Source organism: Neopelma chrysocephalum, unplaced genomic scaffold (assembly GCF_003984885.1).
Source record: "Neopelma chrysocephalum unplaced genomic scaffold, ASM398488v2 Primary Assembly neopelma1_96537, whole genome shotgun sequence".
Taxonomy (NCBI): Eukaryota; Metazoa; Chordata; class Aves; order Passeriformes; family Pipridae; genus Neopelma; species Neopelma chrysocephalum.
This window is the reverse complement of record NW_020925183.1, coordinates 1-120,222: the sequence shown is the minus strand read 5'-3', so window position 1 is coordinate 120,222 and position 120,222 is coordinate 1. Positions and strand designations below refer to the sequence as shown.

General features: G+C 43.3%; 1 protein-coding gene and 1 long non-coding RNA gene across 2 annotated transcripts; one reads left to right on the top strand and one right to left on the bottom strand.

Annotated features, from left to right (window-relative positions):
* Positions 1–33,273: 33,273 nt before the first annotated feature.
* On the top strand, positions 33,274–119,228 carry LOC113981420 (protein patched homolog 1). Its single transcript, XM_027708796.1, has 20 exons — positions 33,274–33,479; positions 35,075–35,267; positions 56,010–56,199; positions 57,437–57,506; positions 57,621–57,712; positions 59,125–59,323; positions 59,913–60,034; positions 65,358–65,505; positions 67,430–67,561; positions 68,208–68,363; positions 69,006–69,104; positions 69,999–70,124; positions 83,909–84,027; positions 85,854–86,253; positions 86,667–86,982; positions 100,432–100,574; positions 102,678–102,861; positions 103,823–104,103; positions 106,587–106,724; positions 119,082–119,228. Exons 1-20 carry the CDS (start codon positions 33,279–33,281, stop codon positions 119,226–119,228), a joined length of 3,456 nt encoding a protein of 1,151 aa, XP_027564597.1. The 5' UTR covers positions 33,274–33,278.
* Positions 91,181–110,994, bottom strand: LOC113981421. Its single transcript, XR_003538408.1, has 3 exons — positions 110,982–110,994; positions 108,353–108,355; positions 91,181–91,291 (listed from the first exon to the last, which is right to left on the bottom strand). It is a non-coding gene; the product is annotated as an uncharacterized LOC113981421 (long non-coding RNA).
* Positions 119,229–120,222: the final 994 nt, after the last annotated feature.

The window sequence follows — 120,222 nt, the reverse complement described above, 5'->3', positions numbered from 1 at the left end:
AAAGCACCCCAGACCCAATTCCGAGAGGCGGGCCAGGGGGTGGACCACGCCAAAAGTTAGAAGATGGACACACTTGGGATTGGCCAGATATTGCTATAAATATAACATCTTGGGCACAGCCCGGGCGCGCGTCGTGTAACATCTATTGCCTTGGCATAATTAAACCCTTTCTTATCTCACCCCAGCTTACGGCTCCTGAATTTTTTTCGTAGCACCAGCTGAACAGGCATCACTAATTCAAAAATCTGTCTATGGAGTCGTACACACATTTGGGAAAATTTGGAAAGAAAGGGTGTTAATAAGCACGAGAGGTAAATCATTAATACATGAAGAATTAATAAATCAAGTATTAGAAGCTTTAAGGAAACCCCTGGAGATAGCAGTAGTCCATGTAAAAGGACACCAAAAGGGTATATCATTCATAATCCAAGGAAATAACTTAGCAGATGAGGTGGCCAAAGACGCAGTCGAAAAAGGAGAAACAACCAAGTTACATATATTAAACTTACAACAGCCAGAAAACATAGAAATACCAGTATTTTCAGAGAGAGAAGAGAAAGAACTAACACAAATAGGTGCAAAGAAGCAGGAAGGGGGGGAATGGATCCTAGCAGATGGGAGAAAAATAGTTTCTAAACCAATAGCATGAACAATATTAATGATATTGCATCAAACTACTCACTGGGGAACACAAACTCTATGTGATCAGTTTTTGCAATGTTATGGGTGCATAGGGATTTTTGAAATAGCTAAGGAAATCACCAGTCACTGTTTGACATGTCAAAAAGTAAATAAAAAGGTTATGAGAAATACTCCTGTAGGGGGACAGAATACTGCATACCGACCCTTCGAGCGAATCCAGGTGGATTTCACAGAACTCCCACCTGTGAATAGATGGAGATACCTATTAGTAATAACTGACCATTTAACCCACTGGGTAGAAGCAATACCTACTGGAAGGGCTACAGCAAATTTTGTGATCAAAGTATTACTTGAAAATATAATTCCCAGATATGGAATAGTATATAGTATAGATTCAGACAGGGGAACTCATTTCACCTCAAAAATACTCAAAGAAATAACAATTGTGTTAGGAATCACATGGAAACACCACACTCCCTGGCACCCCCAAAGTTCAGGAAGAGTCGAGCGAATGAACCAGACTCTGAAGCAAGCCCTAACTAAATTGATGATTGAAACCCAGATGTCATGGGTTAAATGCTTGCCACTGGCCTTATTACGTATCCGAACCCAGCCCAGGGCAGACCTTGGTCTGTCACCATATGAAATGTTTTATGGAATGCCTTATATCTGGCTAAAAGATGCAGTAGGTGACTATAACAATATTGACACCAAATTGAGGCCATATATACAATTGCTTACAAAAAGATTAACAGAAATAAGAGAACGAGGAGCCTTAGCTCAAACAGCACCATTAGATTTCAAAATACACAAGATAAACCCTGGAGATTGGGTCTTAATAAAAAAATGGAAAGAACTGTCTTTAACCCCATATTGGGAAGGCCCCTTCCAGGTACTGCTCACAACAGAAACCGCAATCCATACGGCAGAATGAGGGTGGACCCACGTGACCAGAGTAAAAGGACCTGTGGTTCCACCACACCTGAAAGAGTGGACTGTGTCATTGACGCCTGGGGACTTACAACTCAAACTCCAGAAAAGACCTTTATGAATTCATCGCCTGAATGGAGAAGACACATTGAGGACTGGAATGAGTTAACCCCTGAACAGAGAGACTTAAGAGCCCAACAGGTATTTCCTGAAAGTTTCAGCTTAAAACCTAGCCTGAGATCCTGGTTTCAATTATCCCCAGGACAAATTCTTAAGAGAAGGCGGTTTGTTTCATGGAAAGAGAGGACCATCCCCTGGCAAAGTGGAGGGGCAGGTGTATATATTACTGATTGTCTAATTAACCCAACTCTTGTGTTAGCTTGTGACCTTGAGAAAGAAGATTCCCTAATTCCTGAACCTCCACCACCAAGTCGAATACGCTGTATAAAACACCCGGGGTCTCAACACGATGGTTGGGCAGAGTGTCAGTGTAGGCACTGTCACTGTATGTGGTCCTGTGTAGCCTTTAATTGACATACACATTGCCCCAAGTGTCATGACATGCACGAGGATCAACACCAATTAGAATCAGTACAAATAACTAAGCTGTTCTGTGGGTGAGAATTGTTATTACTGGTAAATTGGGAGATATTTGAAACGGACTGGTATACAGCATTAGGATGCTGTGCAAAGAAATTTGCTTGGGAAGTGACCCAAATTCACTGTCCACTAGATGACTTTAATTTTATAGACCCCATGTAAAGAATGTCACAATGGCCAACAATTTCTAGATATTGATTAATTAGTGGGAATAGTAGGATTGCTGAAAGAACGCGGTTTTTGCAAGATAAAGTGAACATTTACCTGGAAACAGAAAAACTGGGCCTTAATTAAATTAGAAGACCTAATAGGGACAAGACCAGGTTAACCTTTGAGCCTGCCACTGACAGCCAGCCACGGGCTGCAACCCCGTTTGGGCATGGACCGTGGAGGTTTAAGTTATACTGGACCATTTTGGATACTTTGTTGCTTTTGGGTTCACGTCCTTTCCGATGAATGTGCCAAATGCTACCAAATTACACAATATAAAGGCCATATGATTCAAAGCTTAAGCTACCACTCATTTGTCAACAAAGTCTGCTATGACTCTGGACGACTGAACACTTGCAACACAGGTTCTTGGCAACTATGGGTAGCAAAAAATTTAGGAAAAGGGGGAACAAGGTTGGGACTTAGTTGTCCTAAGGGAGAGGAATGGATTTGTTTCACTCAAGAAGGCCATTGGGACATTTCTGACGGGGGTGGAATGCAGGACTTAAAAAGGGAGGAAATAATAAAACAAAAAGTGCAAACTACATTAAAAGGAACCACACAAGAAAAGCCTTCCAACACAGGTGATTTATACCAGAAATTAAAAGACAAACTAGGGGAAGATTGGCAACTCCCAGGTTATGGAACTAACCTATACATTGATCTAATGGAACATATTATTCAAACATTAAATTTATCTAAGTGTTGGATTTGTAGTGGACCCTTAATGACAGAAGAGTGGTCCTGGAAAGGGACTGGCCTCACTCCATGGGAAATTTTAAAATGGAATCACTCCCAGAAAGTGTCAGAATCTAGGCCCCAAGGTTGGATTTTAACTTCTGACATAGTCAGACAAGAATGCATTGAAAGAAGAGGTAGGGAAACATATAGAACTAAAGTAGGAGAGTCTCCCTGCCTATCAGTAAAAATTATAAATACCACAGGAGAATTTTGGTGGCCAAAAGAACCATTAGGATATTGGACTAACAATGTGACTGCAGGTTGTACGTGGCACGATGAGGCTCAAAGCTGGTGGTGTAATAAAACAAATTCGAGAAATCCTTTTGAAAGCATAAAAGAATTGAAAATATATTGGGACTAAGCAAATAGTACCAATTTAGAATGGGTAGCTCCAGAAGGATTATTTTGGATATGTGGAAAGCGAGCATATACACAGCTCCCTAAAGACTGGAGAGGAGTCTGTACACTGGGTATAATCCAACCGGGGTTTTTCTTACTGCGCCCCGAAAAGGGTATGAATTTAGGTGTACCCTTGTACGATGATTATGGAACCACACACCGAGAAAAAAGAAATGACATTGGAGGAACCCAAAAATGGTATGATGATGAATGGCCTCCTGAGCGGATCATTGCTACTTACAGACCAGCTACTTGGGCCCAAGATGGGACCTGGGGTTATCGAACCCCCATATACATGCTAAATAGAATTATCCACCTTCAGGCAGTCATGGAAATAGTAGCCAATAAGACAATTCAAACTCTGGATCTAATCACAAACCAACAATCAAAGACTCGAGCAGCTGTGTACCAAAATTGGCTTGCCTTAGATTATCTGTTAGCTGAAGAAGGAGGTGTGTGTGGAAAATTCAATACCTCAGACTGTTGCTTACAAATTGATGATAATAGACAGGCAGTTATTGGGAATTATATTTGTTTTGTTACTGTTTTACTCCCAACCACGGCAAAAGGACTACCTTCATGTGTTTATGGGAGATAGTGGTTTCATGGTTTACAGAACTAATTGGGCAGGAAACTGACTCTAACATATTTGCAGGAATTAGACCCGGAAGTTTGCTGGCTGCTTGTAAATGCCACAAACTCCAGACCTGTCAACCTGTCTGATAACAGCAAATGAAAGTGCTAACTCTTATCTGTACTCAATTTGTAATAGTTGTTCACCTCGTATATTCATCATCTGTGTTAATTGTTGGCAATTTCAGCATGTTAACGTGTGGATAGGATTGGCATGGGGGGATTTGGAACTAAAAGACGAAAGCACATGTGTTTGTGGAACGGTCTTATAAGGTTGGAGAACGCGTTGGCAAAGATTTATAAATTGCACAAACAGAACTTTAGCAATAGAGTGGTTGAATTTAGATACCGTTCTTATACAGTGCCATAGGGCATAACAAGATCTGTATATGAAATAAGACGAAAGGAATAGAGGTGGTTTTCCTTTGTTAGTGTCCAAATTGTGGAGATTGTTAACCTGTGTTAGTGGGTATAATTTGTAGAGAGTGTGGATATTTTAGGACAGTGGAACACCCTAGAAAGGAACTTTTGTTCCCAATGTTAAACTGAAAATTCCTGCAAGACAACGAATTAATAGAACAAGAAGTACTAAAACAACTGACAGAACTGGTTCAAAAACTCCCTGTTTTAGGGACTAATTGAGCCTGTAAATAATTAAAAACTGGTGCTGTGTGGTCTGCGTGGTGTGTACTAGAAGTGTGTGACTGAAACCACAGAGCAAGTAGGAGCCTGAATTTGGGTCTCTGTTATCTTGCAAAGGGCACAGCAAGAGGCAGGCAAAACGAAAGTTGAAAATGAGATGAAGTAATTTATGCCGATATATTCTTTGCTTTGAGGGAACACCCAGAGTGGCAGAGAGAGTGTGGCATTAATCTGTTTGTCCTGATGCCTAAAGAAAATTCAGGGAGAAAAAAACTCCGAGGCAAATTAGTTTTGGAGGTGAGAGAAGGAAAGGATTTTAATTTGTGCCTAGGCATAACGATTACAAGATGTGCATGCATCTCTGTACAGATGTTATAATTTATAATACTGTCTGTCCAATCCCAGATGTTTCCACCCTGTGGTTTTTGCCTCTACCCACCCTCATCCCGCCCCCTGGGAATTGGGGCTAGGGGTTTTTTGAGACAACCTCTTCATCATCTTCATCTTCTTCGGGGTACAGGGGGCACACGTTCACCCAGTTCTTGACTGTACTCTTGCAGTTCAGGTCAGGATACAAGTGTTCTCTAAACAAAATGGGCCTATTTTGACAAGAGACTAAACATTTTTACTGGAATTCAGGGGATAATGATATGGGGAGCATGGAATGGGGTAATAGAGGTTGAGGAATGTGTAAACTACTGTGCTAAAGGGTGAGGGATATAATACAGCTACTTCTAAAATTTACTTCTGCTATACAACTATTTATAAAGCTTATAAAAATTAGAAAAATCAAAAAACCAAAAGGATCTTAAGGCATCAGTCCTAACTTTAGAACAAAAGAATCAAAGAGAGGAAATAGGAAAACTTAAACGATGCCGTTTTGTAGGACAGAGGTGTTTAAAATATAAAAACAGTAAACCAGAAAGAGGAATTGATGATTATCTAAGTCCCTTTGGAAAAAGGGCAAATGATCCCATGGAAGATGAGGCTTCCGTTCCCCTTCAGGGCTGGTAAAGGAGGTAAAAGAGAACACTTTATTGTCCTCATCCTCAAGACAGCAAGAAAGGGACAGAGAAAGGAGAAGAAGAAAAAAACTTCCCTTTCCTCATCCTTATCTCCCCTGAGCAGGCAAACGTGCAGCAAAATGAGAACAAGACTCGCTGACCTTTAAGGTTTAAAGTTAATTTCTCTATGTGAGGTCTAGAAAATTTGAAAAATATTGCTTGTAAATATAGAGATAATCCGGTTGGGGGGAGCGAAGAAGTTTAAAACATATATTAAAACTTTAGGTCTGGACTGAGAAAATATTGATGTAGTGGTTTGAGCCAGGTTTTCCCCCTGAAACTAAGAAAGTGGTAACCCCCAGGGGGTGGTGACCCTTGGGGCTTGACCCAATCAGTGCTCCTGCAAAATATAAACATATCTCTGGAGACCGGAAAAGAAGCAGTAGTACTTGTTGAGAAGAAGGGTGGCCATGTTGTAGAGGCCACGAGGAGAAGGGGCTCCGGCCCCTTGGGGGCCTCTGCTCCCCCCCCAGCCCCCGGTTGGGGGCTGCAGGGACTCGGAACAGTGTCAGACTGGACTGAGTGCCTGTGGCTAGGAGCTGGGGGAGTTTCTCCCCTGTAAGTAGAAGTGGGAGACGCTGGGAGCAGCGACGGAGCAGCAGCGGAGACAGCAGCGTCCGAAGAGCAGTGGCAAAGAGCCAACTGATAAGGACAAAAGGAGCAACACAAGCCGGTATGCAGCTAAGGCAGACACAGAGGTGTCTGAGGAGAAGGAAAAGCAGCAACAGGACAAGAGAACCGAGCCAGCAGCAGGAACAGAGTTTCGCGGGGTAAGAACTGGACAAACCAAAACCCCCAAACTCGCTAGAGACCCCTCCGAGAAAGAGGAGGGGGTGGTGGACTGAGAGGAGTCCTAAAGTGCAGTATGCACTACAGAGAGGAGCTAAGAAGCTCCGGCCTCCTGAGTGATAAGGCGGGACGTCCAAGGAATGTGTGGGGAGGGGGTGACTTTGGGCTCCCCCCCCCCCCCTCCTTGCTGCAGCTTCAGAGAAGATGGCAGCCATCTTTGAGTCAGAGCATGGAAGCTCTGCACAGGGGCTTGATTTCCCTTGAGGATACCAGACTGTCACGAAGACCCCCGTGCTTCGTGATATGACCGTGGTGATGCGACCTTGTCTGGGGTTACGTAGTCCACGGAAAGACCCCCGTTTGAGGACGGAGGGCCGAGGGGCTTGGAGACCCCCTCGTGTGTATTGGCAAGGATCCAGCTACAACTGCTGCCTGAAAGAGAAGAAGAAAGCCTGCTGCCTAGAGAGAGACCTGTTGCTGAGAGACTGGAAGGGGTCTTTTCTTCTTCTTCTCTCCTGGACTTTTATTTGGAGGGAGAAGAGATTGGGCCCATTGTAAATATTATTGTCATGGTAGAGATAGATATAGAGTTAAGATTGTATGCAGTGTATTATAGTATTTATTTATGTGTATAGTCTTTGTAATATATTCCTTCCCCCATATTGAGTCCCGTGTTTTTGTCTGGAAAACCCATCTCATATGGGGTTGAGATGTGGGTGGGGGGCTAGGAATCAGAATTGGATTTTGGGCCTGCTCAAACCATGACAATTGATTTGATGCTAGATGCTTTTAACTGAAACTGAAAAGGAATTACTATTAAAGGCAGCCAGAGCATACGCCCAAACCATGTTATCATGGCTAGGCTTCGCGAACCAAGATTTGGGAAGGGCTCTACCCACGTTTGTTACAAGCGCGTTGGTGGCTAAAAAGGCCAATACGAGAAAGGCATGTCCGGCTGCAAAAGGCACAGCAGAAAGACTCCTTAGACGGTATATTCTGCAAGGCTCGATTCTTTCTGCTATGTCTTTTCTCCTCAAGGGTGATCCTGCGAGCTTTCTCAAAAGCATCAGCAGCGTTATAGATGGTCTGTCTCCAGGCCTCCCGATTGGAGGCCAGAGTAGACCAGTTATGGGGGTCAATGTGGACAAGGCTGAGATGTTGTTTCAGGGAGTCCTTGTATCTTTTCTTCGGGGCTCCTCTCTTGCGGCAGCCGGTGGCAAGTTCACCATAAACCAGGATCTTAGGGAGGCGGTGGTCCTTCATCCTGGAGACGTGCCCTGCCCATTGCAGCTGTGTTCTCAGCAACATGGCCTCAATACTTGTGACTGCTGCTTGTTCAAGAACAGATGTGCTGGTCACAATCTGACCAGTGGATGTTTAGGATTGTACGGAGACAGCGTTGATGGAAGCGTTCTAGGAGACGCAGGTGGTGGCGGTAGACGACCCATGATTCAGATCCGTATAAGAGAGTAGACAGCACAATGGCTTTGTAAGCACTGATCTTGGTACTTTTCTTCAGGTGTTTATTTCGTCAGACTCTTTTATGAAGCTTTCCGAAAGCACTATATGCCTTTGCTAATCTGTTGTCTATCTCCCCATCAATCTTACCATCCAAGGAGATGAGGCTGCCTAGGTAATTAAACTGTTGGACTGATTTGAATTCTGATTGGCCAATGGTGATGTGGGGATGATGGGGGACTTCCTGAGGTGCAGGTTGATGGAGAACTTCTGTCTTCTTTAAGCTGACTTCCAGTCCAAAGAACTCAGCAGCGTCTGCAAAGCAGGATGTTAAACGTTGCAGGGTTGCTTCTATGTGGGCAGAAGAGCGGCGTCATCAGCATAAAGCAGCTCCCGGACAAGATGATTTAAGGTCTTGGTGTGGGCCTTCAGTCGCCTTAGGTTGAATAGGCTTCCATCAGTACGATATCAAATGTAGATACCATCCTCTTCATCGAGGTCTGCCGTGGCCCTTTGGAGTATCATGCTGAAAAAGACTGTGAATAGGGTAGGAGCGAGAACGCAGCCTTGTTTCACGCCATTCTTTATTAGAAAGGGTTCAGAAAGTGCATCGCCATATCTGTCTTGGCCGTGCTGATCCTCGTGGAGTGAGATGATCATTTTAAGGAATTTGGAAGGACATCCTAAACATTCCAAAATCTGCCAAAGACCTTTTCTGCTCACAGTATCGAAAGCCTTCGTGAGATCTACAAAGGTTACGTAAAGACCTTTGTTCTGTTCCCTACACTTCTCTTGCAGTTGTCTGAGAACAAATACCATGTCTGTGGTACTCCTGTTGGCTCTGAAACCACACTGACTTTCAGGTAGAATTTCTTCTGATATAGCAGGTATTAGTCTGTTCAAGAGTATTCTTGCCAGGATTTTGCCAGCAATGGAGAGCAGAGTAATACCACGGTAATTTGAGCAATATGATTTAATTCCTTTCTTCTTATACAAGGTGGTGATGACTGCATCACGAAGGTCTGATGGTAGTTCGCCTAGTTCCCAACAGCGCACCACAAACTCATGAAATTTGGTATGGAGTGCAAGGCCCCTGTGTTTCCAGACTTCGGGTGGAATTCCATCAACCCCAGCTGCCTTGTCGATTTTCACCTGCTGTATGGCCTTGAGGGTTTCTCCTAAATTGGGGGCAGTATCCAATTCGTTGTAGTGGTTTGAAACAGGTTTTCCCCCCTGGAGCTAAGAAAGTGGTAACCCCCAGGGGGTGGTGACACTTGAGATTTGAACCAATCTGCGCTCCTGCAAAATATAAACATACCACAAGTAGACCGGAAAAGAAAAGTAGTTCTAGTAGTGGGAGAAGAGGTGGGCATGTTCTGAGGCCACGCCCCGTGGCTGGGGCTGCAGGGACTTGGAACAGTGTTAAACTGGGCTAAGTACCTGTAGTTGGAAAGCTGAAGGAGTTTTCTCCACCGTGAGTGGGCAGCGGCAGGAGAAGCGGTGGAACATCACTGACCGGAGAAAAAGCGGCAGCACAGAGTCAAGACATAAGAGAAGCAGCAAAACAAACATGCAGCAAAGCAGACAGAAAAACTTCTGCGAGCCGAGAGAGAGAGAGAGAGAAAGCAGCAGAGAGAACTAAGTTTTACAGAGAGAAAGTTTGGGTAAGAACTGTAAATATCCCCCAAACTTTCTTTGAGATCCCTCCAAAAATGGAGGGGGTGGACTCCTATTAATTGGAAGTCCTAAATGCAGTGGTCCTGAGAGCTCAGCCAGGACGAAATGTGTGAGAGAGGACCTTGGGCCCTCCCTTGCTGCAGCTTCAGAGAAGCTTAGCAGCCATCTTGAGGCAGAGCACAGAAGCTCTGCAATGGGGCTTGAATCCCCTGAAGATAGCAGACCATCACGAAAGCTTCTGCACTTCATCGACATGACCGTGGTGGAGCAACCTTTGTCTGGGGTAACGCAGCCCACGGAAAGACCCTTCGTTTGCGTCGGGGGGCCAAGAGAGGCTTGGAGGCCTCCCTCGTGTGTATTGGCAAAGATCCAACAACTGCTGCTTCATGAAAGACACAGAGAGCCTGCTGCCCTAGTGGACTGCTGCTCAGAGACTGGAAGGGGTCTTTTTTTCTTCTTCCCTCCTGGACTTTTATTTGGAAGGGAGAAGAGATTTGATCCACTGTCAATATTGTATGTCATGGTAGAGTTAGTTGAAATTGTATATGATGTATTATACTATTTATTTATTTGTACAGTGTATTGTAATATATCCCTTTCCCCCCATTTTGAGCCTCGTGTAGCGTCTGCAAAACCCATCTCACACTGGGTTGAGATGTGGGAGGGGGGGTTAAGAATCGGGTATTGGATTTTGGGACTTCAAACCATGGCTTTACCTGTTGTTGTGTGATGGACTGAATTGTTGAGTCTTGGACTACACGGTTGGTACTGAAAAGAGTCTGAAAGTGTTCAGACCATCGATTCGTAATGGAGGTTTTATCTGTTAGAAGCGTTTGCCCATCAGCGTTGAGTAGTGGGCTTTGGACCTGGTATGTAGGCCTGTATGCTGTTTTCCGGGCCTCATAGAATCCTTTGTGATCACCCGTATCTGCGCATAGTTGAGTTTTTTCAGCTAGATCGATCCACCACTTGTTCTGGATGTCACGGAGTTTCTGTTGGAGCTTGCTGCATGCAAGATGAAAGGCTATTTTTCTTGCGTGGCAGGATGACAGTGCAAGGTGTGCTTGGTGGGCAGTTCTCTTCTTCCTCAACAAGTCCTGGATTTCTTGATTCTTGTCATCAAATCAGTCCTTGTCCTTCTTGAGGGAGAACCCTAAGGATTCTTCGGAGGATTGCAGGATGCTGTTTTTAATATGGTGCCAAATTGTTTCAGGAGAGGAATATGCAGAATCTGTGGAGTGGTTTTCGAACCGAGTTTGAAGATTTGCCTGGAATCTGTCTCTTACTGTGGCTGATTGGAGATTGTTAACTTGGAGTCTTCTCCTTCGGATACTGCCCCTTTTAGGTTTGAGTTTGAGATTGAAGTTGAGTTGACAGCGCACAAGCCGATGGTCTGTTTGGCATTCTGCGCTGGGCATCCCACGGGTATGGAGGACATCGCGGACATCTCTCCGTCGTACCAAGACATAATCAATGAGGTGCCAATGCTTAGATCTGGGGTGCATCCAGGTTGTCTTCAGACTATTTTTCTGTTGAAAGATAGTATTAGTGATGGTAAGCTGTTGCTCTGCATAGAATTCTAGCAGAAGTCAACCATTATCGTTGCAGTTTCCAACACCATGCTTGCCTAATATGCCTTTCCATGCTTCCAAATTCTTACCTACTCTGGCATTGAAATCACCAAGGATAATGATCTTATCATCTGCAGGCACCTTTTGGGTAAGGCAGCGCAGGTCAGTGTAAAATTTATCTTTTTTGGCAGGGTCAGCTTGGAGAGTTGGGGCATATATACTAAAGAGGACAACGTGTTGGTTGTTGTGGAGTGGAAGGCGTAGGGAGATAATGCGGTCAGAGTCACCTGTCAGCAGATTTTCGAGTTTGGGAAGAATAGAGTTCTTGATCATGAAGCCGACACCTCAGAGATGTTTTTCGGTTCTGGACTTACCTGACCAAAAGAGTGTGTAACCGGCACCATGTTCTCTGAGGCTGCCTTCCTCGTGAAGGCGAACTTCACTGAGAGCAGCAATGTCGATGTTGAGACGAACCAGTTCATGGGCAATTAGGGAAGAACGTCGCTCAGGACGTCCGCTGTTCGCAGAATCGAGCATGGTTCTGATGTTCCAACATGCTAGAGTCAATTTAGGTACACCTTTGGAGGCAGGTGCATGCCTTTGCCTTTTGCTGTTTGTGCGACCGCATTGGAAGAAGATACCCGTTGGCCTGTGGTTACCCAACCGGGTGAAGGTGGAGATGAGCTTTTTTTAGGCCACCTTTTCTAGGTCCCTCTCCCAGTGGAGCAAGCAGTGCTGTCCTTGAAAAGGTTGCTTGGTTGTTCAGGGTGCTGCCCCAAGAGACTGTCATCTCTGGTCAGTCTCAAATGACCAATATCCTGAACCGCCTGCATGCAGGGTTGGGTCTGTGGCTCCCAGTGCACCTTTCATCTGCCGTTTCCACCCTCACCCATAGCTACAGGGCTTTTTGCATGTGGGTAAAGCCTTCAAGTCTGCGCAATGGATTTTTAGGTGAGATGCAGTAAGCGCAGAACTGAACCCACCCTTTAATCCTGAGGTTCATCTGCCAGGGCTGAGCGAGCTTGGACGGTGGCAGCGAGGTCCTCAGGACGTAGGTTTGATTAGAGTGACCTTCTCTTAGATGGATGGCCTTACAGGACTAAGTGAGCTCCATCTGCCCGGGTTTGAGATTAGAGTTGTCCTTCTCCTAGGATGACTGCCAGAAGGCTAACGAGCTCATCCTGTCCAAGAATGTAGTGTATCTGGTCCTATGGTTTTGACCTGTCTGGCATGGGTGACCCTACTGAAGGCATCGCCAGCATAGCTCTCAACCACATAGGGGCACACAGGCTATGTACCTGTTAGAACGATTTGGGCAAGTCTTTCATTTCCTACTTTACTATCACCTGTTTATATACAACCATAAGGAGATACCCAGGAACAACCCTTTGTCCTGCCCACCCTTTCAGGGTGTAACAGAGCAAAGCAAATATATCCAGAACATGCCAAACCTGGGCAGTAGCCGCAGGTGAACCAAAAACAAAAAGACAAACAGACCGACCGACCATTCTGGCCCCTGTACCCATCCAAGGCTGGGGTGCCTTTCAAGGTCCCAGCCTGGCTGGGACCCCCATCAATCTAAAGGAACCCCACTACCCACCCTGACCATATCCTTCCTCCACTGTGTTACCTCGTATCTTCAGGCGCACTGCTCACTTGTGACACTTCATACAGGATTGCCCCGCTCTCCCTCCCGCCAGTCAGAGGACCCCCGTGGTCCACTTGATACCCCACCCCTCTCTTCCCCCCCCCTTCCCCTGTACCCCCCCCCCCCCTTCCCCCCCCAAACCTGGAACGGCAAACCTCTGTGTGCTCCGAAGTTGCCCTTTCCTCCTCCACGGGCATGCAGCAACTGCTGGCAGGGTTGCCCATCTCTCTCCCTTCTCAGGCTGAGGCCACACCTGGGGACCAAACCATGCGCGCAGAGAGCGCGTGGAGCGGGGAGGACTAGGCCGGGTGGCACCACGTGCTCGGGGAGCGGCAGGGGGGACACCCCCAGCAGTGCCCGGGTCCCACCACACGCTCGGGGAGCAGCGGGGGGGACATCCCCGGCAGTGCCAGGGTCCCACCACATGCTCAGAGAGTGGCGGGGGGAACACCCCCGGCTAGCCCGGGCGACACCACGTGCTCGGGGAGCAGCGGGGGGGACATCCCCAGCAGTGCCCAGGTGCCACCACGCACTCGGGGAGCGGCGGGGGGGACACCCCCGGCTAGCCCGGGCGACACCACACGCTCGGGGAGCGGCGGGGGGGACACCCCCGGCAGTGCCCGGGTCCCACCACGAGCTCGGGGAGCGGCGGAGGGGACACCCCCGGTTAGCCCGGGTCCCACCACGCGCTCGGGGAGCGGCGGGGGGGACACCCCCAGCAGTGCCCGGGTCCCACCACACGCTCGGGGAGCGGTGGGGAGGACACCCCCGGCAGTGCCCGGGTGCCACCACGCGTTTGGGCAACGGCAGGGGGGACACCCCCGGCAGTGCCCGGGTGCCACCACGTGCTCGGGGAGTGGCCCAAACTATGTTAAAGCCTGATAAAAATAACCATTTCCAACTTCTTCTGATGTACCGGGGGGTTTGCACTCCAGAGACCCCCTGGTTTTAATGAAACTGGGGAAAGACAAGCATAAAATAGAGTTTTTGGTGGACACTAGTGCATCATGTTCTGTGTTAAGTTAGGAACTAATTGTTATATATCTTTGAATGTTATAAAAGAAACTAGTCAACATCAGAAGGTATCGTTTATGAAGCGTTTTAAGTATGCACAAATTCTTTTATATGCTTCATACACCTATATCACTTCCAAGACAAAATTTATTAGAAAAATTGAATGCAAAAATTGAGTTAAAAATAGGGAGATACAAATCAAAGTAAGAGAAAATAAACATCGAAATCTTAATTCTTGCTTTAATTCAGCTACAAATATCAGAATAAATGCTGTCATCAAGCCTTAATCAAGTTTTACCCTGGAGTTTGGGCCAACAGGACCCCGGAAAGAGCTAAAACTGCACAAAAACAGTAAGGCTAAAAACCCAGAACTCAGCTGGTAAGAAACAAACAATATCCTCTATCTCCACCTAGTGGTAGTAAACCCATATACACTTTTGACCAAACTAAAAATAAATATATTTCTGTTCTAGACTTAAAAGATGCCTTTTTCTGCCTGCCTTTGGACCCTAAAAGTCAAAAATTGTTCACCTTTGAATGGGAAAATCTGGACAAAAGTCACCGATCCCAGTTCACCTGGGCCGTATTATCTCAAAGATTTAAAAATAGTCCACAATCTTCAAAAATCAACTTGCAAAAGATCTTAAAGAATGAACTGCACCGTCAGACAGCTGAGTCCTCTTGCAGTACGTGGATAATTTGTTAATTACCACCAGGACCCAAGACAAATGTGAAAGCTGGACTGTAAGCTTATTAAACTTTCTGGGACTAAAAGGGTACGAGGTATCAAAAAATAAAGTACAGATTGTCAAGATAGAAGTTATCTATCTAGGATATGAAATCTCAGAAGGACAACATCAACTAGGACCAGAGAGAAAAGAAACCATCTGTAAAATACATTTGCCCCAGACTCCAAAGGAGCTTTGCACATTTTTAGGAATGGCTGGCTGGTGTAGGCTTTGGGTCTACAAATATGGACTGATAGTCAAACCACTATACCAGATTCTACAAGACAGGATTAAACAATTAGTATGGACTGGGAAACTAAGCAAGCTTTCCATCAATGAAAAAAGGAACTGATGCAAGCACCTGCACTAAAAATCCCAGATGTGACTAAATCTTTCTGGTTTTTCTCACACGAAAAGCAAAGGATTGCATTGAGAGTTCTAATCCAGCAAGTAAGACCATATCGACAAACAGTGACATACTTCTCTAAACAATTAGATGAAGTAAGCAAAGGATGGCCAGGATGCTTGAAGACAGCAACAACAGCAGTGCTAAACATACAAAAAGCACAAAAAGTTTACAATGAGTGTTCTAATATCATGTGGTTTCAGCAGTGCTAGAACACAGAGTCACTGGTTCTCACCCTCTAGATTTTACATCAACAATCCTGTCACCTTTTTGCACAGTTCAATGACTACGGAGGAACCAGTGCATCATGGTTGCATAGAAACAATTGAGGCAACATATTCCAGTTGACCGGACATAAAAGATACACTGAGGTGCTGAATAAGGCACAAACCCCACAACCGACACAGTTAAGTGCCAGAGCAGAATTAACTTTAATAAACAAGGCAGCAGTTTAAGTACAGTGTTCAAACGAGTCACATGATCTTCCAACCAATGACAATCAAGTATTGATTGAGCATGCATGAGAATCTGGAAAACTACAACTCCCATAATTCCTTACTATGTTCTTCCTGCCACATCTCCCCTCTCTATATATAATTAACAAGTTGTAAAACAATACATTTTTTAAACATTTTTATCACAACCAATCTTATCTTAACCATTTATAAAAACCAGGGCCTATCGTCATAAGGCCTTTATTGAACTGTTTATAACTTTATTGGTTCATGCAATATTCAAGCAACCTTAAATTACCCAGGGTTTGTAGATGTGTAGAACTTCTTATCTGAGGGTGATTTTGTGTGATTGGGTAATGGCATCATCTTTATTTGAAAGTGAAATTTGTTGGGTTTTAGATGTTGTGTTTGAAGTAGTGTTGTTTGAGGTAGTGTTGTTGAATGAGTGTTTAAGATGTCTTGCCATAAAGTGTATTTGTGTTCACACACACATACATATCTCCACTCAGCTTTCTCATTCATACTCCGGTGGCCACCATTTCATTTTCTCCTCACACATGCATACTTAGACTTTTTTTTGTGTTTCTATTTAAATCATGGAGTTTTGGTTTTGTATTGGTTACTGTTTGTGTGTTTCTTTTGGTTCTGTTGTACCATTTATTGCTTCTTTGTGATTGTTCCTGTTTTGAAGAAGTGTTAATGTAGATTTACGCATATAGGGACCAGACTTATACCTCTTTCCCCCTTTTTTTGTGTATTTTTATAGCATGTTTTTCACTGTGTGGCGTGTTCCTTTTACTAGTGTTGGTCATGTTTCTTCAAATCCAATTTCTTCACTCATTTCTTCTGTTGATTGTTTCTGTTGTGGGGGAGAGCTAATATAGGGCTTGACACATCTAGAAGGGATCCATTGTAATATGGTACCCTTGGATACACAGGCATATTCCCTCCCCCATGTTATGAGATCTACTGGTCCTGACCATTGCCCAGATATTAGATCTTTAATCATAACTGGTGGTTTGGAAGATGAAAGTATTTGAGTTTTATGTTGGCGCTCATACCTGCTATGGTCTGTATCATCACAGTTTAAGAAATTTAGAACATATGATGCTTTCTATAAGTGTTCCTGGGGGCTATATACCGACTCCCCTCTATTTTGCCTTTGAAGTATGTCTTTTAGTGTGTGGTGTGCTCTTTTTACAATTGTTTGTCTTGTGGGTCAGTGCGGTATGCCTGTGGAATGGAATATCTTCTGATTTGTGAGATATGTTTTAGCTTTTGTTGAATAACATACAGGATCACTGTTTGCATTTATGGTTTTTGGAATTTCTGAAATTGCAAAATAATTAAGTTAGTGTTTGGTAGCATCTTTTGCTTTTTTCTAGTGTGTGTTGTTGTATTACTCTATTTGGAATGTGTGTGAATGGATGTGCATTATGTAAGAGTTAGATTTTGTGTGACTAACAAGGAATTATGTGGGGTGTATTTTTTCAGGTAAATGAGGGTTAGTGAAATCTCGAAGGAAGGAGGCTTCGAGATGTGAAAGTAACTGTAGTATAGCATGAATCAATTATAACATTCATAGGTTAATTACAAAACAATTTAAATGTCTTGCGTATATGAGTAAGTTGTAAAACTTCTATAGAGTCCTGGTCCACGATTTGTACCTTATTGTTTCATTGTCCTCTTTTGTTTGTCTAGATGCAGATGGTCTTAGTGTGACGACGGCCAAGAATGCACCCAGACAGCAATTCAGTAGGGAAAGGCACTCGGCTTAAGGTACAAAACAAGGCACAAGGCAACTTTATTGCAACAGGTTACAGATATTTATACTTTTCATACAATACACGTCAACCTGTTATTGGTACTTTCATGTAAATATACATCGCACCATACGCATGTCAACCTACTATTGGAACACATACATCAGGCCATATACATGTCAACTTACTATTGGTACTTCTGTTCACGCATCTAAACTCATCTTTTGATAGGTGGTTGACACTTCTTCGTATGCTGGCAAATCTCAAAAACAGCACCTGTTATTTACAGCAGTTTTTCTCCTTATCTACTTTCTCATTCTGGATTGTTTACATTCTTTGCAGCTTCACAGCTGCAACTGCTCAAATTCAAGGCCTACCATCCAGTCATTTCCCACATTAGTGTCCCATTTAATTATTTCTTGTAGTCATTCTTTACCTTTAAAAACAATCTTGGCAAACATGTTAATAACAGTTCAGTCCATTTCAGATGAAAAGTGGGCAGGAACAGATGTGAGGATTAGGTGAATCTGTAGTTTTTGAAGCAATACCGGTGAGTCACTCTATGCTATAGTGTCTTTTAAGTTTAAGGCTTTAAGGATGATCTTTCGCTGTGTAGTTCTCTTTGTATTGGAGATTCCATTGTTGGTCCTGTTAAATTTTTTCTGGAACTTTTTACAGTCCTCATTTCTTAATAATATCAGTTAGAGCAACTGTAATCAGGTTTAATTCAGTCTCTCAGGTAGTTGTGACTTACAAGCAGCTATTTTGCACTTTTGTTGACATTATGTATGCTGTTCTGTCATAGCAAAATGTTTTGAGAATGTTTGAATGTAACAAATATGGGGATGTTTAAGATTCTATACTTATTATTTGAATAATATTGTTATGATAATTGCATGTATGTGGATGTATTTGAGAATCTAATAACTTCTAATAACTTTTATTTTTAATAATTCAAATAAAGCCACTGGGAAATTAATGAAAAAATAGGGAAAAATTTTTAAAGCTGTAGTGTCCTGGTTTTGTGGAGATAAATGTTCTTGGTTAAAATGACACTGATTTATATAGTGAAAGGCAATTGCAAAGGCTTTTAGGCAACAAAGAGAATTTTTCTCTCCCTTTACACTATAAAACAGAAGGTTTCAAATTCTCTTCTTCATCTTGAGTCCAGCAATTGATTGGTAATCAGCATGCAATCTATGCTGAAACAATCTGCGGGTAAATTTATTTAATTCAAATTTAGCTCCCTAGTAAACTGCTTATATTGCTCCAGTTTTTATAATATGTGTAGCAATTTTGTTTGCTGACTGATAAAAGGTTTATCTTGCATTCTTTAGCATAGCTAGAAGAATATGAAACTGCTAAACTTAATAAAGGTTCTGTATCAGCCAGTTTTATATTTAAAAAATATGAATTAATGAATATATTGGACTCTAAAATGGTGAGATGCTAAATTTTATTACATGTGTAAATGTTATTAAACTATTTCCTACCCTTTATTTCTATTGTTAAGAAAACAATTTACAGTACTTTTAAGAAAACTGATTTGAAAACAAAACAAAAAAACCCCCACAAATGTTACAAGTAAAATTTATATCTTCTTGACAATGTAAAATGCAGTGGTATGAGTGAACAGTTAATAAAGTTTTAGTTTGCTATGTTTTGCTTTCTTTTTCCCATATTATGTAAGAAGGGAGATTCTGAGTGAGAGATGAGAGGGGCTTGTTTGTCGTTTTCTTCACCAAGAGGCAAGTCACTTGTTTGTTTAGCCAAAGAGTTAGTAGGAAAGTTTTTATAGGAACAGGAATAGTGGTAAAAGATGACAAAATCTAATTCCACCCAGTTGTTAAGCAGTAAACCATTGTTATTATGTTTGAGGGGCAACACATTATTTCTTTTTTTGCAAAGGCAATTATGCAAGAAGTGTTTTTTACCCTTTTCTTTAACTAAAAAGTAAGTTGTAAAATCTCGGTTTTCAAAAACTTCATTCTTTTCTAATTCTGAGATGGGGCAAAAAGAATGAAAATCCATCTTTCTCTAGGTTTGAGAGATTGATAGATTAGTGAAAGGGTTTTTGTACATAGCAAGGCTGTGTTTATATGGTTTTCTAGTAGTGTATGTAAATGCATCACCTCTGTTTTAAGGAAAGGCCATTGTTTTATTGATTTAGGGCTACCTGTTTCTTGGGCCACTTGTGGGTTTAGCTGCAATAAAGCTGCCTTTGGGAAAAATCTGCTGTTAATTGACTTCCTCTTTGACTGAGGCAGTGTCTGTTCTACAGAATGAGTGATTTCAGTGGGCCCAATGGAAACAGAGTTAATGGGTGGGTTATTGCTGGTTATAATGTCTCTGTTTTGCTTTGGGGATGCTAGTTTAAGAAAACTTGTTAAACAGGTTTGGATGTTTTTTAAGGGTCATTGTGAGGTTATATCTGTTCTGCTGCTAAAAATGTTTGATATTCCTGTCTTTGTCTCCCATTCTAATTGTGTAATTTGGGTATAGGCCAATTTATGCATGTTTGTGTTTTGAATGGATTTGGAGGTGTGTATTGTTGTATGTTGTAGCCTTGTGGGGCGTCTTTGGGCTTGTGTTGTATGAGGGATTTGTTTGTTTTGCTTTATCAAGGCTCTTGCAGTGACTGTAAAGGGTTATGTGTTTCTGCAGTTGAAATTCTAACTGGTTGTTTCTTTGCTACTTGTTTAGGTTTGGCTTTCCATGTTGTGTATGGCATATTGTCTAACAGCATTTTAAAATAGTGAGAAGTAAATACTCAATTTAGGGCCTCTCCTAGTATTTCTATTCTTCCCCCCTGTAACACAAAAGAACCTTTTATAATAGCAGATAATTTGTCGATTAGTAAAGTTGTCCTTTTGTGACTTAGAAAGTTAAATATGGTAGCTGATAGCTGTATGTCTGCTGTGTTTTGCAACGTTACCTTTAGATTGTTGGTTGTGTCAGTAGGTGGACTGTGATGTTCCAGTTGAAATTCTCGCAGCATAAAACCAACAGCTGCTGTCGTTAGTAACGTAGCCGATATATATATTGTCCATTTTAACATCGGTAGCTTTGACTTCACTGATGGTCTCGGCTTGGGCAGGCATATGTTCCGTGCACTCTCCCAGTCTATATTCTCCTCTTCAAGCTGAAGTAGTAGCTGTAGCCATGTTTGCTGTTCTTCTTCTTCTGTAGGATCTAAAACTGTTTGTCTTTTTGTCAGCTCTCTCGTCTCGCTGAGCTGTAGAAGCTGCTCCGAGGCTGGCGGTGATTGTGGTTTGGTTTCTTGGTGGGAGTGCCACGGCAGTGCCTTAGTGGCTGTGCATTTGTTGTGTGTTAATTGTTGGCTATTAGCTTGTTTTGCAGGGTTTGGGGTGCACTGGGTCTGTGTTTCTGGGAAGTCTAGCTGATGTGAGGCAGAATTGTGGCGAGGCTGTATGCCCGCCCTGTTGAGGAAGTTTCTCTTTAGTTCTGTTGTTGGAAATACTGTATAAGTTGTTTGCTTTGAGTGGAGGCTCAGGCACTGGGCTGCTGTTGCAGGTCCAGTCCCGGGCTCCGCTCCTGTGTGTCCGTGCTGATCTGTTTCAGGCGCTGAGCCGTTCTCGCGGTGGAGGGGGTGGCTGGTCCCTGTCCCCGCTGAGACTGTTGTTGCCGCCACTGCTGCTGGTGCCCCAGCCCCGGGTCCCGCCCGCCCGGCTGCGTCCTTACACTCGCTTTGCAGTGGTCTTATGGCTGCTGCATAGCTAAAGGGAGCTAGTAGACCCTCTTGACCCCCGCAATAGCAGTCTGTCTGTTGCCCCCTCGCTACAGCCCCCACAGTGCCGGCGCTGGCGGTCTGCACTCCCGCCAGCGCTCTGCTCTGTCGCGGCGCAGCCGCCGCCACGCCGCCCGGTCCGGGACCTCCTGTGAGCGGCGCGGTCACCGCTCCGGCGTCCCCCGCCGCCGCTCTGCTAGGGGCCCGGTGCGGGGGGTGCCACGAACGGAGCTCTCGCGGACCCCGCGGCACCCCCCGTCGCTGCCGCGCCCGAGGAGGAGGGCGCTGCCGCAAGCGGCATGGCTGCGGCTACAGCCGTGGCCACCAGGATGAAGGTGGCAGCCCCCCATGCCGCCATTGCCCCGGTTCCGGGCTGTCCTGGTCCCGCGGATGGCGCCGCTGGTGCCGCCGCAAAGCCAGCGGCTCTGGGTGCCAGCGGCGCAGGGGTAGCCACGGACGGGGCGGTTGGACAGCCGGAATACGCCACGGTTGAAACCCTGGCCGCCGCCCGCACGCCGCCCGTTGCCGCATCTCCCGTTGCCACGGCTCCAGGGGGGGACAGCATGGCCGCGGGTGGCTATGCCATGGATTTGGCTGTTGGCAGCAGGGCCGCCATTCCAGCAGCCCTGCGCCCAGAGGCGCAGGGTCCCACGGCAGCCCCGGTCGGCAACGGAACCTCCGCTGTAGGGACCAGGTTCGGCACGGTGGGAGGCCATGTGGCCGTGCGTGTGGGGGGGGCACTGCCCGCAGTGAGCGCTGCGCCCGATTCTAGCCATGTTTAAATGGCGGCAGCTGTGGGGGGGGGCGTAGAAAGAAGCACATGGCTCTAGAGGTAACTCCACACCATGTGACCCTACAACACCCGCCGCCTCTACGCTGACCCCCCTTAGGGCTCCCCCTCTCTCCCTTTTCTCCCCCCACCACGCAATTCCCCCCATACCATCACTGTTCTGCCACACGGTCGGGTGGGGGCTCGGGGCTGCGGCAGGGCTGGGGGCAAAAAGGTCCACTGTCCTGGCTGTTCTTGCTTCTTTGTAATGTAAGTTCAAGGCAGCCATAACTTCTTTCCATGCTGCTAAGTTCTTCATAGCTTCTATATCACATTCACTTGTTTTTTCAATTAATCTGCTTCCTATTTTTCTCCAAGATAACACTTGGTGAATTCCAGTTAAAGGTAGAGCCGGTTTATTTATGGAAATCCAATACAATAAGTCCTAAAGTCTATTTTTATTCTATATTTCTGTTCTGTTCTTTTAAAAAATGGGTGATAGCTTCAGCTGTGTCTCAGTCTGAAGAGACTGGAATGTTTGCTAAAGAGGATGAGTTATGAGACAGGCCAAACTCCTCTCTCTCAGCAATTGTAAATTCAGAAAATTAAGGGGCTTTAATCGAGGAAGTGTGGAAAAAAAGAAGAAATAACAACCCTTTATTAAAAGATATATGTATATTGGCAAGAACAGTAACAGAACATGAAAACAACTGAACAATTGTCCTGTACCCAGAAGTTCCCTTCAAACAAAAGAAAAAGTCTGAATACTTCTCTGTCTTCTAGCACAGTTCTAATCACGGTTGGCAGGGGGCGCTGTTGGATCACTGAAGGTGCAGGGCCTGCAGTACTCTGTCATGGCCTGCAGGGGGCGCTGTTGGATCACTGTAGGTCACCAAGCGGGGAGAGGGGTCCGGGGGGAGGTCTCGGGTCACGGGTGAAGCCGAAAAAAAGATGGGGGGCCCTTCCCCCAATGGAAGGAAGGTGTGAGAAATAAAGAATCGGTTTTATTACAAGCAAATGAATTAAACAAATCACTAACGTAGGAGTTTTTCTTTACTAACCTATAAGGCGTATCGCGGAGTTGTAAGACGCCGGATTCAGCCTGGAACCGGTGTCAGGGAAACATGTGAACAGGAATGTTATAAGTAAATGAAACTAGGCTGAAATGTAGCAGTAAAAATTTATTAAAGATTTATATAAAATGCAAATAAGCAAAACAGCGCGCTGGGCGGTCGGGAAGACCCCTGCTCCACTCACGGCACGCAAATGCAGGGGGCAAAACCAGTAACTTTTATACCTTTATCAATTCCCTTCCTACAGTCACTTGTTATCTCTCTATTGGATCCGAGTTTTGCAGGTCTGAGTCTGGTTGGTTCTTTTGCAGGCCTATTTCAGTCACCAGGTGCTTTTCCTCTCTATAGTTTTAATTAGTCCTTCATCCTTGAGGCCTAGTGTGTAGGCATTTCCAGATGTTCACCCTGGATTTTCTTTATCGTTCTCGTACTTGACCCTTTGATCCTTGTCTTTCCATTCGTTACTTTATGCGTACATTTTTAGATAATATACTTTTAGAAAAACAAGATACAAAATACTTATTCAGCAAGGCACAGTAATTCATCTTGTCAGCTTGAGAACTGCAAGCTGCAGGACTATCAGCTTATAATGTTGACAGATTAATCAACTATTCTGCAACTTACAGTCTCCCAGCCTTAACAGAACATTGATTACAACAACAAATATATATATAGGAATATAACATGCAATACAATTTGATGAGTAAATTACTTTACTACTACTAATTTATTACAGGAATAGGGAACTGTAAAATGAATATTGGTAAGGAAACCCCTTATACCACATGGCTGGTCCTGGAAGCTGCCATGCTGCTGGACACTCCACCTCCCAGCACGACACAGCCAACCAGGGAGAGGGGAACGCCTCTTCTATGACGTAAACGGGGTTGAACCTCAAGAATGTTTAAAAAGCGGGACTTTGGAATTGGAGGGCGTGTTCCTGGGAATCCTGCATGCCTAGGACACCCAACACGTGTTGTAATTAATTTTTCCTTTTCGTTTTATTCCTTTTGTTTTGCAAACATTTGCCGTTTTTCTAAATTTAATAAATGAGATTTTTCTCACAAAGGGGAAAGGAAAGCAGTTCACCCCCAACAGGACTCACTGTTGTTTTCAGGTGATGGTGCCCCAAAAGCTCCTCCTTTTCTCCCAGTGAGCACAAAGACCTCTCCGATGAAAACACACCAAAACTCGGGCCGGAGGCAAAGGCAGCCTACGAGGAACCCGAGGCCAGCGAAAGAAAACCGACCTCAAGGCTCCCCTCTCCCAAACTGCCCGCACACAGACTCTGTCCCCATTCTAGAGAGCGAACTCCGCAGTCTGCCCCTCTCCCCTCTGAGCAGAGCCAGCCATCCCCTCCCAAAACTCCTCCCCTCTCCCCCTAGCCTCTAATGGGCCATCAGCTAGGAATGTGGCCTGGCTAGCTAGTTCTTTTGTAAGGTTAATTGACTCCCTTCCCCCCACTCCCTCTGTTTTTCTTACAGTGGAGCAGGGGAAGAAAAATTCCCCTATGGGATTTTATAACCTATAACAAGCTGTCTTTTTAATTTCTGGGGAAAACCTCCCCTGACGGGAATACTTCCCTCCCATATCGCCGGGGTTTTTTGGTTACCTCTGTGTGCTGAAGCTCTGTTGTCCTTTCTTCCGGTCCTTTTTTCTTCCTTTTTTGTCCCTTTTTGCAGAGGTAAACCAGCGCACTAAATTCTTCCTTTTCTTCTGGCAAAATGGACACCTCCGGCAGGCATTCCACAGCTTAATGCTCCTGGTATCCAATGCCTGTTGAAGCCCCTGTAAATTGTGCAGCCATAAGAGGTGGTGAATAAGGCACAAACCCCACAGCCGACACGGTTAAGTGCCAGAGCAGAATTAACTTTAATAAACAAGGCAGCAGTTTAAGTACAGTGTTCAAACGAGTCACATGATCTTCCAACCAATGACAATCAAGTATTGATTGAGCATGCGTGAGAACCCGGAAAACTACAACTCCCATAATTTCTTACTACGTTCTTCCTGCCACAATACACCGCTGCCTGAGGCAGAAACATGGTTTACCGACGGGAGCAGCTATGTGAAAAACGGAACCCGTAAAGCAAGATATGCAATAACAAGCACAGATCATATCATCGAAGCACAGGCACTCTCTGCTGACACCTCTGCACAAAAGGCAGAGATAATTGCATTCACCAGAGCATTGCAATTAGGAAAAGGAAAAGACATTAATATATGGACAGACTCAAAATATGCTTTTGGTGTAGTAAATGCCCACGGAGCAATATGGAAAGAAAGAGGGCAGCTCTCATCACAAGGAAAACAGATAAAGCACGCTGAAGAAATCTTTAAGCTCTGTTCCATTACCAAAAAGCTTGCCATTATGCATTGCCGAGGACATCAAAAAGGTAATACGGACCAGGAAAAAGGCAATTGATTAGCAGATCAAGTGGGAAAAAGGCAGCAGAAAACAGCCAGGTAGGATTTGCATCCTTAATCCCAGAAGGCAAAATCATAGAGGTAAGCTCTAATGTATCATATTCAAAAGAAAATTTAAAATTAATAAAAAAACTCAGCAAGGTCAACTCAAAGGTAATATGTACTGCTTAAAAACAGGATAAGTAGTAATACCTGAAAGGGTACTATAGAAAGTTGTACGGACAGAACATAACAAAACTCATTTGGGGACAAATGCACTGCATAAACACCTAAAGAAACAAATTATAGGATGAAATTTATACACTACACAATAATCCTCACACAACCAATACGATGGAAATAGGGACAACTGGCAAGGGTAATCTCCCAGGGCAACAATGGCAGATAGATTTTTCAGAACTACCTAAGAAAAGGAGGTACCAATACCTATTGGTCCTAAAAGATACCTTCTCAAGTTGGCTAGAAGTTTTCCTGACCCAAAGCAATAAGGCTCGAGAAGTTGTCAAAGTACTACTTAATGAAATTATCCCCAGGTTCAGAGTACCTGACATCATCTCCTTGGACTGAGGACCACATTTTATAACTAAAAGATAAGCAGCATTCTGCAAATTGATTGGCAATTACATACTCCATATCAACCTCAGGCAAGTGGTCAGGTGGAGAAAATGAATCATTTGATAAAACAACAATTGGCAAAAATTGGTCAAGAAGTAAATCTGCATTGGTACCAAGCCTTATTGCGAATAAGGGTTAAACCTAAAACTAAAGAAGGGCTAAGCCCTTTTGAAATGTTATATGGGAGACCCTATGGGAATTATTATCAAAGAGAAGACCTCATACAAGTTGGGGAAGGATATATACAGGAATATCTGATCTCATTGAGTAAGCAATTGTCAGAAATTAACAAACAAGTAAGAGTACTTGCTCAAGGGGAATAGACCAGCCCTTACATAACATTTCCCCTGGAGAGTGGGTGTATGTTAAAACTTTTTCAGGCCAACCACTAGATAAGAAGTGGAAAGGACCATACCAAGTGCTTCTGATGACCTTCACAGCAATCAAAATCAAAGAACAGCCCACCTGGATTCATTATTCATGAGTGAAGAAGTCACCTAAAGAAACATGGACGTCAGAACCTGTAGGACCAACAACCCTCAAGTTTACTTGACACTAGCTGTTGGAACTCTGATAAGTATAATAACTCTGACTCAAGCCATTACCTTAGACTGGCTGTGGTCTCAGGCTTATATCGGATATTCTGGTATGTCTGGAAGAGACATTGCTAATTTAAACCTGGCCACTGTGGTCATGCACAAAAATGAACCATATTTAGAACGCGATTGGGAGAAAAGGAATGGGCTTAGTATCTTAGCTGGAATAATTGGGGAAATACAAATAGGATGTAGAGGAATTAATATACCTGACCATGAGAAACAAATGTCCCAGACCCAAATCACTGTAAGAGAACCCATAGAATATAAAAAGGGAAAACTGATTGGTAAGTCCGTCTGTGCATCTGATCAATGCTGGCACAACTTTACGTTGGACAAACCAGTTTCTGTAGTATGTCTTTGGGCTACTTTGAAAGGAGACAAGGTACTATCAAAGAAATTTGTAATAGACACCATGCCATCATCACGGCTGGGCTTTGCGAACGAAGATTTGGGAAGGACACTACCCACATTTGCTACAAGCATGCTGGTGGCTAAAAAGGCATAACCTTCGAGCATGCGCAATGGATTTTTTAGGTGAGACCACCATGCGCAGAACTGGACCCACCCTTTAATCCTAAGCTTCATCTGCCAGGGCCGAGCGAGCTTGGATGGTGGCAGTGAGGTCCTCAGGACATAGGTTTAATTAGAGTGACCTTCTCTTAGATGGATGGCCTTACAGGGCGAAGCTAGCTCCATCTGCCCGGGTTTGGAATTAGAGTTGTCCTTCTCCTAGGATGACTGCCAGAAGGCTAGTGAGCCCATCCTGCCCATGGACACATTTTATCTGACCCTTCAGTTTTGACCTGTCTGGCATGGGAGACCCTGCCGAAGGCATGTACCACCGCCAGCATAGCTCGCAACCGCATAGGAGCACACAAGCTTCTTCCCCACTGAAACCCCACCCCTCCCCCTCCCCCTCCCCCAAATTGGACTGGCAAACCTCTGTGCGCTCCAAAGTTCCTCCTCTTCTCTCCCCCCCCCGGGGCGGCCTCCGGGAGCCTGCCTGGCATGGCGTGGCTGCCTCCTGGGGCCTAATAGATACCACAACAACAGTATTTACTTCAACAACACAGACTTCTGCTAAATTGACTCCTTCCTCATATACACCCTCAGAATGTACAGAAAAAAGTCATAATCTTTCTCTTGTAGGACCTTATGTAATTAGACAATCTAACGAGCAGAAGTTACTCCTGGACCCTACATATTCACTAAAAAAGGTCCAGGTAAAAATCCAAACAAACATATCCTCTATAAAAGGGGATTGTCAGCCCTTCATTCTCCAAAGCCTTAAAGGATGGAGTGCTTGGTGAAGAACTAGATCCCACCATGAAAGAACACGAAAAGATCTAACAGGATGGTTTGGATCAGGACTAGGTGTATTAAATTCAATAGATCAGGAAATATTAGTTAATAAACTCAGCACTGTAACCTCTGATTTGGGAAAGCTGGAGGTACCACTAAGATCATCATTAATGACTATAGCTGAAACACAGTCTCTTACTACAGACTTGATCTTCTTAACTAAACACACATCTGAAGATTTTCAGATTGTGACTAATGTTTTTGGAAGTTTACAAGAAAATGTCTCAATAGCAATACAGTGTATCCAAACCCAGCAATGAATACAATCCATAGCTGCAGGAGTTAGAAGGAACATCAGGAATTTTACCTCAAGAAATAAGAGAGATCATATCCAGAAATGACACCACAACCAAATTTGAGAAAGAACATCAGGCATGGTGGCAATTAGTAAACTTCACATATAACTCAAAGCAGGAGCAGAGAGAGGCATATGCTCTTACCATCCGGGAGGCAAAAAAATGGGCCATATTTCCTGTCTTAGCATTAGGGGCAATACACCGGGACATAGTAGTTAGACCCATGGGACATAATGTCTGGGCAACCTATGACAGGGACATAGGGAGATAGCAAACTATCAGCACAGAAGCCTGTATACCCACAGAACAACTAGGATATGTATGTGAAAATGCTGTAGCAAAGGAGGATTTATGTTTAGATACAGAAGATAGTGTATGTACCTTTGAAATGTTCCCAAATACACAGGCACAGTCCCAAGTATAATACGTAAGCAAAGGATGTGCATGCATCAGGACACCTTGCACAAATGTAACTATTGATGATTGTGAAGCATCAACCAATGGTACTAACTTCTGTGTTTGCAATTTTACTAAAATAATAGGATGTGACTTTAGTTACACTGCTCCTGAGACCACCATGCAATTGATCTCGGATAAATATATTTAATATCATGAAGTGCCTAAACTACAAATAGGCATGAACATTAATATCCTCCAGAAAATGCTCTATCATCCGGATGTGGAACAAATGATGGAAAAGGGAAATGCTACTTCACGTCTCATGCTGTGGCAAGTGAAACATGACACGGCAGAGATTAAAAACATCATTACCTAAGTGGCAAAGACTGGAGAACATCATTGGTGGAACATATTTCTGGGAACAACCAATATACAATCACCCACTTCAGCCCAGCTGTTTAACTTCCTGGTTCACCCGCTCTTGGTTTTGATACTGGCAGCTTTCCTTCTTACAATCATCAATCTATGGATGTGGTGGAGAATTAAGACTACAGCGCAACAAGTACATGTGCTCTGGACTGTACAAAGGGTGATGCAAAAGAATTCGCATTAGTTAAAAGAAAAGGGGGGAATTGAAATAAAGACAAGACAAAATAAAATAAAAATTCAGCTATGTTAGTGTGACTTTGCAAAATTGTAACTGCTTGCAAGAAGGTTGCTGCCCAAATTGTGGGCAATTAAGATAAAGCTAGATTACGTAAACGAAGGGACTGTCAGGGAAAGCAGGAAAGACTTTAGCATGTAGCATTGCAAGGGAGACAGAAGAGGGAGGGGGAACCTAATCTGTTTGAAATGACAAAACTTTATGTAACTACTCTATAATAATAATAGGAGTTAGGCAACCAAATGTCTATTCAGATAAGGCAGACTTCATCATCATCATCATCATGGCTAGGCTTCGCGAACGAAGATTTGGGAAGGGCTCTACCCACGTTTCTTGCAAGCGCGTTGGTGGCTAAAAAGGCCAATACGAGAAAGGCAAGTCCGGTTGCAAAAGACACAGCAGAAAGACTCCTTAGACGGTATATTCTGCAAGGCTCGATTCTTTCTGCGTTGTCTTTTCTCCTCAAGGGTGATCCTGCGTGCTTTCTCAAAAGCATCAGCAGCGTTATAAATGGACTGTCTCCAGGCCTCCCGATTAGAGGTCAGAGTAGACCAGTTATGGTGATCAATATGCCCGAGGCTGAGTTGTTGCTTCAGGGAGTCCTTGTATCTTTTCTTCGGAGCTCCTCTCTTGCGGCAGCCGGAGGCAAGTTCACCATAAAGCAGGATCTTAGGGAGGCGGTGGTCCTTCATCCTGGAGACGTGCCCTGCCCATCGCAGTTGCGTTCTCAGTAGCATGGCCTCAATACTTGTGATTGCTGCCTGTTCAAGAACAGATGTATTGGTCACATAATCTGACCAGTGGATGTTCAGGATTGTACGGAGGCAGCGTTGATGGAAGCGTTCTAGGAGACGCAGGTGGTGGCGGTAGATGACCCATGATTCGGAACCATATAAAAGAGTAGACAGCACTATGGCTCTGTAAACACTGATCTTGGTACTTTTCTTCAAATGTTTATTACGCCAGACTCTTTTATGGAGTTTTCCAAAAGCACTATATGCCTTCGCTAACCTGTTATCTATCTCCCCGTCAATCTTACCATCTGAGGAGATGAGGCTGCCTAAGTAATTAAACTGTTGGACTGATTTGAGTTCTGACTGGCCGATGGTGATGTGGGGATGATGGAGGACTTCCTGAGGTGCAGGTTGATGGAGAACTTCAGTCTTCTTTAAGCTGACTTCCAGCCCAAAGAGCTCAGCAGCATCTGCAAAGCAGGATGTTAAACGCTGCAGGGCTGCTTCTGTGTGGGCAACAAGGGCAGCGTCATCAGCATAAAGTAGCTCCCGGACAAGATGGTTTAGGGTCTTAGTGTGGGCCTTCAGTCGCCTTAGGTTGAATAGGCTTCCATCAGTACGATATCAAATGTAGATACCGTCCTGATCATCGAGGTCTGCCGTGGCCCTTTGGAGTATCATGCTGAAAAAGACTGTGAATAAGGTAGGAGCGAGAACGCAGCCTTGTTTCACACCATTCTTTATTAAAAAGGGCTCAGAAAGTGTGTTGCCATATCTGACTTGGCCGTGCTGATCCTCATGGAGTGAGATGATCATTTTAAGGAACTTGGGGGGACAACCTAAACGTTCCAAAATCTGCCAAAGACCTTTTCTGCTCACAGTATCGAAAGCCTTGGTGAGGTCGACAAAGGTTACATAGAGACCTTTGTTCTGTTCCCTACACTTCTCTTGCAGTTGTCTGAGAACAAATATCATGTCTGTGGTGCTCCTGTTGGCTCTGAAGCCACACTGAGATTCAGGTAGAATTTCTTCTGCTATAGCGGGTATTAGTCTGTTCAGGAGTATTCTTGCCAAGATTTTGCCAGCAATGGAGAGCAGAGTAATACCACGGTAATTTGAGCAGTCTGATTTAGTACCTTTCTTCTTATACAAGGTGATGATGACTGCATCACGAAGGTCTGAAGGTAGTTCGCCTAGTTCCCAACAGCGCACCACAAACTCATGAAATTTAGCATGGAGTGCTAGGCCCCCATGTTTCCAGATTTCAGGTGGAATTCCATCAACCCCAGCTGCCTTGCCAATTTTCACCTGCTGTATGGCCTTGAGGGTTTCTCCTAAAGAGGGGGCAGTATCCAATTCGTATTTCACCGGTCGTTGTGTGATGGACTGAATTGCTGAGTCTTGGACTACACGGTTGGTACTGAAAAGAGTCTGAAAGTGTTCAGACCATCGATTCAGAATGGAGGTTTTATCTGTCAGAAGCGTTTGACCATCTGCACTGAGTAGTGGGCTATGGACTTGGTATGTAGGCCCGTATGCTGTTTTCAGGGCCTCATAGAATCCTTTGTGATCCCCTGTATCTGCACAAAGTTGAGTTTTTGCAGCTAGATCGGTCCACCACTTGTTCTGGATGTCACGGAGTTTCTGTTGGAGTTTGCTGCATGCAAGACGAAAGGCTGCTTTTCTTGCGGGACAGGATGGCAGTGCAAGGTGTGCTTGGTGGGCAGTTCTCTTCTTCCTCAACAATTCCTGGATTTCTTGATTGTTTTCATCAAACCAGTCTTTGTTCTTCTTGAGGGAGAACCCTAAGGATTCTTCAGAGGATTGCAGGATGCAGCTTTTAATATGATGCCAAATTGAGGCAGACTTCATAAAGAGTGTATATGATAGATAATTTTTGAAACTCACCGTATAAAAAGTTGTTGTGTTTCTTTTCTCAGCGGACATGCACGGGGGGGCGAAACCCCCCTGCATCTCTCTGGTTGTAATAAAAGTGTGCTTTATATAGTTTGTTTGAGGATTTCTTTGAATCAAGAAAAATTTGATACTTCCTACCGCAGTATTCACCACCGTCATTATTTTTGCAACCCTAGGAAATCAGCTTGGAACTCCCAGTATTTGTTGCAGCTTGAGGCCAAGTTGTCCCTAAAAGGATTTTCTTTTAAGGGCTTTAGAAATGCCACTTTCCTCCCGTTTCCCCCCTCTTTTTTAAAAGAAGAAAAATATTTATGGATCGCGAGAAAGTTCTGCGCATGTGTTTGTCTAAAAGCATCTCGAAAGAAAAAAAAAATCTTGAAAAGAAAATGAAGAAGAAAGGAAGGGAGACATTCCTTAATGGAAGCATTGCATGCAAAGAAGGCTGTATCTCTTTAAGGCTCCCCCTGAAACTGGCGATGCACACACAAGGGCTGCCTGTCTGGGTGGTCTTTCTACTTTGGTGAGCTGTTGCTAAGCAGCTAATAATAGACATGTTTGCTGAATAATTTCTACCCTCCTCCAGCCAATCCATCCCGTAGAAACCCAAGCCATCTGACAGCCCCGGGGGCGGGCTTTCAGCTCTTTTTTCCCTCCCTCTCTCTTTCTCTCTCCTCCCCTTCCACCCCTCGTCCTTTTTATCCAAATGGAGAGAGTCCTTTTTTTCTTCTTCACCTCATCTTTTAAGCTGTGGGGCTCCAGCTTCATCCTGCCGCACATACGCCGAGGAAGACCGCCAGGCAGCAGCCTGCCCCTCGCTGCCGGCCAGACAGCGGAGTCTCGCCGGCCCCGCGGCTGGCGGGTAGCGCCCTGGCGCTGAGGCAGTATGGTGCACCGCGGCGAGACAGGTCAACAGCACCCGCAACCCGCCATGTTGCTGCTACGCCGCCGCCGCCGCTGAGTGCCGCCGCGGACAGCAGCTTCCTGGAGGCAGCAACGGCCGGAAGAAGCGGTTTTAACGGGAGCGGAGGCAAGCGCGGCGGCAGCTGGGGCGGGGGAGGGGAGTCGTGCTTGCCCGCCCACTCTCCCTGGGTGCGGGGAGTAGCCGCCAGCACCTTGGGGACCGCACGCGATGTGGCAATGGGAGGTGCAGGGTGAGACTGGTCAGGAGCGGCCGCGGTGGCAGCCATGGCCCAAAGCCCCGCGTGAAGCAGCCGCGCAGCGACGGCGGCGGCAGCAACAGCAGCAGCATCCCGCGGTCTGCAGCGCCGCCAGCTCCCCACGGGCCCCTCTGGCAGCGGCAGCAACATGGCCTCAGCCGTTAACGTATTGGAGCCAGAGACGAGCAGCAGTGCCGTGGGCGGCGGCCACCCCGGCCGGGCGGCGAGTAGCGATAGCGGGAGGCGGCGAAGGACCGGAGCGAACCAGCGCTCCGCGGCACTCGATCGGGAGTATCTGCAGCGACCAAGCTACTGTGATGCGGCTTTCGCCTTGGAGCAGATCTCAAAGGTGCATTCAGTCTCTCAGGCATTGTTTAGAAATGTAGATACGCGCTAGTACTATTATTACGGGGGAGGTGTTTTCTCGTGGGGGGTGCAAGGAAGAGATGGAAATGAAACAGCGACCAATAAAATGCTGGGAAAAAGAGAGAGATGTCTGTGACTCTAGTGCGAGAGTGCTCTCCTTCCCTTCCTTCTTGCATATGCTTTGCCTGGTGTGTGTTTGTGCGGAGGAGCACTCCTCTAGTTAAATTTCCCAGAGGCAGTTTCACCTCCCTCCCGGCCTTCCGGAAAGTTTGTGGCCCGTTCTCGCTTTTCCTCTCCCCTTTCCGCTTCCTTTGCTTCTCTCTATCACTTCGTAGCACTCTGCAACTTCATTAACACCGATCTCTAACCGGAAAAGGGGAGAAAATGAGCGGCTGCTTTCTTGGCAAAAAGTTGTGCTTTTACAAAGTTCTCCACCGAGTGCTGGAAACACGACAACCCTCAGAGAGGGGTTCTCATAGCAGAAAAAGTTTGTAACGTTTCCCTCAGCGTTCGGAGGAAAAGTGAAAGTTGTAAATAAATTGCTACCTTAAATCTTCTGTGCAGGTTGTAGTGAGTCCTCCCGGCTCACTGGCTTTATTGTTAGCGTGGAAACGCCGGAGGTGCAGGAGTGCGCTGGAAGCCCTACTCGGGGAGGGGAAGGGGAACGGTCCCAACCGCTAACCTATGCGAACCAAAAAAATGTTCAAAATAAACAACCTCGAGAAACGATGCCTTTCTGCAAAGAGCATTTCATTTTGTGTAGCAAATTTCTGGGCTTTGTAAAAAGGGGAAAGGCAAAATAAATCTATGTGGCTGCCCTCTTCCGTTCACAAATATTGTTGTAATTTACAGATGGCTGCTCTGCTTCCTAATTAAGATCACACAGTGTCTCCAGACTATGGAAATTAATTTCTTATGATCTTATAGCACTGCTCACCACGTGGATAATGCATTTACTACAAAGTTGTGCTAAGGGCTGGGAATAGGAGAAATGCCAGCAAATTCCTACAAAGTAGTTTTCCTTCACTGTTGACATCCCTCCCCACCATCAGCCCTTTAGAGGTCTAATGAGAATGGGAAAGGGGACTTTTTTTTTATTGACATGCCTGTTGAGATTCATTGACATAGGTTATTTCTCCCCTAGAGCCATGAATCTTGCCAGCACGAATGTGTTGCAACCTAAACTGGTAGTGGTGACTTGAGTGCAAGATAGTGATGGACACACACGCTGTCTCATTTATACAGGTTTTCAACAGTGATGGAATCCCAAACTTGTGTGGTGGTTTAGTAATAGGATGGTTACCAGCAGGTACAAATCTTGGCCTACAGGAATACTTAATGGTGATTGCAAGCTGCTCAGCTCATCCATGGGGTGAAGGCCCTTCATGAAGGACAGCATTATTGTCCTTACTCCAAGGGACACTGTGAGGATATGAGCATTTATGTATAAATAACTGTTCTGCATCTGTTAGTGGTTGGAGGGGGGCTTTCCCCATATGTTCTCTTGGAATAAATGTGCCTTGCCTGTGTTAGTGTCTGCCCCAACCTCTTAACTACTAACCTTTCCTTGCCTTGTAGGGGAAAGCTACTGGAAGAAAAGCACCACTGTGGCTGAGAGCAAAGTTTCAGAGACTGTTATTTAAACTGGGCTGTTACATTCAAAAAAACTGTGGAAAGTTTTTGGTTGTTGGCCTTCTCATATTTGGGGCTTTCGCTGTAGGATTAAGGGCAGCAAATCTTGAAACCAATGTGGAGGAGCTGTGGGTGGAAGGTAAGTTCAAGATCCCCTTTTTTCTGATGCCATCCCTCCCCACATTGCCCCTTTCACCTCAGGAACTGGATGAAAAGAGCTTGAGTGTCAGAGACTTTAAGAATGTGTGCATGTATGTGTGTGTGTGTGTGTATACATATGTATATAATAGGCCTTCTTCATGCTGAGGAGTGTCTGCTGACTGGGCACTGGGCTGGTGGAGGGGAAGCCTACAGAGCACTGTCTATGCCCAATGCTGTGGTGTTTTGTGGGGCTCTGTGAGGCTGGTGAACATGAGAGAGTGCATATAGGTTGGGAAGGGGTGGACAGCAGGGCACATGGCTCTGGTTGACAGATACCACTTCACCACTCAGAAGGCTGCAGGACAGTGGCAGGCCATGAGGAGCACAGCCTAGAGACATGGGTGCCTGTGTGTGTGGTTCTGTTTTTTTAGACAGCTTTCAGTTGTAGGGGAGAAATGTTTGTCTCAAGGTTAAAAAGGAAAAAAAAAGAAAAAGACGACTGCTGAAGTGAAGCCTGGCCTGGCTGGCCCAGAGGCTGTGGCTGGGCAGCCAGGTGTGGGGTAGCTGTGGACACTGCCCTAGGCCAGAGTGGAAGATGTTTTCCAAAACCAGCCAAGAGGTTCACCCATGTTGCCTTTGTGTTGGTAAGCCCCAGTGTAGGAAGATTGCTTTGGTTAAGGAGAAGAAATTGTATTTGGAGGCTGGAGGTTTGTGTGGTTCCTTTAGAAATAGCCCTACCCCAGCATGCAGGCCAGGGAATGTGGAGGGGTGGCTTCCCTTGAGGGCCTGGAGGCAGTCAGCATCACTGTCCTCCTGTCCGGGGGTCTGCTCAGGGTTGCTCTAGTCCGAGAGGCATGACTCCAGGTTGTCACTTTTTGTTTTCAGGGAGAAAATATTATTTATTTAGCATCAGATTCCCTCTTTAATTGTGTTGATGTAAAACCAGACTGATTTTGTCAACAGTGGTAGTGACTCTGGATTTATGTCAAAGTACCTTGCAGCAGAATTTTGCTTATAAGAGTTAATACATAAAACTGCATAAGTAATCGTTAGTAAATACCTCTGTATGTGTGTGTTGAGGATCCCACCCATAGGCAGAGATGTACATTCAGAATCTGTTCTGGTCATTAGGTGCTGCGCACCTTAATTACTAACGTAAACAGTTGTGAACATTCTTTTTTCCTCAACATTTTTTTCTTAATTCCTTGTGAGATTGTTGTGGTAGTTTCTTTTGTCAATTTTTGCTCTTACTTTTTTGTGTCTGCTTTTTTATAAGTGTTTGATAAATAATGCTCTTGTCCCTGAGGTTTATTATCCTGATATTATTGGGGTTCACTTACTAGGAAGGGTAGTCCTATCTTATGCCACCTGCTTTTCCTGACAGTTTAATAAAAGAAACTGCTTGCTGACAATACCTATGTGACTGGCCCAGCAGTAAAAATACAATTCTCAAAGAAAAATCAAAGAATTGTTGAGGTTGGAAGGGATCTCTGCAGGTCATATGTTCCAACCCCCCCTGCTCAAACAGGACCACCTGGAGCTAGTTGCCCATGATGATGTCCAGATGACTTTTGAATATCTCCAAGAAGGGAGATTCCACAAACTAGGCAACCTGTTCCAGTGCTTTCACCCTCACAGTGAAAAAGGGTTTTCTTATGTTCAGATGGAATCTCATATGTTTCAGTTTGTGCCCATTGCCTCTGGTCCTGTCACTGGGCACCACTGAAAAGAGTCTGGCTCTGTGTTCTTTGCACCCTCTCTTCAGGTATTTGTATACATTAGACTGAACAGTCCCATCTCTTTCAGCCTTTCCCCATATGTGAGATGCTTCAGTCAATCCCATCTTCATGGCCCTTTGCTAAACTCTCTCCAGTATGTCCATGTCTCTTGTACTGGGGAGCCCAGAACTGGACACAGTACTCTAGGTGTGGCCTCACCAGTGCTGAATAAAGGGGAAGGGTTACCTCCATTGACCTGCAGTTGGAACTTGCTGCATACAACACAGGACAGTCCATGATCTCCTACAGAGGTCACTATAGAATCATAGAATATCCTGAGTTGGAAGGGACCTACAAGGATCGAGTCCACCTCCTGGCCCTGCACAGGACAGCTCCAAAAATCACACCATGTGCCTGAGAGTGTTGTCCAAACACTTCTTGAACTCTGGCAGGCATGGTGCTGTAACCACTTCTCTGGGGAGCCTGTTCCAGTGCCCAACCACCCTCTCAGTGAAGAACCTTTTCCTAATATCCAATCTAAACCTCCTGACACAGCTTGATGCTGTTCCCTCAGTGTAGAACAGTTGAAAGCCACTTTACTTTCTTGTTCCTTGTGCCACTGCTGTTGAGCAGGAACAGAGGGAATGTAGGTAAGCAGTAGGGCAGGCTGCTGCTGGAGTTGTGGTGCCATGTGGAGGTATTGATGAGTGGTTGGAGGTCTGCTAGTTCCTATGGTTAAGTGGACTCTTCTGTAGAGAATGGGCCTTCCTTTCTCATTATTCCTCAGTAGACACTGAGTTCAGACAACAGTGAACTCCATAGACACTCAAACTTACTTTCAACAGAGAATGCAATGAAGAAAACTCCTCATCCTGATTCCATGTATTTTAATGATTTATTTTTTCTGTGGAAAGAGATAGTCCAAAGGTAGTAATATGCACAGTGCATGCATGTAGCAGTTCTTGACTGATCAATGAATTTAAAGGATATTACTGATGCCAAAACAGTACGACTGCTCAAAGACAGTTTTGAGTCTTTAGGTAGCAAAGGTATTTATTTTGAGCAACGTTGGGGAACTAGGTAGCTGTCGCTGCACAAGCTAGCTCCGAAGTTCTCGGTGAAAAGTCAGGTAATTTATACAGTTTTCATGAGAGATTACAACATCTATACATGCATATTCATTTCATTTCACAATCTAATTATCATATTCATAATAGGCAGAGTTTAGGCAGAGCTTGAGGCGGAGTCATCCTTTTGGGGAGTCCTCTGGTGGTCGTTCTGGCCCTTCAGCCTCAAGAGGGTCGTCCCTTTTATTCCTCTTTGTCATGAACTTTTCAACTTTTCCTGACTAGGTACTGGGAGCTTGCGAAAAAACCCCCCTGATTCAGCTCGTTTATCTCCCCGGATGTCCATTCTATCTAATTCATGACTACTAAGTTGTCCTTTCTGTTATCTTTTCATTAGTACAGATCATACGTAGGCAGAGCTCTCAGAACAGGGTACCACTTGTCCCTTAATATTAATGTTGCATTCCTCAGAGCGAGGGTCTGTAACATCCCCTCAGAACAGAATTCCAGCATCTCAGAACCCTTGCTTGGTTTCATTACATGCAAGTGAATATTTCAGTTATGGATAACTTTTAGGAGGCTCCAAAATATGACAGCTTCCAGGTGTATGAACTGACTGATTCCTTTGTTTAGATTATGCTCCACATCAGATGCCTAGATTAGTGGTGGCTGAACAAAGCTATGGTAAATTTTTGGGGTTTCCACAATGCCATGTTTATATTTCATTAGGATTTCCCCTTCAAAGATGACCTCTCTATGACTTGTTGAAGTTGTGTCCAATGGGATGCTAATTTTACTGAGTGTGCAACTGTTTTCTTTTTGGTGTTTAATGGAATATGTTCTCATCTTGATACTCATGGATTTTTTTGCATGAGTCTTGTTAACATAACAGCGAATTATGCACTTCAACCTGAGCAGTCAGGTAAAACTGTGCTTGCAAAGTTTTCTGCCCCACAGCTAGCTATTTAAGAATATTCTGATTAGTTAAAATACTGTTTTGGTTATAGACCTAGCAGTACTATTACTTGTTAGGCTTTTTCTTCTGTGTACAGAATTAAGTTCAGTCTTCCAGCCTTTGCACAGTGGTTTTTCTCTTCAAAGATGATGATGTGGCTATACATGGTCCTAGCTGATTTTTTTGGAGTTCAATAGGAGCTCAAGTGCAGAATTTTACTGAGCAGTTTATTATTCTTTGTCTACCCCATGTGTCTACCCTACAGTAGTATATATTTTCTTAATGTTCCGTATTTATCTTCAATATGCCTTTGCTTCTCTTTATTTCACTAATTACTCCAGTTTTGTACTATGTAGGAAGTCTTTCCCTATTTGTGATTTTTAGTAACTCTATCTGGGAAAACCCGAAGAAGCCAGTAAAACTCCTTAATGGCTAAGTGACAGTTCTACAGTAGTGTAGTCTCCTGTCAGAGTTTAGAAAGATTTAAAAAAACCACAACTTCTGCTATTACTAGTGGAAACTATGAGTTTATACTGTTGATGCTCTACTGAGGGAGCAGATTTCTGAGATGATGCCTAACAATAGAAAGCTCAGTGATATGGAGTATGATTTAGAATCTCCATCCTTGTAAATATTAAAAACCTGACTGGACACATTCCTGGACAACCTGCTCTAGCTGACCCTGTTTGAGCAGGAGGATTGGACTAGATGATCTCATGAGGTCCCTTTCAACCTAAATGTTTCTGTGATTTCTGTGTACTAAAAATGCATAGTATCTGATAATAGCCACTTTATTTATCTGCCCATTAATCAAGAGGGAGAACAGGAAAATGTTATCTTCTGTTTTGCATGATCTATGCTATTTATTTTTCTATTTATAGTATGCTAAATATGATCCTTGTTCATCCAGTGATGTTGACTTGTAATAATTTTGACCCATTGTGTATTGCAGGGTCTTACTAGAAATAGGTGAAATGGAATTCAGAATTAAAAAAAAAATCTTAATCTTCTTAGCTGTATAAACTTATTTTTTTAAAACAGGAAGGCTTAATAACCATAAATACAATTTACTTGCTTTCCCCTCCCCCCTCATTTTTATTCATCATCACCTCAATTGCTGTAAACATCCTGAAGGGATGTGTGCAGAGGGGAAAGGGGTTATAGGAAGTTATTTGCATGTGATAAATTATATTGAAATAGCTATAGGAATGTAATCTCAATGTAGATCTGAGTGTGGTCTCCTTAGTGAGACAGTCAGAAGAAAAATAAGCTTTAGGAACTCGTTTAACCTCTCCCATCCTGCTGACACTATGATAATGTAAAAAACCATTGCGACTTTAATTTTTTCTTTCTAAGTTACTTTTTTTATAATGGCAAAAAGAGTGCAGTTAATTAAAAGAGATGTTTTCCTGGAGGGTGTTTAATTTGCATTTCCCTTGTTTGATTGTCCACTTGGGCCTGATTTTGTTTTCTTTTGCACTGGACTTATTCTACTGACTTCTTGAGGGGAAGTTACTCCTCATATTCAGAAAAGAAGACCTTGCTGTTTAGAAACTGATGCTGTTTAAGTGGTAAATAATAGAAAATATGATACCCTAGTGCAATTATTAAGACCATGAAGCAAAATAAAACTAAAATGTGTTTCCCATAATGCCTAAAGGTGCTGAGGAAAAAAACTCCGGAGCAGTTAATTGAGGATGAGATAAGGAAAGGGTTTTAATTTATGCCTAGGCATAAGATTACAGGATGCGCGCGCAGGCCGTGTTCAGGTGTTACAATTTATAATACTGTCTGACCAATCCAAGTTTTGTCCATCCCGTTGGTTTTGCCCTGGTCCACCCCCTGGCCCACCCCCTGGGAATTGCGTCTGGGGGCTTTTCTTCATCATCTTCATCATCTTCGGAGCACAAAGGGTACACGGTCACCTAGTTCTTGACTGTGTTCTGTGGTTCAGGCTAAGATATGAGTGTTCTCTAAACAGCATAGGCCTTGCCTTGACAAAAGACTAAACATTTTCTACTGAAATTCAGGGGATATTGATATGGGGAGCATAGAATGGGGTAAGAGGGTTGAGGAATGTGTAAACTAAAGGGTGCTAAAGGATGAAGAATAAGGGCTGCTGCTTCTAAAATCTACTTTTACTACTTAACTACTTATAAAGCTTATAAAATTAGGAAAACAAGAAAAAACCAGATGGACCTTACGGCATCACCCAGAATCACAGAATGGTTCAGGTTGGAAGGGACCACAGTGGGTCATCTGGTCCAACCTCCCTGCTCAAGCAGGGTTATCCTAGAGCACATTGCACAGGATTGTGTCCAGATTGTTCTTGAATATCTCCAGTGAGGGCAATCTGTCACCTGCACAGGAAAAAAGTTCTTCCTCATATTCAAGTGGAACTTCCTGTGCATCAGTTTCTGACCGTTGCCTCTTGTCCTATTGCCTGGCACCACTGAGCAGAGCCTGCCTTCATCTTCTTGGCACCCTCCCTTCAGATACTGATAGACATTGATGAGGTCCCCTCTCAGACGTCTCTTCTCGAGGCTGAACAGGTCCAGTTCTCTCAGCCTTTCCTCATTAGAAAAGCTCCAGTCCTCTAATCATCTTTGTTGCCCTCTGCTGGACCCACTCCAGGAGCTCCATGTCTCTCTTGTACTGAGGAGCCCAGAACTGGACACAGTGCTCCAGATGCAGCCACTCCAGGGCTGAGTAGAGGGGCAGGATCACCTGCTGGCAATGCTCTTCCTTATGTGCACCCCAGGATACCATTGGCCTTCTTGGCCACAAGGGCCCACTGTTGGCTCATGGACAACTTGTCCACCAGGACCCCCAGGTCCTTCTCCACAGACCTGCTTTCCAGCCAGTCGGCCCCCAGCCTGTACTGGTGCGTGGGAATATTCTTCCCCAGGTACAAGACCCTGCATTTTCCCTTGTTGAATTTTCAGATGGTTCTTCTCTGCCCATCTCTCCAACCTGTCAAGGTCCTTCTGAAGGGCTGCACAGCTCTCTGGGGTATTGGCCACTCCTCCCAGCTTTGTGTCATCAGTGAACTTGCTGAAGTCAAGGTAAACAATGTCCAATGCTCTCCCCTCAACCATCCTGGTAGTTGTTTCATCGTAGAAGGCAATCAGGTTGGTCAAGCATGATTTATCTTTAGTGAACCCATGCTGACTACTCCTGATCACCTTCTTGTCTTCCATGTGGGTAGAGATGGCCTCCAGAGTGAGGCGCTCCATCACCTTTCCAGAGATTAAAGTGAGGCTGACTGGCCGGTAGTTCCCTGGGTCCTCCTTCTTGCCCTTTTTGAAGACTGGGGTGACATTTGCTGGCACTGATTGCCAGAGAGATCAGTGCCTACCCCACTGCTTCCCCTCGTGAGAAAGCTGTATATTGCTATAAGGTCTCCCCTCAGTCTCCTCTTCTCTAGGCTGAACAAGCCAAGTGACCTCAGTCACTCCTCGTATGGTGTACCCTCTAGACCCTTCACTATCTTCGTTGCCCTCCTTTGGATGCTCTCTAATAGCTTTATATCTTTCTTATATTGAGGTGCCCAAAACTGCACACAGTACTCAAGATGAGGCCGCACCAGCGCAGAACAGAGTGGAATAATCACCTCCCTCAACTGGCTGGTGATGCTTTGCCTGATGCACCCCAGGAGACAGTTGGCCCTCCTGGCTGCCAGGGCACACTGCTGACTAATATTCAACTTGTCATTGACCAGGATCCCCAGGTCCCTTGCTGCAGCATCTTGTTCCCCAGTCTGTACAAACATCCAGGGTTTCCCCATCCCAGGTGCAGAATCCGGCACTTGCCCTCGTTAAACTTCATACGGCTGATGATTGCCCAGCCCTCTAATTTGTCGAGGTCTCTCTGCAGGGTCTCTCTGACCTCAAGGGAGTCAACAGCTCCTCCTAATTTTCTATCATTGGCAAATCTGCTTAGTATCACAGAATATGCTCATTTAGAAGGGACCCACAAGGATCATTGAGTCCAACCCTTAGCTCTGCACAGGACCAACCCCAAGAGTTACACCATGTGCCTGAGAGTATCATCCAAATGCTTCTTGAACTCTGGCAGGCTTGGTGCTGTGACCACTTCCCTGGGGAGTCTTCCAGTACCCAACCACCCTCTGGGTGAAGAACCTTTTTCTAATATCCAGCCTTAACCTCCCCTGACACAACTTCAGGCCATTCCCCCAGGTCCTGTCACTGGCCACCACAGAGAAGAGATCACTGCCTGCCCCTCCTCTTCCCCTCACGAGCAAGTGATTGACTGTGATGAGGTCTCCCCTCAGTCTCATCTTCTCCAGGCTGAACAGACCAAGTGACCTCAGCCACTCCTCACACGGCTTCCCCTCAAGGCCCTTCACCATCCTCATTGCCCTCCTTTGGATGCTCTGTAATAGCTTAAATATGTTTCTTATATTGTGGTGCCCAAAACTGCACACAATATTCAAGGTGAGGCTGCACCAGTGCAGAGCAGAGCAGGACAATGACCTCCCTTGACTGACTGGCAAAGCTTTGCCTGATGCCCCCCCCCAGGACATGGTTGGCCCTCCTGGCTGCCAGGGCACTGCTGACTCATATTCAACTTGCCATCTACCCCGACCCCCAGGTCCCTTTCCATGGCACTGCTTTCCAGCATCTCATTCCCCAGTCTGTCTGTACATCTAGGGTTCCCCCATCTCAGGTGCAGAATCCAGTACTTCCCCTTGTTGAACTTCATGTGGTTGGCGATTTCCCAGTCCTCTAATTTGTTGAGGTCTCTCTGCAGGGCCTCCCTGTCTTTGAGGTATTCAACAACTCCTCCCAGTTTTGTATCATCTGCAGCCTTGCTTAGTATCCCTTCTAGTCCTGCTTCCAAGTCATTTATGAAGGTGTTGAAGAGCACAGGGCCTAAGACGGAGCCCTGCGGAACCCCAGTAGTGACAGGTTGCCAGTCTGATGTTACCCCATTCACTATTATCCTCTGTGCTCGACCCGTGAGCCAGTTGCTCACCCATTGCATGACATGTTTATCCATCTGTGTGCTGGACATTTTGTCCTGTGAGAGACAGTATCGAAAGCTTTGCGAAAATCCAAAGAGATTACATTAACTGGCTTCCCTTGATCAACTAGATGGGTTACCCTTTCGTAAAAGGAAATTAAGTTTGACAATCAGGACTTTCCCCTCATGAAGCCATGCTAGCTGTGACCAGTGACTGTGTTGTCCTCCAGGTGTTTTTCAATAACTCCCAGAAGAATCTTCTCCATTACTTTACCAGGCACAAAAGTGAGACTGACAGTCTTCTCGGATGAATCCCATTAGGCCCCATAGACTTATAGGGATCCAGCTGGAGCAGCAGATCCCTCACAACAGCAGGGTCAACTAGAAGTTGATCATTCTCGCAATCATGGGCCTCCAGCTCAGCCACTGGGACCCCCTTAGCCTGTCAACAGGGTTGAAGACAGATGGAAAGAAAGCATTAAACATCCCTGCCTTGACTCTGTCCCTGTTTGTGAGGTGACTATCCTCATCCTGTAACAGGCCTATGTTGTTTCTGCACTGCCTTTTGCTATTAACATGTTAAAAACCCCCTCTTTTTATTGTCCCTTACAGTACTGCCCAGCTTTGACTCCAATTGAGCTTTGGCTGCACAAATTTTCTCCCTCAGTAGCAATCAGCATCACTGTATTCCTCCCATGTCAGCTGACCTTGCTTCCACTGAACATACACCTTTCTTTGCCTTATTTCCAAAAGAAGATCCCTGCTCAACCAAGCTGGCCTTCTGCCTCACCTGCTGGACCTGTTCCTGTGCCCTTAGGAGGTGGTGCTTAAAAAACACCAGTTGTCCCAAGGCCCTGAAATCCCTCTTGATTGCCCTCAGACTTCTCTTTGTTATCTCATCGCTTGAAGAACCCATAGCACATAATAATCAGAGGGTCATACTAGACTGGAGAGTTTCCTATGGCCCCTTACCCATGCTCCAGGGAGGCAGCAGACTTCCCTGTGAGTTGGGTCTGTTCTGCATATTGGGCCTTCAGTTCCCCTCAAAAGGGAGTTGCCTATGATGATTACCCGTCTTTTTTTCTTTGTGAAGCTAGTTGTAATACATGGAGTTGGCTGACTCACCCTAGGCAAGCCTCTAGATGGTCCTTCTTCTACATCATTGTTTTCCTGGCCGTCAGTTTCCGGGGCCTCATACCTGTTCCATAGGGGCACCTGGAAAGGAGAGGGAGCCTGGGAGGGAATTCACCTGCCATCCCGAGCAGGGATCTACCTCCATTCCCCCCATCTCTTAGGTCCCCTCCTGTTTATTGGGGAGACAGTAGGGGATCCTCCACTCCCTGAAGTGCAGTTGGCTGCTACACTTGCCTCAGGGTTGGTAGACAGTGGCTCCATCAGTCAATCTCCTTCTCAGACACCCTGATACTCAACCTTTCCACCTCTTCTTTAAGTTGTACCACCAGGCTGAGCAGATCATTGACCTGCTCACACCTCACACAGATATTGTCTCTGCTGCCTTCTCATACCACTGCCAGGCTCTGTGTGTGTTTCCCTGCACAGATGTGGAGAGAAGAAAGTGTTAGAAATAAATCAGTCCAGAGTGATGTTCTTCACAAGCTGGGGGAGCCTGTGTGTGAAGCTGGGGGCTTCCATTGTGTTCTGCCCCATTTGGCCTCAAGTGAAAAGACAATGAAAGGAGGGCTTGCTGTCAGCTCCACAGAAACTGAGAGAAGGGAGCTGGGGTTAATGTCATGCAAAAAACTGAATGCACTGATAGAGAGCATACATTGCAAGTACTGGCACTGTCTTTATGCGTAATAAACACTTGAAGAAAAGTACCAAGATTAGTGTTTACAGAACCATAGTGCTGTCTACTCTCTTATATGGTTCCGAATCATGGGTCATCTACCGCCACCACCTGCGTCTCCTAGAACACTTCCATCAACGCTGTCTGCGTACAATCCTAAACATCCACTGGTCAGATTATGTGACCAATACATCTGTTCTTGAACAGGCAGCAATCACAAGTATTGAGGCCATGTTGCTGAGAACACAGCTGTGATCGGCAGGGCACGTCTCAAGGATGAAGGACCACCGCCTCCCTAAGATCCTGCTTTATGGTGAACTTGCCACCGGCTGCCGTAAGAGAGGAGCCCTGAAGTAAAGATACAAGGACTCCCTGAAACAACATCTCAGCCTTGGCCATATTGATCATCATAACTGGTCTACTCTGGCCTCCAATTGGGAGGTCTGGAGACACACCATCTATAACGCAACTGTCTCCTTTGAGAACACACACAGGATCACTCTTGAGGAGAAAAGACAACGCAGAAAGAACCGTGTCTTGCAGAATATACCATCTAAGGAGTCTTTCTGCTGTGCCTTTTGCAATCGGATACGTCTATCTCGTATTGGCCTCGTTAGCCACCAGCGTGCCTGTAATAAATGTGGATAGAGCCTTCCTTAATCTTTGTTTGCGAAGCCTAGCCATGATGATGATATGAGATCTTAACTAATTGTACAGAAATTGGTTTAATAAAAATCTCTTGTATTTTGTGTATGCTTGCTACAGCAGGGGCATTTTCCTTCTATTTCTAGAGATTCTAATAATTTTGGGTTTTGTGGCGGTTTGGACCTGGCTCCCTGCCAAGTGCCCAACACCACAACAAAAACTCCCCCCCCAAACCAAGGGGGAAGGAAAAAAAACCAAGAGAACCGAAATAACAGAACTAATGCAATATATATATATCTATTTACATATATTACATTTATATACAGTTACAATACTATATATATATAAAAAGAGAACCCCAAACACCCCCAAAAAGGGAAAAAAAAAGAAAAAAAACAGATATACACAGTCAATAAAGAACTAGCAAACGAAATCTCAATACTTTCCTTGAGAAAAGCAGAAACGTCCCAGCCCACAATCACTGCGTCTCTCCTCTCCAACTCGGGAAGAAGGCAGGGGCCTCTCGACAAACCACAGGCCCACACCTCCACAGCTGGAGGAGCCGCAGGGAGGCTGCTTTCTCCAAGTCCACCGGACGAGAAGAAGGGTTCAACCCCCTCTCCCATTCTATTTATATGTCTGCTTACGTAAAAAATAGGATGGAATACTGGGATATAGGTATTTCCTTGGTTTCGACCTGGTTGCCAGGGAAGGCCTAAAACCAAACCACTACAGGTTTAAAGGGAGAAAAGACAATTTTTGCAATGCGGTAGGATTGGTAGTAAAGTAAAATTATCTGAATGATTAGGCTAGCCAAAAGTAGAAAGTAAAGATTGTTTTGTGGGGTTTGTTTTTTTATTCATTTGTTTAACTTTTTTCCCCAGTTCTTTGTGTTTTAGAATAAACTTAAATATACAGTCACACTGTATCTGACAGGAATCTCTGATTACATTCATACAAAAGGTCAAGAGAAATGGGCCTCTTGACAGATGCAACACTATCTTGGGAGCTGGCGGTCAGTAAGAAATATTGAGATGGTGGAAGCCATGACGGGCGGCAGGTTCAGTGCTGGGGGGAGCGGTGACCTGACCTGTTTGTGTCCAACAGTGAGAGCAGTTCTGCTTCATTGCAAAACCATTTAGAAGGAAGATGCTTAGGCAAGAACAGATGGTTCAGCAAGCAGCTGGTAGGGAATACTTGGAAAAAACTATACCCTGTTTCATAAGACGTTCCTTTCATTTTCCTATATGTTAGTTTTGCTGTCTCCTAAAACATAATTTAGGAACGGGTATCCCCTAAAAGGTTCTAGATAAAGAATTTGTCTTGACTGTTTTCTGCTCCATTAAAAATATGTATTCAGATGTTGTGCTACTCCATATATACAGATTAGATTTGTGCCATTACAGGAGTACAGATGAAAAGGCTTAAAAATGCTGCTTTTAATCACATAGGAAAACAGTTACATATTTGCGGAAAGAGCACTGAGAAGTTAAATGAAAAGTTGGATCTCAAGGGAAACTGATATCTATGGAATAACACAACATACTCTTTAATTTATTACATAGCAGAAGCTCTTAGTCAAGTTAAAGTAAGTTAAAAAATATATGTAAAGTAAATTAAAAGTAAGTTAAAATAATTCAGGACAAGAGGAAATGGCCTCAAGTTGCACCAGGGAAGGTTTATATAGGAAAAAAAATTCATGGAAAGGGTTGTAAAGCATTGGAACAGACTGCCCAGGGAAGTGGTAGAGTCACCATCCCTGGAAGTGTTCAAAAAATGTATGGATATGGCACTTGAGGACATGGTTTAGTGGTGAACATGGTGGAGGTCCTAGGTTGACAGTTGGACTTGATGATCCTAGAGGCCTTTTCCAACCTTAACAATTCTATGATTTTATGATATTCAGATGTTTTAAAATCATTAGGTTTAGACCTTGAAGCCCATTACAGAATTCCTGGAAACTGGTCTAGAGAACAAGTCTTATGAGGACCAGCTGAGGGAACTGGGGTTGTTTAGTCTGGAGAAAAGGAGACTTGGGAGACCTTATCACTCTCTACAATTACCTAAAAGAATGTTGTAACAAGGTGGATGTCAGTTTCTTTTCACAAGTAACAAGTTGTAGAACGAAAGGAAACTGCCTCAAGTTGCACCAGAGGAGGTTTAGATTGGGTATTAGGAAAAATTTCTTTAATGAAAGAGTTGTTAAGCATTGGAACAGGCTGCCCAGGGAAGTGATTGAGTCACCATCCCCGGAGGTATTTAAAAGATGTGTAGATGTGGCACTTAGGGACATGGTTTAGTGGTGAACTTGATAGTGTTAGGTTAACGGTTGGGCTTGATGGTCTTTTCCAGTCAAGATGATTCTATGATTCAATCACTTTCAGTATGATTGGGGATTTTGACCTGCACTTAAGAATGCACAAATATTTTCTTAAATTACAGAAAAGTAAAAAATTGGGCTTTGCTCCTCAGCTAGTGTGTGTAAGTTGTCATAGGACCATGAACTATTAGAGAGTTAGAAGTCTATAGTAGCTGTAGACTTTCTCTGATTTCCAGGAAATATCAGGGTCTGGAGTCCTTTATTTCTTTGCTGCTTCACCCAGAAAAATCCATAGTTAGACTTCACCAAAACCAGCTCACCTCTGACCTGAATGGACCATGTTTTTGAAAGACAGGATACTTCACTCTCCATATCCATTCATTTCTCAGTCTCTTTGTAAATGGTGTCCTGGTTTCATCCAGGACAGGGTTAATTTTTGCAGTAGCGAAGAGGGGGCTTGGCTAGGACCTGGAGGTTATTCTATACCCCCTCACATCATTGCTGGGGGTGGGGGGAAGGGAGTGTCTTCCAAGGAGAAGGGGTTCCTTCTGATTGAGTGTGGCAGGAGTGGTCGGGTAACCCCAGTTCTAGTAAATTGTTCCTATCTCAACCCTTGATTTTTGCCTTTTGTGCCTCCAATTCTCCTCTCCAGCCACCCACAGGGGAGGGGGGAGCAAGCGAGTGGCAGCGTGGTTTGGAGAGTCTCAGTGGGAGCACTAAATTGGAGAGTACCATTCCTAAACCATGACAAATGGTCAACAAGGATACCAATTGTGATGGTGGTTTACTATAATGTGGATACCTGCCCACTAGGAAATGCATTGAGACCAGCAATTCATTTCACATAAGCTACTAAGTAGCGGTCAGATTGTAAACAATTTCACACAATGAAAAAAGTGAGTGGAAAAATCATTGCAGGTAGCAAAAACTTTGTTAGAATATAACCCTCATGCACCTGTGAGATCTGTCCCTAGCACTGTTAGAATGACAGAACATGCATGATAATGGTTTACAATAAGTTGTTAATAAATTCAGAGACTGATCACCTAAACCAAAATCAGTTCTGACTCTACAAGCAAGCGACATTTAAAAAGTTTTAAGATGCATACATACCCATTAGTCCTGTTTCTTGTGCTATTTCTAAGGATGCTTCTCTATTATCTGTTTTTCTGTTAGGAAAAATCAGGTTGCTAACTAATACTGTCTGTGTGCAGAAAAACTATATTCTGTTTCTGACAAAGAACATGATGAGCAGCACACAGAAGCTCAAACATTAAAAGACAGAACTCCTTTGGATGCCTAAAATGAAAAGAACTTTCTGGACAATATTAGTATAGATAAGGTAGAAAACAGTTCTTTTAATAAAGCATTTTCTAGTGCAGCAAATACATAAAAGTGCACGTGAGTGTCCAGGGGTTCTACAATTTTATAGCACTAATCCATCCAATCCGAGAATTACCCACCCCCAGGACCTCCCCAGATCTGCCCCCTGGCATGCCTCCTCAGAGGTCTCAAGACCCCTTTCTTCCTCATCTTCCTCATCTTCCTCCTCCTCACAGCATGCACTGTCTTTGGAGCTCCTCCAAGGTTCCTGGGCCTTCAAGGTTGCTTTGGCTATAATGATATCTTATTATTCTGGTCCAGGTGCATGTCCCAAACAAGATGTGCTTGCTAGAGTCTTTTCCCTTGAAAAGAACATTAAACAAAACCTGAAGAGTTTAGAAAATTCGATATGAAGCATGAGAACAGGGTTTGGTAACTGTCAACTACTATTCTAAAGTGTTAGAACCTATACAGCCATACTAAAAATCCATATTTGCTACAAATCCTAAGAATCTTAAGGCATCACCTTGAGAGCAGGAAGCTTTAAATCAAAAGGCCATTATTTTCACATGCCCAATAAGAGGCAGGATAATCTTCATAATCTGCTAGAGAACTTCAGCTCTTGTATCTTGATTTCTTTTTAGGAGTTTTCAGTCCTGTGTGATGAATACTTGACTGTTATGTTTTGTTGTCATGAAGTATGTGCTCCTTTATAAATACAAATAGAAATTGTCATTGTTGTCATTAAATATTGCCTTTTGTTATGTGACAGGTATAAACTTCTTTAATCCTGGTGCACACTTAGGACAGGGACCTGAAGCTGTGGCTGTCTGGTTTATCTGCTGGAGGTGGCATAGCATAGGAGAGGTTGTGTAGTCTCCTTGCAAGTCCAGATTGTTTTTGCTTTCCTCTGCACATTGCTGCTTTGGGGGTATGATAGTTGTGGTGCATTGACTCTAGCTGAATGCCAGGTGCCCACCAAATTTGCTCTATCATTCCCCTCAGCAAGTGGACAGGGGTCAGTTCATCACATGTTGCTGCTGCTCAGGGAGAGGAGTCCTTCCCCTGCTCCAGCGTGGGGTCCCTCCATGAACCTCTCCAGCGGGAGTCCTTCCCACGGGCTACAGTTCTCCACAAACTGCTCCAGCATGGGTCCCTTTCCATGAGGTACAGTCCTTCAGGCACAGGCTGCTCCAACGTGGGTCCTCCACAGGGTCAGAAGTCCTACCAGCAGACCTGCTCCAGTGTGGGCTCCTCTCTCCATGGGTCAGCAGGTCCCTGCCAGGAATCTGCTCCAGGGTGGGCTTCCCATGGGGTCACAGCCTTCTTTCAGGCATCCACCTGCTCTGGTGCAGGTCTCCTCCATGGGCTGCAGGTGGATCTCTGCACTTACTTTGATCTCCATGGGCTGCAGGGGCACAGCTGCTTCACCATGGGCTGCACTACGGGCTGCAGGGGAATCTCAGCTCCGGCATCTGGAGCACCTCCTCCCCCTCCTTCTCCACTGATCTTGGTTTCTGCAGAGTTGTTCCTATCACATATTCTCATTCCTCTGAGCACAATTACATCTGCACAGTAACTTTTTTTTCCTTCTTAAATATGTTATCCCAGAGGCATTACTATCATTCCTGATTGGCTCAACCTTGGCCAGCGGCAGGTCCATCCTGGAGCCAGATGGCATTGGCTCTGTCACACATGGGGGAAGCTTCTGGCAGCTTCTCTCAGAAACCACCCCTGTGCAGCGAAGGTCCCTCACTCAGCATCCTTTTTGGCGAATGAATCCATGGGAGACAGACTTTCTCCAGGCAGCACTCTCTTGTAACTTTATTACTCCATTTATATACAGAATAAGGGTCCGAGCTATCAAGCCAGGCCAGGTGTTACTTATCTGCACACATTCCACACAGACACTCCCGTGGCTGCCTTCAGCCACAAAGAACAATCATGCTTCAAGCGGCTTTCCAGCTTGACCTTGTGATTCTTTTCACACACACACTAATCTTAGCTCTGGCTCACTCAGGACCACAGTATTTTTGCTTAAATATTTTCTTCTTCTTCTTCTATCATCCAGGTGGCTGGTGTTGTGTTGTTTAGCTGCTCCTACACCCCTGTAGTACCCTCCCCCAAAAAAACCCCTTGCCATGCAAACCCAATACAATAGTAAAGGTTAAGTCTCAATTGACTGCATTGGGGTATATTTCTCAGTCTTTGCTTTTATACAGTTACCAAGTCATGAAGGTGATGGTGGGTGTTATTTTATTCCTCTCTAATCCCAATCTAGTGATAACAGGTATTGCAAATTGCAGATGTTGCCTGCATTGGACATTGCTCAAGCAGTAATGGAAACATTATAAGGGGCACTGATCTACACTTATGATTTATCAAAAAGGGTCAGTATCCTTTGGAGGGATGAAATTTATGTGAGTGGTCCATTACTTTATCTGGGCATTCTGATCTAATGTTTTACAACGCTTTCCATGAAGATATTTTTCCTAATATCTATTTCTCCAGAATAAACAGCCCCAGTTCTCTCAGCTGGTCCTCTAGAATCATAGAATCATTAAGGTTGGAAAAGACCTTTAAGATCATCAAGTCCAACCATCGACCTGGGACCACCACCACATGCACCACTAAACCATGTCCTCAAGTGCCATAGCCACATGTTTTTTGAACACTTCCAGGGATGGTGACTCTACCACTTCCCTGGGCAATCTGTTCCAATGCTTTACAACTCTTTTTGTGAAGAAATTTTTCCTAATATCTAATCTAAATCCTCCCCATGAGCAACTTGAGGCCATTTCCTCTTGTCCTGTCACTTGTTACCTGGGAGAAGAGATAAACCCCCACCTCACTACAACCTCCTTTCATGTAGTTGTAGAGTGCAATAAGGTCTCCCCTGAGCCTCCTTTTCTCCAGGCTAAACAACCCCAGCTACCTCAGCCGCTCCTCAAAGACTCGTTCTCTAGACCTTTCCAGCCACTGCTCCCAGCCTGTAGCGCTGCATGGAGTTGTTGTGGCCCAAGTGCAGGACCTAGCAGCAGCTCTATTGTTGAATTCTGGAACATGTGCCTGCTTTCTTGGATGTTTTTGTTATTACTGTTTTAATGTAAAAGGTAAAAAAAAAGCTTTGCTTCTGATGACAGATTTATGTGATTGATGCAAGTCAGATTAGCTAAATCTTCATTGTTCAATGAAATTAATGTAGTTTGGCAGGATCTTGATTAGGAAGCAATAATTTCTTTTGAAAATAAACAATTGATCACTTTCAGCAGATAGGAATTATGTCCTTTGTCTTGCATGGTTTGATCTGTTGGTTCAAGTCCTAGTTAAATTCAAAAGTGAAGTGTGAGTGGAATGGGAGAGAGTATAGTAGCAGGAACAGATGTTTATGATTGACTCCAAAGTCCTAATCCAGTTGGATCTTTATTATCTTGGGTGGCATTTAAACAAACAGACAAAAAAAGAGACATTTTGTGTTCTGAAGTAGGAACTGCAAAAGCAAGCTTTTATTCCAAGATGTATAGATTATAATCCATGTGCTCCCTTTTCCCCACTGCTTTGTCCCTGTAAGACAAAGCAAAATTTATTAGCATATTATTTACCAACTGCTGGAGTAAGACAGCAGCGGACACGAACATCAGTCTCATGAGTGAAATTGGAGTTTAATGAATCATAAAATCATAGAATATCCTGAGCTGGAAGGGACCCATGAGGATCATCAAGTCCAACTCCTGACTCCATCCAGGGCAACCTAAACCTAAACCTGAACTTCCCCCGATGCAGCTTTAAGCCATTCCCTCACGTCCTATCACTGGACACCAGAGAGAAGAGATCAGCACCTCCCTCTCTGCTCCCCCTCATGAAGAAGTTGTAGACAGCAATGAGGTCACCCCTCACTCTCTTCTTAAAGCTGAACAAGCCTACTATCCTCAGCTGCTCCTCATAAGTCACACCATCTAGTCCTTTCACCATCTTTGTTGCCCTCCAGTGGACACATTTTAATATCCTTCTTATATTGTGGAGCCCAAAGCTGCACACAGTACTTGAGACGAGGCCATACCAATGCTGAGCATAGTGGGACAATCGCTTCTTTCAACACAGCAGCAGTACAACAAATTTGATATATGGGTTTGCAAAGTAACTTGCAATCTAGAATGAGCTTTTGGTATGGAGTATGCTATTTAATTTGAATTTGCATTTAGTTGTGATTAATGTGCATATACTCAAACACTTGAGGCAAAGTCTAAGTGGTTTTAGAGTTTAATTATTGATAGAAATTCGCAGTAGCTTTTTTTTACCATGCATATGCAGCCTTATTTAGGGTATATCCTGTCACTGTAATAAGAGGGATGTTAATACATTATAAAGGGAATCTAGGTATGGAATTTATACTTTGCTTTTTATTTTTTGTTACTGTGGGATGATCATTGTTACTTTATGTGAAGGAGGTAGTGCCACATGACAGACTGACTGAGAAGATGGTTGGAGTGTGTTGTAGAAATACTTATTTCTTTAAAGAATTCTTGAACTAAAAATTAAGTGTTGCCTCATGCCAGAATGATTATAATTCTTGAGAGCCTGAATCTGACAGCTTTATCCATGCTGGGGCCTAGCTTCTTGCCTGATGGTCCCATTAGCTCCAGGGGGGTTGCGAGTAGAATGAGGGCCCAACTGATTGAAAAAGTACGTCCTAGGCTAGTTAAGACTTGAGAATGTAATCTCTCACACTGCTGACTGGCTACAGATCAGTCTTCCATTATGTGACCTAAAAAGAGAGAGATTTACATGTATAGTTTCTATTCCCATAGCTGCAGAATTAAACTTTGACAGTAATTTAGATCACCAGTGCCAAGGTGACTAGAACTGAAGAAAATGTAACAAATTAGACCAGGTCTGTAGCTTGGCCTTAGCATAGCAATAAAGTTAATACATTGTAAGGGATGGAAACAATATATTGGTGTTCTTGTCCTCCTCATCTGGATATGGTCTTGATCCAGCTAATGGGCTGCATTTTTTGAATCCCCTCCCACATTCCTTTTCTAGGGAGACTATAGGGGAGGTTATATAAAGTATATATGTACTCTAGCTGAATGCTTTTTTGTAAGTGGAAGATAATTTTTCATTCTTATGTAATTTTGTCTGTCAAGGCAAGTTGACTCCCTCTAGAGCCTGTCTTCTTTGCAGTCTCTCTGCCTTTTCCTTTTTTTTTTAAATCCATGTTTTAATATGGAGCATACCTGCTCAGCTAATGAAGGTTTAGAAAAAGATGTTGTGTATTAATTATTCCCTGCAGCACACCATGTTATGCAGGTACTGAACCACTAGGGTAAATTGTTTCTAGATGGTCCTTTCTACTACACTTTGTTGCACTCAGGACTGCACCTCTTTGTGTGAATTTATTATTTTTTTCCCTTTATATAAGGCTGAAAGAAGTACTCACGCTCACTTACCCTTTCCCTCTTCCCTTTTTTTAACTGAAGAAAAGCATCTCCCTTCTACCTTTGCCAAATTATTTAGAAGAGTGTAAATTGAAGACATTTGTCTTGAAATGTGCTATTGGAGCAGACTGTTTATACAAGTGAAAGAAATGGTAACATAAGAGTATTTGGTCTGGTAGACAAGGAAAGGATTTTTTGTTGGTTTTTTTACATATGGAATATTGGTTCTAATATAAAAAAACATGTCGTTTAAAAGGCTCCAATTTGCACATCAGTATTTTAGTGCAGTAGGGACAATGGCATATATTTGATAGGTAATATGGTTTTTGTTGCATTTTTACTAAAATAAATTTGGTATTAGATTTAGAGCTACACTGTAATTGGTTTGAGGTAGAATATTCCATGCACATGATAAAGATTTTTTGACCAGAGAGTGCTCATCATGTGAATCCAGAATAAGCTGTTAATATTTATCCATCAGTTGGTGGACGAGTGAGTCGAGAATTAAATTATACACGGCAGAAGATTGGCGAAGAGGCCATGTTTAACCCTCAGCTCATGATTCAGACTCCACATGAAGATGGTGCCAATATACTAACAATAGAAGCACTCAGACAGCACCTTGACTCTGCACTTCAGGCCAGCAGAGTAGATGTTTATATGTACAACAGGTAAGAAGAAAATCAAAACTTTTCTTGATCATCTGTAACAGAAAGTGAACAAATATTTCCCTGCATATACTTTTAATGGATAGCACTTCCATTAGAACTGTTTTGATTTGAATGTCACTAGTTACTGATGCTTCAAATTGTGTCATGATAGCAGTGACCAGTTGACGTTTTAACAAATAAAATGGTGTAAGAGGTATTGCATGAGATTCTGAAAATGTACCCTTATGTGGTTACCACAGTGGTAACTGTTCTCTTAAAAATGGGACTTTATTGATGGGATTTCTAACAATTAAAAGCCTTCCAGTAATTCGGGCTTAAAGGGAAAATGAAAATGGAAGAGAAATGCCAGTGGGTGGAATTGCTGGGCTATTTAATAACATAGTAATAATAACATTATAATAATCTAATGATTTCTTTTCTCCTACATGCATGAGTCAGAGCTAGTCTGAGCCTGAAGCTGACTTCTCTCTCGTGTTGCCAAGTGCTATCTTAATTCACAAGTGGGCATACCTACATTGAATAAAATTTGTCTTTTCTCAGTGATTCACTACTTGAGGCCACCATGTCTATATAAATAATAATTTTAATGTATGTTACTGTAGTGGGTTGACCTTGACTGGATGCCAGGTGCCCACCACCTGCTCTATCACTCTCCCTTCCAACTGGACAGGAGAGAGAAAATAAGATGGAAAATGACTCGTAGGTTGAGATAAGGCAGTTTAATAAAGCAAAGCGAAAGTTTGTGCACGCACAAGTGAAGAAGAAAATAACAAGGTTTATTCTCTACTTCCCATTAGCAAGCAGTGTTTGGCTACTTCCTGGGCAGCAGGGCTTCAGCACATGGAGCGGTTGCTCCAGAAGGCAAACATTGCAAACAACAAATGCCCCCCCTTTCTCCTCCTTTCCTTAGCTTTTATATCTGAGCTGATGTCACATGGTATGGAATATCCCTTTGGGTCATCTGGCCTGGTTGTGTCCCCTCCCAGGATCTTGCCCTTGCTGGAAAGGAGGAAGGAATGTTGAGAGACAGAGCTGATGCTGTGCCAGCACTGCTCAGCAGTAGCCAAATCACTGATGTGTTCTCACCACCTTTCTAGCTACCAATGCAGAGCACAGCACTGTGAGGGCTGCTATGGGGAAATGAACTCCATCTCAGCCACACCCAATAGTTACATTTTAAAAATAACTTTTCAGTAATTGTTAAAGAAAAAAAACTTGTTCTTTATATTTATTACAGAAAATGGAAATTGGAACACTTATGTTATAAATCAGGAGAACTCATCACAGAAGCAGGGTACATGGACCAGGTAGGCATAACAGGCATTTGATTATAAACAATTTATATTTTCATGATTCAGCGTGTGTTGTTTAGATTATATTGTAGTCTAATTGTGGTTTTTTCCCTTTTTTGACTTTGACAGATCATAGAATATCTTTATCCTTGTTTAATCATCACTCCTTTGGACTGCTTCTGGGAGGGAGCAAAGCTACAGTCAGGAACTGCCTATCTATTGTAAGCATGCTTTTTTTATAACTTTCCAGTTAATAGTTTTAATAGTAAAATGATGCATGATTTTGAGATGTATCCCAGTGCTTATTCAGATTCTGGTTTAACCAAAAAATAATAAATAAAAATAATTTAAAAAAATTGTTGTGTCTTTGCAGAAAATGTGCATGGATTTTTTTTTTAATTGAGCAAAGTTTTTTTCTGCTTCTGAAAGATGATTTGTATGCATCAACTTAAGTCCTGTGTCATTACTTTTCCCATTCTGCTAGGATGCAAAAGAAAATATAAAGTCTGAATTCAAGCTTTTTTAATTGTATGCTTTTTGGGAAATAAACTTTTTCCTTTCCTTCTTTTTTTTCTCCTCCACCCCCAAACTAAAAAAATATTGGCTGGGAATTAATTTTTTTCTAAGAAAATGTAGGTCTCTTAGGTAAATACTGAAGTCTTCCTAAAGAATAAAACTCAAATCGTTTGCTTATGAGATCATTAAAGAAATAAAATATATTTTTTATGGGTGGTTTCTTATCAAGTGTGATATTGTATGTCCTGGATTGTTCAGAGAGTTAATTGTTAATCTGTGCAGGCATTTATTTATGAAAGACTTAACATTTGAGTTATGGTTTCTGACCTGGTTTGCATGTCTCTGTGAAAGCAATTTGCAACGTTTAGTGTACAGTTTTAGCTTGGGAAATAAGGGGGGGTTGCATTTTCTGGTTGGGAGATTTCAAATAAAGAATTAAACCTGTTTAAGCAAATACAGTGTGGTTTGAATCACAGAATAAGGCAACCAAAAGCCTTTGTAGTCTGTTAACATCACAAATTCAAAAGTAGAGGGTGGGAGATGTGACATTGATGACAGCCATGGTAGCAGGAAAGCTTGATGGCTGATAGTCAAGCAGCCAGGGCATTTGCAGGAGCACAGAATTGTTATAGATAAACAAAGACCAGCTATGTTGATTGATTACATTTGCAAGATGATTATTAGACCAGCAAAAAGTAATCTGATACTATGTGAAAGGATTTCTTTCTTCAACTTCCTCCCTTCTTCCCCTCTCCTCTCTCTCCAAATTCTTTGAAGCAGCAGTTGGCTGCTTTTTTGTTATTTAGGTGCTTGATGGTTTGTTTTACTTGGTTTGTAAATGAAATTATTTTTAACATGTGAATATTCCCTTTCGTACAGTAAATTGGTATGTAAGTACTGATATTTTTGTTAAAATCACCACAGGGCCTACAAGAAAAGTATGCATAAACAAATATAATTAAAACATGCATTTCATTTTATGAAACAACCTTACCAGAAAAGGTTATAGCTTGTAACAGAAAACAACTTCAACATTTGCAAAAATACAAATTAAAAAATTATGTTTCAGTACTTATTTTGTCTTTTTTTTGTCATTCTCCCCTGATTTCTTTAACAGAGGGAAACCTCCTTTTCAGTGGATCAACTTTGACCCCTTAGAATTCTTAGAAAAGTTAAAAAAAATAAATTACCAAGTGGAGAACTGGGAAGAAATGCTGAAAAAAGCAGAGGTTGGTCATGGTTATATGGATCGACCTTGTCTGAATCCTGCTGATCCCGATTGTCCAATCACAGCTCCCAACAAAAATTCCACCAAAGTAAGTTTGCTTACCTGTGTGTAAATCTTTTCAAGGGAGGTTCTGTATGTGTGGTGAGAGAAAAGGGTATCATTCCCTTCCAAGTAATATATATTTTATGTTCTTCAGTGATTTCATTATTTGGTTCCTATTATATAATTAGCCCAGGGTAACTAAGTTTCCCTCATCCTGTGATGGAATATTAATCACACATATTTAGAGTGAAATTACAGTTCTCAGCTACTGGATAGGTGTGGCAATGTGTTGACATAATTTCAGCAAGCAATGTGCCTCAGGCAGACACAGTTACTCCTGGAATATGGCTGCTGCTGTACACTGACACTGTGCTGCAAGGCCTTCCTTCAAGTAGGGCCAGTTTTGTTGACCCAACTTGATATATCCCTTTCTCAGTCACTTTGGCTTTGGAGAAGTTGCTATGTGGTGAACAACTATCAGGCTAGTTTGTCTACTCCCATTTGTTGAACACATTTCTCTTTGTAGACTTCCTAGATGATCTTCCATATCTGTTATTTCAGTAAACTAGGTGTTGACTTAGGATTTGTCTGAAGTTAGGCAACTGATGAATTGCTTCTTTAAAACTTTTTTCTAGCCTCTTGACGTGTCTCTTGTTTTGAGTGGTGGATGCTATGGACTGTCGAGAAAATACATGCACTGGCAGGAGGAATTGATTATAGGTGGTACAGTCAAGAATAGTTCTGGTAAGCTTGTCAGGTAAGCAAACAAATGTTTACATAAGAATTTTTAATTTTTCTTTATTAGAATTTGGGTTTTTTTTGACAGGGAGCCATATCATGCAAAATCAACTGTCTTTCACAATCTGTGAATGATGTGTATTGTAACCTAAAGAGATAGCAGAGAAAAAAACTCTAGGCCAATTTAGTGTATAAGATAAAAAGAGTGGGTCCTTTAATCAGGCCTACAGGCCCAGGGGAATACACATGACACGTGCACCCAGACAGTGGCTCTATGATTTTATAAGAAGGTCCATCCAATCCCAGAACTATCCACCCCCCGGTTTTGCCCGGTTCTGCCCAGTTCTGCCCCCCGACACGCCCCTTCGGGAATTGGGTCTGGGGTCTTTGGGACCCCTTCTTCCTCATCTTCATCTTCTTCACAGCATGTACAGTCCTTGGAGCCCCTCCAAAGTTCTGGTAATGTGCCCACTTATTTGTCTTTTATCAAAAATCAAAAATCTCCATTGAACTGTTTGTTTAAGGTCAATACAGAGAAAAGTATATTCTTTATGTCACTGGATCTTGAATACATTTTCTGACAGACAAAATAAAACCCTTTCTTTTAGACTTCTTGAAGAAGTCGTGGAACACTGGACTTTAGGGGGAAACCCCTTGAAATAGAACCGTGTTAAAAAAAGCACATATAAAAACATTATTTAGATGTACACACTGAATCCAAATTTATATTAAACTAAAAGAAGTATAATTCTTACATATTTAATACAGATACCCTGTGTACCCCTATATGGTTGCGAGCTATGCTGGCGATGGTTCATGCCTTTGGTAGGGTTGCCCATGCCAGAGAGGTCAAAACCATAGGACCAGATACACTACGTTCTTGGGCAGGATGGGCTCGTTAGCCTTCTGGCAGTCATCTTAGGAGAAGGACAACTCTAATCTCAAACCCGGGCAGATGGAACTCGCTTAACCCTGTAAGGCCACCCATCTCAGAGAAGGTCACTCTAATCAAACCTACGTCCTGAGGATCTCGCTGCCACCGTCCAAGCTTGCTCGGCCCTGGAAGATGAACCTTAGGATTAAAGGGTGGGTTCAGTTCCGCGCATACTGCATCTCACCTAAAAAATCCATTGCGCAGGCTTGAAGGCTTTACCCACGTGCAAAAAGTCCTGTAGCGACGGGCGAGGGTCGAAACGGCAGGTGAAAGGTGCACTGGAAGCCGCAGACCCAACCCTGCATGCAGGCGGTTCAGGATATTGGTCATTTGAGACTGACCGGAGATGACAGTCTCTTGGGGCAGCACCCTGAACGACCAAGCAGCCTTTTCAAGGACAGCACTGCTTGCTCCACTGGGAGAGGGGCCTAGAAAAGGTGGCCTAAACAAAGCTCATCTCCACCTTCACCCCGTTGGTTAACCGCAGGCCAACGGGCATCTTCTTCCAATGCGATCGCACAAAGAGCAAAAGACAAAGGCATGCACCTGCCTCCAAAGGTGTACCTAAATTGACTCTAGCATGTTGGAACATCAGAACCATGCTCGATTCTGCGGATAGCGGACGTCCTGAGCGACGTTCTTCCCTAATTGCCCATGAACTGGCTCGTCTCAACATCAACATTGCTGCTCTCAGCGAAGTTCGCCTTCACGAGGAAGGCAGCCTCAGAGAACATGGTGCCGGTTACACACTCTTTTGGTCAGGTAAGTCCAGAACCGAAAAACATCTCTGAGGTGTCAGCTTCATGATCAAAAACTCTATTGTCCCTAAACTCGAAAATCTGACGACAGGTCATTCTGACCGCATTATCTCCCCGCCTTCCACTCCACAACAAGCAACACGTTGTCATCTTTAGTATATATGCCCCAACTCTCCAAGCTGACCCTGCTGAAAAAGATAAATTTTACACTGACCTGTGCTACCTTACCCAAAAGGTGCCCGCAGATGATAAGATCATTATCCTTGGCGATTTCAACGCCAGAGTAGGTAAGAATTTTGAAGCATAGAAAGGAATATTAGGCAAGCATGGTGTTGGAAACTGCAACGATAATGGTTGACTTCTGCTAGAATTCTGTGCGGAGCAACAGCTCACCATCACTAATACTATCTTTCAGCAGAAAAATAGTCTGAAGACAATCTGGATGCACCCCAGGTCTAAGCATTGGCACCTCACTGATTATGTCTTGGTGCGACGGAGAGATGTCCGCTATGTCCACCATACCCGCGTGATGCCCAGCGCAGAATGCCAAACAGACCATTGGCTTGTGCGCTGTCAACTCAACTTCAATCTCAAACTCAAAAGGGGCAGGTTCCCAAGGAGAAGACTCCAAGTTAACGATCTCCAATCAGCCACAGTAAGAGAAAGATTCCAGGCAAACCTTCAAACTAGGCTCGAAAACCACTCCACAGATTCTGCAGATTCCTCTCCTGAAACAATTTGGCATCATATTAAAAGCAGCATCCTGCAATCCTCCGAAGAATCCTTAGGGTTCTCCCTCAAGAAGAACAAGGACTGGTTTGATGAAAACAATCAAGAGATCCAGGACTTGTTGAGGAAGAAGAGAACCGCCCACCAAGCACACCTTGCTCAACCATCCTGTCATGCAAGAAAAACAACCTTTCGTCTTGCATGCAGCAAGCTCCAATAGAAACTCCGTGACATCCAGAATAAGTGGTGGACCGATCTAACTGCAAAAACTCAACTATGTGCAGATACAGGGGATCACAAAGGATTCTATGAGGCCCTGAAAACAGCATATGGGCCTACATACCAAGTCCAAAGCCCACTACTCAGTGCAGATGGTCAAACGCTTCTGACAGATAAAACCTCCATTCTGAATCGATGGTCTGAACATTTTCAGACTCTTTTCAGTACCAACCGTGTAGTCCAAGACTCAGCAATTCAGTCCATCACACAACAACCGGTGAAATACGAATTGGATACTGCCCCCACTTTAGGAGAAACCCTCAAGGGTTTCTGAGTTTGTGGTGCGCTGTTGGGAACTAGGCGAACTACCTTCAGACCTTCGTGATGCAGTCATCATCACCTTGTATAAGAAGAAAGGTACTAAATCAGATTGCTCAAATTACCGTGGTATTACTCTACTCTCCATTGCTGGCAAAATCCTGGCAAGAATACTCTTGAACAGACTAATACCCGCTATAGCAGAAGGAATTCTACCTGAAAGTCAGTGTGGTTTCAGAGCCAACAGGAGCACCACAGACATGATATTTGTTCTCAGACAACTGCAAGAGAAGTGTAGGGAACAGAACAAAGGTCTCTATGTAACCTTTGTCGATCTCACGAAGGCTTTCGATACTGTGAGCAGAAAAGGTCTTTGGCAGATTTTGGAATGTTTAGGTTGTCCCCCCAAGTTCCTTAAAATGATCATCTCACTCCACGTGGATCAGCACGGCCAAGTCAGATATGGCAACACACTTTCTGAGCCCTTTCTAATAAAGAATGGTGTGAAACAAGGCTGCGTTCTTGCACCAACCCTATTCACAGTCTTTTTCAGCATGATGCTCCAAAGGGCCACAGCAGACCTTGATGATCAGGACAGTATCTACATTCGATATCGTACTGATGGAAGCCTATTCAACCTAAGATGACTGAAGGCCCACACCAAGACCTTAAACCATCTTGTCCGGGAGTTGCTGTATGCTGATGATGCCGCCCTTGTTGCCCACACAGAAGCAGCCCTGCAGCGTTTAACATCCTGCTTTGCAGATGCTGCTGAGCTCTTTGGGCTGGAAGTCAGCTTAAAGAAGACAGAAGTTCTCCATCAACCTGCACCTCAGGAAGTCCTCCATCATCCCCACATCACCATCGGCCAGTCAGAGCTCAAATCAGTCCAACAGTTTAATTACCTAAGTAGCCTCATCTCCTCGGATGGTAAGATTGACGGGGAGATAGATAACAGGTTAGCGAAGGCATATAGTGCTTTTGGAAAACTCCATAAAAGAGTCTGGCGTAATAAACATTTGAAGAAAAGTACCAAGATCAGTGTTTACAGAGCCATAGTGCTGTCTACTCTTTTATATGGTTCCGAATCATGGGTCATCTACCGCCACCACCTGTGTCTCCTAGAACACTTCCATCAACGCTGCCTCCGTACAATCCTAAACATCCACTGGTCAGATTATGTGACCAATACATCTGTTCTTGAACAGGCAGCAATCACAAGTATTGAGGCCATGTTGCTGAGAACGCAGCTGCGTTGGGCAGGGCACGTCTCCAGGATGAAGGCCCACCGCCTCCCTAAGATCCTGCTTTATGGTGAACTTACCACTGGCTGCCGCAAGAGAGGAGCCCCGAAGAAAAGATACAAGGACTCCCTGAAACAACATCTCAGCCTTGGCCATATTGACCACCATAACTGGTCTACTCTGGTCTCTAATCGGGAGGCCTGGAGACACACCATCTATAACGCTGCTGATGCTTTTGAGAAAGCACGCAGGATCACCCTTGAGGAGAAAAGACAACACAGAAAGATTCGAGCCTTGCAGAATATACCACCTAAGGACTCTTTCTGCTGTGTCTTTTGCAACCGGACATGTCTTTCTCATATTGGCCTTTTTAGCCACCAACGCGCTTGCAAGAAACGTGGGTAGAGCCCTTCCCAAATCTTCATTCACGAAGCCTAGCCATGAATAGAGATAATTTTTACTAGAACTTTTTATATGGATTTTGATGTTTTTTACATTGACACTAAATATTGAAAGTGGAAAAGTGCACAGAAGTGTCTTCTAACAAATAGCCAAAGACTTTATTCTTGGTGAAAAATGAAATAGTTCTTTAAGCTTCTAAAATTGTTTGATACAGTTACATACTGTGTAAATTTACAATGGATAATTATTGCCTTTTGTGTATTCTTTACTGCTTGTCAGCTGTCAGGAGTTTAGTCTGGCATTTCTCTCCACGGTATGAAAAAGACCAAGGTCTTCAAATGACAAATTGCCAACAGCATTTTCAAGATCTCATAGGAATAACTGTTTCTGTGTCCTTCTCATAGCAATCTGTCAGTCATGGTGTTTATAACTGATTTGTAGGATTACATTATTTGCTCCTGGAAGTGATCCTATTGAAAATAATGGCAAAATACTCACTAACTTCAGTGAAACATAGACTTAGCATCAGTACTGTATAGACCAGTACAGCTTCACCAGATACATGGTAGAATAATTATACTGTGTTCAATTTTAATATCAACATGTGGCTTATAAAATCCAGAACTTGTGCAAGCTCCTGTTAGGCCCTCATTTGAGCCTTTATGCAGTGAAAAAAACATTTCCTGAAAATGCTTATTTTAATGCCTCTTTTTCTTCTCTCTTCTCTCCCTGTTACAGTGCCCAGGCTTTGCAAACCATGTTTCAGTTAATGACTCCTAAGCAAATGTATGAGCACTTCAAGGGGTATGAATATGTTTCACATATCAACTGGAGTGAGGATAAAGCAGCAGCAATTCTGGAAGCCTGGCAGCGGATGTATGTTGAGGTAAAACTGACAATAACCTAGATGTCTTGCTATATAGCTTTACTAAGGTCCACTGCCTTTAGTTGTGGCTTTTTATAGTATTTTCTCAAGGAAGATGCTTAAACTAGAATTGAGTGTTGTATCCTGGTTTTAAATTTATCCTTATGCTGTAACAAACAATTTTAAAATTACCTTGGTGCCCGGCAAGTTTCTGGAGCAGATCATCTTGAGTGCAATCACATGGCACATACAGGACAGCTGGGGGATCAGACGCAGACAACATGGATTTAGGAGGGGCAGGTCCTGCCTGACCAACCTGATCTCCTTTTATGACCAGGTGACCTGCCTGATGGATGAGGGGAAGGCTGTGGATGTGTCTATCTGGACTTCAGCAAAGCCTTTGACACCGTCTCCCATAGCATACTCCTGGAAAAGCTGGCAGCCCATGGCTTGGACAGATGCACTCTCCACTGGGTTAAGAACTGGCTGGATGGCCAGGCCCAGAGAGTGGTGGGGAATGGTGTTGCATCCAGTTGGTGACTAGTCCCTAATGGTGTCCCCCAGGGATCAGTGTTGGGCCCAGCCCTGTTTAATATCTTTAATGATGATCTGGATGAGGGGATTGAGTTTACCATTAGCAAATTTGCAGATGACACCAAGTTGTGGGCGAGTGTTGATCTGCTGGAGGGTAGGAGGGCTCTGCAGAGGGACCTAGACAGGCTGGATAGATGGACCGAATCCAACGGGATGAGGTTCAACAAGGCCAAGTGCTAGGTCCTGCACTTTGGTCGCAACAACCCCATGGAGCACTACAGGTTGGGGACAGGGCAGCTGGAGAGCAGCCAGGCAGAAAGGGACCTGGAGGTACTGATTGACAGCAGGCTGAACATGAGTCAGCAGTGTGCCCAGGTGGCCAAGAAGGCAATGGCATCCTGGCCTGTATCAGGAATAGCATGATCAGCAGGAGCAGGGCAGTGATTCTTCCCCTGTACTCGGCCCTGGTTAGGCTGCACCTCGAGTCCTGTGTCCAGTTCTGGGTCCCTCAGTTTAGGAAGGATGTTGAGGTGCTGGAGCATGTCCAAAGAAGGGCAACGAGGCTGGCGAAGGGACTGGAGCACAAGTCCTATGAGGAGCGGCTAAGGGAGCTGGGATTGTTTAGCCTGGAGAAGAGGAGGCTCAGGGGAGACCTTATCACTCTCTACAACTACCTGAAAGGAGGTTGTAGCCAGTTGGGGGTTGGTCTGTTCTCCCAGGCAACTAGCAGTAGGACAAGAGGGCACAGTCTTAAGCTGTGCCAAGAAAGAAGTTCTTTACAGAGAGAGTGATTGGGCATTGGAATGGGCTGCCCAGGGAGGTGGTGGAGTCACCATCCCTGGAGGTATTTAAGATGAGACTGGATGTGGCACTTACAGCCATGGTCTAGTTGACAAGGTTGTGTTAGGTCAAGGGTTGGACTCGAGGATCTCAGAGGTCTTTTCCAACCTAGTTGATTCTGCGATTCTGTGAAAAGGCTGATTTTTTTTTTTTAATTAAGAAGCCACTTGCTTAAACACATATGAGAAGCCATGAAGGTTTTACTGTTTGCTGGACCTTGGATTAAAGGCAAAACTCATACAACAGCAAATCAATGGCAGAGTTATGGAAAGAAGAAATCTCCTTTACATTTCAGGAGTTAAATGTTTTGAATGAGCTGTGAATGCAGTGGCCTTTCCTGAAGATGTAAATTCTTGTTTGATAATCGGTAGCTTGCAGGAAATAATTACCAAAAATATTTATTTCATGTAGCCTCAGTGAAATCTCTGCTATAGGGTGTGTGCTTTAATAGGAGCATTAAGGCAAAAGTAGTTGATTTCAGATATTTGCTGTAGAAGATGATAATGGGCTTTTTTCTGAGGCACACTAAATTTTTTTTTTCTGTGGCACACTAAATTTTTTTTTTCTGTAGGTTGTTCATCAAAGTGTTGCACAAAACTCTACTCAGAAGGTGCTTTCCTTTACTACAACTACCCTGGATGACATTCTGAAGTCATTTTCTGATGTCAGTGTTATCAGAGTAGCTAGTGGCTACTTACTAATGGTAAGAAATTAAATTCTGTTTGTTTAATTGACTCCAGTAGTACAACAGGGTTCAAATGGCTGCCTTCTTGTTACCAGTCAACAGTCCAGAACATTTTCAGAATACTTAAAATAAAATCATAGAATCATAGAATCATAGAATCAGCTGGGTTGGAAAGGACCTCTGAGATCATCAAGTCCAACCCTTGATCCACTACCACCATGGTTACTAGACCATGGCACTAAGTGCCACATCCAGTCTCATCTTAAAAACCTCCAGGGATGGAGAATCCACCACTTCCCTGGGCAGCCCATTCCAATGTCTGATCACTCTCTCTGTAAAAAATTTCTTCCTAATATCCAACCTAAACCTCCCCTGGCAGAGCTTAAGACCATGCCCTCTTGTCCTACTGCTGGTTGCCTGGGAGAAGAGACCGACGCCCACCTGGCTACAACCTCCTTTCAGGTAGTTGTAGAGAGTGATGAGGTCTCCCCTGAGAAAAATTGCAGTTTGTAAACATTTGCCTCAGGGTTGTCACCTATTCTTCTATGTAACATCTCTGATATGTCTGTTCTGTTTAAAAACACTTGTAAGCTATGTGTAATGTTGGGGGGAGATGGCGAATAGAGAAGGATCCATTTTAATCCAATCCTTGCTTTGCTTTCAGCTTGCCTATGCCTGTTTAACAATGCTGCGGTGGGACTGTGCAAAGTCTCAAGGTGCTGTGGGACTGGCAGGAATCTTCTTGGTTGCTCTCTCAGTGGCTGCAGGACTGGGTCTGTGCTCATTGATTGGAATTTCCTTTAATGCTGCCACAACTCAGGTATTAAGGAGCCAAAAGTCTGCTGCTAAATTACAAGAACTTTGTTAGTAAATAAACACATCTGAATCAATCTTTGAGGAAAAACATAAGCCGAGAAAGTATTTTGATTTTTTGATTTTTACTTGCTTCTTGCTCCTATCCAGTAGCTTGTGCTGTGAGAAATTAAGAGAATGTGCTGCCAGATAATTTTAAAAGTCAGATATCCTCCAGTTTGTTTAATTATGTAGATTCTAGAATATTTGTTTTTCTGTGTCTCAATATGACTGCAAGCATCCAGTTGTACACAAGAAGCTGCAAGTTTTGCCCTTACATCCAAATATATAGGGATGTTCAACTCCTGAAAATATTTTGAAAATAACTTGAAATATTATCTGTTATTCTTTGACTACCAAAAGCTTGAATTACTTTTAGTGAGGTTTTATACCTGTAAATGGTATACTGCAAGTTCCTCATCAGTCTTTCAGAATGAAAGTTAATAACTGTATTGCATCACATTGATTTTCATTTTTACCTTGGATTTCTCTTCAGAGTGTAGTGTAAAGTTTATTTTCATTAGCCATCTAACGACTATCTGCATGGTAAATCATAAGAATAATATAAAAATGCTATTGTTTATTTTGCTTGTTTTGTTTCTTCCCCAAGGTTTTGCCTTTTCTTGCTCTTGGAGTTGGTGTAGATGATATATTCCTTCTGGTACATGCATTTAGTGAAACAGGGCAGAATAAGAGAATTCCATTTGAGGTAATGACAAAATGGGGTGTTTGGGGAAAATAAAAGAATAAAGTAAAAGAAAAGGCCTCGTAGAGGAAAATATACCTAGAATTAGTTAGTAATGATTTTTTTAAAAAGCTTTTGTTCTAGAGATCTTTGTCCTAGGACCTGGTTTTCTTTCCTTTTATTTATAATTAACCATGACATTCACATATTCACATTTTGAAATCTAAGATCCTCCTCATTTTTATAATCTTTTCCTTTTATTGACCTTTTTATTCTCAGTCCAGAGTTTCATATCCAAAGTACAAATCATTTAAAAGCAATATATATTTGTCAGTTTGGTTTTGTACAAGCAATGTCTTCCATGTGCTCTTTCCAGTTGGTTTGGCATGCAGGCAATACAAACTCATTGTGCTATAACCTTCATATGCTTCAAAATAACCTACTGCATCGGGAAAGGGTCCTGTGTTTGATCCTCTGTTTTTTGTGTGGTTCCTGGGATTTCTGTTTGTTGGGGTTTTTTTCTCACATGCTTCTTCAAGACATTATGCATCTACACTGTTAATGTATGCTTATTTTGTCTGAAAAATGTTAAGAACACCAAGTGACTGCATTGATACAAAACACATCCTACTTAACTGATGTATTTGATATAATATCAGTATCCATTTATCTTTGACTTTTGAAGCCAGTGTCATCTTTGATAATGTTTGCTACCCTCAAAAAATGTAAGCACTTTATATGTCATCTGCTTTTTTCCTGGACAGCGTACTTAGTGTGTTGTTTACTCTTACAAACTCTCAAATGCATACTTTTATTCAGAAATTCCTTGTAATACTTTTCACTGTTACCATGTTATATCTGTAGGATGATCTCTTCATTTGAAGAACATCACCTTATTCATTTTACTTTGTTTTGCAGGACAGAACAGGTGAATGTTTGAAGCGAACAGGAGCAAGTGTAGCCCTTACATCTATCAGCAATGTTACTGCTTTTTTTATGGCTGCCTTAATCCCTATTCCTGCTTTACGAGCATTTTCACTCCAAGTAAGTTTTTATGTTGTTTTGTTAGCTCTTGTAGATGGTGTCATCGTGGAAATGAATGATAATGTTAAAGACCATGTTCAGTGCTTCTGCAGTTCACTCAACCAGTACAGGATCACTGTTTACTATAGTTTACCATAGTTCTTGGTGGTAGCCAACTGCTTTCTCCTCTTGATTCTGCTCCTTCCAGTTCTCATACCTTCAGTCTCATATCCTGTTCGTGGGTGAAAGAATATCCTGCCCCATCCCAACTGAGTGCAAAAACCAAGCAGAAACAAGTCTCCAGCAAGATTTGAATTCTTAAGGCAGTCTAGATCAGTACACTATAGTTTACACCATCACATTCCTAAGTAGGAATTTAATCCTTTCATTGAGGTTTGTCGAATTTGCTGCTATTACAAACCATAACCAAAGTGCATTTACCACATTAATAATTACTGCAGCAGTTTGTACTGACTTGTTCCCAATGTAATTTTAGCAAAATGTTGGAGAAAAATTCAAGAATTTTCTGTGATTTTTCTGTGCTGAAGCATGTATTTCCTGACACAGCTGGTAAGTGAGCCTACCAGGGGAGGTGCCCCACTGGACCTGCTGTTTACAAACAGAGAAGGGCTGGTGGGAGATGTGGTGGTTGGAGGCTGTCTTGGGCACAATGACCATGAAATGATAGAGTTTTTGATTCTTGGTGAAGTAAGGAAGAGGGTAAGCAAAACTGCTACCTGGGATTTCTGGAGGGCAGACTTTGGCCTGTTCAGGACACTGTTTTGGAGAGTGCCTTGGGAAACAGCCCTTAAAAAGAAAGGGGTCCAGGAAAGCTGGACATACTTAAAGAAGGAAATCTTAAAGGCACTGGAGCAGGCCTTCCCCATGTGCCAAAAGACGAGCCAGTGGGGAAGACCAGCCTGGTTGAACAGGGAGCTTTTGTTGGAACTCAGGGGAAAAGAAGAGAGTTTATGCCTTTGGAAGAAGGGGCAGGTAACTCAGGAAGGGTACAAGGATGTTGTTAGGTCAGGCGCAGAGGGGGCGTTACCAGGAAATGCAAGGACGATTTAAATGAGGCAAGACCAAAACCAACAGTCAGTTGGTAAGGTGGCAGCAGCGGCGAGTGAGGTAAGTCCGGTGGACAGGATTAGATCAAGCTGTACAGGGGCGTTCCCAAGCTCAGGGATACCCAAGCATCAGCCCCGAGCCTCGTCAGGACCTGGAAGCCCCATCAGGCACAGAGGGTGTGTTGCTGGGAACAGTGAGGGCAATTTAAACATCTCTAAAGGAGCACGAGCGATCTGGAGCATGGCATGGCAATTTGCACAGGCAGGGTGAGCAGGAAAGGCTCCTCTCCGACCATCGGGGAGCAGCCAATAGAGGCAGCAAACAGACTCAGTATCTGGTGGAGAAGAGCACAATAAGATCCTTTCAGTCCCAGCCTTATTAGTGTACTAGTGTAAGCTTCTTCAGTTATGGTATTGACACACCATAGAGCTCAATCCTCTGTAGCTGCAGGAGTCACTGAACCAGCTGTGTCAGAGGCCTCCAGCCAGACAGACCTGATGATGGTAGATATAGCTCCACAGGTCACAGGTTGCCAGGAGCGCCTGATGCCTCTCTGTGAGGCTGGGGCAGACAAACAGTTATTTTGCAGAAGGTGTGCCGTGGTTGAAGAGCTGTGTTGCCAGGTGAGGGAGCTACAGGAGGAAGTGAATAGGCTGCATAGTATTCGAGCAAAAGAGCAAGAGATTGACCGGTTATTTACAGATGCTACAGTCTCAAGACTCTCGGGAGTCTTGAACCTCCATTGCTGTGGAGAAGCAGATGGACTCAGAACCCTGCAATAGTCAAGGGTCTGTTGAAGATGAAGGCTGGAAGCGGGTCACTGTGAGGTGAAGATTCCTCCTCCTGAAAGTTTAACAAGTAGGACTGGCACCTTCTACAACAGGTATGAGGCCCTGGAACTAGGAGGCCAGAATACTGATGAGGTGGGTGAAGGTCCTTCTAGGACAGAGGGGCCTCCTAAAGCAACACCACCTGTACCCCGCATCACAATCTCCTCTGTTAAGAGGAAAAGAAGGGTAGTTTTAATAGGAGACTCCCTTCTAAGGGGAACAGAGGGCCCAATATGCAGACTCAACCCAACTCACAGGGAAGTCTGCTGTCTCCCAGGGGCTTGGATAAAATGACATTACTGGAAAACTCTCCAGTCTAGTAAGGCCCTTTGATTACTATCCGTTATCGGTTGTTCAAGCCAGCAGCGACGAAATAATAAGAAGTCCAAGGGCATCAAAAGAGACTTCAGGGCCTTGGGACGATTGGTTGAAGGATCAGGAGCACAGGTAGTGATTTCTTTGATTCTTCCAGTAACAAGTAATAATATTGATAGGAATAGGCAGATCCATCAGATCAATACATGGCTCCGAGGCTGGTGTAAGTGGAAAAATTTGGGGTTTTTTGACCATGGGATGATCTACTCAACACCTGGTCTACTGACACCTGATGGGATGCACCTTTCTCAGAGGGGAAAAAGAGTTCTAGCACAGGAACTGGCAGGGCTTGTTGACAGGGCTTCAAACTAGCTTGGAAGGGGGAAAAGGACAAAACCAGGCTTGCCAGTGATGAGCGATGGGACAGTGTGCCAAAACTTGAGGAAATGAGTATTAATGGAATCCCTCAATCTGTTTCACGAGGTGTTGGCCACAAAGTACCACACCTGAAACATTTCTACACTAATGCATGCAGCATGAGGAACAAACAAGAAGAGCTGGAAGCTTTGGCCTAGTCCCACAGGTTTGACATCATTGGCTTAAGTGAAATCTGGTGGGATGAGTCCTGTGACTGGAGTGCCATGTTGGTTGATTATAGGCTCTTCAGGAGGGATAGGCAGGGCAGAAGAGGCAGAGGGGTGGTGCTGTGTGTGATGGAGGGGCTGGAATGTATGGAGCTTACAGTTGGCAATGGCACAGTTGAGAGCCTCTGGGTAAGAATCAAGGGACAAACAAATAATGTGAATGTCATCATGGGAGTCTACTACTGACCACCTAGCCAGGATGATAATGCCAATGAATTATTCTTTGAGGAACTAAGAGGCACCTACCCTTGTCCTTTTGGGGGACATTAACTTGACAGATGTTAACTGGGAACACCACACACCTGGCACAAACAGGTCCAGAAGATTCCTAAAACACCAGAATGAGAACTTCATTATACAAGTACTAAGAGAACCAACTAAGAGAGATGCCCTCCTTGATTTGTTGCTTTTTAACAGAGAGAGTCTTGTGAGTGAAGATTGGTGGCCACCTTGGCCACAGCAACCATGAAGCAATCGAGCTCAAAATCTCTGTTGACAGGAGGAAAAGTGCCAGCAAGACTTCAACTCTGGACATGAGAAGAGCAGACTTCAGGCTGCTCAGGGAATTAGTAAGTAAAGTCCCCTGGGAAAACACTTTTTCAGGTGCTGGGTTCCATCAGTGCTGGTCACTTTTTAAGCACTACCTCCTAAGGGCACAGGAACAGGCAATTCCCAAATGTCAGAAGTCCAGCAGGTGAGGCAGAAGGCCAGCTTGGCTGAGCAGGGATCTTCTTTTGGAAATAAGGCAAAGAAAGGTGTATGTTCAGTGGAAGCAAGGTCAGCTGACATGGGAGGAATACAGTGATGCTGATTGCTACTGAGGGAGAAAATTTGTGCAGCCAAAGCTCAATTGGAGTCAAAGCTGGGCAGTACTGTAAGGGACAATAAAAAGAGGGGGTTTTTAACATGTTAATAGCAAAAGGCAGTGCAGAAACAACATAGGCCTGTTACAGGATGAGGATAGTCACCTCACAAACAGGGACAGAGTCAAGGCAGGGATGCTTAATGCTTTCTTTCCATCTGTCTTCAACCCTGATGACAGGCTAAGGGGGTCCCAGTGGCTGAGCTGGAGGCCCATGATTGCGAGAATGATCAACTTCTAGTTGACCCTGATGTTGTGAGGGATCTGCTGCTCCAGCTGGATCCCTATAAGTCTATGGGGCCTAATGGGATTCATCCAAGAATCCTCAAGGAGCTGGCTGATGTCATCACAGAACCTGTCTCAATGATTTTTGAGCGGGCTTGGGAATCTGGAGAGGTCTCAGCTGACTGGAAGCTGGTGAATGTTGTCCTGATTTTCAAGAAGGGGAAGAAGGAGGACCCTGGAAACTACAGGCCTGTCAGTCTCCCTTCAGTGCCTGGTAAAATCATGGAAAAGATTCTTCTGGGAGTTATTGAAAAAACACCTGAAGGGCAACATAATCATCAGTCACAGCCAGCACAGCTTCATGAGGGGAAATCCTGCTTGTTGAACCTGATTTCCATCTATGACAGGGTAACCCACCTGGTTGATCAAGGGAAGCCAGTTGGTGTAATCTCTTTGGACTTCAGCAAAGCCTTTGATACCATCTCTTAAAGGACCCTTCTGGACAAAATGTCCAGCACACAGTTGGATAACCATGGTATGCGATGGGCGAGCAACTGGCTCATGGGTCAGGCTCAAAGAGTTATAGTGAATGGGGCAACATCAGGCTGGTGACATGTCACTAGTGGGGTTCCGCAGGGCCCCATCCTCCGCCCAGTTGTCTTCAACATCTTCATAAACAACTTGGACGCAGGACTCGAAGGTATACTAAGTAAGTTTGCTGCCGACACTAATGTGGGAGGAGCCGTCGACTCCCTTGAGGGCAGAGAGGCCCTGCAGAGAAACCTCGACAAATTAGAAGGCGGGACAATCACCAACCACCTGAAGTTTAACAAGGGGAAGTTCTGGATTCTGCACCTAGGATGGAGCAACCCTGGTTGTGTGTAGAGACTGGGGAATGAGAGGCTGGAGAGTAGCACTGTGGAAAGTGACCTGGGGGTCCTGGTCGATGGCAAGTTGAATATGAATCATCAGTGTGCCCTGGCAGCCAGGAGGGCCAACTGTGTCTTGGGGTGCATTAAGCACAGCATCAGCAGCTGGTCAAGAGAGGTGATTGTCCTGCTCTGCTCTGCACTGGGATGGCCTCGCCTTAAGTACCGTGTGCAGTTTTGGACACTACAATATAAAAAAGACATTAAGCTATTAGAGAGCATCCAGAGGAGGGCCACGAGAATGGTGAAGGGTCTGGAGGGGAAGCCTTATGAGGAGCATCTGAGGCCACTTGGTCTATCCAGCCTGGAGAAGAGGAGACTGAGGGGAGACCTTATTGCAATCTTCAACGTCATCATGGGGGGGAGAAGCGGAGGGCCTAGTATCGATCTCTTTACTCTCATGACCAGTGACAGGACTTGAGGAAATGGCATGAAGCTGAGTCGGGGGTGGTTTAGGTTAGATATTAGGAAAAAGTTCTTCACCTAGAGGGTGGTTGAGCACTGGAACAGGCTCTCCAGGGAAGTGGTCACAGCACCAAGCCTGTCTGAGTTCAAGAAGCCTTTTGACAACGCTCTCAGGCACATGGTGTGAATCTTGGGGTGTCCTGCGTAGGGCCAGGAGTTGGACTTGATGATCCTGATGGATCCCTTCCAACTCAGCATATTCTATGATTCTATGATATGATTCTATGTAGAGAGAAAATTTGAAAGGGGAAAGCTCATCTAGAACTCAATCTGACCACTGTTGTGAAAGATGATAAAAAGTGTTTTTATAAATACATTAGCAACAAAAAGAGGGCAATTTAAGCATGCCTGCATCAATCTATTAAATGGTAAAGTGTTCATGATTGCAGCAACATGACCAACATTAGTAATTTGTTTACTGTTTTTTTCTAAATAGGCATTTTGGTAGTTAATAACAGAGAAAGTAAAGGAGAATAAAGACATTGGTTTGCTTCATAATTGAGCAAATATCTGTGACATCTTAAACTAGATCTTTAGTCCTGAATAGTTAGCAGTATTTAGTTCTGCTGACTTGCCAAAACCTAGATCTCTCTTCTTACAGGGTATATGACAGTGAATTGTTTTATATTATGGCAAAGACCAGTTTGATTGTGTGAAATATTTTGAAGTATAACACTTCTTTTGGAAGAAGTGATTTATGTCATCTAAATCTTGGGGTACACAGCCCCCTGAGCTGGAAGACAGAGACAGGGAGCAGAATGAAGCCCTCATAATCTGAAGGGAAATGGTTAATGACCTGCTACAAAACTTAGATGCACACGAGTCTATGGGACCAGATGGGATCCATCCAAGGGTGGTGAGGAAGCTGGTGGAAGTGCTCACCAAGCTACTTTCAATCATTTATCAGCAGTCCTCGCTAACTGGGGAGGTCCCAGTTGACTAGAGGTTAGTAAATGTGGCACCCAGCTACAAGAAGGACCAGAAGGAGGATCCCGGGAACTACAGGCCTGTCAGTCTGACCTTGGTGCCAGGAAAGGTTATGGAACAGATCATCTTGAGTGTCATCACGGGGCACATACAGGACAAAAGGGTGATCAGGCCCAGTCAGTACAGTTTTAGGAAAGGCAGGTCCTGCTTGACAAACCTTATCTCCTTCTATGACAAGGTGACCCACTTAGTGGATAAGGGAAAGGCTGTGGATGTGGTTTACCTAAACTTTAGTAAAGCCTTTGACACCATTTCCCACAGCATTCTCCTGGAGAAACTGGCTGCTCATGGCTTGGAGGAGTGTACTGTTTGCTGAGTAAAAAAGTGCCTGGATGGGTGGGCCTTGAGAGTGGTGGTGAATGAAGTTAAATCCAGTTGGTGGCCGATCACAAGTGCGGTTCCTTAGGGCCCAGTATTGGTGCCAGTTCTGCTTAATATCTTTATCAATGATCTGGATGAGGGGATCAAGTGCATCCTCAGTAAGTTTGCAGATGACACCAAATTGGGCTGGAGTGTTGATCTGCTGAGGGTAGGAAGGCTCTGCAGAGGGATCTGGACAGTCTGGATTGAGGGGTTGAGACCAATTGTATGAGATTCAACAAAGCTAAGTGCCAGTTACTGCACTTTGGTCACAACAACCCCATGCAGTGCTACAGGCTTTGGGAAGAGTGGCTGGAAATCTGCCTGACAGAAAAGGACCTGGGGGTGTTGGTCACAAGTGGCTAATATGACCCAGCCATGTGCCCAGGTGGCCACAAAGGCAAATAGCATCCTGGCTTGTATCAGAGATAGTGTGGCCACCATGACTAGGGAAATGATTGTCCCCCTGTACTAAGCACTGGTGAAGCCACAATTTGAATACTGTGTTCAGTCTTGGACCCCTCACTACAAGAAAGACATTGAGGGGCTTGAGCATGTCCAAAGAGCAATGAAGCTGGGGAAGGGTCTAGACTGCAAGTCTTATGAGGAGCGACTGAAGGAACCGGAGTTGTTTAGCCTGGAGAAAAAGAGGCTCAGGGGAGACCTTATCACTTTCTACAACTACCTGAAAGGAGGTTCTAGCGAGGTGGATGTTGGTCTTTTTTTCTCAAGTAGCAAGCAATAGGGCAAGAGGAAATGTCTTCAAGTTGTGCCAGAGGAGGTTTAGACTGGACATTAGGAAAAATGTCTTCACTGAAAGGGTTGTCAAGTGCTGGAACAGGCTGCCCAGGGAAGTGTTTGAGTCATCTTTCCTGAAGGTATTTAAAAGACATATAGACATGGTGCTTAGGGATGTGGTTTAGAGGTGGACTTGATAGTCTTAAGGGTCTTTTCCAACCTAAATGATTCTATGATTCTTTGGCCCAAACTCAAACATCTAACATATTTTAAGCAGCAAAAAGGATACTTCACTAGGAATCAGAAGAGAGGTCCCATTTTCCCATTGTCTGGCTTTGCAGTGACTGTGCTTTTTAGAAGCTACTTCAGCCTAAATCCCACTGTCCCTATATGAACCCAGTATAGATGGGTCATTTTATCCTAGTCATACTGCTGTGCTAATTTCTTTGATCAAATTTTACTCAGCCTGTTCTAACTTCTCATAGTAGGTTGTGGTAGGTTACAATTTGGAATATATGTGGAGACCACAGCTGTAACTCTTACTGTAATTTGAGCATAAATTAAATTTATCCTTTTTTAAGGTCTTTTTTTTTTTGCCTGCTGCCATATCTTATGACTTGCTGTAAACTGGATCAACAGAAGTTCAGAAAAGGAAGCCCATGTCAAATGCATGGTGCTTTCCAAAAGTAAAACAAAAGACTAAGTTTTCAATGAGGTTTCAACATCTTCATGTATGAAAATGTTGATATTATTCAAAATGATATCGTGATAAAAGTTATTTTTAAGGCAGTGATTAACATGGAATCTATGTGTAGGTATATTTGAGTGTTCAGAAATGAATGTTTGAATGGCTCAATCTTTTCTCAGGTGCATCTGTAATCTGTCATTCCTCATATATAGTAACCCTTTATATGTATATAAGAGATGGAAAAATGTGCAAAAAGGCCAACCAGAAAGCTGTATTGAGGATTTATTGGTACTGGAGAAATCTGTGTATATAAGTGTAGTGGGTTGACCTTGGCTGAATACCAGGTGCTCACCAAGCCGCTCTATCACTCCCCTTCCCAACTGGACAGGGGAGAGAGAATAAGAGGGGAAAATGACTCGTGGATTGAGATAAGGCAGTTTACTAAAGCAAAAGTGAAAGTTTGCACCTGCACAAGCGAAGAGGAAAATAATGAGGTTTATTCTCTACTTCCCATTAGCAAGAGATGTTTGATTACTTCCTGGGAAGCAGGGCTTCAGCATGTGTAGCGGTTTCTCAGCAGGCAGACATTTGTCGCGTGAAAGGGGAGGAGATTCGCCCGACCCTTAGAGAGGGGAGATTTTCTCGACCCTCAGTGATTTATTTGTCTGTCAGCGTCCCAAGGAAAATGAAACCCGTTATATCTGAACCAGTCTGTCAGGTATCCCGTAAGGGGGGGGACTCTTCACCAAACAGATTCATAGGATCAGGGGTAATTGGATTGCCCTTTTTGGGAGGTGGAGCCAAAAACATAAGGGAGACCCCTCAAAAGGCCTTCCAACATGTTATTCCACAGCCAGCAAACTGTCAGCACCTTATAAAGGACTCACTCTAACAGTTTACAGAATAGTACTCTTTATTAATACAAATTGTGACAGGTTAATAAGGTTCATAGGTTGTCGGTGATAGTGCCTATCTGCAAAAACATAGTTAAAGCAATCTAATGATACTATAAAGCAAGCACAAGCATAAACTCTAATACAAAACAATCTACCAATATATGGTCTTTTACAAACTTTATGTTTCTATGATTCTATGATTTTAGTAGTTATGTCTTCAGCCAATCAGCAGGACCAAAATCTTACTTTAGGCAGGCTGGAGACAGCAAAAGAGAAACATCAGTAAAAACCACTCATCAGTCATTCAGTAGGTTACTATGATTTTGTATTGGGTTTGTGTGGCAAGGTTTTGGTAGTGAGGAAGGCTATAGGGCTGGCTTCTTAGAGAATCTGCTAGAAGCTTGCCCTATGTCCGATAGAGCCAATGACAGCTGGCTTCAGGACAGACCTGTCACTGGCCAAGGCCGAGCCAATCAGTGATGGTGGTAACACCTCAGTGATAACATATTTAAAAAGGGGAAAAGTTATTGTGTAGGAGCAACTGCAACCAGAGAAGAGATGAGTGAGAATATATGTGAGAGGAACAGCTCTGCAGACACCTAGGTCAGGAGAGAAGGAGGGGCAGGCGGTGCTCCTGCCACCAAAGCTGAGATTCCTGTGCAGCCCATGGTGCAGCCCATGATGAAGCAGATGTGCCCCTGCAGCCCATGGAGGTTAACGGTGGAGCAGAGATCCACTTGCAGCCCGTGGAGGACTCCACACCGGAGCAGATGAATGCCTGAAGTAGACTGTGACTCTGTGGGAAGCTCACGCTGGAGCAGGCTCCTGGCAGGACCTGTGGACCTGGGGAGAGAGGAGCCCACACTGGAGCAAGTTTTCTGGCAGGAATTGTGACCCCCTGGGGGACCCACACTGGAGCAGTTTGTGAAGAAGGTTAACCTGTGGGAAGGACTCACATTGCTACAGGGTGGTTAAGGCGGTGGCCGGTTCAATCCCTCGTGCTCAGCAGGTGCAGGTTTGAATCCCATCCTCAGCGAAAAGGAAAATTTGGACAGGGGGAGGGTGGTTCCAGCTCAGAGCACCTGCTTGGGATGTGGGAGGTGTGGGGATTGGTTCCCAACTTTTCCAGTAGTGGGACTTTGCTTTCCTCGACAAATTGGAGGACTGGGCAATCACCAACCATATGAAGTTCAACAAGATGAAGGGCTGGATTCTGCATCTGGGATGGGGCAACCCTGTATGTACACACAGACTGGGGAATGAGATGCTGGAAAGCAGTGCCATGGAAAGGGACCTGGGGGTCCTGGTCGATGGAAAGTTGAATATGAGTCAGCAATGCCCTGGCAGCCAGGAGGGCCAACCGTGTCCTGGGGTTCATTAAGCACAGCATCGCCAGCCAGTCAAGGTAGGTGATTGTCCCACTCTACTCTGCACTGGTGCAGCCTCACCTTGAATATTGTGTGCAGTTTTGGGCACCACAATATAAGAAAGATATTGAGCTATTAGAGAGCATCCAAAGGAGGGCAACGAAGATGGTGAAGGGCCTTGAGGGGAAGCCATATGAGGAGCAGCTGAGGTCACTTGGTCTGTTCAGCCTGGAGCAGACTTGAAGGGAGACCTCATCACAGTCTAACAACTTCCTTGTGAGGGGAAGTGGAGGGGCAGGCACTGATCTCTTCTCTGTGGTGACCAGTGACAGGACCTGGGGGAATGGCCTGAAATTGTGTCAGTGGAGATTTAGGTTGGATATTAGAAAGAGGTTCTTCACCCAGAGGGTGGTTGGGTACTGGAACAGGCTCCCCAGGGAAGTGGTCACAGCACCAAGCCTGACAGAGTTTAAGAAGCATTTGGATGATACTCTCAGGCACATCGTGTGACTCTTGGGGTTGGTCCTGTGCAGGGCTAAGAGTTGGACTCGATGATCCTTGTGGGTCCCTTTCAACTCAGCATATTCTGTGATTCTGTGAGAAGTTAATCTAGGACTGTGTCACATGGGGGGGACCCCACGCTGGAGCAGGGGAAGAGTCTGAAGAGTCCTTCCCCTGAGGAGGAAGGCGTGGCAGAGACAACGTGATGAACTGATGGCAACCCCCAACTCCCAGTCCCCCTGTGCCACTAAGGCTGGAGGAGGTAGAGAATTCAGAATAAAGTTAAGGCCGGGAAGAAGATGGGAAGGGAGGGAAGATGTTGAAAGATTTCATTTTATTTCTCATTATCCTACTGATGCCTGCTCAGCTGGTGCTAAGAAAAAATTCAGGAGCCGTTAATTGAGGGTGAGATAAGGAAAGTGTTTAATTGTGCCAAGGCAAAAGATGTTACACGACGTGCACTGGCTGTGCCTGAGATGTTACATTTTATAACAATATCTGTCCAATCCCAAGTGTGTCCACCCTGTTACTTTTGCCCTGATCCACCCCCTGGCCCACCCCCTGGGGAATTGAGTCTGGGGTGCATTTTGAGACCCTCTCTTCATCTATCTTCATCTTCTTCGGGGCACAGAGGGCACAGAGTCACCCAGTTCTTTGACTCTGTTCTGCGGTTTAAGCCAAGATACAAGCGTTGTCCAAAAAGGACAGGCCTTGCCTTGACAAGAGACTAAACATTTCTACGGGATACGGGGTAGGATTGATATAGGATACATGGAATGGGGTAAGAGGGTTAAGGAATTTGTAAACTAAAGGGTGCTATAGGGTGGAGGGATAGGGCTGCTGCTTTTAAAATCTACTTCTACTACTTATAAAACTTATAAAGCTTACAAAAATTAGAAAAATAAAAAACCATTAGGGGCTTAAGGCATCACTACTCTGATTTGATCAGTAATAAATGAAACTAATTTCCCCAAGTCAAGTCTGTTTTGACCATGACAGTAATTGGTGAGGGATCTCTCCCTGTCCTTATCTCAACCCCATGAGCCTTTTGTTATATTTTATCTCCCCTGTCCAGCTGAAGAGAGGGAGTGATAGAACAGCTTCGATGGGCAGTTGGCATCCTGCCAAGGTCAACTCATCACAGATTTTTCACAAATGAGAGACAGAAAAATACAAAATTGCATTATGTAGGGTCGCATAAGTTGAGCATTTTTAAAACATGAACTTTGGATGTCTCAACTTTTGAGTTGCCAATTTTAAGGGCTGATTTTCACCATCAAAAGCAGCCATTGATCTGTGTTAGAAAAAGGAGGGCTCATTTACATCAGGTCAGGCACTTAATTTGTGTAATCAAAGTTAAGTCCTTTCTTGACTGTTTGAACCCAAGCAATGTTTATTTCAGAAGTTTACAGGTGGAGGCACTTTATGCTCTCTTCAGCCTGAAACTGGGCTAATATAGAGATGCCTATTGATTATATAATGAGTAAAATATATGGGTTTCCTTTTTTTTTTTCTTAATGGCTCTACTATTTTTTTCCATTTTTTGGGAGGAAGAAAACCAACCCTCAATGACTTCTCCTTACCTCTACTTTTCTACTGCTATCTTCCAAACCCATCTGTGCTCAAGTTTTTGCCTTGTAAGGCTAGTGATCTTAGCTATGTTTTATTGCAAATAAATACCATTAACAATAATGATAGATGCAGCAGCACATCTGTTTGTAGAGATTCTTTGGGAATCTCTGTGTGGTAAAGGGTTATGGTTTGAAGGAGGGATTGTTCTTTTTCTTTAAATAATGATCACTTAGCAAATTGACTGGCTCAATAATCAAGTTAAATGCAAGCAGGACATTTTAACAGATAATCACAAAATGTTACTCTTTTTTGCTAGACTTTAAGTACATCAAATGCATAGTGTTTTACTAAATAAAGCGGTTTCATTAAAATTTAATTAAACTTTTATTTCACTACTGATTTAGTACTGTGCTTTAATGTTATGGTAGTACTTAAATTGCTTTAGATCCCTTAAATGTGAGAACTTCAGTCCTAGTTCCAGATTTGCTTCTGCTTCCATTGTTTTGTACTGTGAGACTCTAAATAAGGCAGACTCTCATATAAAAATGTAGTTTATTGATGACTCTGTTTTCTCCACTTTAAAAATGTTGGTGCCACCACATCTCTAGATATAGAGATATTAAAATAATAGGAAAGTTAACATTTAAGAAATTAATTAGCTACAGTAGGCTTACTATAATGAAACTGGAATGTAAAATATATCTCCCAGTTCCCTCTGATACTGAAAAGTGGCAGAAACAAACTTCTTAACACCAATTTGTAGATGTTATAAAGGGCATTCTTCTTTATTCAGCATGATGGACATTCAGAGGATAGCTCCTCTAATTGAATGTGCCAAATGGCAGATGGACAGGGCTTTTTATTACACATACTGTTTACATATTAATTAGATATTCTTGCTTACTTAATACATATTCATTTGCTTGCTTTACATAGTCACTTCCCTATTGGAAGTCCTTCTTTGGTCCTTCCAGGTCTTCTTCGTCATCTTTACCTCAGTTCTGGAGCAGGCACAGTGTCATTGTGTTTCACCACCAAAAACTGTTACGTTTGTTCTTTATTTTATCTTGTTTGGGTACATAGAGCTTAGTTTACATCCTGTTTTTTTGAGTACATCCCTTATCTAATTCTCGAGGACTTCTCTAAGATTATATTGTTCCTTATTTGGGCATTGCGGGATACTGTGAGTAAAGTTTCTATTTCTCCTATCACCTCAGGGAGAAGCTTGAAAGGATCTGATGAGTAAACATGATAAATAGATGAATGGGTGAGATTGAAAAGAGTCTTTATCCTTTATAAAGCCAATGCCATAAATTGAGCTTAGTAATTACTTCGCTTCTCTTGTGATTGATCTCTAGGCAGCAGTTGTGGTGGTATTCAACTTTGCTATGGTTTTGCTGATTTTTCCTGCTATCCTGAGTATGGACCTTTATCGTCGGGAAGACAGGAGACTGGATATATTCTGCTGTTTTACAAGGTGAGAATGCGTGATAGAATTACAGTATATGAGGTGTATCTTTTTTGTGATCACCACTCAGCGCTACTATCTCTTGTCAGGAGTGGGAGTTCATTGCAGCAGGGTAGCAGCAGGGTCAGTATGCTACTGTCATGGTTTTAGTGCTGAATTATATTTGCTATACACACACATTCATACATACATCCATTTTAGCCATTGAAGGACAACTTTCTGGGAGCATGTAAAAGAGCCATGCTTTAGTAATATTTGTCTTTTTAGAATTTAATGGGATACTGCAGTGTGTCTAGTGCTGGTATTGGTAAACCTTGGAAGACTTAATTCTGGTCTCTTATGGAAGACTGTAAATAACTTGGGGTACTAAGAAGCCTTAATCACTCTGTGCTAATTTTTTTTGCTTTTTATGCCTTGAAACTTAAATGCATAAAAATAATGTAAAAACTTTAAAATTACTTCTCTTTAGCCAAATTTTTTCATAGGACTGTGAGGAATTCAGAATGATCAGTGCCATTGCAAGATAATGACTGATAATCTTTCTGCTATGGCTCTAATAGTAATTTAGAATGATAGTATGCACACTCTTACCTAATACACATCCAACTCTGAGATCGGGGTAGGCTAGGAGGAAGCTACTGTCATAATCAGAACCACCGCTTAGAGATAAAACATATTTTCTACATTAGTTTTTATTTTTGCCTGTAATGAAGAGGATAAGCTACATTTCTATTTGTGTACTCTCACATGCATGGCATGTCATAACCAGGATGTAGAGAAACCCCTTTGTGTCCTCTTAGCTTTTCGCACCCATGTAAGAGCCGACACAGTCTGACCTTTTTTAACTTTGATGTCAGAGAGAAAAAGTACTTTCCTAAATTTGCTTTTGAGGGAGTCATTAGAACAGGGAGTTGATCACAAGTCAGGACTCCTGCTTTCTGTTTCTGATTCAGCCGTAGTTTCACTGTATGGTCTAATGTGCTTGAATTTTGGAGCCCAGATTCTTACAAGTACAGGGCTGTCAGGCCTTCCCTTTATTCCTACATTGAGTTGGACCAAATGTGAATCAGAATTTGGGCCCATGTACATATGAAGAAATTCAGTTAATAAGAGCTTGTTTGTTTAGGTAGGCAACATTTTCTTCCTTTTTGTAGGATTTTTCCACTTGGTGAAAAATCTCTGATACTGTTTTCTATCAGCAATTTGTTTTTATTTACAGAAGGAAGCTTATTTACGACATTTTTTTGCCTGTCCTTCCTGGGAATTAATCCTCGTATGTGTTTACATCAACTTTAAAATAGGCAGTCAGTGTATGGCAAATGGTTTCAATCTGCCTCCCAAAAGTCTGAGATCTTTTCCAGAAGGTCCAAATATTATTTAACAGTTACTTTAATAGTTCTAAACAGAAGAATTCAGCATGTCATGCATTTACATTTTGATTTTCTAAATAGTTTAATTCTCATCATGGTCATGTAGATGTAATCATATATCATGCATTCAGACTGTGTGCAACTACCTGGTTATTGACCTGATTAGTATGTGTAATTAATAGAGCGATGTAAGTGGATGCCAGTGTCTTCAGACAAATGCTGGTTCCTTCTTTCTTGGGCACAAGAAACATGCAGAAACAGGCTCAGAGGCCTATGCTTTAAACCACAACCAAGAAATATTTCCTACAAGTGCAGAAGGAAATCCTCATCAAAATATTATGCTTAATTAACATAAACATTTTACAGTAGTAGAAGCGGTCTTTGATGGAAGCAGATTATCCTATCTATCCTGATTGAAACAAATACCTATCAAAATGCAAACTATGTTTTTCTCTTCTCTTGCAGTCCGTGTGCCACTAGAGTGATTCAGATTGAGCCTCAAGCATATGTGGAAAACAGGGATAATACTTGCTACAGTACACCCCCATACAGCAGTCAAAGTTTTGTACATGAAACTCAGATTACAATGCAGTCTACACTGCAGTTACACACAGAATACGATCCTCGTGCACAGGTGTACTACACCACAGCAGAGCCTTGCTCAGCAATATCTGTGCAGCCGGTGACAGTGACACAAGATAATATCAGCTGCCAGAGCCCAGAAAGCACAAACTCAACAAGAGATTTGCTTTCCCAATTCTCAGACTCCAGTATGCATTGCCTCGAGCCACCCTGTACTAAATGGACACTCTCATCTTTTTCAGAAAAGCATTATGCTCCATTCCTGCTAAAACCAAAAGCTAAGGTAATCAGAAAACTATTTACCTGTTTTTCAAAAATAGACTTCTGCCTTGCCCAGTAGGGAAATCATCCTGACAATAGTATTAAATATCAGCAAAAAATAGAATTATTTTGGAATTACAATTCTTAATATTTTTATACCTAATTTCACACTTTAAAAGTTTTATCTTGGTAGTGCTATAATGACATACTTTTCAAATGTAACTTCAAATTTACTTTTTAACTTCATCACCATATAAATTTCCTGCTCACTAAAACACTAATTAGTTTGGCCTTGTAGTGTGTGTGTGCATAAAGATATAAAAGCTTAAAAGTATAGTATTGGGGATTAATTTTGAACCTGGTTCTGTGTGCTATTATGAGTTATTAATTTCTTTAAGAACATAAAACCAAAGGTGTTTCCATTTTCTGTTGCAGATTGTGGTTATTTTTCTTTTTCTGGGTTTACTTGGGCTCAGCCTTTATGGAACTACCCAGGCTAGAGATGGACTGAATCTCACAGATATTGTACCACGAGAAACCCAGGATTATGATTTTATTGCAGCACAGTTCAAGTATTTCTCATTTTACAATATTTATATAGTAACACAGAAAGCAGACTATCCCAGTCCCCATGTCCAGCACTTACTTTATGAACTTCACAAAAGTTTCAGTAATGTGACATACATTTTGTTGGAAGAGGATAAGCAGCTTCCCAAAATGTGGTTGCACTACTTTCGAGACTGGCTGCAAGGTAAGAGAGAATTGCATGAACTTTTCTTTTTAATTATACAGTAGAAAACAATTATTCACTGTAGTAATGACCTTCTCTTCCAATACAGTCACATGCTTTAAAGTATGTCCAGGTTCTGCTCTGAACTCAGACATCGATTCACTGTTTCTCTAACAGTTCACTTAAATTCTTTGTGGCTAAATTTACTCCCCAATAAAGCAGTTTTGAAGCTTTAAAAGATTATATCCATGAGAGTTCATCTCATGTCATTAATTTCTAAGTGGCTAATGAGGAGTTCTGCTTTATAATTAATGGCCAAACATGGCCCAGTTTCTTGGGAAGATAAATGTTTGCTGAGTGTTTTGAGAATAGTAAATGAAAAGTCCTGGTCTAGCAATGTATTTTGGCACAGGCTTAACTTTCAGCATGAGTGATCCTGTTAGCTTCAGCTGGGATTGCTGACATGAAGAAAGTTCAGTGGGGCTTTGCGATGGACTAAATATGCACTCAGACAGCAAGTTGGCAGGCAAGGATTTTATTATAAACAAACTCGTTCTTTTTATCCCCTTTTCCTCTGTCCACACGCCTGTATTTCATCTCTAAATTGATTTCTTGCTTTTGTTCATGTGCCTTATCTCACCTCCTGATAGGTAGTTGGCATCTCTTCTCATGTTCAAACACATCCTTCTATCTGCAGCTGTTTTTCTTCTTTTTCTCACTCCCTCCTTGATGTTTACTCTTTTGCAAGGTTACAGCTGTAGCTGATCAAGGTCAAAACTGCCCACGGCCCAGCCATCTGATACAGGGCTTAGGCATTTTATTGGATTAGGAGATTACTAAACATTCTAGACTTCCAATCAAGTATCCTCACTTTTTCTATGGTGCTACCTTTTCTGTGCTGAACTGTAACTGGGAGGGGGGTGTTATAGGTAGTATGATGATAATTATATTAAAATGGGCTTATTAAAGGCATGATATTATATTTGTGTTGAGGCAAATAATTCTTTTGTATTTAAAATATATAGTAATGTTACATCTCAGAAAATGTAACAGTTCTCTCTTGTGAGCAAACACATCCTGCCTGGAAATACTTCTGTCCTACCTCTGTCTCTGTGTTGGAAGAATCTTCAGGAAGCTTTTGCAAACAAAAATAAAGTGTGCTGACCTACTGAGACTGTAAATTTTAAACTTAACTGTTTACAGATGGCCAACGCAGCCAATAATTCTTAGAAAACATGCACATAACTGCCAGTATTTGGAGTGCCTTCAGCTTAATGCATCTCTTTTTTCAGAGGTTCACTTGTACTTTGCTTCCTAGTATCAAATCATGTTAACATTTTCTATTATCTGAAAATGCAACAGAAGACAGTTAACATTAATCATTCATTTAAACTGGAAATGTTAACATTACTTTTGTAAGTGACTGAATGTAAATATGGTAGCTTAAGTGTAGCACTTGTATGGGCACGAACCCAGCTTGCACACGTTTGTGCTATAACTGAATTAAGTCTATTACAAAGAACACCAGCTTAAATACAATGTTCAAACTGTACCACGTGATCTACAGCCAATCACACCAAGGCACTCCACTGCACGTCTGATAGTCCTAGAGAACTACAAGTCCCAGAATGCCTTTCAGTATATTTCCTGTAATATGAATCCCACATCTCCCCTCTCTTTATTATAACAAGTTACAGAACATTACAATTTTGTAGAATAGTATATTTTTAAACCTTTTAAACCCTTTTTAACAATCTCTATTATAACACAGTAATTTAACCCACTGCTTTACTTTTGTAGATCCAGGTCTTTCAACAAGTAGGCTCACTTAAGACTTCTCTTCTAGGGTTTTTGGAGTTAATTTAATAGGAACTTTAACTTTTTTTTTTTAAGGGTATGTATGTAATTGGTAGAAGCATCAACTTTATTTTTCTGAGGGATTTTGTGCAACCAGGAGAAATTCAACTTTATTTCAAGGAAAGGGGTTTTGGAGAATAAGTGTTGTGTTATCTACTTTTCTCTGCTAGGACAAGGTGGCTGAGGTAGTGTTTGTTATGCAAGTGTAATTTGCTCAAGGCACATGAAGCACGAAGTATTTCTAAGTCTACATACATACATGTCCACACAGCTTCTCTCATTTATACAGTTTTCACATTCATACATAAGTGGCCACTTCAGTCATTCTTCACTCATGCATATTTAGAATTTTTATTATGCTTTTACATTTCAACTACACATTTTAGATTTATAAGTGATTATTGGTTGTATGCTTCTTAGTCTGTCATTTCTGGTAGTCATGTCCAGCAATTGTACTTGTTTTGAAAAGGAATTAATATGAGGAATATGAGGTCTAACAAACCTAAATGATGTCTTACCTGATGTCTTCCCCCCCTTTTTTTGTTTTGAAACACGTTTGGTGTGCAGCGTGCTCTCTTGACAATAGCCTGTTTTATGAGTGAGTCTTGTTTAGAAAATCAAAAGCTAATGAATTCAAAGATACATAAACAAGTTACCATTACAATCTGCTAACACAGCTTGAAATCCAGTGTCCTTTGTAAGACATCAGTCTACGCTGTCTTTAGACAATCCTTCCTAGGCTTGTAAGCTGTATTTGGAGAGGCTGAATAAGGAATTTTAGGAGGTGTCAGGTGTTGCTGGTCATGATAGAGTCAAACCACATGGGAAGTGCTGACATTCTCTCTTCCATGCTGGCCTGGGGGTCTGGAATGCAGTCTTCAGGGTTTTGTTCATTTATCTCTTGTAGTTGTTCTTTACCTTTAAAAACAATCTTAGCAAACGTTAATAACAGTTCAGTCAGTTTTTGATGGAAAATGGACAGGAACAGGTGTGAGTCTGCAGTTTTTCTGTAGTTATGTCCAGGATTGGTCAAAGTTGGTTAATACTTTGAAGCAATAGCGGCAAGTCATTTTGTGTTATAGTGTCTTTTACTTCAAAGTTGAAGGTTTAGGGATGGTCTTTGTGCAATCTTCTCTATTGTAGACAGTTTCATGGTTGAGTGTATGAGATTTCTTTTAGAGTGTTTTGCAGCCTCGTTTCTCAAATTATATTGGTTAGAACAATTATAGTTAGCTTTAACTCAGTCTCTTAGGCAACTATTTTTGTATTTTTGTTGATCTTATGCACACCTTTTTGGGATAACAATATTTGAATGTATTAATTAACAAGGTATGGAGATGCTTAAGAACTTTTTAAACACGTTATCAGAACAAAATTATTTTAACAACCGATGTAGATGCATTTAAGAACTTTCAACAACCCAAAGTTATAGGAACTGGTGAGAAAACAGGGAAATAAAAAAAACTTTTAAGTTTCAGTTTTCTGGGGCAATGAAAGTTTTATAGTTCAGCAACTGCAGTCTTGGCAGCTTTGCCACGCTGTTGAACACTGCAGCCCCGGCTTGGCTGTACGACCCCCCTGCCGCAGGCGGCGGGGGCCGTCTCTGTCCCGGCGCGATGCTGGTTCCGTGCGGTGCCCCGCTTGGGGGCCACACTCGCTCTTCTCTTTGCTCGCGGCCGGCTTGCGCAGGGCCCTGTTAAGCGTTTGTAGTCTGCGCTGCTTCGGCCCGGTGCGCCCTGGTCTCATTGCGGCCCCGGACCCAGCGCGGCCCCGGTTCTCTCTCGACACGGTCAGCCACTGCCTCGGCCCCGGACAGCACTCGCCTGGCCATGTCCCTGCGCTTGCTCTGCCGCCGCCGCTGCTGGCGGCTGCGCCCCCAGCCCCCCGCAAATCAGGCTCAGGTCTGCGAGTCCTTACACCCTGCCCAAGTCGGCGGGGCCCACGCTGCGTGGCGGCGCTGGCGTTGCCGCACCGCTCCCGCAGTGCGGGGGGGCCGGGCCTTGCCTCTGCTGTCGCGGCTGAGCGGGCAGGTCTGGGTCGGGCCAGGCCCAGCCCCTCTCCCTTGTTTCAGTTGGAGCCACCGCCCCATCGCCCCGCTCCAGCCCCGGGGCTGCGTCAGGCTCCCGCCCTGCCTCCGCTCTTGCTGAAGTCGTTGCTGCTGTTGGCAACCACCGGTCCGGGCTCCGTGTCTTCTTGTGAGCGCAGGGGGAGGACGAGCCAGCTCCCGTATCCGCCATCTTGGTCTCCATGGCAACAGTCACCGTGCCAACACACTCGGTCCCCAGTAGGGGCATATAAGAAAATGGCCGCGGGACCAGAAGAGATGAGCTTTTCCCGGCCGTGCGGCCAGGGCAAAATGGCTGCGCCCACGCAACCACGTGGTCTTCACGTGGCTGCAATTCCACAGCAGCTCCACGGTAAGACTTATCCTGCATGCATTCCTCATCTCGTGGCGGGAATCTAATAACTGTCTCTCCGCAACATCCTTGCGGCCCAAACCATGCACTCGCACTCTGGAGCCCACGCGCCCGCGAAAACCTGGCACAGAACTACCGCTTGTAATATCTCCCTCTTGCTCCCAGCCGCGGGGATATAGTGCCGATCCCAACCATATATTTTCTCCTTCCCATATTTTTTCCTCCCGTATTCCTGGCAGTTCCCCCCCACCTCTGTGTCTTTGCCCAGTGTCTAAGGGGTTTGTGGGGGGGCAGGAGGGTCAGTTTCCGCAGATGAATTTGAATTTCTTTGTGTAGTCTTTAAAGCATCCACAGTTTTTGTCCATGTGGCTAAATTTCTAAAGGCTTCCATGTCTCCCAAAGTTGCTTTTTCTCTCTTCATTTTCTTAACTTTTTACCAAACAGTCACATTAAGAGTCCTTGCTGGCGGGAATCTCGGTATTGCTATGGTAATACGTATTAATAACGCCAGCAGTTTTTTCCCTGTTATATAATTTTTCTGCATTTTTAAAATTTGATGAATGACTTCAGCTTTTTCCTCCATTTTCTGTGAAAACCTCCCTTTGGGAACACCTCCCTGCCACCCTGAAAGATTACTTTTGGTCGCTGAAGCTGAGTTTTCTTCCTTTTTTCCTTTTTAGTCATTTTTCCTATCTTTCCAAAGGTAACTGCTTCTGTGGAGAGCTTTCTCTTTTTCCTTTGAATGCTTTTGGGATGGATGCTACTGGCAAGACGTCCCAAGACCTTTTTGGTCTCTGGTTTCCGACGCTTGTTCAAGTCCCTGTTCGGGTGCCATTTGTGGCACCTGTCTTGCATGAACTCAATTACTCACATGTAGGTGCAGTAACTGAATTAAGTTTATTACAAAGAACACCAGCTTAAATACAATGTTCAAACTGTACCACGTGATCTACAGCCAATCACACCTAGGCACTCCACTGCACGTCTGATAGAGTCCTAGAGAACTACAAGTCCCAGAATGCCTTTCAGCATATTTCCTGTAATATGAATCCCACACTTAAGTTCCCTAATGACTCTTAATTACGCTTGTTTTTGCAAAGGGCAATCTTGTCCACTGTTCACATGACTTAATACGAATTCCTTCCTCACTCCCATTATATCATCGAACATACTTTTGGAGGATTTTACATTCATTGCCTTAGCTTATATAATTTCTTTGCAGAGTCAACAATTTACTTTCATCTTTCTGCCCAGAAACATTTCATTAATTACATCTATCTTTAAAACAGATTAAAAGGCTTTAAAAATCATTGGTGTGAACAATTTATAATAAAAATATTGTTGTTCTGCTATTAATTTCAAAGTGTTATAAGGAATTTTTATTAGTGAAATTTTTAAATCCTTTAGAAAGTAAGCACAACTGATAGAGGTTTCTTGGTTTTCTTTCTGCAGACTTCCAGTTTCATCGGTGTACAAGGCCAGTAATAAAATGACCCAATGTGTAAAGTGGTTAAGCCAGTTGAGAAATAAAGATATAAAAAGAGAGCTGAATTTGAGTGATGGTCAAACCTGAAAGAACTGTAGCATACATTGGAGGGGAAAAAAGAAGTGAAAGAGATAAGTTTTCACATACTGTAGTAATGTAAAATGTAACTTGCAACCACAAATTGGTAATTCTGCGTGCAAATGCCTATATTTGGTATTGTGTCTGCTTAGCTCTGTGTCAGGAGTTTGATATTAGTCTGAAAGTTCTGCCTCCAAATATTGTCTAGCATAGCAACTTGTCTGCTCCTCTTAAGTTGTCCTTTGAAGGTCTCTTCTTTTATCCTGAATTCTTCAACAGCCTCCTCTTAATTCCCAAAGTGATCTTTTACATGACTATTATGATAGCACAAATGCTTTCACTTAACCACTTTCTAAGAGATTGAAACAGAGTTAGAGCTGTATTCAGGAAGGATGGATTTGTTTATAAGCACTGCACAGAATCCCAGAGTAGCTGAGATTGGAAGGGACCTCTGGAAGTCATCTGGTCCAACCCATGCTCAACCTCAAGTCAGTTTCCCAGGACTATATTCAAGTGGCTTTTGAATATCTCCAAGGAGGGAGACTCCACAACCAGTGCTCATTTACCCTCACATTGAAAAAGGGTTTCCTTATGTTCAGATGGCACTCCTGTGTTTCACTTTGTGCCCATTGCCTCTGGTCCTGTCACTGGGCACCACTGAAAAGAGCCTGGCTCTGTGTTTTTTGCACTCCCACTTCAGGTATTTAAATATATTGATGAGATATCCCCCAAACCTTCTCTTCTCCAGGCTAAACAGTCCCAGCTTTCTTAGCCTTTCCTCATATGTGAGGTGCTCCAGTCCCTTAAACACCTTTGTGGTCCTGTGCTGGATTCTCTCCAAGTAGCTCCATATCTCTCTTGTACTGGGGGCCCAGAACTGTACAAGGCATTCCAGGTATGGCCTCACCAGGCAGAAAAGGACCTGGGAGTTTGGACTGACAGGAAGCTGAACGTGAGCCAGCAGTGTGCCCAGGTGGCCAAAAAGGCCAATGGCATCCTGGCCTGTATCAGGAACAGTGTGGCCAGCAGATCTGGGGAAGTGATTCTTCCCCTGTACTCAGCGCTGGTGAGGCCACACCTGGAGTACTGTGTCCACTTCTGGGCTCCTCAGTTCAGGAAGGATGTCAAGGTGCTGGAGCAGGTCCAGAGAAGAGCAACGAGGCTGGTGAAGGGACTCGAGCACAAGTCCTATGAGGAGAGGCTGAGGGAGCTGGGGTTGTTTAGCCTGGAGAAGAGAAGGCTCAGGGGAGACCTCATCACTCTACAACTACCTGAAAGGAGGTTGTAGCCAGGTGGGGGTTGGTCTCTTCTCCCAGGCAGCTATCAGTAAGACAAGAGGGCATGGTCTTAAGCTCTGCTAGGGGAGGTTTAGGTTAGATATTAGGAAGAAATTCTTTACAGAGAGGGTAATCAGGCATTGGAATGGGTTGCCCAGGGAAGTGGTGGATTCTCCATCCCTGGAGGTTTTTAAGATGAGACTGGATGTGGCACTTAGTGCCATGGTCTAGTAACCATGGTGGTAGTGGATCAAGGGTTGAACTTGATGATCTCAGAGGTCTTTTCCAATCCGGCTGATTCTATGATTCTGTGATTCTATGAGTAGAGGGGAAGGATCACCTCCCTCAACCTACTGGCAATACTTTGTCTAATACAGCCCAGGATACCATTAGCCATCTTTGCAGCAAGGGCACACTGCTGGCTCATGTTCAACTTGGTGTCCACCTTTTCTGCAAAGATGCTTTCCAGCTGGGCAGCCCCCAGAATGTACTGGTGCCTGGGGTTGTTCCTTCCCAGGGGCAGAACTTTGCACTTCTCCTTGTTGAACTGCATGAGGTTCCTGTCAGCCCATTTCTGCAGCTTGTCAAGGTCCCTCTGGATGGCAGCACAACACTGGTGTATCAGCCACTCCTCCTAGTTTTATGTCATCAGCAAACTTGTTGAGGGTACACTCTGCCTCATCATCCAGATCATTCATTAAGATGTTAAACTGGACTGGACTCAATAATGACTCTGGGGGTACACTGCTAGTTACTGGCCTCCAACTAGACTTCATACCACTAATCACCACCATCTGGGCCCAGCCATTTGGCTAGTTTCCAACCCACTTTACTGTCTACTCATCCAGCCCATACTTCAACAGCTTCTCTATGACGATCTTAAGGGAGACAGAGTCAAAAGTCTTTCTCAACTCAAGATAGACAATATCTTCCCTTGTCTACTAAGCCAGTCATTTCATTGTAGAAGGTTATCAGGTTGATCAACTGTGACTTTCCCTTGGTGAAGCCATGCTGACTGCTCCCGGTTACCTTCTTGTCCTTTATATGCCTGGAATGGTTTCCAGGATTAGCTGTTCTATCACCTTCCCAGGGATCAAGGTGAGGCTGACTGGCCTGTAGTTCCCTGGGTCTTCCTTCTGGCCTTTCTTGAAGATAGAAGTGACGTTTCCTTTCCTCCAGTCCTCAGATACTCCTCCCAATCTCCATGATCATTCAGTCATTATAAGAGAGGGTGGCCTCACACTCCCTAAATAATATTTTCCCCACTCCTAGGGTAGCAACAAACAGCATTTTCTTAAAGGGGACTTTGAAGTCCCTTGAACGATGACAGAATATCTACTGTTAAATCATCATCCTCTTTCTGGGCAGGATCTGAAGGGCTGCATATAGCAAGTTTGGCAGGCTTATTTTATCGCTTTGTTCTCAGCTTGTCAAGTGGGTATGATTTTGTAGGATGACCTGGGAGGCAGTTTTCTAGGGGAGAAGGGAAGAATTTATAAATGGGAATGAATACTCAGGCCCTGAGGTGGTGTCAGTAAAGTTGTGTAGAAAACAACACTACAACACTCTTATCTCCTTACAGCTGTGGCTAGCCTATCTTATCTGTAATGATGATGTTCATTACAGCTCCCCAGTGCAGCTGTGAGGTGGGTTGGTGATTTCCACCACCACCCCATCCCCAGCCTTTTCCTTCCCTTCTTTGAACGTGAAGTTTGTGATCTGTTCTCACAGAACCTCCTTGTACTGGATTGTGGCTTTCTGTTCTAAATCTGACCCAGATTTGTGCTGTGAGGTATTCCTTCCCCTTTAAAGAGTGGCAAAGAGGAAAATAACAGTTGAGAGTGAGTAGCTGTTGGCTGCGATCTTTACATGTGCTGGTAGCAGATCCTATGACTTGTATTGGGTACACAATTTTAACAGATAGAACAAATTGAGTACTCATACTGTGCTCAAAAAGCAGCTGTTTGCTTGAAGATGAAAGTTTGAGTGTGGTGGGCTTTTTTCCCTTGTAGTAGAATTTCTGGTTGTATCATAGAAATTATTGTCTTGGTCCTCTGCAGTAGCCCCAGACAGTTAATGGGTGGGCTGTGTCCCGTTCTGTGGTTGAATGTGCTTTTGGTGAGGGAGGAGGGATTATGGAGACTGTATTTCTCTTCTGGTTAGTGGACTAAATCTCTGCCTGATTTTAACTCCACGGTAGCCAGTGAGGTTAAATCAGGGCTGAACTCAGCCCCTTCTGTTTTCACACCATGTCAGGGTGATATTTCAGCTTTGTTTTGAGGAGGGTGTAAATGAAAGAGTAATTATTGTGGTTTAACCCCAACTGGAAAATAAGCACCACACAACCACTCATTCACACCCTCCCCCCTTGGTGGGATGGGGGAGAGAATCAGATGAGTAAAACTGAGAAAACTCGTGGGTTGAGATCAAGACAGTTTAATAATTGAGTTTCGATCAGTCCATGGCAGATGGTAGGACTGTGTTTCCACTGCTGAGACAGTTGATTACAGGTACACTGGACACCCCTCCAAGTGAAAGCAAACTGTGGCCTGCACTCTGCCACCAAAAGGCTTGAGAAAAACGCATTAGAGATATCCATTGTGGCACCACTTGGCTGCCTTTGACTCCAGCTCATATTGAAGTTCCAACACATCTGGTACGGCAGCACTCAGAGGCGGCGTGACTTCATTCAGGTCACGATAGTCCACTGTCAGTCTCCATTCTCCGTTAGACTTTCACACTGGCCATATGGGGCTGTGTGCTGGTTTAAAAGTTAACCATCAGGGGAAATGAACTCAACTCAAAAGAGAGATTATAAGTCAGAATAACAATTTATTAAAATAATACAATAAGTACAATTATACAGACAGACAAGTGGTTTTAACCCACAAAACCCAAATGTATAACCCAGCACCCTGGGGCATGAACAAAAGTGGTGTTCCTTGGCCCCCCCCGAGTCCAAAGTAAAGGGAGAGGGGAAAAACCTGCTGGTGGGAGAGCTGCTGCAGTCTGGTCAGAAAGTGGTGATTGCAGTCCAGTCGAGGGTGGTGGTCTCAGTCTGGTTGAGAGCGGTGAGCTGCAGTCTTCCTCTGGATCCCACGAGTGGTGCCAAGGTTCCGAAACTCCCAGTTTATATATTCTCCTGTTCAGGCGGGAGTGCTCAGTCCCTCCCTCAGAGAGGGGAATTCCATAAAAGGGTATCAGAGCGGGGAATTCCATAAAAGGGTATGAGGACAGGAACATCTTCCCACCTCGCAGGCCTCTACTGACAACAGTTTTTTGGGAAATGGCATGGAAGGCTATAGAATACACAGTTTTGGGTTACACCCATCCAGTGATGAATTGGTCCCAGCCGTTCTAACCAGGACAGGCTGTTAAAGGGTGAGCGAGTCCTGCTGATCACTCCTTGGCTCTTGAGTTGACAAATCAGCTTATGGATGAGAATCAGGGAGTGTCACCGGTGCACCGTTGTGGTAGCAATTGGCACCTGTTCCTCTTCGACCCTCAGCAACCCCACAAATAGAAGGATCCTCCAAGAGACCAGGCAAGGTAGACAGCTGTTTAATTTTTTCCATCTCCAAGGCAGCTATACAGAAAGCCCACTGGTAGCCTTTGAGGTCCTTGAAATACCCTCTCCTGAGATAGTCTATGCCAGGAATGCACAGAGCCTCTGGTCCAGTCACAATGGGGTGCTTTTACCACTCATTTCCAGTCAGATTTACTTCAGCCTCCAATAGAGTCAGCTCTTGGGATCCCCTGTCACTCCAGAAATACAAATGGGTTCTGCCCCGTATAGCTTGATGGTGTTAGGGTACGCTGTGCACCAATATCTACTAGAGCCTTGTACTCCTGTGGATCTGATGTGCCAGGCCATCAGATTCACCCCATGCAGTAAATCCAGTTGTCCCTCTCCTCCACCTGGCTTGAGGCAGGGCCCCTCTAGTCCTGGTCATAGGATTCTCCATTTACTTCTTGTAGAAATGGATTAGAATTCCTTTCCATAGGATCAGTCCTTCCACTCTGCCTGGGGAACTGTCCAATGGAGACTTGAGCAGCAACTTTCCTGGAAGAACCCTCATTTGTGGTTGTTTTTCCTTGCAATTCACATACTCGTGCATCTAGGATTGAGGTAGGTTTTCCATCCCACTTCCTCATGTCCTCTCCATGGTCCTGCAGGTAAAAACCACAGGGTACCCTAAGGGGCATACCCAGTATATCCTCCCTCTTATGCAAAAGGACACTTTTAATAGCTGAGATACGTGTCTGTACAGGTGGGGAGTAGACTCCTGGGACAGTTTCTTCACAGCTGAGACAATGGAGGAAGAGTGATTTTCTTTGTATTCCCGAAGTTGGTGAGCCACTTCATCCACTGTCGGTGCCTCTTCATCTCTCCAGGTCATTACTGCCAGTGGGTTGGCACACGACAATGGTGTGTTCTGTACAAATTTCTGTCACATGGGTTGTGTGCATTGGACTTTGTCTGGATCTGTGGATGACTGCGCATTGTTTGGGTCAAAATAAATCATCTCTAGCATGACTAATTCCTCCAGATCCTGGATACCTTTCTCTACTCCTGTCCATTTGCCTGGGCAACATATATCTTCCTTGAAGGGATACTTTTCCTTCACACTTGACAGGAGTCACCTCCAGAGACCGAGGACTTGTGTCCCTTTTCCAATCACCTTCCATAGAAAGTGATCCCAACTGCTTGGTTTCCTTACCCTCTAATTCCAAACTGCTAGCCCCGTTGTCCCCACATTGGAGCAGCCAGGTGATAATGTGCTCAGCTGGACAACATCTGAAATCTTTTTGCATATCCTGCAGCTCAATCAGGAATAGGGATTGAGTGGTTACCTCTTGTTCTGCCTCTTCCTCCTGTTCTTGTGATGGCTCTGCTTTGTCCTCTTTTACTAAATGAGATGTCTCTCTTGTCCATTTCTTCTTGTGTACAGGGGCAAGTGATACCAACGCAGGTTGGTTCTCTGGTTCAGCTGCATCATCCATCACTAGGGTCTGAGTAGCTGTAAGTGGTTGTCGCAGGGTTCCGAGTAGCTGCAATGCCTGTCACAGGGATTGGCATAGCCACAGATAGTTGCTTAACCCTAAACAAGATCTGAAGCACATTCAGCATTCCTAGCAATAGGACCAGAACCAGAAATAGGCTAGTTTCCACAACCTAGAAATATTAAAAATTTTCAAAATTCTCAGATGGTTCTGTAATTAGCCTGGAGGAGAAGGAGAAGATGTAAGAAAATGTCTCCCCCATAGGTCAGTTCTCCGAGGAGAAAAGGCAAAAGGGTAATTATTAACAGTTTGCAATAGATGACTCCTGAAGTACAGAGGTGATGGCAATGCTGAGTGAACATACCAGCAATTCTATCATATCACAAGCCAGTATTACAAAGTACAACAAAACAAGAAACTTAGCCCAGACCCCAGAGATGACAAATACCAAAACAGGAAACACATGCTCCAAGTAAGTAGGTACATAATATAACTGAGAACAAGCACAACAACTCTTTGAGAAAATAAATCAACATTGTGACCAATGACTATTAAACCAATACAATGAATGCTTATAACAAATTTGTTTTAACATGCTCTGGTCAAATCCGTCATTATCTCAACCCTTCATTAGGCACCAAAAAGGACTGTCAACTCCAGTCGGCAACTAAGTACCATACATAAGATCGCTCACTCCCTCCCACCTCCCCGGGGAGGAGAATTGAAAAAAGTTAAAATTCATGGGCTGAGATAAGAAGAACAGATTAATAATTGAAAATAGGTAAAATCTAATAATAATAGTAATGAATGTAATGAAAAGGAGAAAGGGAGAGGAATAAAACCCAAGGAAAACAAGTGATGCACAATAAAGTTGTTCACCACCCACTGACTGATGCCCAGCCTGTCCCCGAGCAGCAAACCCACCTTCTGGGTAACTCCCCTCAGTTTATATACTGAGAATGACATTCTGTGGTATGGAATATCCCTTTGGCCAGTTTGGGTCAGCTGTCCCAGTTATGGTCCCTCCCAGCTTCTTGTGCACCTCCCACTGACAGAGCATGAGACACTGAAAAATCCTTGATTTAGAGTAAGCACTGCTGAGCAACATCCAAAACATCAGTGTGTTATCAACATTATTCTTATACTGAATCCAAAGCACAGCACTGTACCAGCTACTAGGAAGAAAATAGTTAATTTTCCAGCTTAAACCAGAACACTGCTTCAGCTATAAATAGTTATACTTTATATTAAAAAAAATAATTATTATTGTTTCTTCCTACTGAAATTTGTTTCAAATATTGATTTCTTATTTTCTTGTTCTATCTTCCTCACACCTTCCTGAACTCTTTAGGACTTCAGCATGCATTTGACAGTGACTGGGAAGCTGGGAAAATCACTTATAACAATTATAAAAATGGATCTGACGATGCTGTTCTGGCTTACAAACTCTTGGTGCAAACAGGCAACCGAGCAAAGCCCATTGACATCAACCAGGTACTGTATCAGAGTCCATGGTGGTGTATACAGGAATGCACAATCCTGTCAGGAGTTGGGGGAGATGCAAGGAAAATGCCATAGCTCCTTTTTTCATCTAGATGAATTGAAATTTCTGAATTGTACTTAATTGTGTAGCCTCACTGACTTTGCTTGAGCTACATGTCAGCTGCAGAGTCTGGCCTGTGTTGAGAAGTATTTAAAATCGATACCAGGAATGCCTGTCCTTGGTGATTATTGGCTGGCATGCTTTAAATGCTGTTCCTATCTCATACACACACACACATATGCAGTTTCCTCTGCGTTTGGTGTGGAAAATGCTACTCTGCATCCTTAGGTAGGTGGAGACTGGTCCTATGCCAGACATACAGCCAATGTTAGCCTTGTTGCTCCAAGTGGCATTGTTCTTGATTTGAATCAGATTTGTTTATAGGGATGACCTTTGCTCAGCCTTTTGCTGTGGCTTTGAATCTAGAACTTGCAATTATTTGGTTAGTTCCTACCAATTTATTCAAAACACACATTTTAAAGAAAGATGTTTACAAATGATAGGGAATGGAAGGGGACTGAGATAACCCTATGCTGTACTATATTACTGTATTGTCATTACTAAATATAGATATACTGTAGTAGAACTGATAAAATACATCTGAACTTCTTTCACAAGGTTATCACAACATATGACTGCTTTTGCTGCTTTTTAGTATTGCATAGGTAGGTGAAATATGCTGGGTTTGACTCCTTATGCCGAAATTTTATTTTAATCCTCTTAAGAAAAAATTGTGCAGGAACCTAGCTTCTCCTCTCCTAGAATCATCGACTCTCTGTGCTTTCAGACAGAAAATAGTCTCTCTAGTGAGTTTTTCAGCAGATCTGCTTATTTTCATTTTTTGCTGACGTTAAAGGTGACAGATTTACGGATTACACTGTTCAGTTACTATGGTGTGTAAAACACATTGCTATATGGCAGCATGCAGCATGCTGTCAGGTTTGAATGATGCTTCAGCTATGAATTTAGCAAAGATGGGGAGCCAAAGGGAAAACCTTTAATGAGATTCTGTTTAGCAGTGTGTACCACACACACTGTGAAACACACATGATTAGACTACAGCTGTTGATACAATTTCCTGTGCCTGGGAGGGAGAAAAGTGTGGTGCACCCACAAGGGCTGAGTATTGTACTATACAATTCCAAAGACAGCTTGAAGACATACAGTTGTTGCATATCCTGTGGATTAATTGAATCCAGATCCTTGGAATCTAGTTGTGAGGTGTGTGTGGGGGGGAGGTTGACTTTTTTTTTAACTGCTGTCACTGCTGTTCTTCATTTCATTAAAAGGACCTGAAACTGGAGCCAAGCCAGAATTTTAAATAAACAAAGCAAACAAAGAAACCCCACAGTAATACTTTGAATCCACAGAGTCCTCTGTCAGAGCTCTAGCTGTGCAGTATTTGGCTGAAGAACCCTAGAAGCATACCACTGCTTTTTACCCCACGGATACATTTGCCAACAGTGACCCAAATAACACATTGCACTTGTCTGGGTTTTTTGGCACTGGACATTTTCTGAAATGCATAGATCATGGGAGACAAGTGTTAGAAAAGTTTATACAGATGTTGTTTTATTTTTATAGCTTTCTATTTACTGTGTGGTATTTTCTTCAATGTTAACAACAGAGGTTAACTGCACACAGGCATGTATAGGGACTCTTGCCAAGTTTTTTTCCCCTTGCTTTAAAATACATTTTTCCAGTTCTGTTGGTTTTCACCCTCAGTTACAGACAGCTTTTTGGAATTCAGATTTAATTGGTTCAATTTGTTCTAGAATTATCTGCTGATTTAGCGGGTATTATAAAAATTCTATAAATATTATTTTATAAATAACTGCTTTCCACTGTTGCTGTAGTTATTTAGATTTTTCTTCATTCTCAAACAATAGTTTTCTGGTAAGTCACTTCAAGTGAAAGTTAATGCTGTTTGTCTTTTTCTTTATCCCCTCCTATATGTGTGTGTCACATCTCTAGGCTTTTTGTCATAAGCTTTGCAGCAAGAGCCCTGAAAGCAAAACTCATTCTGAATGGCTTCTAATCTTTCCATTTTGCAGTTGACTAAACAACGCTTGGTGGATGCAAATGGAATCATTAACCCAAATGCTTTTTACATCTATCTGACAGCCTGGGTTAGCAATGACCCTGTGGCCTATGCTGCCTCACAAGCCAACATCCGGCCTCCCCACCCAGAATGGGTGCATGACAAAGCAGACTATATGCCAGAAACAAGGCTGAGAAGTAAGTAACATTTCATCCTAATGTCTTGTAGTTTATATAGGTGGTCTCAGTCCTTCCTTCAAGACCTAGTAACTCTATAGTTGGGTGATGCTGTATAGGACTCAGAAGCATAAACAGAACAATATATTGGATTACTCTGTAGCCTCAGGAGACAAATGCGGTTGTGGAATCTAGTGTAATGTGGCACAACTGAAGGGTTTTATCGTGTTGAAAAATGAGTTTTATAACAGTTCCTAGCAAAGCTCTAAAAACTTATAATAAGCATTGCTTTTTAATGTTACCTGATAGTTCTGTATGCGAGAGAAACCTGGAGATTGCATGAAATTCCTGAATTTCATCAAAGAGATTACATCATATTTATCCTTATTTTTTAATAGGGAGGAAATTTCATCAAGATAGCTCATATGTATAAGATACCAACACCAGTATGGTACAAGAGCTATTTTGGGGAGAAGTCTGTGTGAGTGGGTGGTCTCCTTTTGTCCCTCCCACTCTATGCTGTTCACTGTTTTGCATCCTGAGCAGTAATGCTGGTTTGCCTTGCTGTGCTTCAGCAATTTTTTGGAAGGATTGCTAGTTGGACACCAGTGGGGAATGGGAAAGGACATGTGGGGGAGGACTGGTGCTCTTGAAAATGTGATTGGGTAACAAGCTAAATGTGCTTTAATATATCCAAACCCTAGGGCAGGTATTCAGTAAAAAGCTGGTGAAGATTACATACATATATTGAAATCTGTAGTTGTTTAATTATATAGAATTGTTTGGGGACTTGATAAAGGCTGTGTTCATCATAAATATAGTAATTTCTGGTATTTAGAGTTTTTAAAGTGTCAGTTGTTCCAAAGATGCAAAATTTTAATTCAACACCTTTAAGCATTCTGCTATAGAGAGCGTCTTGTTAACGATGCTGTCTGTGTATCTCCTTCCCAAACATGTTAAAACATTGCTATCCTTTTCCTAGTTCCAGCAGCTGAGCCCATAGAATATGCTCAGTTTCCTTTCTACCTCAATGGATTGCGTGAAACTTCTGACTTTGTGGAAGCTATCAAGAAAGTGAGAGCTATCTGTAATAACTATGCTGGCCTGGGGATTGCCAGCTACCCAAATGGCTATCCATTTCTATTTTGGGAGCAGTATATTGGACTTCGTCACTGGCTCCTCTTATCCATTACTGTGGTTTTGGCTTGCACATTTCTGGTGTGTGCCCTCTTCCTCCTGAACCCTTGGACATCTGGCATCATTGTAAGTTTATTATAAGGGTCTTTGTTGAAGTCAAATTCCTTTCAGCATAGCTCTTGCTATAATCAGGAAGGTTTTGTTTATGTCTGGGCCTCTAATGGAGTATGTATATTGCATCATTCATTATATATTTATTCAACTTGAGGGGGTAGAGTTCATGCTAAAGATACAAACCTTCAAAACCTTTGTCCACCTTAATAACCTTTGTCCTTTGTCCACCTTTTTGCAGCTTTAAAGGTTTTGTTATTAGGATACATGAATTTTTACCCTTGTTCAGATGCCCATTAACATGAGAAATAAGACACAGAGGAAAATTAGGAATGTTAATAAAGTTATTTCTATTTAGTTTTTCCTTCCTCTTTTTTATCAGAAAATGTTATTTTTCAAGGCAGTTGCTTGTGACTAACTTGCCTGTAAATTTGCCCACTGCTTTCCAAATGCAGTCTTTCTGGAAAGACTGAAATGGTTAGGTTGTACAGTACACACTGAGAAAAGAGTGTGACTGGGCTATTGAGGAAAAAGAGTTATAAAATTATAAGTTGAAGAGAATACTCCTCCATGCTTTCTGCAAGGTACTGTAAACCTCATAGTAAACATTCAAGTTAATTTGGATTATGATGTTCCTATGTTTAAATTCCATAAACTGTTGTATGGTTAATGTGTTGTCTCAGTTTGAAGAGACTGGAATGCTTGCTAAAGAGGATGAGTTATGAGATAGACCAAACTTCACTCTCTCAGCAATTGTAAATTCAAAATTAAGGGGCTTTAATTGAGGAAATGTGGAAAAACAGAGGAAATAACAACCCTTTATCAAAAGATATATATATGTTAACAAAACAGTAACAGAGCACAAACAAAAAAAAACCCCAGACAGTAGTCCTGTACCCAAAAGTCTGAATGAATACTTCTCTGTCCTTTAGCGCAGTCCTAATCGTGACCTGCAGGGGGCGCTGATGAGTCACTGAAGGTGCAGAGCCTGCAGTTCTCTGTTGTGGTCAGCAGGGGGTGCTGTTGGCCTCTGACGGTCACCACGCGGGGAGAGGGGTCTGGGGGTTGCTCTCGGGTCGGGGGGGGAAGCTGAGAAGAAGATGGGGGGACCCTTCCCTTAATGGGAGGAAAAAGGGAAGGGAGGCAGTTCACTCCCACGGGACTCACTGTTGTCTCAGGTGACAGTGTCTCAAAACTCCTCCCTTCTCTCCCATGGGCACGCAACTCTCCGATGAAACACAGCAGATCCGGGCTGTGAGCCGAGCCGAGCTGACTAGGCTGAGAAGCCAAAAAAGCCAGATCTCCAGTCCTTCTCCCCAAATGCCTGCAACCAGACCCCTGTCTCTGTCCGAGAGCCAGAGAGCTCCCCGTCCCCAGCTGTCCTCCGTCCAGGCGGCCAGCTCCCCCAAACCCCAGAACTTCTCCCTTCTCCCCCCAACCCCTGAATGGGCCATGAGCTAGGAATTGACTTTTGCTGGCCAGGCCTTTTGTAAAGCTAGTTTACTCCCCTTCCCCCCACTTACTCCGTTTTTCTCAGAGTGGAGCAGGGGGAAGAAAAATTCCAGTCTTGGATTTTATAACCTATAACGTGTATGGTTTTATAAATGTTGTGTGGTTTAGAAAAGTGTAAAACAATTACTAGTTTTTGTATTATACATTTATATGGCAAGTATGTTAAAAGGTAAACGTTTAGTCTAGAATATTTTTCATAGCACTGAATCAAGCAATTTATGTTACCTTTTTGATTCATTAGCTTATAAAATAATTTATTATAGTGCATACTTTTATCCCTTGGAAAGGTGGTTTATTTTCAGAGTCTGCCATTGCTTTTATAAGTTTGTCTCTTTTTCCTGCTTGGCTTTAGAAACTTTGAAGTCAATTTCATGGATTTCCTCCCCTCCCTTATTATTTTTTACAAGGTAGATGAAAGAAAAATAAAAGCTTTCCCTTAGGTTTAACTGTTTGCATTGTCCATATCAATCCCTTCAAGTATCTTTAAAGCTCAAAGGCTCTCTGTAACCTGAGACTCATCAGCTAATTATGACATTCACCTTCTTCTGGCCTTTAAACCTATTCTGGAGTTATCCTCACTTACATTTGGAGTACTACAAAAAGAATTCCAATGCAGTTATTTGAAAGTTAGTTTTTCTAGAAGGATTTTCAGAGAAAGAGGTGAAAAAGAGAAAATTTATGTTCCAGTGAGTATCCATGAGAAGGAAGAAAAAAATTACTTTTCAAATCACATTGATAAATTGTTACCAATAGAAAAGTGATGCTTGATCTCTTAATTGGATCTTTGGATAATAATTTAAACTGACTCTTTAGAGGGTCATTGCTATTGAGCACAATGAAACAAGGAAAAATGGCTTGTCTTTGGGGATAAGAGAAGGACTGATCTGAGTGATATATTTTGTAGTCCCCATGTTGTTTTGTAATATCCTTCTTCTTCATTTGTCTAGAGTATGAGAAGTTACTAATGACTGTTTGAAATCATTTAGGTGGTGGTGCTGGCTCTGATGACTGTGGAGCTGTTTGGCATGATGGGTCTAATTGGAATAAAGCTGAGTGCAGTGCCTGTGGTTATCCTGGTTGCTTCTGTTGGCATTGGTGTGGAATTCACTGTTCATATTGCTTTGGTATGTAAAACTAGAAAGCATTTTCAAAGTATTTTAAAATAAAATGGTAACTTATGATTCCAAATCCTTACTTAAACTCCTAAGTCACTGACATGATTTTCAGAAGAGTATCAGTCATAAACCTTGCATAAAGTTTTGTGTGCCATTTGGATTGTCCTGGTAGAGTACATCTTATCTGAAGAAATTGTTCCTAACTGCTGAGTCAGTCTCCTAGAAGATAAGACGGAACGCATAACAGTATTTTAATATTAACAATGCTTTTTGAAGACTGTGATTAAGATCATGGGTAAATGTGGTTTCTGGTTGTGTGAGACATACAAATACATAGTGAGCAAGTTAGAGCTGGCTTCCCACCAAGTCTGCAAAACTTAGCGAAAGCCCTTCCCCTCCCTCCCCCTTTAGGCAAAGGGAAAAAAAACTATAGAAACTGAGAGAAATCAAAACCAACGGAATTATACCAAAATATATGTGTATTTTTACATATATTACAGTTATATACAGTAAGGATATTATGTACAACTCCCAAGAAGGGGAAGAGGGGAAGGGAAAATGGGAAAAAGGGACAAAAAGGGACAAAAAAGAAGAAAACAAAACAAATATGCACAATCGAAAAACCTGGTAACCAGCAAAATAAAGAACTAGCAAAATCTCACCACTTCCCTTGAGAAAAGCAGGACAGCCAGACCCGGCCCAGCACTCTCCCCTCACGCATGGCAGACAACAGCAGTTGCTGCAGGCCTCAGCTCCAGATAAGCAAGACGCACGTAGGGACCTACTGTTCCCAAACTTCGCCAGAAGAGAAGAGAGCGAGGTCTCTTATCTCCGCCTTATTTATATGTTGTGTTACGCTAAAGGATGATATGGAATACTTCCTTAGATTTCTGACCCCGTTGCTAAGGAAGGCCTAAAAAATCCAAAAGCCAACCCACTACACATAGACAAAGCAGTGCTCTTAATATTCATTATTTTAGGCTTCACTCTCTCATTCATCATCTGCAGCCTCACTGTTGTTGACACTGTCCTATGTAGTTTTTTTATTCCCTCTTGTGTGTAGATTCTGTATCTTGTGGTAAAGAAACCTTCAAAGGGAGATATTCAAAATGATATCATGTCATTTAATCTCTCTGGAACACTAAAATTTGAATGATTTCAATTCTTCATGGGAAAAATCACCTTCTTTTCAAAACCCATATCTATTAATATTGGGCTCAAATGTGCAATCTGTAGGGAAAGAGTTGTCCGATGTAATAAAGAGAAGCAGAGAGGAAAAATGTTTGAATGTTTTATATAAACATTTTCAAGAGTTTCAAAGTTAGGTGTTCAAATCTAGAGTGCACTTAATCATCCAACTTAGTCAACCTGATGTACAGAAATGCAGAGAAATGACAGTTTTTTTGCAAGGGAGCAGTTGTGGATGCTCGTTATGCAAAACTCACCCTGCTTTATTTGGTGACCAAGACTGGATGGAGTAAAGGGCTCTTTTTCTGTCTGGCTCTGTGGCCTCCTTTTACTAAACTAGGTAAAAGTTCAGGGTATCTAGGCTTGCAGCCTAAGGCTTCAGCAAATTTAGTTACTAATGCTAAGCAAGTTATGCTAAAAAAAACCTTTAAAGATCATCAAGTCCAAACCCCCTGCAATGGACAGATTATGTTGCTAAAAGCCCATTCCAACCTGACCTTGAAAACTTCCAATGATGGGGCATCCACAACTTCTCTGAGCAACCTTTTTCAGTGTCTCACCACCCTCATCGTAAAGCATTTTTCCTTATATACAATCCAGATCTACCCTCTTTCAATTTAAAATGGTTGCCCCTTGTCCTGTCACTGCAGACCTTGGTAAAATGTCTCTCTCCACCTTTCTTTTAAGCCCCCTTTATATATTGAAAGGCCACTATAAGGAGGCCCTGGAGCCTTCTATTTTCCATGCTGAACAATCCCAACTCTCTCAGCCTGTCTTCATTGGATAGGTGTTCTAACCCTCTGACCATGTTTGTGGTCCTCTTCTGGACCCACTTTAACAGGTCCATGACTTTCTTGTGCTGGGGACCTCAGAGCTGGATGCAGTACTCCAGATGGGGTCTCATGAGAACAGAGTAGAGGGGCAGAATCACCTCCCTCAACCTGCTGGCCATGCTGCTTTTGATGCAGCCCAGGATATGATTGGCTTTCTGGACTGCAAGTGCACATTGCCAGTTCATATCTAATTTTTCATCTACCACCATCCATAAGTCCTTCTCTACAGATCTGCTGTCAATCCATTCATCCATCAGTCTGTATCAATATTGGGGATTGCCCTGACCCAGGTGAAGAACCTTGCATTAATATTTAGAGGGTTTGCACAATTTCTTTTCAAGGTTTAAATGAGAACCACTCTAGATAACAAATGATAACTAAAACACAGTCCAGAATTGTATGAATATTCACACTCTTTTTCTCTCTTAATGGGAAAAACACCTCTGTCTGCTTGGGATCAGTCTGCAGACTGTGTCTCTCCTCCTCTCCTGAAGGGACGTATTTAGGTGAGCTTTGCGCTTCCAACTGCGTTTGAGCAGACCCGGGAATATTCATTTTTGTATACATATATATATAGTGCTAATAGATCTCTGTGACTATACTTTCTGTCGTGACGCATATTAACACTCTGTAGTTAGTGCATTTATTACTGGCAATCCTGAACCTGCTTTCCTGTTGCTTCAATAAACCATACTATGCGTGAACCTGGATTGTGCAGGTCTTTAATGAATGCTATCGGACCTATAGTACTGGATTGGTAAATTGCATTATCAGTGCATCTGTGCTCGTGCAAGTTCTTTCAAACTCAACTAGACTTACAGTGTGAAATTGGCTATAATGAGAAATTAAGCCCAGCCACACCCAGCCCCTCTGATCTCTGAGGACCAGCTGGAAAGCAAGGGGATTTATTTTCTTCCAAATTTCTATACCCTTAATGCAACACATAGAAATCACTACAATTGCATGATTGTATCTGCATAGTTGACCAGTATACAAAAAAAAGGATTCTACAAAGAACAAAATCCATAACCAATAAGTTATAATATATTCATGTTAGCATTTCTGTCATTGTTCTTTTCTGCCATGGGGTTTTCAAGGAAAAGTATACACCATAATCACATTTCAGCAGTGTTCTAAAACATAATGCTATCATTGTTGCGTATAAACTCTTTAAAAATATACTTCCGTCAAATGGCTAATTGACTTCTATGTACACTACAAAAATAAATTTTAACATAAATAAATTACATGGCATAATTTTATCTTTGTAACTGAAATGAAACAAACCCACTCCTACCAAACAGACAAGTGATGAGACCCAGTTTGAATATTTTTTCTTTTAACTCCTTATGCTAAAAGCTATGATGAGTCTTTAATGTGTTATATACTCTTTCTTATTTAACATTAGTAAGCACTCTATACAAATAAAAATGCATTAAAAAGGAAAAACATAGCGGCAATAGTGTTTCCAATAGAAATAAAGTCCCTGTATTTTGTTTGGTATAAACTGTCATGTCAAATACTGTAAGAAAACATTCTTATGATACAAAAATATAAATATCATTCACAATTAAAACGGTTTTAAAAATCCCCAAAGCAAACCAAAATAAATGTTGTCAGCCACAGAGTTCTCCCTTTGTCAATGTGACTATCAAAGCGTGAAGCAGCAGACAGGTCACCTGCACATAACATGCAGGACAAGGAATTGGGCAGGGACAGAAAAAAGATGGAGAAAGATGAAGAGAGAGAGAATGAGAACTTTTGTTCTAGTATTTTAAATTAAGGTTCTTCATTCTTATGCTTTGGTTTCAGACAGAACACACAGATTGTAGCATTTTTTCAGGCTCTTCACTTGCACCAATCCATCTTAGATTAAAAAAAAACAAAAAACCCCTAAATTAGTTTCACAAAGAGATCCCAATTTAGCTGTTTTAATTAAAAGTGCCAATGCAGTGTGGGAAAAACAATCAAATCAACAGAGAAAAAGTGTCATTCATTAGTTCTGGATCCAACAGAAAGTCATTTATATTTAATGAGGAAAAATATAAGGGTTATTTTTAATTCTTCCATTTGATTTTTCTCACTTACTTTAACTTCTTTCCTGCCATTAAAATAAGGCGACAGAGGATACTGCTTTGAATGCTATAAGGAGACAGCTGAACTGTGGCTTACCAAGAAAAAACTAGATTATTTAGCTTCTGATGCCACTCATAGTTAACAGTATCAATATCAAAATAAGGCATACTGTAATAGTTTTGAGTCTTAGGCCTTCCTTCCTGGCAACCAAGGAAGTATTCCACTCTATCCCTTTACGTAAACAGAGGTATAAATATGAGGGGAGGAGAGATCAAGGCTCTCTTCTCTTCCGGCGAGGTCTGGAGGCAACAGGTTCCCTGCGGCCGGCTCTGCTCGTGTGGGAGTGAGGCCTGGTCAGGCCTATTGTTTCTCTTTCCAATCCAGGAAGTGGTCTGGTGGCGTGACCTGATTCCATTTTCTCAAGGGAAGTACTGAGATTTCATTTTGCTAGTTCTTTATTTTGCTACTTCCCAGGTTTTGATTGTGCATATTTGTCTTGTTTTTTTTCTTTTTGTCCCTTTTCCCTTTTTCCCTTTCCCTTTTCGGGGAGGTGTTTGGGGTTCCTTTGTTTATATGTACATAGTATTCTCACTGTATATAACTGTGATATATGTCAAATATATATTTTTACTATAGCTCTGCTATTTGGGGGGTTGTTTTCCTCTCTGGGAAGGAAGGTTTTTTTTCACTGGGTCTTGGGGACTTGGCAGGAAGCCAGGTCCAAACTTACTCACATGCGCTCCTTGAATTTCTATAACCACCAGCACCTCTCAATATTCAGTACATTTTGAAGTGAAAAAAGAATGATTATAGTGTTTGCACGCGCTTGGCACCGTTTATGAAAAATGTCAAAACACTTTTGCAAACAGTAATTAAGCCTCACAACTCTCCTGGGAAGTAGATAAGTACAATTATGCCCATTTTCCTGACAGAGAAACTGAGGCACGGGGCAGTTGCATGACTTGACCAAAATCACATGTACCAAGTCATTAATTGAGTGGGAAACTGAACCACACTCCCAAACTCTGACTTCCTGTCCTCTATTTTATCTTGGCCCTTTGATGATGGTCGTCTATGGTACGTTAGTAAACACCAGTGCAGTTTTCACTAGTGCCTACTAACAGGGAAAGGCAGACTCACACCAACATCAGTGGGTTCATAAGCCCATTAAGGGTTACCATACAGTAAAAGAGAAACTACAGTACACTGGGAACGTACACACACTGACAGGCACACTTCGAGATGCACACATCAATACACACAGCAAAACAAAACCTGCACACAGCTAAACCTATTTAAGTCTCCGAGATTGACATATTTACTTCATATCTGCTTATTTTTAAAAAATATTGCACATAGCATGTTTGAAAATTAACAGTAACATTTCATACTACCACAGTTTGTGATATGCAAATTTAAAATATTTCAAACAAACATGTACCTTTACAGAAAAAATTCTATTACATAAGCAATATTTGCATTGAATTATACAAGTAAATCATACAATATTTAAGCAGCAGAGACTTAAGCTGAAATTTAGACCTAGATAAAGTTTACTTGTGGCAAAGAGATGAAAGTACAGTAAGTACGGAGCAAACCCAATATTGTCCCCACTCTATTAAGTGGAGGCAAATTACTCCAGATTATACTGCTTTACGATGTTCTTTTGTATACTACATATGTGTGTACTTCTTCAAATATTTATAGATATATTTTACAAAATAATACAATAGGTTACAGTAACACTGAATTGTCCTGATGCAGTATGTCCTTTCTCACAACTTAGAGCAGTACTTCTCTTCAAGCAGTTCTGGAAATACAGCTTTCCATCTTTGGCATCTTCTGTGCTTCAGTTATTACCCTTTACAAATACAAAGGAAAAAAATCAAAACATTAATCAAAGTTCAAGAAAATGAAACAAATTAAGCTAACCCAACACTCATTTCATGATTCTTGTGGTTACAGTTAGCAGTCAGGCATGATGTTTCTCTTTTTCCAGTCACTGGGGACTTTGTCTGACTGCCATGGCTTTTCAAATATGTGTGACTTGACAACTACATCGGTTAATTCCCTCAGGACCCTGGGATGCATCTCGCCGGGTCCCATGGTTCAGGCTCCTCAGGCGGTCTCGAACCTGATCTTCTCCTACGATGGGTAGGACTTCCTTCCCTCAATCGCTGCCTTGAGATTCAGAGACTTGAGAGATGTGGGAAGAGAGATTGCCATTGAAAACAGAAGCAAAAAAGTCGTTGAGGACCTCAGCCTCCTCCACGTAGGTTGTCACCAGATCCCCTATTTATCAGGGGGGATACAATTTATTTTGCCTTCCTTTTCTGACTAACATACCTGTAGAAGCCCTTCTTATTATTCTTCACATCCCTTGCCAAATTTAGCTCCAACTGTGCCTTAGCATTCCTGATCCCATCCCTACACATCTGGACAGCGTCCCTATTATCTTCCCAGGATGTGTGCCCCTGCTCCCACTGCCCTCTTGTGTTTCAGTTTGATCAGGAGGTCCTTACTCAGACATGCTACTCTCCTGCCTTCCTTGTCTGATCTCTTGCACATGGGAATTGATAGTTCTTGTGCCCTAAGAAAAATGTCTTTAAATAGCTGCCAGCTCTATTCAGCTCTTTTATCCCTGAGAGCAGTTTCCCAGGGGGTCCCATTCACCAGTCCCTTGAACAGCTGAAAAAAAAATCCAAACATCAATCAAAGTTCAAGAAAAAGAAAGAAATCAAGCTAATCCAACACTCAGTTAGCAGTCAGGCAATGTGGACTTTTTTTCCATCAGTCATGGACTTCTTGGTAAAGAAATCCTGATGCCAATCAAAAAAGTTGGATGCCTTGATTTCTGAATGCCACAAATTCAGTCAAAACCAATGGACACTTCAAAGAGAAAAAAGCTGTATCTGATACTGGACACAGTTAAGATTCTCATATTAGCCTGCTGTTCAGCTTGGAAAATCTGAGCCCAAACATTTATTTATTCTGAGGATACTATTACTTACTACATTCCTAGACTTTGAGTATAAATGCATTCAGGTTTATTTGCTCTTTGAGATGTTTGGAGAGAAGTTTTATAAATCAGAAGGTGGTTTTATCAGGAATCATCAAAAGTTTCCATCAAAATTCCACACGTATATGCATGTGTATGTGCATATGTGTGTGTAAAATATTTCTGCAACCAAAATAAACTGGCTTGCTTTGGTCAAACTAGTGTCTGCCACTGAAAAGCTGTGAAAAGCAGAGCAAGAAAATAGGGACCAAGAGCTAAGTAAGGATTTAGCACTTCTGGTTTTTTCCCCCAAATGAGGGGGGGAAAAGCAGTTAAAATAATTAAATTGGTTTTCAACCACAAGCCCTAAAAAACTTTAGGGGTAAAAAGTCAATTAATTTCTCCCCTTCAAAGCATTCTCCATAAAATAAATTGATTTTTTTTCCCAAGAAAATAAACAAACAGCTTTAGTCTTCCCCAAACAGCTAAAATCATTGAATGATTGAATGTTTTGGGTAGGAAGGGACCATAAAGGTCATCTAGTTCCAACGCCCCTGCCATGGGCAGGGACACCTTCCATTAGACCAGGTTTCTCAGGACCCCATCCAACGTGGCCTTGAACACTTCCAGGGATGGGGCACCCACACCTTCTCTGGGCAGCCTGTTCCAGTGCTTTGCCACCCTCAATGTAAAGAAGTTCTTCCTCATGTTGAGGTGGAACCTCCCGTGTTTTAGTTTATGGCCATTGCTCCTCGTCCTGTGGTTGGGCACCACTGAAAAGAGTCTGGCACCATCCTCTTGGCGCCTGCCTTTGAGATATTTATATGCATTAATGAGATCCCCTCTCAGTCTTCTCTTCTCTAGACTAACCAGGCCCACCTCCCACAGTCTCTCCTCATAAGAGAGATGCTCCAGATTCCTCATCATCTTTGTGGCCCTCCACTGGACCCTCTCCAGTAGCTCCTTGTCTTTCTTGTACTGAGGAACCCAGAACTGGACACAGTACTCCAGATGTGGCCTCACTAGGGCCGAGTAGAGGGGGCAGGATCACCTTCCTCGACCTGCTGGCCACACTCTTCCCAATCCACCCCAGGATACCATTGGCCCTCCTGGCTGCAAGGGCACACTGACAGCTCATGGCCAACTTGCCATCCACCAAGACTCCCAGGGCCTTCTCAGCAGAACTACTCTCTAGGAGGTCAGCCCCCAACCTGTCCTGGTACTTGGGGTTATTTCTCCCCAGGTGCAGGACCCTACACTTGCCCTTGTTGAACCTCATTAGGTTTCTCTCCACACAACTCTCCAACCTATCAAGGTCCTGCTGAACGGCAGCACAACCTTCAGGTGTATCAGCCACTCCCCCCCAGTTTCATATCATCAGCAAACTTGCTGAGGGTGCATTCGATCCCTCCATCCAGGTTGTTGATAAACAAGTTGAATAAGGCTGGACCCAGTATTGATCCCTGGGGAACACCACTGACTACAGGCCTCCAACTGGATTCTACTCTGATGATCACAACCCTCTGAGCTCTGCCATTCAGCCAGTTCTTGATCCATCTCACTGTCCATTCATCTAACCCACATTTCCTGAGCTTACCTACGAGGATGTTATGGGAGACAGCATCAAAAGCCTTGCTGAATTAGACAACATCCACTGCTCTCCCCTCGTTGACCCATCCTGCCATGCCATCACCCAGATTAGGGTTATTCTCAATGCACTCCAAGATGCTCCTAGACTGCTTGCATCTTGCTGTGACACTTTTACAGTGGATATCAGGGTGGTTGAAGTCCCCCAGCAGGATCAGAGCCTGCAATCATGATGCTTCCTATAGTTGAAGCCAGAATGCTTCATCAAAATCCTCCCCTTGATAAGGTGGCCTGTAGTAAACACCAACCACAAGGTTTCCTTTGTTGGCTTGATCTCTAATTTTCACCCATAAGCTCTCAACCTGTGTACTGCTGGTTTTCAAAGACAGCTTTGTGCAATTAATCCATTTTTTTCACATAGAGGGCAATCTCTCCTCCCCACCCCTCCTTCCTGAACGTGAGCCAGCAGTGTGCCCAGGTGACCAAGAGGGCCAACGGCATCCTTGCTTGTATCAGAAATAGTGTGGCCAGTAGGGCTAGGGAAGTGATTCTCCCCCTGTACTCAGCACTGGTGAGGTCGCACCTCGAGTGCTGTGTTCAGTTTTGGGTCCCTCACTACAAGAAAGACATTGATGCACTGGAGCAAGTCCAGAGAAGGGCAACAAAGCTGGTGAAGAGTCTGGAGCACAAGTCTTTGAGGAGCGGCTGAGGGAGCTGGGGTTGTTTAGCCTGGAGAAGAGGAGGCTCAGGGGAGACCTTATCACCCTCTGCAACTGCATGAAAGGAGGCTGTAGTGAGGTGGGGGTTGACCTTTTCTCTCAGGTAACAAGTGACAGGACAAGAGGAAATGGCCTCAAGTTGCTCATGGGGAGGATTTAGATTGGATATTAGGAAAAAATTTCTTCACGGAAAGAGCTGTAAAGCATTGGAACACATTGCCCAGGGAAGTGGTAGAGTCACCATCCCTGGAAGTGTTCAAAAAACATGTGGCTATGGCACTTGAGGACATGGTTTAGTGGTGCATGTGGTGGTGGTCCCAGGTCGATGGTTGGACTTGATGATCCTAAAGGTCTTTTCCGACCTTAACGATTCTATGATTCTATGATTCCTTGCCTGGCTCTCGTGAGCAGTTTGTAGCCATCGACTGCAGCGCTCCAATCATGTGATTCATCCCACCAAGTTTCAGTGATAGCGATCAGATCATAGCTTTCCAGCTGCACAGTGGCTTCCAGCTCCTCCTGTTTGTTACCCCTGATGTGTGCATTGCTGTAGGGACATTTCAGTTGGACCGTCGGCTGTCTCATCTTTTTGGAGGGTTGAGGAGCATTCCTCACTACTCTGGTAGGTGTGCTCACGCACCTTGTTGCTTGTGAGTACAACAAATGTTACAGCTTTGGACACTGCCCTACCCCCACCCCCCAAGTTCCTTAGTTTAAAGCACGATTCACTAAGTCAACCAATCTGCCATCAAAGATTCCCCTGCCTCTTCCAGATAGGTGGATCCCATCTCTCCTCAATAGGCTGTATTCATCGAAGAACATCCTGTGATCATAGAAGCCAAAACGCTGGGGACAACACCGGCCACCAAGCCAGGTGTTGATCTGCATAATGTGTCGACTTCTGCCCACACCCTTATCCCCGACTGACAAGACAGAGGAGAAGATCGCTTGGGCCCCTGTCCCCTTCACTTGTGCCCCCAGAGCTCTCAAGTCCTTCTTGATCTTGCCCAGGCTATGCTTTACCATGTCTTTGGTGCCCATGTGGAAAAGAAGCAGGGGATAGTAGTCTGTGCTTTTAGCCAGTTGTGGCAGCCTCTCTGTGACATCCTGGATCTTGGCTCCTGGCAAACAGCAAACTTCCCTTGACTGTATATCAGGCCAGCTGATGCATGTGCCTCAGTGCCTCTCAGCAGATTCACCTGCTACTAGCATTCGCCGCTTTCTTTTGCCATTTGTAGTGTGTGCAACTGGTGCAGTTTCTCCCTGTGAGACTTGTTCATTGGCTTCGCCAACTGCCAAGACTTCGTATCTGTTGCTGGTTGGTACATACAAGGAAACAGGGGGGAGAAGTGATATCCTGATGGCACAAGTCACCAGAGACCATGGTGCCTCCTTCTCCAAGGTGCTGTTTGTTCGCTGTTGACGCTCTGCCTGGTAGTCCTTGGAGGTCAGTGCCAAGGGGTCCTAGTATTTCTTCTTGCAAAGTCTCGAATAATTATCTATTTCTTGTTCCCCCTTCCTAATAGAGTGTAACCTGCTGACTCCCTCCTTCAACTCCTCCACCTGCTGCCTGAGTGACTCCACCAGAGCACACCTTCCACAGGTGGAGCTTGCACCCTCCTCTACACAGAGGTGTGGGGTACAGACTTTACAGCCCTCCACCTGGACAGCAGCTTCCATGATAGGAAGCTCTGTCTGGGTGGCTGGCTCCACTCATCCCAGGCTAGCCTGGCTAGGTAGATGGTCCCCGGCTGCTGCAGAGCGCAGCCCTCACCAGGTCTCTGCCACCATGCTTCCAATGATCCCAAAGCACTGCCTAATAAGCCCTTCCAATTTCCTGGAAACCTCAAGCTGCGGGGTACGTTTGCACAGCCAACAGCTAGTTGGGATGATCATTGGGGCCACAGCCGAAGACTGTGGCTGAGCAGAGTAACTGGTAGAGTGCACTGCCCTTTTCAGGTGCCCTTCCATGCAAACTTCCACACTGCTCCTCTCAGATGACACTCCCTGTTTGCACACCCCGTTTGCATCGCTCCTGGTCGCTGGAGCTCCCTAGGGGCTGGTTATATGTGACTTCCCAAGGTTTGAACTGGTTGCGGGGACAGCTGGCCCCACCTGGCATCTACATGTTGTAGATGAGGTACACAGTTGGGCACATATAGTGCTGCTAGCTAGTATGCTATATGGTTGGTCACAGTATAGTGCTGCTCGGTCTGAAGTAGAAAAAGTTGCAAAAACATTCATCTTGAGCAAAATAGGAATGCAAAAAAGCAGCACACAACTTAGCAGTGTTACTTTATCCTGGTCCTGTTGAATACACTGGCAACTTTCCATCAGTTGAGTGCTTATTGTGTATAATATCTGATAGTGTGGATCCTCAGACCTGTGAGGAGAAATGCACTGTATCAGTGGACACTTCTGTGTGAAGTGACAGAAAGACCTGATCCACTAGTAAATGCTACCATGGATGTGACTGTGTGCGTGAGCAAAAGTTGCAAGTCCCCGGTCTGTTCCAAATGTAGTCAGGAAAACCTGAATCGGTATTGGCTAGTTTTACAGCAAAGTTCTCATGACAGTCATGGAAGCTATGTCCTCGTGAGAGTGACAAGAATAACCCTATAATTTTTACACCTGAGGTGCTTTTACTATAACATGAATTCTTTGCGTGCAGAAACAAGCAAACCAAGAAACAAATGAAAAGCCTGCCAGTGTAGGCGTGCATTGTTTCCAAAATTATTACTACGGCTCTGACTGTAATCAATGCTTACTCTGGTCATGTGACTTCAGCAGCAGCTATATGGTATGACTGCACGATCAGACCTTGTCTTGAAGTCTAGCCAGCTATAGAGATACTTTAATGGACTGTAAATTGAAGTAATTAACCGGTGAAAAACTGCATACTAAGAGAGAGGCTGTTTGAAAGACTACACGTCTCTCTAATGAAATGGATTTCATTGTTTTATAGGCATTTTTAACTGCCGTAGGAGACAAGAACCGTAGGGCTGTCCTTGCGTTGGAACATATGTTTGCACCAGTGTTGGACGGAGCTGTGTCCACTCTGTTTGGAGTGTTAATGCTTGCAGGATCGGAGTTTGATTTTATTGTCAGGTAAAGCATTTGCATGCTTTGACTTTTTTTTTTTAAATAAAAATAAGTACACTTTTATATTTAGACATTTCAGTGTATCTGTCATTTTATTACCGTGTATGGTGTGTCAAGCATGTGTCATCATGGTCCTGTTTTCCCAAGGAGTTCTATTAACTCCTTGTCACATGTTGGACACAGTAGTATTTTCATTGCTGGTATTAAGATCTGTTCCAGGAAAATCTGACTCCCAGCATGAAAGGAAACAAAAATGACCCTCTTCAGCAAAGTTTTCTAATTCTGGAATTAAGCCAGTTTGAAGCAGCTAGTATTGTCCAATATTAGCTAGATTTTACCTTTAACCTTCCAGATATAGGTCAGGTCTGCCAGATTTTTCATACGCACAATGATTTGCCTGGAAAGGACACATGGAGTCAGCCCTCTCTGGGCCTTCTCTTGCTATCTTTATATGAGGCTTACAACAATTTATAAATGGGTGAGGGAAAAAGCCCTGTTTGGGAGCTAGGGAACTATAAGTATGAACGCAGAACTTCAATATTAAAATTCTGTAAAGCAAAGTCCAAAGGTTCTTCTGTTTAGAACTACAGGCACAGTTTCTCGTGAATTTAATTAAGAACGTGAATTTGTCAAGTATGAGAGGAGAGCAAATTTTTTCTTTTGAGGGGAATTTGAGAAGTACAATGAAACAGAACCTAATCCATTCCAAATAACCAGTAGAGCTCTGCAAAATCACTAATCTTAGAAGTGACACGGGTTCTTTGTGGCAAACTGCAGCACAAAAAAACCCCAAAACTAAATCATAGACCTAAAACAGAACTGAGGTAGAATTGGGCCAAATAAAAATGATCTGAAAGATGACTTAACTGCTTAAGTAAACATAAACTGGATAGGGGATCAGACTTAGCTGACATCCATCTGACGACAACAACAACAAAATCATAGAATCATAGAATATGCTGAGTTGGAAGGAACCCATCAGGATCATCAAGTCCAACTCCTGG

Excerpts from the sequence above, each read along its gene's own strand:
- LOC113981420 (XM_027708796.1), top strand. The coding sequence starts at position 33,279 with ATGGCCTCAGCCGTTAACGTATTGGAGCCAGAGACGAGCAGCAGTGCC. Across the intron at positions 56,200-57,436 it reads GATGTTTATATGTACAACAG|AAAATGGAAATTGGAACACT; the intron begins GTAAGAAGAAAA and ends TATTTATTACAG. Across the intron at positions 69,105-69,998 it reads ATAAGAGAATTCCATTTGAG|GACAGAACAGGTGAATGTTT; the intron begins GTAATGACAAAA and ends TTTGTTTTGCAG.